The sequence below is a fragment of the Cryptomeria japonica genome, chromosome 2 (assembly GCF_030272615.1).
Source record: "Cryptomeria japonica chromosome 2, Sugi_1.0, whole genome shotgun sequence".
Classification (NCBI taxonomy): domain Eukaryota; kingdom Viridiplantae; phylum Streptophyta; class Pinopsida; order Cupressales; family Cupressaceae; genus Cryptomeria; species Cryptomeria japonica.
The window spans coordinates 165686282-165830460 of NC_081406.1; the positions used below are offsets into that span (position 1 = coordinate 165686282).

At 35.2% G+C, this 144179-nt stretch overlaps 1 protein-coding gene and 1 long non-coding RNA gene across 3 annotated transcripts; both read left to right on the forward strand.

The window, feature by feature from the left end:
* Positions 1–7648: 7648 nt before the first annotated feature.
* LOC131873608 (uncharacterized) lies at positions 7649–57810 on the forward strand. Its single transcript, XR_009371507.1, has 6 exons — positions 7649–7800; positions 11163–11237; positions 11372–11553; positions 53604–53646; positions 57226–57311; positions 57451–57810. It is a non-coding gene; the product is annotated as an uncharacterized LOC131873608 (long non-coding RNA).
* A 21135-nt stretch (positions 57811–78945) lies between these two features.
* Positions 78946–86081, forward strand: LOC131065976 (uncharacterized). 2 transcript variants are annotated; one of them, XR_009371508.1, is made up of 12 exons: positions 78946–81479; positions 81567–81632; positions 81736–81854; positions 81951–82199; positions 82296–82400; positions 82515–82574; positions 82644–83414; positions 83539–83887; positions 84013–84144; positions 84572–84661; positions 84803–85073; positions 85177–85309. XR_009371508.1 is itself a non-coding variant. In XM_059216490.1 (12 exons), the coding sequence occupies exons 1-12, from the start codon at positions 79070–79072 to the stop codon at positions 85855–85857; spliced, it is 5310 nt and encodes a 1769-aa protein (XP_059072473.1). In that variant the 5' UTR covers positions 78946–79069; the 3' UTR covers positions 85858–86081. The 2 variants fall into 2 exon arrangements, 1 of the variants encoding a protein (XP_059072473.1); XM_059216490.1 differs by having other exon boundaries at positions 84796–85073; positions 85177–86081.
* The last annotated feature ends 58098 nt before the right edge of the window (positions 86082–144179 follow it).

Consider the following 144179-nt stretch of genomic DNA (forward strand, 5'->3'; position numbering starts at 1 on the left):
CATATAGGTCTGTCCTAGGGATTGTTCCTGGTCACTTGGAAGTTTGTTTTATGGCTCAAACTCAGGAAGGTGCTTCACTTTCAAGAGCTCCTCTTTTTGATGGAACTGATTATGTGTTCTGGAAAATTAGGATGGAAACTTATCTCATTTCAGTTGATCTTAATGTGTGGAATATTGTGATCACAAAATATACAGTTCCTTCTATTATTCCTACTGATCCTGATGATAAAACTAAGTATGAGTTAAATGCCAGAGCTAAGCATGCTCTCTTATGTGGTCTCACTAAAGATGTTTTTGTTAAAGTCATGCATTGTTCTTCTGCTTATGATATTTGGAAAAAACTTGAAACCATTTATCAAGGGGATGCTAAGGTTAAGGAGTCTAAAATCCTTACACTCAAAAATCAGTTTGAATCCTTAAGAATGAAAGAAGATGAAACAGTAGCAAGTTATTTTCTTAGAGTTGATGAAATAGTTAATTCCAGAAAGGGTCTTGGTGAAGATGTTGAAGAAAAGGAGGTTGTCAATAAAGTGATTAGAACCTTGTTACCCAAGTTTGAAACTAAGGTTTCAACCTTAGAAGAAAAGAAAAGTTTTTCTACCATGACACTTGATAATCTTCAAAGCATTCTTACTGCCTATGAGATGAGGATAGGTAATAATCCTTCTTCTTCAAAAGAAACAGCTTTTAAAGTAGAAAAGAAAGAAGAACCTGATAGTGACTCTGAACTTTCAGATGCTATAGAAGCCCTTTTTGTTAGAAAACTAAAAAAGAAATATAAGGGAAAATTACCTTTTAAGTGCTTTAATTGTGGCAAAGCTGGACACTTTGCTGCTCAATGTCCTCTAAGTGATCAAAACAGTGAAGAGGAAAAACCAGAAAAATTCTACAAAAAGAAAATGTGGAATCCTAAAAGGAGATTTAATACCTTCAAGAAAAAGAAGAGTCTTTTTACTAAAGAAGACTCTGGAAATGAATCAGATGATTCACCTTGTGAAGGTGATGAAACTCTATTTATGGCAGAATTAGAAGATGTAACTAGCAAAACAGAAAATGAATTTGAAGATCTAGATCAAGGAGAAATAGATCTTGAAGGAGAATTGTTGTGTGCCTTAAAAGAAATAAAGAGGTTAAAGAAACTTGCAGCCTCACATGAAAATTCAAATCAGATTTTACAAGTTGAGTTAAATGATGCAAATTTAGTGACTTCAAACTTGAAGTCCCTTCTTGAAGAAAGAGAAAAGAAAATTGAAACATTAGAACAACAGTCCACAAAACTTCAAAAACAAATTGAACAGTATGAAAGTACAATACATCTAAATGATATCTTGAGCAAGCAAAAATTGCATAAAGATTTGGCTGGTTTAGGGTTTGATAAAGCTGAATCATCAAGACAGAACACTAAGCCTGCAACTAGAAAATCATTTCAGACTTATAACAGAACAAAACCTTTTAGGTTTGGCTTCTTTTATGGATACTGTTTCTATTGCAATAGGTTTGGTCATAAGGTTAATACTTGCAGATTTCTGCAGCAAAGATCTCCTATGGTTGGGTACAATCAAGGATATGACTTTCCAAAAACAGTAAAGTGTAATAAGTGTAACACTTTTGGGCATACTACTATACAGTGCAAAACAAAGGCAAGTCCTAATAAAATATGGAAACCTAAGTTTGTAACTGGTATTGAGCAATCAATGATAGTGCAAACTGCATTTTTCTCAAATAAGAAATCTTTATGGGTGTTGGACAGTGGCTGTTCACACCATATGACAGGAGATAGAAATAAATTTCTGCATCTTGAAGACTTTAATGGTGGCTTTGTATGCTTTGGGGATAATTCAGGAGCTTATGTTCGAGGTAAAGGTACATTATTGCTAAATGATGATACTCCTATTCATGATGTGTACTTTGTTGAAGGGTTAAAGCACAATTTATTGAGTGTCAGTCAAATTTGTGATAGTGGTTACAGTGTATCTTTTAGCTCTCAAGACTGTACTATCAAAAATAAATCTGGTAAAACTGTTGCTGCTGGTTTGAGAACAATTGGCAATGTCTATAGTCTTCTTGATTCCACTGACTATGAGAATAATGAAGGCATTTGTCTTATGGGTCAAATAGAAGAAAATTGGTTATGGCATAAACGCCTAGGACATATAAATTTTGACAATCTGGTTAGAATCAGTAAAAATCAGAATGTTAGAGGTTTGCCTATTTTGAATAAACCATTCAATTCAGTTTGTAAAGCATGTTTGAAAGGAAAGCAAACAAAAGTGTCTTTCAAACCTAAAGAACATTCTTCTACTAGACCATTACAGCTTGTTCACACAGACTTATGTGGTCCTACAAGGACACAGTCTATAAATGGTGAAAAATATTTTATGCTTTTTGTTGATGACTATACCAGAATGGTATGGGTCACTTTCCTTAAACACAAATCTGAAGCATTTGATAGGTTTAAGATTTTCAGAAAAATGGTTGAACGAGAATCTGATCTAAAGTTGAAATGCTTGAGATCAGACAAGGGTGGTGAATTCACTTCACAAGAATTCATTGATTACTGTGAAAGACATGGTATTAAGAGACAATATGCTGCTACTCGTACACCTCAACAAAATGGAGTAGTTGAGAGAAAAAATAGAACAGTCAAAGAAATGGCTCGCACAATGCTTAATGAGGCAAATCTACCAGACAGATATTGGAAAGAAGCTGTACACACAGCTGTTTACATTTTGAATCGTGTTCAAATCAGGGTAAAATCTACCTTTACTCCTTATGAACTTTGGTATGGAAAAGCTGCTTCTATCAAATATTTCAAGATTTTTGGTGCAAAATGTTATCTAAAAAGAGATGAAGAAAATCTAGGAAATTTTGAGCCTAAAACTGATGAGGGTATCTTTCTTGGATACTCTACTCATAGCAAAGCATATAGATGTTTCAATAATAGACTGAATAAAATTGTTGAAACAATAAATGTAAGGTTTGATGAACAATTTTTGTTAAGTAATGATTTGCAGGGTATTGAGGAAGAGGAAATTACTTTAACAAAGGTTGATCAAGTTCCTAAACCTGCAGAAACAGAAAAGAAAAATGATTCATCAAGTTCTGATGAAGAAAATACAGAGAATTCAAATGCAGAGACAGGTACTCTTCATTATACACCCTCAAAAATTATAACAAAGAGACATCCTCAAAGTCAAGTTATTGGCAAAATAGATGCAGGTATTTTTGACTAGGAGAAGGGCAAAAACAACTGAACAAGCTCAATTGGCTGAACATTTTTGTTTGATAACTGATTTTGAACCCAAAAATGTTTCTGATGCTTTATCTGATGAATGTTGGTTAAATGCAATGAAAGATGAAATCAGTCAAATAGAGAAAAACCAAACTTGGGAATTAGTACCTAGGCCAGATGATAAGAATGTGATAGGAGGCAAATGGATTTTTAGAAATAAGCTTGATGAATCTGGGAAGGTTGTTAGAAATAAAGCTCGTTTTGTGTGTAAAGGTTATGCTCAGCAGGAAGGAATAGATTTTGGAGAAACATTCGCACCAGTAGCTAGATTAGAATCAATCAGAATTTTTCTTGCATACTCTTGCTTTAAAAAATTTAAAGTTTATCAGATGGATGTAAAAACTGCCTTTCTGAATGGTTATCTTGATGAAGAAGTGTATATGGAACAGCCGGAAGGTTTTGAAATTGCAGGCAAATCTGATTGTGTATACAGATTAAAGAAAGCACTCTATGGCCTTAAACAGGCTCCAAGAGCTTGGTACTCTAGACTGGATAATCATCTTAAAGCAAATGGTTTCACTAGAGGTGCTGTAGATAGCAACTTATATGTTAAACTTGAAGGTAATGATGTCCTAGTAGTTGTAATATATGTAGACGATATCATTTTTGGCTGTAATAATGACTCTTTATCCAAAAAGTTCTCTAAAATCATGGAATCTGAGTTTGAAATGTCTATGTTTGGGGAACTGAGTTTCTTTCTTGGTCTTCAAGTGTTACAACTTCAGCAAGGTATCTTCTTGTCACAAACTAAATATGCCAAAGAGATGATTAGAAAATTTAATATGACAGATTGTAAACCAGTCAGCACTCCAATGGAAACAGGCTGTAAATTGATCAAATCAGATGACTCACCTGCAGTAAATCAATCTGAGTACAGGTCAATGATAGGAAGTCTATTATATTTAACTGCATCTCGACCAGATTTAATGTTTGCAGTATGTCTAGTCTCTCGCTTTCAATCTGCACCTAAACAATCTCATTTGAATGCTGTAAAACGAATCTTTAGATATGTTCAAGGCACACTAGATTATGGTCTTTGGTATCCTCGCAATAATGACTTCACTCTTGTGGGTTTCACTGATTCTGATTGGGCTGGTTGTCTCGATGATCGTAAAAGCACCAGTGGAGCTGCCTTCTTTCTTGGTGATTGTCTTGTTGCTTGGCACAGTAAAAAACAAGATTGTGTCACTCTATCCACCGCAGAGTCAGAATACATAGCAGCCACTGCTTGTTGCACACAACTGATATGGATGTCTCATCAAATTACTGATATGGGTATTTCTACTATTAAGCCCATTTCAATCTATTGTGACAATACTAGTGCAATTGATCTTTCAAAAAATCCTATTATGCACTCTCGTACTAAACATGTTGCCATTAAACTTCATTTTTTACGAGATCAGGTGTTGGCTAATGAGTTTCAATTGGTGTTTGTTCCTTCACAAGCCCAAGTTGCTGACATTTTTACAAAAGCCTTATCTAAAGAAGTTTTTGAACGATTAAGGGATAGATTGGGAGTATTTTCTCAATCTGCTCTTGTCTTCACCTAAAGAATACTTTGAGGGGGAGTGTTGCTCTGTTGCTCTCTTCTTTCCTTTTGTCCTTGTATTGAAAAAAAAGAAAAAAAGGGGGAGAATTTGGTATTTGGTTATACAGTATTTATTTGGTTATACAGTATTTCATTTTTTTTGCAACAGTGAGTAACATTGGTATACAGTGACAGATTGGTATTTGGTTATACAGTATTGGTATACAGTGACAGATTGGTATTTGGTTATACAGTATTTCATTTTTTTTGCAACAGTGAGTATACAGTGACTATACAGTGACAGATTGTACAGTTTGGTATTTGTGTTTTTTTTTGGCATGTTTGACAGTATACAGTGACAGTATTTCATGTTTGACAGTATACAGTGATAAATTTTTCATTTTTGACAGTATACAGTGATAGATTGGATATTGTGACATTGGATATTGGCATTTTACAGACTTGGCATGTTATTGGCATTTCATTGGCATTACAGTGATATTACAGTGACAATTGACTTTTCAGGCATTGGAATTTCATTACAGTGGCACAAGCATTTTGGGTATTTCAGTTCAGTATTCTTGTTTGATTCAGATTGGGAGTTCATTATTTACAGAATTGCAAGTTCAGAGAATGTTTTTTTTACGACAAAGTTCAGTGGTGATGTATATTGCATTTGTTGACAGTGGAATTTCTTGCATTGTTTTTGATCCTTTCAGATGATGGCATTTTTCGTGGCAATAATTGTTTAAGTTTTTTCTTTTTTTTGCCATCAAGGACAAAGGGGGAGTTTGTTGCTCTTTGGTACTTTTGTCCTCGATGACAAGAAAGAAAAAAGGTGATGTGTTGGCATACACGGACATACTGACTTGGCTGACGTGTTAAGTGTTTTTAAAACATGTTCTTTGGAGCCATGTTGGTGACACGATAGCTCTGACTTTGCATTTATGTTAATGACATTTTTGGTTTAAAATTGCTACGGTTTAAAGGGCATATTCCCCATGATACTTATTGTATCGAACAAGTTAATGTTTTTCTTGGAAGTTGCATTTGGCGTTTCATTTGTTTTGGTTTGGAGTCCGTCAAACCCTAACGCCGTGTGAGTCACAGTGCCGCTGGAGCTACAGAGCTCGAATCAGTTACAGAGAATGGTGCGAACAATGGTTTCATTCAAAAGATTAACGGTTGACTGGTTAGTTTATTTGTTCAGTTTGCGTTTAACAGGTATGGTTCTTGAAACACATGATTTAAGAGATTCTGTTTACCTTGGTTCGAATTTTTTAGTTATGCAAAATAAAAATAAGGAAGTGGTTGTGCTTTATTTTTGTTTTTCATGACTGGGAAATTAAAATGTCTTCCGTTTCTACTGTTTCCGTTGCACAGTTAGAATCAGTTATTTGTTTTTCAGTTTACAAATCTTGTAAGTTAACAGGTTATTTAAGATGAAAACGGGATTCTTTCTGGGTGTGCATAAAAACAGATTGACAAATCAGTCTGTGAGAAGAAAAACGGAGAAACACAGTGCCATAGTTTGAGTGTGAACAAAGTTCTAACATTAAAACAGAGAAATACAGTGCCGTGTTTTGAGTGTGAACAAAGTGGAAGCGTTAAACAGTGCCGTAGTTTAACAGAACCAGCCGAGGGTTTCTTGAGAATCAATACTCTGTTTTTGTTACAGAGTATATGAGGCTTCATTGAATTGAAACCATATTATTCAGTGTTTATTGATTTGAAATCATACAGTACAGAGTATTTGAGGTTTTATTTGATTTGAAATCGTATTGTTCAGGGTTTGTTGATTTGAAATCATACTGTTCAGAGTATATGAGATTTTATTGATTTGAAACTATATTTTCAGAGATTGGATAGTGTTGAAGAATATTATTGCAAAATTTTCATATGTACAGACTGATAAAAATATTCTCGCTCCAATCCCTGATGGTTTTGTGACTGCAAGAATAAAGTGCATGCATAAAATCACCAGTGGTTGTAGCTCGAGTTGAAATATACATTGATAAGAAGAGGGGTTGGTGCTCCTTGAGGCCTTGTGGTTTCTAAAACATGTGAACTGAGTTGGTGCTCTTTTTGAATTAACATAAGGGATCTTCCGAGTGGTTTTTCTACCCCAAGAGGGTTTTCCACTCATGCAAAATATTGTGTTATGTTGCATTGTCGTGTTTCATTCTGTTTACTAGTGTATGCTCTGATACATCATATTCTAGTCCTCTTTATCTCATACTCTGTTTAGTTGGATATATGTAATGCAATATTGAAAGTATTTTTAATGTTTCAAGTTTGTGTAATATTTTTAATACCATTTTGTTAAACAAGGTCTGAATCAGATGTTTTAGTTGGTTCAATGGTATACTTTATGCTGCATTAATGTACTCCTTCAAAGTGTTAAGTCTCAGCCATCTGTTCACACTGTGAATTAAAATTGTCAAGGTCCATAAAAGTATAACTCGTTAAAATTTTGTCACACTCTGATTCACCCCCCCCCTCTCAGAGTGTTTTCCACTTCCAACACAAGCTGCCGTATAAACTCAAAAACAATTCTTAATCTGCATTCATATATGTTTTGGGTTAATTTGAACCGTTGATTTTCGAAAACCTATGGATGGGATTAGTTGAATGGTCTTGCAACTTGTTTTATTGCTTCTCAGCCGTCGATCTGAGAAGTCCAGCAGCTCTTTCTCAGACAAAAGATGGTCGACATGGGGAAACCGATGAACAAAAGATATTTTTCGAGAGGTAAAATATTTTCTGCGCGTCATTATTGGCCTTTATGGAAAAAGCCAAACTCTGAAAAGTAAAATATAGTGAAGACAGAACAGAGTGAGTATTTCTCCAGTCGCATTGCATCGATACAGGTGTCAGTTTAGCTCTCTACCCATCTACAGGGTGCTATAAAGAAAGTTTTGTTTTCATGCTTGTGATAATAGTTATCCGCTTAAAGGGTTTCAGATGCAGCAAGCCTTAGGTAAAATGAATATTCCTTTTTCTCTATTATTTACAGTCTTATCAATTAATCCCTCTCCGCTCTGTTGTAACAGTTTATAGGGCGATCCTTTTTCTATTAAATAGTTTGTATTATAGATTTATTTTAGTCTACATATGTGCGTGGCTTCTAGATGGCAGATTTGTTTTCAAAAGTTACAGGAAATTTTAGCCGCTTGAAACATTTCCTTTTCAAAAGAATTATTGTGTGTTTATTCATTTTATTTTAACTACTTTTAGTAACTTATTTCTGTTATTACATCATTTTAAGAAAACATAATGAATGATAAATAAATAATAATAATACAGAGGGATGATTTGTGTACCGTTCATTCTGCTCATCTTACTCATCTTGCACTCTTTTTAATTTTTTAATAAATTACTTTGATTTGGAAAGGAACAAATACTCTTTTAATGCTGGGCAGCAGATTAATGTGCAGTGGGCCCACATGGGGTTGAGGTCTCACTGCTCGCTCCCTTAGTTCGGTTGCTCCCGCCAGTCTCTTTCTCTAATGTTTTCCATACCTACCTTATGTTAAAATTAGTGTGTTTGCAGCCAAAGAAGACACGAGCTCATTCAATGCCCATTTTTAAGAGTGTAAATTTCCCTTGTGAAAAACTCTGTGATAAGATTTTAAATAATCTCTTTTGGGTCAATTTCTAATAAAATTTCAACATCAAATACAATATAGATAAACAAAAGTTTTACTAGGTAATAATGAACCCCACGAACAGGTTTGTAGTTAGTGGTAGATAACAGATCCCCAAATGCTTACTGGGCTCATCTTCATTTGTTTTTCGAAAGAGTTTTCTATGTGATGAATATAAATAAGACTTGCTGGGTTAAATTCACACTCGCTAACAGGGTTATCCCTTTATTTCTCAGTAGCAATGGAAAAAATTCTTGACTAATAATGTGGGGCATGGGATTTGTATTCTCTCATGTCACACGGTCAAGGATTTTGTTTTTCCTTGTGGTAGGTTTTAGTCTACAGGCTTTAGGGCTGGGAAGTGGCTATACAGTCACATAAAAAGCAAATTATATAGAAGGAAAAAGTCACATCGTATATGGTTTATGGTTTAAAGTTGAGGGTATAGAGTTTGGTATTGGATATATAAGGTTGAAGGTTTAGCATATAAGCTTTATGGTCTAGGGTTGAAGAATAGTTTAGGATTGAGGGTTTAAGATTGAGGGATAGCGTTTAGGGTTGATGGTATAAGGCATATGATTTAGGATTGAATGTATATAGTTGAGGGTTTATCATATAGGCTTTAGAGCCTAGGCTTGATGGATGGGATTTAGGTTTGAGGGAATAAGGTATAGGGTTTAGTACTGACAGTATAGGGTTTATTGTTGATGGTTTATGGTTGATTGTATAGGGTTTATTGTTGAGGGTATATGGTTTATGCTTGATTGTATAATGTTGATGGTTTAGCATATAGGCTATATAGGCTTTAAGGCCTAGGGTTCAAGGTTTAGGGCTTATGTTTGAGGGATGGGGTTTAAGGTTGATGCTATAAGGTATAGTGTTTGAGAGTATAAAATTTAGGGTTGAGGGTTTAGCTAAAAATCAATATTTTTTTGGGATTGATTAAAATAATGCATTAAATAATAATTTCTCTAGAATATTTATTATTTTTTATACATCATCATAATAATTGTCATTAAGATAGGGAGAGGGCATTGGTGATCTGAGTTAATTTTGTTGATGATATAACAACTACACGAAACATAACATGATATGGATTATTATCTAATTATAATTAAGGATCACTCAATTCATCACATTAACATATTTAATGAGAGGTGTCTTTGAATAATTGTATAGAGATTTGCACAAGTTTTTGATTTTGATATTCTTATTAACTAAACAAAAAAAATATCATTTAAAATATTACATATATACAATCAAAATTATCTCAATACCATTTAATGATTATGAATCTTATTTTTCTTTGTTTTTATGTTCAATATAATGATCTAATAATTAAATCTTTAATGAGAGTGAAAGAGTGCAGCAATATTCAGCTCCATGTTCTTCTTGACAACTAATAAACATGCAAGATAATTATGTGATATCTCTCGGCATTATTTTATATTGTATGTATATTAAGAAACTCTATTATTATCCATATTTTTGAAACTCTTGTATACTACTAATATTCTTGCAATTGTCAGATTTCCTTCTATTATAAGATATCTCTCAGCATTTTTCAAATGATGGGTAAATGCATGAAATATGACATCTTTTGGTTTTTGTGAAGGTGTTATTTTATAATTCCAAATAAAATAGAACCCTCGCCACATGTCTCCAACTATATGGAATAGTTACATTCAAATGATAGTGGAAGAGTGCCATAATTTCCTTCTATTATAAAATATCTCTTGGCATAATTTACCTATATTTTTTAAATATAGATATATTAGTACATGTGTTAGGTGTAGAGGATTTTTTATTATTAATTATGTCATTATGTCAAGAGGCATGTACAATGACATCAAAATGATCCGTAAACAAAAATCCATTTCTAAAACAATTTGACATGTAAATGATGGATAAATGCATGAAATAAGTCATGTTTTTTGTGGAGGTGTTGTTTTATTACTTCAAATAAAATAGAACTCTTGCCACTTGTCTTCAACTACATTCACCACTTTTTGCATGTAGGAGTTTAATTAATAGATTTGTATTCTTGACGTTTAATTTTTTAGAAGAAAATTTATTTTACAATGATTCTTTTCTATTATAAGATATCTCTAAGACATCTCTCTGCATATTTTACATATATTTTTTTAATATAAATATAATAGTATAAAAATAAAAGCACTAGTAGAAAAAGCCTGTTGTATCCACTTAAAAATGGATAAAAGGTTTATTAGGGATGGAGTACTTGTTTTTAGAATTACCACGAAAATTTTAAGCCACTTTAGCCCATTGTTTTTCAAAAGAAGATTTTCCTGCGTTGTCATGTCAGTCATATTTCAATATTATTGCGCTCTAGCAATAATAAAATACAAGTCTTTTTCTCCTGGTGTTCAATTAAAGCCACCCTTATCTGCCCCAGACTATTTACTCCACTACAGGCAATTATAGTGTGCAATTCCTTTGTTGCAATACCATTCGCAGAAAATGGAATTTACAATTTTCCTGTTTTTAGATTTTATTACGAACATTCCTCATGTGGGCCCCGCCGCTCCTCCATTTAAACTTAAGAGCTGCATTAACAACTAGAGGATATGTAAATAAAACAAAGAAAGAAAATACAAGATTAATTGGACATTATACATATAAAAATGGAAAACAGCATCATTTTAAGTTTAACCAAAGCAATTTCTTGAAGCAGGGGGAGAACCGTGTGGCGTGGAAAAATGCAGATTAGATATTCGATCCGATCTCACAAAGCTCAGTGATACTCCAGGTTGAAAATCTACAAGTTAGTTAAATTATTTTGATTTTACTTCTTAAATAAGATAACATTGACAATTAGAGAGTTGATGCTTCTTTTTCTTCAGAAATCTTTAATCTCATAAATATTTTTTTTTCCAAATTTAGATTTAAGCGGGTTTGTCTCAGCAAGGGGCCATGGAAAGCTCTACGTCTGTAGAGACAGTAGATTAAGGAGCAAAATATTTTAGAGAAATGGGACAGAGTGCGTCTCCTGGATGGTTGGATAAGTGGAAATGACATAAGAGGCTGTTTGGGCTACATGCTTCTCGTTAAAATCGAATCTTCTGGTATGCTCACTTATTATGACATTAATTTTCTATTATAACATCTGTCTGCTTTGTTCAAAGTCCAACTAAATATTTACGTAATTAGTAATTTCTGAAACGTTAGATATAATTATTTGTTTAATCAAGAATGCCAATTATAAAGAATTTGCTATTTTGATATAGTTCAGCGTGTTGTAGTCCAATCACCTAAGGTAAACCACTTTCTTAGAAATTCTACTTTCTGTGTAGAAGGAAAAGGCAATTCTGAATAGCACCTTGTTATTTAAAGTCTTTGATTGCGTACACTCACTTCTATTAAAGTCCAATTTATGTGAGAAGGATTCTTTTTTCTTGTTTTACATATTGAGGCCGTCGACATGTTTAACCTAAATACATTTAACAAATTTGAAGTAGATCTAATGACAAAATACGTTAGTCACAACCAAATTGAGAATTGCTCAAAAAAGCAAGTTTAATTTCAATTACTCGAGGGGTTAATGAGAATTTTTTGTTTTATTTGTGGTATAGTTGTTTAAAACATTCAAAACAAAACTACTTTTGATTTTAGGCTCCATTGAATGCATTGACAAATATGATAGACTTAAGGAAGGAGCATGGTGATTGGTTTTAGTGTAAAGAGGGTGTGAACAAATATTGAACTATGGTAAAGGGCCTTCAAATTAGGCATTCATAATTTAGCTTTTAAATTAGGCATTCAAATTTAGTGTAATTTAGTGGTTCGTTTATCCCATCTTCCAAATGAAAATGTATATTGTAGTAATGTTAAAGTTTCAAAGAAAGATATTCTTGAGGTTCTAACCATTTGGACCATTGGTATAATCTCTACAAACATATGATTAAAAGAAGGTACTCCATTTAAAAATGTTTCCATTCACAAATTTAAGCAATTTTTATCAATGCAAATCACACATATCTTAAATAAATAGAATTAATTTACATCGAATTTTATTGACCTCTTAAGTTTAATGTCATTCTAAAATTTAGCTCAATGTTTGATAAAAATATTTATAAATTTCAATTACAAATTTCCTAACAAATTTATAGAACATTTAATATAAATTATTATTGACATTACTGTTGCACGTCCTTTTGGTTCAAGTGCTAGTGATTTAAGTCTAGAGAGGTTTCATCTATTAAATTTATGTCAAAACTCCTTGGATAAAAGACTCTTATTTTTAAATCAAACTCCTAACAAATTCTCTTCCAAACATGTCACCATGTTGATAAAAAAAAAATTCTTCACATTCCAAGAAATCAAAACCAAATGAATTCTTTTAGAAATCTCACTTCTAAGTATTTAGTCCTTATTATTAGTTTTTCAGAAACTATAAATATGGATGCATTTTTTTAGTATTATATATATTTTATTAATAATGAATAAAAGTCTATTACCAAATAAAGTCACCTTTATTTAAAATATCTAGAAAATAACATTGTTAGATAAATCTAAAATTAATGCATTGAATTCCATATTAAATATATAGGTATGTGAAAGAATAATATAGGTATGGAATTTTTATTTATTACTAATTAAAAAAATAAAAAATTTCAAAAAAAATCATGGACTTAATATTGGAGTTGATCCAATTTCAAAAAATTATAAACAATGGTAAGCTGTAAAATTTGTGCATTATGGAGTAATGCAACTTAATAAAAAAATAGAAAACAATAAAAAATGACTTCAAAACAAAATATATAAATGATAATTTTTTTTTATTCTTTTATAAATATAATTTGAATTTACATAGAAAATATCAAAACTTACTATTAATTGACACAAACAATAAATATTAAAATATTAATATTCAACATATTAGGCCAAAATATAGGACACTATTATGGGCCAATCATTAAGCTTGTTCAACATATTAGGCCAAAATATAGGACACTATTGTGGGCCAATCATTAAGCTTGTCAACACTTTTGTACCAAATGTCTTGTGGACCCGACATCATTTTGTAAAAAAAAATAAGATGACATTTTGGTCCTACAATCTTGTGTAAGTTCAATGACTTCCATATTAACTCAAATTAAAGTTTCCTTAGACAAGGAGGATAACATGACCTTTATACGATCAACTACACAAGAAAGTTGTCTTAGCATAACATGTATAATGAAGTAGATTTAAGTATAAGATGAGAATATCAAAAGAAAGTGTCTAAAGTTATAGTTGACGACATATGTACAATCATTGGCTAGTTGATATACTTTTCTCAATGTGAGATTTTTTCTAGATGCATAGAGGCACATTATAAATATAGATCATTACATGAAAAAAAATTAAGCCCACGTTACTACCAAGGGAACACCAATTTCAAGATAGGGATAAGTGGTCCTAAGAACATTCTAAGATAGACAAACACTAAATTGAGGCCAACTTTAATTTCAAAATAGTAGAATATGAAATTCAATAAATTGTTACATGAAAAAGACTTCTTTCGACTGTGTATAGAGGATTTTATTTGAGGAAAGATGATAGTTACATCAAGATAAAAAAATGGATTGATTCAACAACACTAACTTTGACTCGTTGAAGCTTAATGTGGAGTATATGCTCATATAGATCAAGATCTATAGGATAAAACATCTATGTCCCAATTATAATGCTGTTAGATGATTGGGTCATATTTGAAAAAAAAATGTGAGAAGTTCTCTCCTTACATAAAAAAACCTATACACTATGTCAAGACATAATTTTGTAAGTAAATCCCTTCTTTGATACCAATTGGTGTGATCTAGCATAGAGAGTTCAATGAAAAACATCCTAAACATGGTACAACCTAAACACTTCTAGACCAATAGATGGAAAAAAACAACAAATCCTTTTGTATATTATGTGTTTCTATTGCTACCAAGCTCTATTGCAATGTTACTTAACCTTCTTGCTTCATCTAAGCATGTTATTTCTTCAAACAAAAAAAAGGGCTAATCAAGACCAATTTTATTCTCATACTTCTTTATTTTGTATTCTAGTGAACCTATATATTCTTAGATAAGTTATTTTGATGCTAACATACTATAATTTATTTGTAAAGTACTAGAATTAAAATATTTGAATAGAGATTAAGATTTTGAATCTAGAGGAGTTCTATGTTCAATATATTCCTAAATATTAATAACCATATAATATCCATTTTAATCCTTAAATACATATGCCAAGTAGCTCCAATAAATAAAAAATGGATTACCAAGAATGTGGGTTCAAAATCATGAACAAATAATTTATCTAACTAGTCCAAATTGGAGTCATGAAGTAACTCCTAGAATATAAAGTAATTACTTGGTTAATCTTTTTAATCTCTAAGAAAAATAAAGGTCCACGTAAATACTAAATTCTTTGTGTGGTTGCTTTCATTGTTCTTATACACCTCTTATAAAGTTAGCTAAAAATAGGTTGTCAAAGTGATAGTCATAATCCATATAGTAACCCCCTACTCATTGACTTCTTATGATCATCATAACTCAAATGACATGTTAGAGAATGATATCGAAGGAATCTCAATTGATATTCTCTCCAAATAGGGAGGCATTTTCCACGTAGGTAGACTTTTTACAATTCATGAGTAATAATAATTCATCAAATTTGAGAGTTATAAGATGCACAACATGGTCCTAACATGATGACCTCACTAGGGAAAACCTTATCATGCACAAATGCCACCTCATCATTATTCATTGTCTAGAATTTAATGCATTGAATAATCAAGCCTAGAATCATTGTAAAAATACGAAATAAACTATTTCGAATATGTGACCTTGTTAGAACCTTAAAGTATACCAAAACATGAAAATTTGATACAAAGTAAATCTAGATCCAAATCAACATTAAACTAGATTTTATTTGTTTTTTTCATCCACCTCTTTACCTCTTTTAACATTAAAGACCAAAGAGATGTTGCTACCTTGTCCCATGGAACACATTGTCATATAAACCTCCCCTTTTCACAAAAATATCTTCAAAATTCAACATGTTTATAATGAAGACAAAATATTGTAGACTAAACAATATAATATGATGAATTTGAGACATTCTTTTAGATCAAACTACTCGAAAACAAGAAAATTTGGTACAACATAATTTTGGATGCAAGCTCGATATTAAATTAGATTTAATTATATTTTACATTGCCTCTTTGCTTCTTTTTACATTAAAGCCCAACCAAATGCTACCACCTCTTCTTATGGAGACTCTAAGTCAACGAAGGATTACACTTAGCAACTGTGATAATCTATTATCACATGTGTAGGCTTAGATGGAACACCACAAAAAAACTAAGTCCAAGTAATGAATACATCATAAAAAAGTAGGTTAAAATTCATTTTTACATACAGTAGAATAGCATTGCTAATACTAATTACAAAACTATGATTAATGGATACTTTTAATATAAAGTCATCTTACAAAATAAACACTCTAAATTGATGTAAACTTGGTACAAAGATGCTCATATCTAAAGGTGCATACAAATGAAATTAAAATAAATTTCAAATGAGGGGAGAAAAGAAAATTCATGGCATGATATAAAACAAATATGATCAATTATCAATTGAATAAATGAAAAATTCTAGACTAAAAAATATCCCCTTCTAAAAGAATGTTAAAGCCTTGAAAATTTTATACAAGCTTCCCAAGTGTAAAAAAATATCTATTAAGTGGTGGTGTTGTTGTGACCACCAAGGTTAAAACCTAAAACCCTTGATTGCAAGCTTGTACGTTTGTTGATCCAATGTCCTCATAGGTTTAAGCCTCGACATTGTTAAATAGGGATGAGATCCTTTGATTGTGACCTCATCGGTGCATAGCTTTGAGTCAAGTGTTTCACGTGGTATTGAAGGGTGTCTCATGCCAGTGTTATTGCTCATGTTAAAAGTTTATTTAGCATTCCAAAAAAATAAATCTATTTAATTCCATTTGAGACCTCATACTTGTGAATTAGAGGATTTATACAATTTTAACATGGGTTAAAACCATGCCAACAATGATAATGAAACATATAATTCCTTATATGAATATTTTATAATAAGGACTATAAGGGAGTAAATAATCCCTACATAAATAATGTAGGTTAAGTAAATAGTTCAAAGTTGGGGATTTTAAATAGTTAAAAGTGAATTAATTACATAAATCAATGTGAATTTTAATGTGACACTTAGCTCTAGATTCATTTTATTAAAAATATCAAAAATAATTTTCCAAGGCACTAAAAGGTTTAAGTCCCAACCATATGAGGTCTCAAAATCTAGAAATGAAATGACACAATTATGATGATAAAAACAATTCATCTTGATCTTTTTGTTTCTAAATTCCAATGAGAATTGACAATGTTTAGAAACACTTTTATAATCTATTGTATTTTAAGAGTTATATTTTAATTTAGATACTTAGTTGCATTGATTTCAAGATGATATTAAGGATAATAAGTATATAATATTTTTTTATGATGATGAAATGTTGAAGTAATTTTTTTTATCCTTTTATAGTTGAATGCAAAATGTGCTTAATAGATTCTTGTATCTTTGTCCCTTAGATTCTTCTTATATGCTTTGATTAGTTTTTATGTATGACACTCAAGTGTGCAATCTAAAATAAGCTAAAACTCTAGCGAGCTCATAATGGAGCCATGGGCCTAACTTAATAAATTCAAATTTAAATATTTTGTAGTTCAAATCTATTACCATGAAAACAAACTAGATTGATTCTATATCTCTAAATCGAAACTATAGTGATGAACAATTTAATGTGAAAATTAGAAAATAAATAATGATGAAAGACAAGCTTGAACAAATTATTTACCGATCTTTACATAAAATATACCATAGTATACTTCAATTAGGCCGAAGGCATCTCTTATCTAAGATGGACAACCTCAAATTTGCCATCCACGGTTGATGTCATTTGTTTCCCAATGCAAGACGATTGCAGTCATCGTAGGCCTCAATTATCGTCGCTCAACAAAATTATGAATTATGAAAAACAAATCAAATCAAGAATTGTCATATTTCTACTTGGTATGACAAAGAATATTGTGTTCAAAATCATTGGTTGACAATCTGGGATAAACAATGCAAGATGATTGCACTGCGTACAACCATTGGTGAATCTTTTGCGTTGATTTTTTCACTCTTTTTTGTACTGACGGACAGCTCAATTGATATATATCAAATCACATTCATTTTTCAATTGACTTCTAGCCTCCATTGGGCTCTGCTAGATGATCATCTTGCTCAATGTCCATCTCACTGTTGGATAGTGATGCAAGCGTGCAACTAGAAATGGAATTGGTAATCCCCAAGAATGCAATTGAAGTTTTTAAGTAAGGATTCTAATTCAGTTTATAGTGGTTTTGGTAAAGTTTCATAGATGGTAATTACCATGTTTTAGAAGTTTCCTTATTGGTGGTATAGTGAATTGTTGTGGTTTTAGAGACTTCAACCTCTATAAAATAGCACCTTCTTGTATTGTTTACGTAGATCAAAATGTATCCTCAATCTAGAGGCAAATCATGATGTAATATATTTTGAATGAGTAAAAAGTTTTCTGTGTGTTAAATTGAATTTATATTTTGTGTTTGATTTTAAATCTACAAAGTGGTATCAAAGCGGGTTTGGGCCTAGCTCCCTCATGGGAGGGCCCAAGATCATGAGTGTGATATTCTGATACTCTATTGGGTGTGTTAGTGAGATCAAATTGTGGATTTATCTCATTTAAAGAAGTTGTCTCTATGTTTGGATATTGAAGAAATTAAGGTTGTTGTTTGTTGCTATTTAATTGTTGCACTGAGAGGTTCATGTAGAGACCCTGTGAGAGCAGTTTAATAAATGCATTGATAGAATTATTGGAAGTAATAGGAAAGTGTGAAGAGTGTCAAGGAAAGTGATGCATTAGACATGGTTAGGAGCCATGCCACCGATTTGTGTGAGAGGTGATGAAGATGAGGTGTTCTTAGATGACCTCGCCCACATTGAAAATGTGGTTTGCATATGGTAGAAATCTACATATGAGGTAGACAGTGTTGCAAGGAATGCAACATGAGATGAGACCCTTTTGGCAAATTAATGGCAACCAACAAAGAAATGATTGTCAAGTTAAAATGAAGCCTAGTTTTGTTTAACACTGGCATAAATCCTTCGATGGTACGCAATAACAACCATCGAGAATAATTGTGCATAGATGAATTGTCATGAGTTTTCTTTTTGTTAGAGAAAGGAGGGGAAAACCTTGTGATCTCTCATAAAGAAGAGAAATTGATACTTCTATAAGAAGTGTACCTTGTCGGTCTATAAGACCTAGTATAATAGTAATGACAATTCTGTGCAGTGACTTGCAAAGATTCAATTTCTGAATCCGCTTAGCATCAAGGGGGAGTATGTTGGATGGTGATGCAAGTGTGCAACTAGAAATGGAATTGGTAATCCCCAAGAAAGCAATTGGAGTTTTTAAGTAAAGATTCTAAATCAGTTTATAGTGGTTTTGGTAAAGTTTCATAGATGGCAATTACCTTGTTTTAGAAGTTTCCTTATTGGTGATATAGTGAACTATTGTGTTTTTTGAAATTTCAACCTCTATAAAATACTGCCTTCTTGTATTGTTTATGCAGATCAAAATGTAACCTCTATTTAGAAGCAAATCATGATGTATAGGTGATATAGTGAACTATTGTGTTTTTATATAGATTTCAACCTCTATAAAACACCACATTCTTGTATTATTTATGCAGATCAAAATCTAACCTCTATTTAGAAGCAAATCATGATGTATGATATTTTGAATGAGTAAAAAGTTTTCCCTCTATTAAATTGAATTTGTATTTTGTATTTTGTGTTTGATTTTAAATCTACAATTACTGACAACATAATTGCTATGGGAGAATGGTGTTATGCTGATTTTGATGGCATGGCCGTCTCTGTTACCGTCTTTCCATCTTATTTACACTTCATCTTGATTTTTTTTTATTTGTATGGAATAAGATTAGACTGGTGTTTTTAATGAAAACCCCTCGTTGCCTTATTTGCTGAAATACCCAGCCCGTGTTCTACTCTATGTTTAGATCATTTTATGATGGAATTATGTTTCCCACTATTCTTTGGTTTTTGTGTTTATTGACGATAGATCTTAGCGCCTTTGTAGATTAAGTTTTAGCCATTTTCTTTGTTAATTGATTTGCAATAGCTGGAGAGCGGGCCACAAGAAGGCCGTTTTAATTTTTCTGTAAATAGTTTTTAATATTGTACAGTCAAAGACCAACAGAGTACAAAAATACTCTGCACAGTTAGTCAACCTCTGCTACAAAACAAATCAGAGCAGTTTACATAGAAAAAAACAAAGTTTTCTTCACTACTGCCACCCAAATGTCGCAGATGTGGTTTAATGTTTTATGTTCTTCATGGTTTCCACTTTCCAGTAATGGAGCGAGAAAGTATTCTCTTGCAGAAAAGTTAATACTGTCACCTCACCCGCTGTTGATAAAAATTAATAAGGAATTTCCAAAAGTAAGGTAAACAATGTATTGTATCTTTGAAAACTAATTAGTTGAATTTTTTTCTTTTATTTTCAAATAGAATAGTTTTATTTTTCATCGTATGGGTACCGTACGTGGGTAGGTACGCTGGTATGGCAATTTTTTTTGGGGGGGGGCTGGGTACATATGAGTACGTCCGTACAAAAAAAAAGAGTAAAAATCATAAAGATATACATATATACAATCTAATAAGTAGAAACAAAAATTAAATTTAGAATCTCATATATCATCCATATGCTAAACAAAACTTGGAACTATCATATATGATTCATATTGATATAAGTTTATAACTATAACAAAATTACAAATTTACTATAAGTCTAATCTAATATGAAATATCCATTTGTCAAACTTTGAATGTTATGATAGATATCAAATTCATTGTTCATTGGTTCAACAATAAAATAACACAACTAATAATCAGCAATAGCATCATATGGGTCACTAGGAATATCAAGATCAACATCATCATTGACATTAGATGATGTAGGTAGAGTACTGGAGCCACATGCAGCCTCACTGCCACTTGCACTAGCAGGAAATTGGCTATCAGACTCCCCAGAAAGTAAAGATTGTGTGGTAGCTGAAAAATCCAAATCAGTTTGCTTTGGATCTACATCCCAAAACTTTGTGCTCCCATCCTTGTACTCATTTTGTTTATGAGTAAGAAGGCGCAAGTTTGAATGCACATAAACGAGCTCTTCCACCATACTTGCTGCCAGTCGGTTGCGTTTCACTGAGTGGATAAAGGAGTATGTGCTCCAATTTCGCTCAGATGAAGAGGAACTAGCAACCTATTGAATAATTGACACAAAGTGAGAGGGTGACAATCATAAAATAGTAAAAAATATAAATTTAGAGAGCAATTAAAATTAAGAAACTTGCGATAAAACTTTGATTGCACAAGTTTGAAGGTTTGGTGAGGTGTGGCCATTGAGGTACCACCAAGCATGAGAATCCTTTTTATACTTGTCACAGAGAGCGGAAACACTTTGACCATTGGAGGCTACAAAATCAGCAAACTCACTTGTCATTAAATCCTCCATTTTAGAATTGGGGAAGAGTTTAGTAAGTGCTGTCCTACACCCTTCACTGATTTCTGAATCTCTATATGGTGGTACCCTTGATGGCTTAGCAAGCATTTCATCACTATAAAATTTGGGAGTCAATGCAAATGCAAGAAGATGTAGTGGGGTGGTCATTTTGTTCCACCCCTCAACACAAATTGATTGAACCTCTTTGAAGAAAGTTTCTTCGGGATCTTGCTCTTTTGCATTGATGATAGCTTTCATTTTCTCAATCATCGAGTCAATGCCATCATATACCTCTCCCAAACATGGGTGATCCATGTCAGTATAACGGATCATACTCATGATGGGCTCAGTGAAACTCAAAAGATATTCCACTCGATCCCACCAAGTGTCATCTAGGATCATGTGCTTTACATTTGTTGCCCTTTCAGTATTGGATTGCCTCCATAGGGACCAACTTTGACTAATTACCATGCTAGCAAGTGGCTGTCGCACCTTCACAAGTCGCCTCAAGACGATTGTGTTGGATGCAAATCGAGTCTCGGCAACCTATTCAAAAATTAAAAATAAAAATTAGAATACAAAGAAGACATGATAAAAAAAATAAAAATTAAGTAATCATCAAAGTGAAATGTAGATTTTAAAAATTGAAGTGTTTCAATTACCTGTAGCAACTCCAATTGTGAAAATGATCTGAAAATGGCCTGTGACATGTTATGGTTTGTGATGAACATTTGGATCTCTTCCGCCTCAACATAAATTTGTTTGATCCAATGTATTTTCTTGCCTATCTTTTGTAGCATGAGGTTGAGAGAGTAGACAACACAAGGTGTCCAAAATATGTGTTCAAACCGTGTCTCAATCAACATACTTGCAGCTCTACAATTCTTTGCATTGTCTGTTATTACTTGGACAACATTTTGAGGTCCCACATCATGAATGCATTGTGTAGTCACACAAATCTGTGTCCATTTTAATTAAATGAATATTTCGTATTTATTTGATTAAAAATCTACTAGCTATCAGTTAATTAAATTAATATTTAATTAATTCATCCCCAAACATTCTTTTATTAATTAAATAAATTATTCAATTTATTTTAATTAATTCATTAAATCCAATTCCAATCAATTAAATAAATAAAATCAATTTATTTAATTAAATCCCCCTTTTCCTGTTTTAAATAAATTAAATAAAATTTATTTAATTCATTATCCCCACCCCAATTGCATTTTCCTACAAATGCAACTTGCACACATTTATTGAAATAAATGAATTTTTATTTTAATAAAATCCTATTTTCCCTCACCCACCAAATCCACTTGCAAAAATCTAATCCCCTTCTAGATTCTTCTAACCCCTTCCTAATTAGCTTAATCCATCCCCTAATTATTGTCACATTCCTAAGCAAAATAGAGTCACTTCTCAAAGCCTAAAAGTCTTTGATAACCATTAAAGGCTTTCAACCTTCAACCACTTAATTCCTCAAAGTCTTTGATAACCATTGAAGGCTTCCAACTTTCAACCACTTAATCCCCAAAGTCTCCAAAAACCATTAATGGAGTAACATCTCCAAATAGTTAGACCACATTTTGACATGATGGATTAAAAAGAGCAAGTGTTTTACGTGTTTGGCACGCTTGTGCACAAAAGTCAGTCGAGTGGTCCTACCTCTAACACACAATATCCTCTCCCTTGGCTCTCATGGTCCTAGGTGCAAGAGAAAAGTGTTAGTAACACTCAAATTTTATCTTTTTAAGAGAGGCCTGCCAAGGGATCGATACTCTTGGGAACGACCTCGAGCGGTAAATCCTTCGAGCCGCTATAGAAATCAGGTGAGAGTGAAAGCTGTAGCCTTGGGTATAGCTGTTCCTACAGTGTAACTGGTCGAAAGGACAAATGAGCCCCACCACTAGTTACAAGGCTTTTAAGTGAGTCACTGCAGAATGAACTTATGTCCAAAAACATCGAACATGACTAAACACCTTTAAGTAGTAGCCCACCCGTTCTATTGATTGAGGATATTTGAGATATAATTTAGTGCAAGAGCATAGATGGTTTTGCTCCCAAGATACTCACCATACATATTTCCTTGAGTAGAAACATAGTTTTTTGAAAAGTCACTTGTGGCTTGATAAAAGTGGTGACTCCCCCATCATAGGGATCATCTATTTGTTATGCTCGTGCAAGATTTAGTATATCACATCCTTCCCTGCCACATCAGGATTCATAAGGTATGTAGTACCAAAGTCGAAGAAATATCAAGATGTGGGCTAAATTTATCACAACTGGCCATTTGACCTTTAGGGATAAAAAGTGTTTGAAGTGTGTTCGTTTTACAAACCTAGTGCAAATTGAGCTGACTTCAGGCTTTGGAAATACATCTTAAAATACATCTGAAAGAAGGGTCATATACAAGTCCAAGGATTGGGTTGATCTAGACCCATACTCATTTGTGCCTTTTGAGGCTACATTCTTGTGTTTGTGTGCTTGCTTTGTTTTCTTGTCAAAGAAAAGTCAGAAAATCAATCCCAAAAACAAAGTATTCATCCAACATTTCTCAAAAACAAACAAAAATACCAAAAACAAAGTGCGAACAACAAAGAGTCAAATTTTATGACCATTCTTCACATCTTGCGAAAGAAGAAGCGTCATCAGAATATCACCTTGAAAAGAAGACCATTAAGCTCAAAGGCTTTGATCAAAAAGAGGAAATTCTTCTATCTCAATAGACAAATTTTTGTCTCACATAGAGTCTTTCTACATCACATGCGTCTATACCTTCAAGGTAAAACAAACGAGTTTGATTCAGAATCATTGAATCACAGAGCTTTTATGCAATATAGAGCTTTGAGTTATCACAAAAATCAAGGAGGAAAGATTAATCCCAACTTCTTCCCAAACATCTGTATCACCTACAACACAGCTCGAGAAATACCTCCAACACCTGAAAGGGAAGAGATAGAGTTTGTCCCATTCGTAACACAAAGTTTTTATTGAAAGTTGAAAACAAAACACCCATCATCTCATTCATACATCATCATTCCATCATCAATTCATCCCAACTCTCAAAACATTAAGAGGTTCTTGTCCCAAGATCCTTTTTTAGATATTGCTTGAATCAAACACATCACATCACTTTTTAGATTGTTTCTACATCTAGGATAAGCTCATCCTAAGAGACACATCTACGCAAGGTAAAACTAGTTCATGAGTGAATCCTCTCATTACTAGGTAGTCAAAATCTGTAACACATCTCAGATTTCTCTACACCTTATCACATCAAAACTTATCAAACAAACAAGCAATTAAAAGAAGGAATTTCGGTTACATCTACCTTAAAAGTACTAGAGATCCACATACAACACAAATCACCAACCATCAATCTTTCATTTCATCGACAACTCATCATCATCTTCAATCAACTTCAACAAAAACTTGTAAGCAAAATGGCTCAAACCCGATCACGGTCAAGGCAACGAGAAATAGAAAGGGAAGAAGAAGAAGAGGAAAATCTCAATGAATTTCAAGAAGCACTTGGAGGAAATGCAGATGACGAAAACCCATGTACTCCCACTCCTGCAACAATAGAAAGGGCTCAGCATAACCCTCTCTTTAACAGATTGTTTGACGAAATACTCAGAAACAATGCGGATGCTCACTTCTTAAAACTCGCTCAAGAAGGAGCCAAACTCCCCTCTGACTTTGATCTTGCCCAATTAAGACAAGCATCAGAAAGACAAAGTTGCCATGAAGAAGAAAGAGGTAGAGATCCCATCAAATATAACATTCCTCAAGGTAACCCACCACCTCCTCCTCCAAATGAAATGGAGATGTTGCGGCAACAAGTCGAGAATCTTGCCCAACAACTTCATTGTGGTGTTAAGACCAATCAATTTTCACTTAACGACATCTATCCCTATCCATTTGATAGGAATCTTTATATGCCACCCTTTCCATGAGGATTTGAAACACCCAAATTTGAAAAATATAGAGGAAAGGGGGATCCCCGTGATCATGTCCGAGAATTTCATTCCGCTTGTCTTGAAGTGGCATATGAAGACACATATTTAATGCGCCTTTTTCCCCAAAGCTTGGGAGGAACAACCACATCATGGTTTTCCCGACTACCAGGTGGCATTAGAACATTTGAGGAACTCATCCAGAAGTTCCTATCTCATTACTTTTATAACATTGAACGCGACATCACCATGGCTGATCTATGCAACACCAAACAAAAACCAGGTGAATTATTCTCAGTATTCCTGCAATGATGGCGCCAAATGTCTAGCAGATGTTCTCTTCAGTTACCTGAATGAGAACTAGTCGAAATATTCATTTCCAACTTAAACGAAGAAATGGAATTTCACCTAGATGTCAAAGACACAGACTCTTTTAACGATATGATCACCAAGGGTTTAAAATGTGAAAGGGCACTCATCAAAATCTTTAATGAACCAAAAGATGGTTCTCGCCCGCGCTTCAATAGTGATAAACCAAACTTCTGGAACAAGAACAAGAATATTGTCAACGATGGAGTGGTGGATGCCAGGACTGTCCAAACTGCACAACCTGTGGTTTGATTTGCAGGACAAAATCCTCCACTTCAGAATAACACAAATGTTCCTCCTAATCAAGGTCACATCACATCTCATGATGAACCAAGACCTCGTCTACAAAAACAAAACTGCATATACACTCCCTTAGGGGAACCCATTGAAACAGTGTTGCGACAACTCATTTCTCAGAATTTGATCACTCCACCTAAGCTATCAAACTATGAGCCTAAGGTCAAACCGGCATGGTGGCGAGATATTGAACACTGTGAATTCCATCAAGGAAGAGGACACAAGACAAGTAATTGTCACCGATTGAAAGATCTCATTCAGGATCTTATTGATCGAGGAGAAATTGAAATTGAAGGACATGACCCAAAAACAACCAATAATGATCATCAGATGTTCAAGAATCCACTTCCATCACAAGATCAAAGGGGTCCTTCCACTTCTAGGCGAGGCACTGATACCACGGATTATACACAGGCTGCGTATAATTACACTGTAAATCATCTATATGATGCCAATGAACAAGTTGCAACTATAACCTTCAAAAATCCCAACTCAAATTGCAATGTTGTTACGCGTCGCGGCAAAGTTACCATAAAGGCAGCTCCACAAGGCACCACCTCCATCCCAAAGCAGTACAATCTTGTGGAACAATTAGACAAAACCCCTGTGCTTATATCCATTTTAGAGCTTTTGCGTCTATCGCCATCTCATAAAACTATCTTGGATCAAGCACTCCAAGAGGCGTCAGTCCCTGCAAACTTGAATACAGACCAATTTCAAGCAATGGTTGGAAGTCTAAAGTCATCACCTTGTCTCACTTTTTCCGAAAGTGACAACTCTTCCTTCCAGCAACCTCATAACGCTTCGGTACACATTGAAGGCTTTATCAATCAACATAGGATCAAGCAAGTCTTGATCGATAATGGAGCAGGCCTAAACATTTGTACACTACAGTTGGTCACAGCATTGGGATATGCAATAGAATCAGTGGATCCTCGCAAGAAGATCACCATCAAGGCCTATGATAATGCAGAGCATTCATTCAAAGGAGCTGTGGTACTACCAATCCGAGTGGGCCCTGTGGTAAAGCACATCATCTGTTAGGTTCTGGACCTTCCTCTGCCATATAATCTATTATTAGGGAGACCTTGGATACATGACATGCAAGCTGTTCCATCTACCTACCATCAATGTATCAAGTTCCCACATAACGGTACAGAGATCACAATCCTGGGCGATGCAAATCCCTTTGCATTTTGCCATAATATCAACCATCAACCAGAGATTACTGTCCCTAATAATAGAGAAGCCATTTCCTCCACATCATATGTAAGTCCTGCCTCTCTTGCCAGTTCGAACACCCCTATACCCAAGCAAGAAAAGCTTAAGATGAAAGTAGAAGAGGAAGGTCCTGGAGAATACAACTTGAGTCAGCTCTTTTGTGTGGGACAAATGCCCACTTCTCCTAGAACACATGGTAAACCACAACAGTTACTCCAACAACCACTAATCACGCCTGCATGTGCCTTGACGCCTTTTGTCCTTGGAAAGAGTCAAGAGGAAGAGACACAAGATGAGGACCTAGCGGAATGGATCTATAAAGATCCCATCACCACTGATAAACCGCAAGTTACACTTCCTACGGAACAGTATGGCAAAGGCCTCCTCATTATGCAAAGAATGGGATATGATGGTTAGAGTGCTTTGGGATACTGCAAACAAGGACGACACGAACCTCTGCTACTAGAATTAAAACCCAAAGGTAATACAGGCCTGGGCTTTGAAAAAGAAATCCTTCCTAAACTCAGATTCAAAGGAAAACCCAACAAACCATTTTTCCCACCTACTGCAAAGAGGACACCTTTCATAATCAAAGCACCATCAAGCACTATCCCCACTGCCCCATCGAGGCTCACAACTCCACCGCAACCATCACCAATGCCAAACATCCCACCAATCGAATCAGTAATCCCATCCGCGGCAGCCATCACATCAATAAAACCATTTGCAGCAACAATTGTATCCGAACCCGCAGCAACATCTATGACACCAGCCGTTCTAACAAAAGCCACTAAGTCAACACTGCCGATACTTCCAGTAACAAATCCTTTAATCCCCATCACAGTTCCTGCAGCACCAATTACTACAAAAATACATAAACCAATCACACCTGCCGTGTTTAACTCCAAAGACATCCCAGTATGGTATAGCAATCTAATGTTGGAAAGTGATTCAGAGACCGACTCACATGAGTGGGAATTTGATTCTGTACAACTTAACACTTCAGATGAGGAAGACACGTCACCACCTCCGCCACGCAAAGACATACCTGTTTACGGAGAAGCACAGATAAAGACCACTTGGGTTCCTGAGCTGGAAACATCTTCCACAGACCCTACGTCTCATCCTATGCCTGATTCTGACAAGGAGAGTACCATCAACGACCTTCACCACACTGTCTTAACCCTCACTGATACATCTAACGCACTTAACCTAATCGATGAAGTAATGGCCATTATCCACCCTGAACTCATCGAATGGAACCAATCAAATCCTCCATGTCTTGACCTCTTCCAAAACGATGAGGCTATCATTGACTTTTTGGAATTAAGGGATAATCTACCAAGTGGGGATCACAAAGCTGGATTCGCCATTGAACTTAATAGCGTAGCATACTTCGGGGCGAATGCCAAACCCTTCAGCTGCAAAAATATAACAATAAAACATGGATCTTCCAGTGAAAACCACACTGTGGCGCTGTTTGATCTGACAAAAGTAAAAAGAAAGAGCGTATCCAACGGTGAAAACCTCTCTGAGGCGCCTGAGGATGAAGGGTTTGACATTCTCCCTGCTAGTACACAACCGGAACGATCAATGATTCTTATCGAGGAAACCAATGAATACAATGTGGGGACTCCTGAAAATCCTCATATTATACATCTGGCATCTCTTCTCACTCCAGAGGAACAGCCAAAATTTATAGAGTTCTTCCAGTAGCGTCAGATCAACTTTGCATGGTCATATGCAGACATGTCTGGGCTTGATCCGGATTTAGTCATGCATCATCTCACCGTAGCAGAAGGAGCCAAACCTGTCAAGCAGAAACTTCGAAAGATGCATCCCCAAATTGCAGTGCTAGTCAAAACAGAACTCAAGAAACTCCTAGATGTTGGTTTCATTAGGCCAATTGATTATGCAGAATGGATCTCCAACATCGTGCCTGTCGGCAAACCAAAAGGGGGCATTCGTATTTGTATCGACTTCAGAGATCTGAATAAGGCATGTCCTAAGGATGACTTCCCCCTACCAAATATTGACATCATAGTGGATCTGACAGTAGGACATGCCATGCTTTCACTCATGGATGGCTTTTCAGGATACAATCAAATAAAGATCGCACCCGAAGATCAAAATAAGACAGCCTTCACATGTCCATGGGGCACATATTGCTGGAATGTAATGCCTTTCGGTCTAAAGAATGCAGGAGCGACCTATCAAAGAGCAATGACCACCATCTTCCATGACATGATGCATACCATGATGGAAGATTATGTAGATGACTTACTAGCAAAATCACTCACCAGAGAAGGGCATCTCCACATCTTAGATAAAATCTTTGATAGACTCGAACAATACCATGTTCGACTCAACCCAAAGAAATGTGTCTTTGGAGTGACCTCCGGGAAGCTTCTAGGACACATTGTCTCAAGCAAAGGCATTGAGGTCGATCCAGCAAAGGTTAAGGCAATCATGGACATGCCACCACCAAAGAATATCAGTCAACTAAGAACACTACAAGGGCGGCTTCAATCCATCCGAAGATTCATTGCACAATTGGCTGATAAGTGTCACCCATTCACACACTTGCTACACAAGAACATCCGCTTTCAGTGGGATGCCCGATGCCAACAAGCATTTCAGACGCTTAAAGACTATCTCATGAATCCACCATTGCTGATGCCACTAGATCCAAGTAGACCATTGTTACTCTATATATCAGCAACAAGTACAGCATTGGGTGTACTACTGGCACAACATAATGCAGAAGGAAAGGAGTGTGCTATTTACTACATCTCTCGAACACTGGTGGGCTATGAACTCAATTACACACCTATTGAGCGGGCTTGTCTAGCAGTAATCTTGGCAGCCACTAAATTGAGGCACTATCTGTTAACACACAAGGTGCAACTTATTGCAAAGATTGATCCACTCAAGTACTTACTCAGCAAAGCAGCATTGACAGGTCGCTTGGCCAAATGGGTGATGATTCTAAGTGAATTTGACATTGAGTATCTACACCGTAAAGCTATCAAAGGTCAGGTTATTGCAGATCAGTTGGTCGATGCACCACTCATAGGCGATCATCCCCTCATTTCCAATTTTCCAGATGAAGAGATATTCATGATCATAGAAGCACAGCCATGGAAACTATATTTTGATGGTTCATACACTAGGCACGACTCGGGGGCAGGCATTCTGTTTATCACACCTCAAGGTGACAGCATCCCGAAGTCTTACAGGCTCACATTTCCATGCACAAACAACATAGCAGAGTATGAGGCCTTGATCACAGGACTCAGGTTAGCCGTACAATGGAAATTACAAGAACTACAAGTATATGGCGATTCCCAACTAGTCATTCGACAAGCAACAGATGAATATCAGACCAAAGATGATAAACTCAAGCCATATAAGCAAATGGTGGACAATCTTAAGACATCATTTACTACTATCACTTTTGAGCAGATACCAAGAGATCAGAATCGAGCTGCTGACGCTATGGCTACCATCGCATCTCTACTAGATCTTCCACAGAATTCAACACGCTACGAGTTCTTGGTAGAACAGCTTTGGATCCTCGCTTATGATATCCCCGAATCCGAAATGATATGTCACCTTGTTGGTTTCGAATCCCCATGGTATGGTGAGTTCTACACCTATCTCCGCGATCACACCCTTCCTCCCAACCAACCAAATAACCAACGTAAAACCTTCATTCACCAAACTGCTCGATATACCATTATTGCCGAAACCCTATACCGACGTAGTCTTGATGGTACTCTCCTTAGATGTCTAGAACAAGATGAGATAACAAAGGCTTTGGAAGAGGTACATGAAGGAATTTGCGGGACTCATGCAAGCGGTCCATCACTAGCCAAAAAGATCATGCGAGCTAGATACTATTGGCCATCTATGGAAAAAGATTCCTACTACTTTGTCAGGAAGTGCAAGAAATGTCAAATTCATGGTGACCTGATATATGCACCAGCCCAGGAACTGCAACCAATCACAACACCATGGCCTTTTTGTCAATGGGGTCTTGACCTTGTGGGTAAGATTCATCCGTTTTCATCCAATGGCCATAAATTTATTATTACCACCACCGAATATTTCACAAAGTGGATCGAAGCTGTTCCACTTACCCAAGTCACCGGCAAGCAGATCGCCTCATTCATCCTCAATTACATCATCTGTCGGTATGGTGTACTCGTGTCCATCATCACAGATAACGGTCTTCCTTTCAAAAATCAGGATGTCCGTGAGCTTTGTGAGAAATTTCATATCCAACATCGCTTTTCCACTCCCTATTACCCACAAGGCAATGGTCAGGCCGAAGCATCCAATAAAAACATATTGAGGATCCTAAAGAAGACAATCAATGATGCCGGCCGTGATTGGCATGTTCAACTAAATCCAGCGCTATGGGCATATCGAATTAGCATTCGAACCCCTACAGGTGCAACTCCTTATTCATTGGTCTATGGTGCAGAAGCTATCTTGCCTATTGAGGTCGAGATACCATCATTATGAGTTTCCTGGCACAATCTCATCGATGATGAAGCCTATAGAGTATCCCGTCTTCAGGACTTAGAGTTACTTGATGAGAAACGACAAGCTGCATACAATCACCTCAAAGCCTATCAGCAGCGCATGAGCAGAAGCTACAATCACCAAGTTAGACCTCGTACATTTGAGGTAGGTGATCTTGTTCTATGAGAGAATCCTCACAACCAACCAAACAGAGAACATCAAGGCAAGTTTGAATCAAACTGGCTGGGCCCATATGTTGTCACTGCTGTGTTTGGGTCCGGGGCATATCAATTGGCTACATCAGAAGGAGAACCGCTTGCAGATCCAATCAATAGCATGCACCTAAAATGGTTTTATACCTAAGGTGTATAGAGCATCAGGCTCCCCTACATACCAGAAAATACCAAAAACATTTCAAAAAAAAAAAATGTCCTGAAGAAAATACAAAAACATTCAAAAAAGTAAAGAAAAATCATGCATCCAAACGGTGAACAACCACTCCGGTGGCACCTTGGGTAAGTACGATGGTGAAAACCTGGCAAACAGGCGCCACTCGTAAAGGCTATGGCTCCATTGTCTTTCAGACTTGTTGCGATCGCATCTACTTCATACATACATCCATCCATCCAAAACCATGGCTTGTTATTCCTCTGCAATTATGATAGTACTCCATACATCTTGCATCCCGCTTTTTCATAGTCATGTCTAAAATTGGGGGCAATGCCTTTAACCTATTGATGGAAGTGGATTCTACATTGTCTTATGATTCATTAAGTTCTTCATTCAAAGCAATCGTCAAAAATCCAAAAAACATTCAAAAAAAAATATCTCGCAAAAATCCAAAAACATTCAAAAATGTCTCAACAAAAATACCAAAAACATTCAAAACAATTCAAAATCCAAAAACATCGACAAACCATTGAAAAATCCAACAAAAACATGGCAACACATTGTACATACTCGTCCATGCAGATACCAAACAAACATGGCGACATACTTAACAAAATGACCATTTATCAATCAAACCAAACAACATCAACACTCAAAACTGTCTTCAACAAGGATGCATCCTTCCTTACAAAAACAAAGACAAGATGACATTTTCTTTGACAAGAAAATTCTGTTTACACTATCAAATACTTGGTTGATTTATGGTCTAGTAATTTATATTAGGATCTTTCAGCATTGTTTTGTATCGTTTGCGCATTACTTCCGATGAAGTTCTGGGGCATGTACTAATGGTGTCTACGTGGGAAGTTCACTAAGCTATGTGATCATAGGCAAAAATACAGTCATAGATCACTACGGCTTGCTGACTACAGCGTATACCTCGACCATATGAGCATGAACCATTACCAAGGATCCATATTCTTTATTCTTTATGTATATACTGTTTGTTTGCAGGTACAATGCTCATTCTTTGCTTCCTCTCCATCCAAATTGGATAAAGGTTTTATTTCTTAGTACGGTATGCACTTGTCTCAGGATTTGATCAGCCTAAGATCAAGGAGGACGATCCAAGTCATGCACAAAAGGAGATAATCCTTGTCTGTTCCGCAAGCAATACTCTGGTCGACTTGACCCTTATATCAAGTCGTTTGTATTAACTTGCTATATTAAAATCCATGAAAGAAATACTCAGGTCATCTTGAATCACTGTGTCAAGATGCTTGTATTCTCTTCCAACATTTTAAAGCTCAATGATGAAAATAGAGCACTATGGATCCTCATTTCGCCTCATCTGTTTATATATTGCATTCTGTTGCATATCACCCATCCATTCATTCATTCATATGTAGGATTTACATGCAAAAATGACCAATAAAGCTAGTCTTGGATACAATCACGATCAAGTACTCTGATACATTATCAATGCATCACACAAAGTCTGACAAACCTTGCATTCCTCATGATCATATCATCCTCACATTTAGTTGCATCTTGCATTAAATATTTAGGTGCATCTTGCATAAAACATTTAGTTATATCTTGCATTAAACATTCATGTCATTTTTAAACTATAGTTCATTTTCTTGACATTTAGTTTTCATTAAATATTTGCATCATTGCATTAATCATAAATAATTAGATTCATTCATAGGATCAAATTGCCTTTGATTGTTTTAAATCATTTACTAAGCATTCATATAGTGTTGATTATCCATCATCATTTCATTATCATTTATCATTTATCATTACATCACATTCATTTATAATTAAAACAGTGCATTCATTCATCCAGTTATTAAAGTATTTTATTATGCTCATTTTAGGATTCATTTCACATCGCATTCATTATCCTCTTTTTAATTGCATTAAGGTGCAGTTATTAAAAATATTAGTTATAGTATCATCACACTCTCATATTTAAGCATTTAGATTCATAAGTCCATTTGTTTACAAATCATTGGTTCATACCATTTCATATATCCATTTTTACATATGCATTCATTTAAATATTATCAAATAAACATTTGTACTTTACATTTTGTTTATCCATATTGCATTCATTTAACAAAACATCTAGATGCATATCCATACATAAACATCATTCATTCAAACCATCACATTTTACATCATCACATAAAGCATCTCATCATTATATCAAAATAGGAAACACCATAATCCTGTTCATCGATTATCATAAGTATACATCATCATCATAGCATTCCATACATAAAGCATTGCATCAAACAAATCAAAACCAATCATATATAAACCTGCATTTCATATGTCAGTATCCCACATCATAAATCATCATAAAAACATGCATAAAAGAAACATCTCATCAAAATGCATACATATACACACATCCATCTAAGCAATAAATCATCATCATGCATAAACATCCATACATAATCAAATGCATATCATCACAATATGGGATCTCCTCATATATATCATCTCATATATCAGAGTACAATGAAGTCTACAAAATCGGCTACCAAGAGCCATCCAAGATACAGTCCATGAATAAACAATGATACAATATATGTATGCAAAAATGCTCTCTCAAATGCCGCTCTGGCCCGATGCTGTCCCACCACCTCTACCTGCTCCACCACTGGTGCCTGCACCACCTGATCCATCTCTCCGTGGAGGCCTCATCGAACCCCCACTCCCTCCTGCATCCCCTGATCTCTCCTGTCGTAGAGGACCCATCACACCCCCATTGCTCTGCATCCTCTGTGATCGCTCGGATCTGGCCTGCCGCATCTGCAAATAACTGAGAGCTCGCTGGCTAACTGGTACAACCTACTCATATAAACCCCACCAGTACTCTATCTCTGCCTGCGCTCGCCGCATCTCCCTCATCACCTCCCCTGTAGGACCCTGTGCTCCTACTCCAATCCGAACCCTCTCCTGTAACTCGGCCAATCTCTCCACCGCAGTATCTCTCCCGCAGCACCACCGTCAGCTCTGACTTTCGTGCAAATAGCTGCACATCCCTAGCTGCTACCTCCTCCTCTAATCTCTTTATCCGAGTCTATAAGTAAACTATCATATGATCCCGCAGATCTCTAGTACCTCCCTCTCCCGTGTCCATCGCCACCTCACCTGCATCCCCCTCTCCAGTAGGTCCCTCCCCTGCACCACCCTCTCCAGTAATCCCCTCTCCTCTATCCATCGGGATCTCTCTCTCCATCCCCCTCCCATTCAACTGCACTCCTCCCTGCATCAAAGGTCCCTATGATATCTGCAGAGGGAGTCCACCTCTCCCTCTCCGCTGCCTCGGCATCCCCAACCCACCTCCCCCTCCCCCACCTCCTCCTCCACCACCTCCCCCACCTCCTCCTCCTCCTCCTCCTCCTCCTCCTCGACCTCCTTCTCTTCGTCCTCGTCCCCATCCCCTCTCATCCTCAAAAGCTGGGATCGGCTCTGCTGGGTCTGATATCCATCGGATCAGGTGTGCTGCTCGGTATTGTGTATACTCCGCTGTCACCCCTGCATCAATGACCCTCGGTCGTAGGTCCCATGGCCTCGCCTGCAATGTCCGAAACTCTGCCAGTGCCTGATCATACGGTAGCACTGGACCCCATGCATACCGCTCCCGAATCACCCGTGCATTCTCCCCTGATTCGCTAGGCAGTCCCTGCTGCCGTCCAAACTGCCTCATCACTCATCCAGGCACCTGTCTCTCCACATGATATGAGGTCCTCCCAATGAGGAATCGGGTCATGAACACATACGGTAGTGCCTCTGCGTCATCATCCCATGGCTCACACTCCAAGTATGGCCGCCATATCACTGCATCTAAGTCATCCAATGCCCACCACCACCACTCTAACTTCCCCAAGTGGGGCTGACTCATCATGCCACTGTACATAAACATGTATGGCTGATCCACCGCATGGAATCTAAGGCTCACAGGTTGGGTCACTGGTAGGTGCTCCCATGCCCAAACATGTAGCAGCGTCATGCCCACTGCTAGAGAACCCCTCCCTCGATACACTACCTCGTGGAGCTCCTAATACATGTGCACCTGCACGCACGGCCCCCATGCAAATCGGGTCCCCTTGGTCATCTTCATCTCTATCACCTGTCCCCATCCCACTGCCAATCCATGTGACCCCCTGTCTGGACACAGAAGTCCTCCCACAATCCTTGACAACACTGTTGGAAGGGGCTCATATAGTGCCGCTATATCCTCCCATGCGATCGAGCCATCGTCAATATATACATCATCATCAAAAATCCTCTGACATGAAAGCGTCCCCCAGGATCTGTCATATGTGACCAGCTCCTCTCGAATCGGAATCCGAAGGATGTGCCACACGTCCTCCAAGGTCACAGTCATCTCTTCTTGTGCCAAATGAAAGGTGCATGTCTCACTGTGCCACCGCTCTGCCAATGCTATAATCAAACCGTGATTCATACGAATCACAGGCATGTGCATCACCTCGTACAAACCAGTCGCAGCAATGCAGTCTATCTCAGTCTGAGTCAATCGGTCCCGCAACCCCTGTGTCGCAGGATGACGCTCGCCTAACTGCAACACGCTCAGATCCTCCTGCACATAGACATTCATCAATCACCATCAGTTGTTTTGTTTTCAAACTTTCTTAGGTTTAAACCTTGACTATCATCAGATACTTTGATCAAGTATCTTCGGGTCTCAACAGGTAAGCAATCATGGCCACCTAGACTTCAACGGGCATTTATCCTAACAAATGCCCTAAGTTTCATCAGGCTGCTATGGTTCAAAACAACTCCTACTTCACTTCGCCATCCATCAATCATTGGCATCAGGAGATTTGTTTTGTCCAACACTGGGGCATCTCTTTATCCTAAAGAAAAAGCGCTATTTTACCCACAAAAGCGCTATTTTACACAATAGCGCTACAACCCTATCCAAAGCGCTCAAAAAGCTATACAAAGGTGCTACAACTACAAATGCGCTAAATCAGTTATACAATAGCGCTCTTTAACATTAATAGCGCTCAATTCACCCCACAATAGCGCTACTTAGTTAATAGCGCTAAAACTTGCATACAGTAGCGCTAATTAAATACAAAAGCGCTCAAACAAGAGCACAATAGCGCCATTGCAGCACAATAGCGCTAGTTTATGGAGCAAAAGCGCCAAAACCAGAGTTCCAGCGCTTTTGCTCCGACTTGACTTGGACTCAGCTAAAAACCTATCAAAAATGCATGAAAATTAAGTTTTCGAATTTGCGTACCGTTGGTCCGTAGTTCTTTGGCTGCTGGAACTATCGGACTCGCTCGAATCTGTGCTCGGTGATCGGAATCGACATCGTAGCTACTCCTTGCTCCTCCAAATGTCACTATTAGCGCTCTCGTTTTCAATTGGTCGCGGTCACAAATGATCCTATTTTCACCCCTTTCACCCCATTTATACCCCTCGCCGTCACTGTAACTTCACCCCGTGAACTTCCCGAGCCCCCCATTTCTCCATGTTTCCCCCGATTTCTTCTATTTTTCACCAGTATACCTAATTTCTTCTCTTCTACCACCCTGCCAATTTTCATTCTTTTTCGAGAGATCGCTCGATTTTTCAAAAAAATTCGGCCCATCTCTCGAGGGGGCATACCACCCATTAAATTTACATTTTATGAGGCATTTCTTCACACCAATTTTTCTTTCTTTGAAACGACGCGATAAACCACACCGCCTCAAAGAGGGGCAAATGTAGTCACACAAATCTATCCATTTTAATTAAATGAATATTTCGTATTTATTTGATTAAAAATCTACTAGCCATCAGTTAATTAAATTAATATTTAATTAATTCATCCCCAAACATTCTTTTATTAATTAAATAAATTATTCAATTTATTTTAATTAATTCATTAAATCCAATTCCAATCAATTAAATAAATAAAATCAATTTATTTAATTAAATCCCCCTTTTCCTGTTTTAAATAAATTAAATAAAATTTATTTAATTCATTATCCCCACCCCACTTGCATTTTCCTACAAATGCAACTTGCACACATTTATTGAAATAAATGAATTTTTATTTTAATAAAATCCTATTTTCCCTCACCCACCAAATCCACTTGCAAAAATCTAATCCCCTTCTAGATTCTTCTAACCTCTTCCTAATTAGCTTAATCCATCCCCTAATTATTGTCACATTCCTAAGCAAAATGGAGTCACTTCTCAAAGCCTAAAAGTCTTTGATAACCATTAAAGGCTTTCAACCTTCAACCACTTAATTCTTCAAAGTCTTTGATAACCATTGAAGGCTTCCAACTTTCAACCACTTAATCCTCAAAGTCTCCAAAAACCATTAATGGTTAACCCAAACCCTCCTACATGGTTAAAACATTTGTTTTGACTCAACCTCTACCCAACCCAAAGGTCTCGTCAGGCCATTAATGCTTTGACCATGAGTATCTCTTAATCATTTGCACAAAGGTATATCCTTGGATTAACTCTTAATCCAGTGGATAATCTTAATTTAGACTTGACCCTTAGCCTTTAGATAACCATGAAGTCTTCTTAGGCCTTTAATGCCTCCAACCTCTTCTCTCAACCCAACCCTGTGTTGACACTTGTCACCATTTCATTGGTACAAATTGTGCACATGGATCCCCAACTTTCAAGCTTGACCCTTGATTAAACCTTTCAATCCTGGCCATCCATTGCTCCATTTTTCCTATAAATAGAACCCATTCCTTCATAATTCAGATCCTGAAAACTTGTATGCATTTAGGCTATAGACATTTTTAGAGAGCATTTAGCATAGCATAACTAAAATCTTGTCTTTTTGGTAAAATCAATCATTTTAGCATCACTAGCATAGTATTTGGCTTTTCATTTCATATTTGAAGCTTAATATTAAATCTCAATCCTCCATAAGCATCCATAGTGCAAAAAGCTGCTGAGAGCTACACTATTTTGGAACTTGGAGAGGAGAGGAACAAGGGAGAAGAAGCTAAGGCCATGCTAAGAGGCAGTTGGAGATGCCTCATAATCTTTGTTTTGTTTATTAGATAAATTAGCATGCTTTTTGTGTCTCTCTTGGTATGCCTTCATAGATTAGTTTTTGATTGACTAACACTAACGGTTTTCGTGTCTTTTGTGTTGTTTATCATTTGCTAACCTTGTGCCATTTAGGAGGGCATCACATTGTATAAGGATGTTAGCAATAAATTATGCATCCTTCACTTGTCCCTCACAATCCACAGCTTTTAGAAACATTGCCCCTTTAGGGCACACTGCAATTACATTAATTAATGGCCGATTTTTGGTATCCTTCCATCTATTTGAAATGATGGACACCCCTATTTGTTTCCATGAATTTCTAATGGGAGCCAATGCATTGTCTATGTTTTTTACCTCCTTTTCTAGTAAGGTGCTACCCACCTTCTCATAACCTGGCCCTATGTACCCTTGTGGAGCCTCATTTACCTTTCTCAACATATCTTGCCAATATGGTGATTGTACCACATTAAATGACAAACTGTTTGCATATAGACATCTTCCAACAGATTGATCTGCAATCTCTCTAGCATCATTCTTAAATGCTCTCTCTAATGGTCCCTTGCTTCTCTTCACAATAATAGGTTCTTCACTAATTGGGTCCAAGAATGGGTGGCTCTCTACCACGATATCAAAAAAATTGCTATAAGATGGAGAAGTAGGGGGCCTCTTTGATCTACTTCCTCTTCCTGTCAACAAAGGATGGTTTGAGGCACGACAAACTCTTGCATCTGCTTCCCCTTGCTCTCTAATATATCCTGCTATTTCTTGAGGTGATATCCCATTTCCATCCTTTCCTAGACATGGTTTGATTCTTTGTTGGGGAATGGCACAAAAATGTGCTTTGACATGACTGTAGGAGCTTGTTTTTTTCACACTACAAAAGTTGCATATCCAATTAAATATTCCACCACCTTTTACTTGGTCTATTATTTTGACATATTTCCATAAAGGTGAATTTGGGTCAGTTTTGAAAGTTCGTTGAGGAGTAGAGCTTTGAGGAGTAAAGCTAATAGTCGTTGCCATTATGATTTCTACAACAAATTAAAAAATAATTATTAATATTTAATATTAAACAATAGATTATAAATGTTAAATATATAAAATTAAATTTAATAATTTATTTAAAATGAAAGTGAAATTATTATAATTATGAAAGTAATAACAACATTTAATTATTTAAATTTTTACAAACTTCTAAATTACACAATAAGTAATTAAAATATACCTATTTAAAATAAATTAAATAATAATACTACAAATTAAAATTAAATATCATTTTGATTTGTATTTACTATTATTTAATTATTATTATTTTAAATATGAATAGTTTTTAAAAAATTATTATAGTTTGTTTAATAGTTTGTTAAATGAAAACAAACAAACTAATAAAAATATAATTTTTCATTTTTAAATAATAAAACTATTTTCAATTTTGCTAGTTAATAATAATTATTATTATAAATATGAATATTTTTTTTTGCTAGTTAATAATAATTATTATTATAAATATGAATATTTTTAGTTTTATTATTTAAAAATGAAAAATTATATTTTTATTAGTTTGTTTGTTTTCACTTAGCAAACAATTTAACAAACTATTAAACAAACTATAATAAATTTTTTTAAAAACTATAATAAAATTTAACAAACTATGATACATTTTTTAACAAACTATAATAAATTTTTTAATACAAAATATGTTTTTGTACCTGCAGTGGAAGCCGAAAAGAATGGGGGTTGGTCGTCGGCTGTCGCCCTCCTATCGTGGCACCTCCTGTCTTGCCTCCTCTGTGCCGTCACGCCTCCCGTCACCTCCTTTGTGTCGTTGCGCCTCCTCTCACCTCTGTGTCGTCGCAGCGGAAAGAATGGTTCTATTTTTCAATTTTCCTTAGTATTTTTCATTGTGTGTGGCGTGGAAGGAATGGTTTCGCGTTTTTAACTTTTGGCTTTGCTTTAGAAACGTTAAACAACATGATTTGACCCATGAAAAAAACCCTCAAAATTTGTGATTGATGCGGATTCGTCAAAAAAACCCTATGGAATCGCCACGTCTACACCAGATGCGTCGGGATTTGTGACTCAAAAAGCGGATACGTTTTAGGAGGAAAAAATCAGTAGCCTGTCCAAATCCACAAGGATTCCAGGGCGAATCCGAATCCGATATGTATCCGGATTTGGGGGAAAAATGTGAAGTACCGGTAACTTAGTTTTTCATTGATGGTGGAGTTTCCAACCTACTTAATTTTCAAAACTTAGATCAAAACGTTAGTCTATATCATTATAGTGTCCTGATTTTTGGAATAGCCTATAACTGCCACCCATATTAACTTATTTGAAGTACACACATAATTCATTAGTTTGTCCTCCACTCATCATCAGTAGTATTGACGAATAGTTTAATATACCAATGAGAAAAATAGAGGAGAAAATAGGTTTGAAGCTTTACGGGTTAAAGATAATTTAAAAGATGGAAAATAAAAAAATGATTTTTTTAGATTAAAGGCAACATAAATTATTATTATTATTAATTTAAATTTTGGAATAGTTTATAAACATATAAACAAAAGCTACATTCGAGATTAAATTTAAAAGGAATAAGAGAAAATGAAGTTTCTTGAAAAATTATTAGATTTATATTGTTATATCTTTTTAGAAATTATAATATATAATTAGTTTATGCGTATTTTGTTTATATTAAAAGGATTTTTATTTAATAATAAATATTTAAGCAATTTATATTACACACAAGTTAATAAAAGAAAAAGAATATTTACTGAAGGTTTTCTTACTAGTTCTTTCCTTTCAGTGCTCTTTGAACCAGACACATGTAAAAAAAAAATTAAAAAAATTTATTAATATATTTCAGTGGTTTCATCCACTTTTATCAAAAAAAAAGAAAACAGGAAAAAAATATTTCTTGATATTTATATTTATTAATTTTTTATTTTCTTTTTTAAAATTTGACTTGTTCTTCATTACTCTCTCTCTCTTGTCATTGTCATCTTCTTTCACTCTCACTCTTGTCCCCTCTAGCTCTATCTCTATCACCAAATATCTCCTTCCCCCTCTCTAGTTATATCTCATTCTCTCTTAGCTCTTTGTTCTCTCTCTCTCTCTCTCTCTCTCTCTCTCTCTCTCTCTCTCTCTCTCTCTTGTTATTATCTTCAAGGATTTCACTCACTCTTGTCCCCTTTATCTCTATGATCTCTATCCTCAAATATCTCCCTCCCCCTCTCTAGTTATATCTCATTATCTCTAACTCTGTTTTATTCAATCCATCTCTCTCTCTCTCTCTCTCTAGAACCTATCACTCTATCTCTCTCCCTATCTCTATTTCTTTCCCCATCCCTCTATGGGTAAGTGCTAGTTCTATAGCAATTGTTTTTAGATACATGGTTCATCAATATCTGAACTCTCCTATAACAATTCTGGGGTGTCCGGTACAAAAATGACTCACACTCAAACATTTTAAAAAATTGCCCAAAATACTGATGCCCATTTACATTAGCACACTTCTTGACTTCACCTGCAACATTAGTAATCTTCATAATTTTCAACACGTGATTTTGGATTGGCCTCTTTTCAACAGCCATTCAAATATTATCAACAATTTGACAAGATTAAAATCTATGATCTTCTTCATGATCATATCTCACAGACAAAATTAGACAAAATTAGACAGACAAATTTTCTCACCTTCAAACAAAAAGCACTTAGTAATCTGTGATCTTCCTTATGGACCAGCGACCTTTCTTATTGCAATCTCCTTTCTTTCTTGACAATGACCATCAACTTCTTTCGATGGTGGAAACGTTTTCTCTTTCTTTTAGATAACACATTCTTCGACAATTGGCTTTCACTTTGCGCACAACTTTCACCAATGGTTGCAACAATATGGTTTTTGTTTCTTTGGTAGTGATGATTTTTCTTTAAATTATTGGCTATTGTACTATGTCCAGTAGCACAACTTCCAAAGCAATTAACACAAAATGACTAACCACAAGATCCTTTTGCCATTTTCCAAGAATAATAATTTTATCAACAAACAAATATCACCTTTCGTTGGACGAATATCTGAAACAACTCCATCTTCTCTTATATCACTTGCAATCACATGACACTAGCAAACATGATCAACTTTACACAACATTCTGGATCAACACTTCAGCAATCTGTCCTCCATATAGTGAATTTACCTAGCAATCTCTCCTCTAGTAGATTTACCTTCCATAGATATGCAGTCCAATGATTTTTTCTAGTGGTGTCTCCTCTCTTCTTTAACACCCAACAAAATTTTCTAACCACGAATTGGCTTCATTAAACAAGAACAATCTGCCTTCAAGAAACACAAACACATAGCACAAAACATGTGCTACTTAAAAAAAAATGATCTCCACATTAAAGTCTTCTCAAATTGAGAGCATCTATCTTATTTAATCCAACACTTATCTCAAATCACCAGAATTTCAGCCAAAATACTACACCAAGTTCACAATCTTTCCACTTTCCACATCAAAACAGAGTAATCAATAAGAACCCCATAACAGAGTCCACACCAAAAATTACAATAAAGAACTAAATTTCTCACAAGAAACACGTTAAAAAGCTTCACTTATCTCCACACTTGGGCAGCGGTGAGACTTACAACGATCTATTTCTTTTATCTCTTCACAGTTATGACCTTTCTTCTTTCCTTCAGCATCTCCTTTCAGTCTGAAAGGATTTTTTAAACACGGTTTTCAATCTCCTTGAGCAGATTGCACTCTTGCCTTTTCTATTGGCAGGGATCATTTCCTTCAAGATCTCGCTTTTATGAAACACGTGGATGATCTTGCAAACTGCAACAAATCATTTTTGTTAATCTTCTAGCTGGTGGATTTACATCAGCAGGAGAATCTCCAATGAACAGAAATTTCTTTTGGCCAGCTATTTCTACAAACTTTGACTGGTAACTAGTTTTCCTCAAGTGTTGAACACTCCTCACACTCCCTCAAGCCCTTCTAGCTTACACTTCACCACATTCGTCTAGCTCTCCAGGTAGGATCATCTACCCTCTGATACCATGATAAAACATGGATCGGAGGAGAAGCTCAAATATCAACTCTGAGTTTATCTTCTCATTGATACAATATATAGAACAATACCTAATGGATCTTTTGATCACTTCAGGATAAGGTTGGACAGATCGAGAAAAGTTGCCCAGATCAAGAAGATAAGATAAGGCCCAAGTTAATGCATCATTACTAGATGCTCTGCAGAAGACAGTGTGGGGTCATCAGTCAAAACATAATTAATTTACATATTCTAACATCAACTAGATACTGCAAGGCAACGCAATGTGGAGGTGCAACAACCAGATCGGAAATTATGATCTTCTAAATAAGCTTCTAATCGTTGTAGCCGGTGGCCATGCTTCTACTCGGTTGGAAACCAAGGCAGAAACTGTTATGTTGTTGGGAAAGAGTTTATTAGATTGCGGAGCTCAGCTTCGATAAGTCTATTTAATATAACGGTCACTACAACCCTAGAACATGCTGTAAGGTGTATTGAAGGTGATGATATGTCCACGTTTTTTTGAAGAATGGCCTGTAATGAATTCCTACAAAGATTGAACTGCAACAAAATTAGTTATTATTCAAATGCTTGCTTTGAGGTTGAAACAAAAAATTATAAATGCTTTTGACTTACCCACCAAAGGGTATTTAGTGTGAGGAACTGTTCATTATCATTTTCATAAATCAAATTAATAATTTCTTGGCTCAACCCTTTATGACAAAAACATCTTGTAATTTTGGTATTGCTACTTCTTCCATATATATCAACAAAGATTTTTTAGGTTTTGAAAAATATTTGATGACACAAAAATCTCCTAACTCTACCTCGTAATGATGAACAAAACTTTTCCAACATTGTCGAAATACTCATCTCTTATTTTCAACAGAATGAGACATTCCACTCCTGCCCACATGGGCCTTGCAAAACCACTTGTTCAGTTTTGCAGGGACTTCCTCCTCCTTCAAAGTTATGCTGGGTGATTTTGAAGTATAATTGGTAAACTCTCAAAATGAACAAGTCGTTTTGCAAGGCTTATGTGGGCAGAGTGGAATGTTGACTCTTTGTGAAAATAACAGATAGGTATTTCGAAGAGTTGGAAAAGTTGTATCTGTCATTATGGGGTAGAGTTAGGAGATTTTTGTGTCATCAAACATTTTTCAAAATCTAAAAATTTCTTTGTTGAAATATATGGAAAAAATGACACTATCAAAATTACAAAATGTTTTTGTCATAAAGGGTGTAGTTCAACCCAGAAAATTATTGACTTGAGGTAAAGATCTTGTAGATCACAATGAAGAAGGTCCGAAGTTTAATAGAGAGAACTATAGGATATGGAGTGACAAAATGAAAATTTATATCAAGAGTCTTGGAAATTAATATCGATGAGACATTGCTGGGTCTCATCGATACCTTTTGAATTCGGATCGATGAGACATTGCTGGGTCTCATCGATATAAAAGAGCCATCGAAGGAAGGAAATGCCGATGAATTCCAGAAAGGACTCACTGAAGATAATAACTTCATCGACAAAAGATATCGAAGAAAGTAGAGAGGGTCTTCATCGACGAGAAAAGTTCTTGAGGAAATAATACTATTGATGCAACATAAAAAGGACCCACCGAAAGGAGCATTTTCATTGAAAGAATAATATTGATCAGACAAAAGGAAGCTACATCGATAAAAGATATCGATGAGGATATAGGTTTCAAGGAGGTTAAAAGGCATGTTCTCGATATGCGTGGTTTTGCCGATGTAACTTTATTGATGAAGAACGATAAGGGAAAATAAAGAAAAACTTCGGTGAGATAATAGACTTATTCATTGACGGGGCATAGTGATCGATGAAAGAAGTATTTCGATGGAAAAATCAAGGAGGACACCGAAGCCCAAGGTTTCTTTGACATAAGACCCCATGGATATCAGATATGTTTCGATGAGGAGACAACCATACTGATCGAATACAGTATTTCGATGAAGGGAAAAAATACTTGATCGAAGTAATATTCGAAACAAAAGTATTGTCGATAGAAATAAAGAGATCGATGGACTAAAGAAACAAATGATCGAAAGACATATCCTCATCGAAATGATTATTGATTGCCACGCGGAAAATCGGAAACAAATCCAAGGGAAGGTCACATCGCCATTAAATTCAAATGTGTGCCCGAGTGACCATTGTCCAAACCGCCATTACTGACTGATTAAATACACCATAAGTAGTGGATCAACATCAAAAAACACAGCATTAAGGAATTCACAGGTGATGAACTGAAAGCAGGAATTGGGCGAATTCACAGATAAAGCTTAGTAATTCCAAGTAAGTTGTTTGCACACAAACCTCTTTTTTAAAATTCAATTCGAATCATCATCTAAAACTAATAAGACCAGAAAGAGAAAAGAACCTATCGTCGCAGAAGAAAAACCTAAAAGACAGAAAAGGGAAGGGCGTTCTTTGGCCTAGGACCTGATTGACCAGTGCCCATCATCCAGTTTGAGGTCCAAGAAGATTAGAGCTGATGAGGAAGGCCTGAAGGTCCAAGAAGATTGCCAAGAGCTTCAACCTACAAGAAGATGATCCCCGAGCCAAAGAATCCCTCAAAATGCCTTCAAATGAGAGAGATATAGGCTCTAGAAGGAAAGCCGATGTTAGTGGGCGCATGTAGAGGTGTTACAACTCCTTCTAAGCACAGGTGTAACACTCAAACAACCACCTACATACAATTAGATTCGTGGGTTGCTAGCACACCACACAAACATCTTTGCATCGCGCTAGTATCTCGAGGATGAGAATTCAATAAAGTTGGTAAGATTATAGTCTGGAGCTGACAAAGTGATTAGGTGGACAAAGAGATAAAAGTGATAGAACACAACCTTTGATGATGTGGAGGAAGGTGCCATTTGTTTGTGCTAAATTGTACGAGGTGCGATTTTTGCTATTACAAGGGTTTAGCATATAGGCTTTAAGGCATATGATTGAGGGTTCAAGCTTTAGCATATAAGTTTCAAGGCCTAGGGTTGAGGTATGAGGTTTAACGTTGGGGCTATAGGGTATAGTGTATATGCTTGAGGGTATAGAGTTTAGGGTTGAGTGTATAGGTTTGAGGTTTAGCATATAGGCTTTTTACGATTAATAATTATTTTAGATTAATTACAATAATAAAGTAAGTAATAATTTCTTGAAATATTTGTACATCATAAGAATAATTGTTAGTAGGATAGGGAGAGGGCAACAATGGGCTAAGTTAATTTTGTGGTTATATAATTAATAAATGGAAAAAAAATACGATATGGACTATTATCTAATTGTAATCAAGAGTTGGAGTTGCAATTCCATCACTCAACTCATCACATTAATGTATTTAATGAGAGGTGTCCTTAAAAAAATTGTTTAGAGATTTGAACGAGATTTCATGCTTGAGATTCTTACTAAGTAATAAAAAATATCATTTACTATTAGAACGTCATATATTATTATTTAAAATATTACTTATATACAACTAAAATGATTTCAATATCATTTAGTGATTATAAATCTTATTTTATCTTTGTTGAATAACTTAATAATAAAACATTATACATCTTTGTGATCAATATTATACAAATACATCAATACTTCTAAATATAATATATATCTAACTCCATTTTTATAAACATAATATTATAAGGGAAGCATACCAATAGCCATTATTGCTAACTTTGTGCCCACAAATTCTAAACGGTACATCAGATTTTGATGATTTATTTGGGTTGTCTCTGCATGCGACTGAACAACCTATAGCTATTGTTTTGGCTTCTAGGTAGTAATGATGCATGTTGTGGGATTCATTATGTGCATAGGGGTCAAAAAATACAATTTTCAAAGTGACACCCAATAACTGTGCACTTGAAATCGCCAATACTCATGCACAAATGCCCCAGTAGTCGTGTGCTACGGGTACCAATAAAAGTACACAAATAGACCAATTATGATCTATAAAAGCTAAAAAATGATCAACTATTGATATATTTGTAATTTATTAACAAAATTTAATTTATTTATTTTTAATTTCTTTTAAATTTGTAATTGAAAAATTGAATAAAAGAGTGAAAGGTTATTGGAAGATGAAGGGGTGCTCTTCCCCTATTATAGGTTAGCATAAACCTTTTGTTGCTTTATGCTTTCTAGATGAGCGGTCAGAATTGGTTCGATGGTCTTGCAACTGTTGTGGACACCATTTCAACCTTTGATCAATTAATCATTTTGATTATTAATCTTTAGATCTTTGAGATGAGCTCCTCTGTCTTTGTCTCTCACTATGTCAATCTATTTATCTCTCCTTCTTTGTATCCCTATCTCTTCATCTATCCTTATCACCCTCTCTTTTTATGCCTTTGTATTTCCCTCCCTCCCTTTCTCTCCCACTCTATCCATTTATATCTATTTATACATGATTTAAATTATAATATAATAATATATTAATATTATAATTATGTTCACCATCTATATATTAGGATTATATAACGTAATTATTAGTATATACAAATTAAAAATGTATATTATTAATAATATAATATAAGAGGTGTGGATACTATAGTTACATTTGTATTTAGTACAATCTATCTATAATTAAGAATAAATATATCAATGTTAGTATTCTTATATCCTTATAATAATAATAATATACTACAATTACATTAATAATAAACATAATGATGATATATAATAATTAATTCACTATATTTCTTCCTCGCTATATTAAAGATAATAATAACAATTATAGCATACCTATGTATATATCTGCACATATGAATCACCTCTTTATATATTAGTTCCTATATCTTTATCTTTTATCTTTTCATACTTTTTTTGTCATTTTTTAAAATTGCATATAGAAAAGCGTTCATAGGAATCACATTGGACAACTCCACATTAGTAAAACATATCATTTTCGATAATGGGACTGTCCACATATGGCAATATGTGTATGGGAACCATGATAATAATTTGGAGCATGTCCTATGTGAATAAATAAACAAGGATATATATTTTTTTATTAATGAATTTATAAGCATTTTAAAAAAAATTAAATAATAATATAGATCATGTTTTATGATTTGTCATTTGATGAGTTCATACATACTGAGTAGAAATAGTTTATTAGTTTGTTAAAATTATGACCATTGATCCAAAGATTTATCAAAGGTATACCCACCATACTAGGTGTGAACCTATGTCAACATCTTTGTTGATGTGTTAGTTATAAATTGGTTCATGCATCTTGACATGTATATTCTCATATACTTACAAGATTTAAATATCATGTCCCTAGCTATCTCATATCTATCTCTCTTTCTCTATGTCTAATTCTTTATCACTCATATCTTAATCTCTCTCTATCTATATCTCCTCATATCCTACTATATCTATCTATCACTCTAGTTTTATATCTCCATTTCTTTCTTACATCTCTCCTTCTATCTCTATCTCATTATCTTTCCATCTCTCTCTCTACACCTATATCTCTCCCTTTCTCTATATATCACTTCCTACATCTATCTTTATCTTTCTATCTCTCCCTCTCTCATTCTCTCATTCTCTCCCTCTCTCCCTCTATATATTTATATCCTTCATCTATATCTACCCCTCTCCTCTCTCTCTTCCTCTCTCCATCTCTATGTTCCTCTCTATCTCTATCTTGGTACTCCTCTATATCTCCCTCTCTCCTTATTGCAAACATAACATGAGCGTATTGGTAATGGATCTTGATTACGTTCTTGATTCAATTATTTTTTTTCAATCATGGTAGGATCCATGTAAGTGGATGTATAATTGATTTGAAGCTATTACTTATCTATTGAGACTTTTGTTAAATGGCCTACCATGAGACTTTTGTTAAATTGCCTACCAATTGTTCTCATGCATTGCATAAATGTATGCAAAAAATAGAACCACTTTTTTTTGAATTGACCTCCCACACCATTTCGGCGTACCATGAGATCGCATCTCTTTGCGACATTTCTTTGAAAATCCTTATTGCCTCTCTAAATTTACCATTTTGTGCATAACCCATAATCATTGCAGTCCATAAGACTACATTCTTTTGGGGAATTTTGTCAAATAGTTCATGTGCTTCACATATTCTTCCACATTTTGCATACATATCAACCAAGGCATTTGTAACTACATCTGATAAAATCCCCCTTTCATCATGTTTGGTGGATGTCCGTGCCCTATCCAAAGCTGACCTTAATTTGGCATAGGATGGAAAAGGTAAAATGATCAGGTTGGACACCCATTCGTTGCATTTGATGAAACCATATCAATGCCTCCTGCAATTTATGGTATTCTATAAAATGGCATCTCGTTTAGTGATGTCACCAAACACTCTACGAGCACCCACCTAGCTACCACACTTGACATACATGTTGATAAGCTTGTTTTGGAAAACTATAGCTATAGCAAAACCAAATTGCATATGGTAATTTAGGAGTGGATTTCCTTACCCTCTGAAAGGGATTTCTTGGAAACGCAAGCCTCCAATAGTTGAAGATATGCATATCAAGTAGATATATATACAAAACAAATTGAAGGAAAATAGGTAAAATTTACTAAATAAAGTGTGGCGGCTTGTGTACCTTCAATTTCAGCATTTAATCAGCGACTAAATTATAGTGTTTACTTCTAAAAAACTACATTGAAATAATTTTTAAAATTTTTGTTAAAATTATAAACACTATAATTTGATAAAAGAATATAAATTTTATTAGTTTACATCATTTCAAAATTCAAAATACATATTTCACTTTCTATTAATTTAATTTAAAAAGTTGAATCAACATCGGCCCTTTCCTTTATAAAAGTGTGACATAGCTTTGTACTTTTACCTTGGGAGGAACAAAGGGTGTCGACATAGGCTGTGAAATAAGAGCAAGCGGTGAATAACATAAGAGGATCACTTCCCTTTTGCATATTGAGAGGGCCAAGGGATATCAGCAGCCACAACGAAGAATTGTCACATCACGCAAATAGCAGCGAGGACAAAAACAAAAACAAACGGTGAGAGTTATAAATTTAAACATAAGGACAATATTAAAATCTAATTTTCGTACATGATGGTAATCTAATTTTCCGCGACGACTAAATCAACTAAAAAAATGAATAAACTAGGGGAAAGGACCCAGTAGTTGTGCACCCTAACTTCGTGCTTCTCAAAATCTTACGTGGAAATTTCAAATCTCTGATTTTTTTACAGCAACTTACTTGGCAAGTCCCCTGCCTATAACAAAGGTCTCAGGGCCACATCATCAAATATGATGCCAAATCAGCATGCTTTTTGTCAAGGTGTCCAAAAAGCCCCCCCAAAAAGTGAGACCAATAGGTGTGCAAAAGGGCTCCAATACTTGTGCAGCTAATGTGGCATGACATGATTGGTTATTTTTCACAACAAATGGTATATTTCATTCAATTAATGGTACTTATCATACAACTATTGGTGCAATGTTATACAAAGGTTGGACATTAAATCAGCAAGTATGGGGTATTAAATCAACAACTTCTCTCACAAGAATTGGAACACGCTCAACTACTGAGTCCTTTCCCTTATTATACATATTATTATTTTTTATGATAGAAAAAAGCAAACAAACTTAATTTAAATAGAAAAAACTTTATTTGTAAATAAACATCTAATTTAAAAAATTATTCTTAATTAATCTCCCCTTATTTTTTTTCTTCAAATAAATAAATAAATATTAAAGTAAGTGAATCTTTAACTTTCTTAATAAATTAAAACATAAAAATAATAATATAAGTGTAAAGGAATTAAATTTCTTAATAATTAAGAATACTAATAAAAGTGTAAAGGTATTTTTTTGTAATGGAAAGTAGAGAAGTCCCTTTTGCATTCCTTTAAAAACTAATCTCTGCAGGAAATAATTTGGTTGTCTTATAATTTTATTGCCACCGTAAAACAAAGCACGAGAACCCTAAAATAGTCTTCCTTTATCGACCCTAATTCGTGCATCATATTTCTTTTAAATGTTTATGAAATTGACAATTGCAAGAAGCTGCTTCGGTGTTCTCTTTTTGCCGGGCACAATCAAATTGATTAAATTTCACTGCTGGAATGTCCAGACTTTTTGCCGGATACGGTGGATGAGAAATTCCAACCATGTACGCATGAGATATGAGAAAACAGCGAACGGAACCCCATTCACCTTCCTTGATATGCGCGCATTTTGTAATGCATCGAGACAAGTAAAAGTTACCGTGCAAGATTGGCGGAAAAGTATTTCAAACAAAATAAAAAAAAAATGAAAATCGATCGATGAACCTAGACACCTCAATCGACACCTCAATCGTCTTGCACGCCTTTAGATAAATATAAATCATTGATTTTATTTTTTTAGATCGTCCATTTCATAGAAAGAGATGCCTTTGCGTAATAAAAGGAATGCAGCGACCTTTCACAAGAAAATAAATCTTTCGTATGAAATTTTCTTTTCGTTTCGTTTTTCAGATTTAAATTTTAAACATTACTGTGTTTGGCAGGTAGTGTAAAATTAAAGGTAGTATAAGAAAAAGCTTATCGTTTCGATTTAAAAATTGGAAAAAGAAATGTTTATTCCAGATGGAGAACTTGCTTTTAGAATTGTCAGCAAAGTTGAGTCAGCCACTATAGCCCATTCTTTATCAAAAGGAATATTCCATGTGTTGTCCTGTCAGTCATATTTCAATAATTTAATTCCTTACAACACGGAAATACAGTCAATATACGAAGTCCTATATCTTGTCTGTCATGTCATATTTCAATAATTTACAACACGGAAATACAGTCAATATATTAAGTCTTATATATTGTCTGCTTTTTCTCTTGGTGTTCAATTGATTTCACATTGACTAACATGTTGCTCGTTGTACACTATCGATTTTGCAATTAACAGCTGCGATTGACTAATCTGTCTCTTACGAAAAATCTGTTTTAAAACCAGAATAACCGCAGCCTTAATTAGAACCAGAATAGCCCCAGCCTCAATTAAAGCCATCCACAGTCATTTTTTGTTTTAGTCCTCCTCATTTATGAGATATGCGTTTAACATTTCGTTTGGTAACAGATCCCCAAATTCTTACGGGATTTATATCATAATTTGTTTCCTTCCGAGTTTCGTATGTGTTGAATAGAAATTGACTTGCTGGGTAAAATTCAAGCTTGCTAACGGGGTTGTCCCTTTCTTTCTGAGAAGCAATGGAAACAATTCTTATTCTTGAGAAAAAGATGGAAGAGGTTTTGGGAGTCGGTATAATTGTCACAAGGTCTGTTCTGAACGGAAGGGTATTCAGAACAGATTTTTGCAAGTACGTGATTTTGGCATTGCCACTAAGACTGTTTACTCCACTACAGGCTTGAAGATTGTATGAATCTTTACTCTTTTCTGTAGAACGTTAACATGATTTATCTTACATACGCTGTGAAATTTAGCGCTTTTGAGTTATTTAGAAGGGAGTTGGAGGAATATCAGATCGATATCTTCCCACTCGGAGGCTGTTGAAATGATTCTTATGTATTTGATTATCTTACTTGTACAAGTGAAAATTATAACTTTTTATATTAACAAACTTCATTTGTCTTGATTAGTTGGACTGATCAGGTTCAAAGCGGTATCATTTGAGAAGAAAAGGTACGCAAAATGTGTTCTCTTTGTATCTTCTTTTCTGCAGTTCTCCTGTTATTCTTTCATGTGTTACAGTTTTGATCAATTAAAAAAATGTGTTTCTACATCATTTCCATCTTTATTTTTTAACTATCTACTACGAAATTTCGCTTTCTAGCATGATTTAAGTATACTTTGTAGGCTTTCCTTGGGATTTTCCCGTTGGAAAAATCCACAAGTTTTTCTTTGCGATTTTCCAGCGTGCAAAATTCATTGAGAGGAGCCTTCCTACAATTATAATTGTCTTTTAAGACAAATGTGCCGCCAGTATTCCTTGTTAATTTTAATCTGTAAATTTTAGGGCATACTAACAACGTTCTTCAATATTCTAAGCAAATGTTTTGTAGCCTAACTGCTCATAATGAAGTAAGCTTTATGAAAACCCCACCTGCTCTAACGAAATTCAAGATTGCTCTTTCTGATCTCAAGGATAACTAAGATTACTCAATCATCACATCGGTAAAAGCCTATTAAACAGATCTCTAAAATGGTTAGAGAAAATTATGTAACCTAAGATCCTTCTAACAATGCTATCCTGCTTCGTGAATGATTTTGACAATTAGCCAACTTTTACATTGTGTTTGATAAAGTAGAAATAGAAATCAAATAATATATTGCAATTTTTTTTTTATGGTAATTGGTTTTGAATTTTTTATTAATATTTATGATTTTAAACCTGACTTGAATTAGTTGGGGCTACAATAGAAAGCCACCTCTTAAAAGCACATATATTTATATATTGAGACTCATTAAGAGGTCTTGTCATTACATCTTCATTTTTTATTTTTTATATTACTTTAGTATGCAATTGGAGGAGCATTTTGCAATGCTCTTCTTTCTGTAATATTTTATCCCTCCTCCCCTTCACAACAGTCCATCACTTCTCCTGATCCTCTTCATCCATCACCTCTTGTGAATTAGTGTGCTGATTCATCTTAGTGGAGGCTTTTTTTTCCTTTCTCTCCATGCACTTAGGTTTTAGGTTTATCCAGTTTCTCCATCTCCATTTCAGCAATACCTCTTTCCACCAAGATGCCTATTTGTCAGATTTCTGCTAGGTATAAACAACAACAACAACATGCTTTGTTTGAAAGCATCTTCAACATCGAAATGAGATCCCTTTGTAATTCAAAGGTTGAATCCAACAATCTTTAGCCAATTTCAATGATACCATCTTTGGGAGTGCTTTTGTTGAATCGATTTCCACCAAAATGTGGGCATACAAAGTGTGTAAGAGATTTGAAGAGTATTCATTGATTGTCAAGAATCTACCCAAAGAACTACCTACTACAACAAAAAAAGAATTGAACCAATATTGCCAAGAAAGGTTTGGGAGCCTTATTCAGATTGGAATCTTATCAAAAAATTCAATTGCAAGTTTGAAAGTCAGATACCAGGATTTAAGCATCAATTAATACTTGTCCTCTGAGATCCACTTATAGTCACATAAAATCATATTTCCTACAAAAAAAAACATTGTGCACCATAATAGACTTGTATATCTCTATTCAATAAAGGGCCCTTGATTTTTGAAATGCATTTATATAAATCATTGAGGCTTAGCCAAAATCTTCTAAATATCCCTATCAAGCCCATTTTTGCATAATGCCTCTCATTTTCTATCATTTCGTTCTTTTTTTTTTAATCTAAAATTATCACTATAGAACTAGCATTCTAGTTTGGTCCAATTCCTCTCATTTTCTACCATTTCATTCTCCATTTTTTTTAATCTAAAATTATCACTATAGAACTGACATTCTAGTTTGCTCTTTCTAAGCCACCAACCTTGGGTTTATAGTCTTTAATGCATCCTTGTAAAATCATTGTCTATTCACACCTGCCACTTTCTTATTTTCCTCTCCCCATATGCCAGTCTAACCTTGCTTTCAGATGTCCCTCAACATATATTCCATGTTGGCATTAAACCTTCCCCTTTGCACGCCCTTTTTTATGGCTGCATACATTAAAATTGTTTGTGTGATTTCCCTCCAGAGGGATTCACCCTAATCCCCTTTTCCAGCTGTAAAATTTTAACTAAAACCACAAAAGATAGTATGATCTAGTTGAAAAAATAATAAAAATAAATCTTGTAGATTAACATAAGGAAAATTGAGGGCAAGAAGAATGAAAACCGTTTCTATTAACTTACAAAGAAGAAAATTACAAAACATAAAAAATCTATGAAAACTTTTATCTTCTGTAAAATAATTACAATCTCTAAAGGAGAAGAAGCTCTCCATACATTCTCCATCTGAAACTTTTCTTCGAGGATGCTTTCCAAGAGCACAATCTACACAAACTCCATTAGAAAATCTACAAGGGGCAAGTCTTTTACCATCCCATATTTGTTAAATTGTTGCATGTATCTAAGCATTAAATGATCATATCTTTCATGCCAAATTCTACTTTCATCATTTGCATGTGTTAGTGAAAAAGTGAGATCTAATTTAGCAACAAAAAAGTGAGATCTAATTTAGCAACAAGTTAGAATCTTTCATGTCAAATTCTACTTTCATCATTTGCATGTGTTAGTAAATTGTGTTAGTGAAAAAGTGAGATCTGATTTAGCAAAAGTTAGAACGTTCTCTGTAAAATAAAAGAACAAAATAAATATTGAAAACCAAATACAAAGGTCCCTTAAATATGGTGTTTTGAATTTAACTAAAATATTAAAAAAAAAAAATCTATGTACAACTGTACATAGAATTTGCTTATCTTGTCTATTAATCTTCACATGAAAATCTGTCTATCTTAGGTGTTCCCGTCCTTTGGAAATTTTTAAGAGTAGCTACAAGGCAAGATTTTTCAATACCAATAGTTGCAACCAAATCATTATGTGCCTAGTTGACATATGTAAGATAAATGTTGACATGTGTTCATTTGTGTCCATGTAATGAAATGGACATTTTTCATAAACTATTTATTTATTTTAATGATTAAAGATAAATTTTCATTAATTAAATTAAAATAATTATTTATAATTTTTTAAAAATTATCGTATAAATTTACTATTGATTATTTAAGTGGTTATCAATATTATAAAAGTCAATTGTGAAGACAAATGTAAAATAATTACTTACAATTTACTTTAAAATTTAAATATAAATTTATTATTGACAGTTTGATTAAAAAGTGTAAAATTTAAATAAAATGGTTATAATATTATAAAAGTAAATTGAATTTTTCTTCACAACAAAAAGACAAAAGGATGAACAAGTATACTATTTGAATGTTATTGGATATAATTACCAAGGAAAACTCTGTCAATGAGTGCAAGTTTGGATGCATTTAGAAAGGGTGATAGGTTGATGAAGAGGACATTCAAAATTATTGTCCTTTACTCAAGTAAAAAGTAGTTGCAATCATAGAGTGCAATTCCTTTGTTAGACAATGTACCATTCGTAGCAAATGGAATTTACAATTTTCCTGTTTTTATTTTTTATCATCAACATTCTTCATGTGGGCTGCGCCGCTCCTCCATTTTAAACTTAATCTCTGCATTAACAGCATCATTTTAAGTTTAACCAAAGCAATTTCTTGATGCAGTGAGAGAACCGTGTGGCGTGGAAAAATACAGATGAGATATTAGCAGATCCCATCTCACAAAGCTAACTACTGCAGTCATACTCCAGGTAGTAAATCTAAACGTTAGTTAAATTATTTTTAATTTTACTTCTTAAATATAATAACATTGAAAATTAGGCAGTTGGTGATTCTTTTTCTTTAGTCATCTTTTATCTCATACATGATTTGTTTTTTATCCAAATTTAGATTTAAGCGGGATTGTCTCAGCAAGGCGCCATGGAAAGCTGCTGTACGTCTGTAGAGATAGTAGATATGACTTTCAAAAAAGTTAAAAGAAGTTATTACAGTACTCCAAAGAGATGGCGTCTGGCTACTTTTGTAGAAGCCAGAGATGGGCTGGAGAGGATTAAGGAGCAAAATATTTTAAAGCAATGGGACAGAGTGCGTCTCCTGGACGGTTGGATACCTGGTCCGGGGTATAATTTTGAAATGGGAAATGACTTTTCAGGCTGTCTGGGCACTTAGCTTACCATCGTTATAGAAAATATTTCAAATTTATTTCCTTCTCATTGTATACAACAAATAGATTTGATTTTTGATTGGTGATATGTTTTTATTGTTACAATTAGGATGATAGATAGGATATTCTTAATTACATTCTAACTCCAATAAAACACACATTAACTTTAATCTTAATACATCCTAATTCTAATATAACACAGATTAAACTTTAATCATAATACTATTCCTAAGAATATCTCTAACCTTAATTTAAATCATAAGAACATAAATTCCAATCCTAATGAAACCTTAATGTTAACACTAACCCCAACAATAACTTAAGTTTTATCTACATCTTGTAATCAAATAATTTTATAAATTTTCAAATCAATTTTTATCTACATATTGATAATTTAAATATAATATTATTTTATTATATAATTATTTTTTTTGTTGGATAATAATAATATTTTATTGATAATTTTATTATATAATTCTTATGATATTACTATATATTAATTTATATTACATTATGATTATATCATCTTATATTATTAATATTCAAAATTTTTAAATATATGAAATTTTCATCAATTATTTTCCAAAATGCATATTTTTGAGTAAATATAATCCTTTAAGAATTTGCCCTGTACAAAAGCTATAATTCAGAAATTTTTGATTACGTTTTGGGGTAAAAATTTATACTAACATCTTTGAGCAAACAAATTTAGCTCTGATTTGATCCATCCTTATAAAGGCAATAAAATAAGAAGGTTTAACACGAAGCTTTTATGATTGAAGGATCTTTACGATTTAACAATCAAAATTAATAATAAAATTGATTCTTTAGTTGATTGGATTCTAAGATATTAAAAATCTTTTTATTTTTATTTTTAAGTTGATAGTTATTTATATCATAAAATATTGAATATAATATTTTCAAAATAAATAGTATACAAAATTTATAGAAATAATTAATAAAACAATTTTGAAATAAATAAAATAGTTCTAAATTGATATTTTTGAGAAATTTTAAAAAATATTTAAGATTTTTAACTACTTTTAATCAGCTTTAAAAATAATATTCATTCTATAATAAACAACTTAAAAAATTATAAATGAAGAATACTGATATTTTATGAAATTCAAACCATTTAAGGAGCTACGGAGTGTTAAAAGTGGGAAAACGAACGAATTTTGAAAAATTGGCCATATATCTATTTTCATATGATGCGACAATTAAAGAAACCTCACCATACGTCGAGAGACACTGATAAAAAATGGAAACGGTTTTAGTCCGTTTGAACGGGAAACACTGTGCTCCCATTGCGTATCTGTCAACAGGCCTACAGAGGGAGTATGTTTGATGGAAGGCTGAAAAATATTTCAATTCCTCCAACCCTTCGATGAAATGGTATAGTGGACGAAGATAGAGAAGATTTTTGTTCCAGTTATGAAAAGTATAGAGCTACCCAGGTGATTAACGTTATATGTGAGGAATTTCTTGAGGTACAATTCATATGGATTCGAACTTAGAATCTTTCATTTGTTGGTATGAAAGGTATGGAGATGATCTTAGTATGTCCAGGAACTCGGAAGTTCAGGTGATGGTGATTAAGATTATACCTGAGGAATTGATATACCTCATGGGCTTCTATCTATTGAGGTGCGGTTCATATGGATTTGCTGGGGTTCAAATTTAAAACTTTTTATTTGATGTTGAAATGTTTTTTTCACTGAATTATTGGCTTCTCTTCGATCAGGCTATTTGTTGATTTCTAACACCTTTATTAAACCACGCTATATATGAAGGAAGATAATTCACAGATACAGCAAAGAAACAGAGAAAAAACACACACAAGATTGTTTTATACACAAACAAATAGAATATCTTTATTCAACTCAAATACAGAGGTCTTTTTCTGTTGAATACAACTCAAAAACATGGAATCTCTATATAATATACGACCCTAAAAGAAAAGATTAAAGCTCCACTTATACTCCACTTATACTCCACTTATTGTTTCATGCATTATTCACCAAGCTTAAAGAGAATAAATTGATTGTCTGTGCATGACTGGCAGAAATAATGCTAAACGGTGGAACTGAAGTTAGGCGGTGGCAGACGAAGCTATGCCGTGGCTGACTAGACTGTAAATGGTGGAAACTATAAGTTTATATGGTGGAAGCCAAACCGGTGGTAACTGATGGCATACTGGAAGTTTAAGCAGCAGTGGTAGACTGAAGTTTGATAGTGATGGTAATGGGAACACTCCTAAACGGTTGAACTGAAGTTAGGCGGTGGCAGACGAAGCTCTGCCGTGGCTGACTAGACTGTAAATGGTGGAAACTATAAGCAGTGGTAAGCAGTGGTAGACTGAAGTTTGATAGTGATGGTAGTGGTAGACTGAATTTTTCAAACCTTCTCTTCTTTGAGAGAGTCAAACCAACTCTAAATCTGCTGATCTTTTCTCAATCACAATACCTATGTATTGTCTTTGTCCAACTGCTGCGACAGTTCTTCAAACCTTTAAAAGTTCAATTTGAATCTTCTTGCAAACTCACTATTTGTAGACGTCTTGCTAGACAATATTTTCCTTTCACATGAGCATTCAACCTTTTGATATTTTCTCTCATTCACATATGAACATTTATACCCAAACAAATTTTTGATCATATCTGTAACTGTTTGCCAACTTGATCCATGATTCCATCCACAATCTATTTTCATGTAAATTCTTTATTCCAACATGTCTTTTTAGAATGATTCTTCAGTCCGCATAGGGCACAAGGACGTAGATCAAAACAATTCATTGTTTTATGTCCTTCTCTATGACAATACGAACACTGAATTCTTTCAACTGATTCAATTGATTTTCTTGAACTTGAAATACTAGCAACTTCAAATCTATCTTTATTACAATATCCCAAACTTTCATACTTGGGTCTCATAACTAGGTTAATGGCCTCTTGAATTCCTTGCCCTTGTTTTCTTAATCCTCTCCCTTTATATCCCATTCCTGCATCATCTTTCAACCAACATTATTTTCAAAACAATGTTTGTCATTAATATCACAAATCACACTTGGAGATTTACACATATCCTTACCTTTAACTTGACCATCTTCACCTGAACAAACTTTAGGTACACCATCCATATTCAACTAAAGGACACAAATCAGTTGTATCACATGTGGCATCATGTACAAGAGGCTTTAGCCTTAGACTATAATTTACTTTTGCCGACAACTTGAAAAGTTCTTCTAGATCTTCATTCTTCTTTTAGACTTCATCAAACAAATTTATTTTTTCCTTCAATTCTCTATTTTCTTGTACAAGAATATCATTTTCACATAATTGCTCATAAATAAATATCTTTTCTCAACTACTTTATATTTTCTATCAATTCTGAAGTACACTTTTTAACTTTCAACAATTCTTCTTTCAATAGATCCTTCTCACACATTACACTTACATATTCTCTTTTCATCTTTTTACGTAATTTTCCCATCTAGATAAATAATTTCTTCACACAAATAAATTACCTAATATTAGTGTTTTGCTTCCTTTGAATTTGTTAACACTTATCGTCTTATTTCTCTTCTACAAGCTTGTTTCTTTGGCTTCATAAATATCTCCAAATAATTATTCTTTGTAACGCATATTCACTTTTTCTTGGTTATTTTTACATCAAATAAAGAACTGTGATTCCTTTAAATCCTTCCTTATCTTTGATAGGGGTGGCTTAACTGTTGGATTTCTTCTTACCGTACAAATAAACAAACAAAACACAATGACGCTTGTTGGCTTAGGTGATTTTCTTTGTTGCTAAATACATCTTTGTTGAAAGGTTTTCTTTATCTACACTCCCCTATTTCTCAAATCATAGCCATGTCCACACTTATACTTTGATCCCTTTCTTAACAAAAACTTTTCTTTCTACAACTTCACAACTCGTCCCTGATCTTGTTTAATTCATCTTGCTATAACAATTTTGAATTAGATTGAGATTTCGTTTAAACAATTATCTCAAACATGAAACTCCCAGGAATCTGCTCTACTTTGATACCAATATGAAGGAAGAGAAATCACAGATACATAAAAGAAACAGAGAAAAAACACATACAAGATTGTTTTACACACAAACAAATAGAATATCTTTATTCAACTCAAAAAAAGATGGATTACATGCTGCCTTGATACAAAGTTCTTTTTTTGTTGAATACAACTAAAAAACATGGTATCTCTATATAGAAAATATGACCATAAAAGAAAAGATTAAAGATGGACTTATAGTGCACTTATTGTTTCATGCATTATTCACCAAGCTTGATTAAGAGAATAAATTGATTGTCTGCATGACTGGTAGAAATAATGCTAAATGGTGGAACTAAAGTTAGGCGGTGGCTAATTGAGTTTAATGGTGGTAGATGAAGCTATGCATTGGCTGACTAGACTATAAGTGGTGGAAGCCAGACCGGTGGTAACTGATTGCATACTAGAAGTTAAGAAATGGTAGATTGAAGTTTGACGGTGATTGTAATGTGAGAAATTACGTTCCAACAATTTCTAGAAAGTCGAGAGATATTACCATCGGGAGTGTAGCATCATAAATTGTACACCCTTGCTAGGGTGGTACAATTCCATGCTTGGTTTAGCACTTGCTTTAGTGTGTTTTGCATCCTACATGTCTAATCTACTTTAATCATTTAATTAATTAATTTAATCCAATCTAAATTCATATTTCATCACTTCACACATTATAAAGTTGGGCCCTTTGCCCTAAGTGTGCCCCTTTTCATTTTATCCCTTCAATAAATCATTAAATCATAAACCCTAATTATGTCTTATTTCAACCTTTAAGGTCTGATTTCACATTTCAAAACATCTCAAAATCAACTATAACTTTGGGATTCACTCTAATATCATCATATCTAATGACCCTAAAAATTTGGTGAAAAGTTGGTCAGACCCTGTGCAAGTTGCACACGGTCTCTGACATTTTTCCCAAAATTTTGGGAGCATAAATCTATGATATTATAATGCTTAACCCCAAAATATTGGTAGGAAATTCAAATCCTAGGTCGGCCTAAAGATGAAATTAAGATCTAGGGTTTCATGCATAAGAGCTCTCTTTCTTCATTTGAAGGCCTAAGGAATGGAATCTAGGAAAAAAGCCTTTGGAGCAAACAAAAAGAGCCTTTTATGTAGAGAAAGAATAGATCTTTTGAAGTCTTCAATAAAATTCAACAACACCTATCAAGCATTCATCAAACATTCTTTCATCATTTGGGGGCTTTTGAAGATGTAGGAAAACAATAGATCACTGACTGAAGATTGACTTGTACCTCTCCCTTGGGGTTGGGTATGGTTTCATGTTGTTTCCATGTCTTTATATGAGCTTCATTACATTAATTTTGTTTACATTCATTCTTTAGATCACTTTTTATCATTGATTTAGAGCATTTATTTTATCAATTAGAATCAATTAGGGTTGCTCTAGATTGTTTACTTTCATCTTAGGATCTTGCACACACACAAGGTTATTGCACACACTATTTTACTATACAAATCGACTATTTGTTGAGGTGGAAATCACTGAAATAGGGGTTTGACTAAGGCAAAACCCTATATAGGCACCCAAAACCCTATTTTCAACTATAGGTGCAAATTCGAGATTTGAGCATCACTGCAATTTTTAGGACTGACAGAGTGCACATGGACTGTTTTGAGGGACAAAAATCAGCAAAAACCCCTAGGACAGGGCCGTGGTGCCCAAGTCCTACCCAGGATAGGGGCATGGTGCCCCGGTCTTCCCTATTTTTAGTAGAATTTGGCAGATCAACGGGTCTTAGTCTTCAAATCTTAGTTTGACAGGTACAACTTCAAGTCTACGGAAATGGGACATGGGCATAGCACTCTGGTCCTAGACATTTTGGCTCAGATCTCTGACATAGGTGCAACTCTGAATTTGCCTCTTAACCTGTATTTTTTAGCAGCATATCAGTTATTCTCAGTTCTGCATTTCTAGATTAGGTTTACTAGTGTATACTTGCATCATTCCTATCTCTCATTTGTAGTAAGGGAATAGAAACCCTAAGAGGTAATCCTCAACTCTCTTTTCATCACAAGAAGTAGCCAAAGTGTGTTACCTCCCTAGGCTCTTTCGTATTCCGCGAGTGTGTATGCGAGAGTGGGATTAGGGTTTGTTCACTTAGTCTCACTTTCCCCCCTACACATCTTTGGTGAACCCGACGTGAATCCAATTTTATTTTCATTGTATTGCATTGTTAGATCGAGATTTAGTATCTTTCATTTGCTTCATAAACATAAAATTCTAAAAAAGAGTGAAAAATTTAAGAAAAGAAAAAAAAACTTTCCTTTTATTTACTTGCATTGTGTGTTTAAATTTCATTCAATTTCCATTTCAAAATGTCAGATTTTTATTTGCAAGATGTTCATGATTTTGATGATGTATGCAATTATGTTTATTATTAGTTTAATAAGGATGAATTAGATGAATCTCTACATGAGTTTTTGAACCTTAGGCCTTCTAAACCCTCATTTTACCAAAAACTAATCAACCTTGTTACTATGTCATTTCTTGGTGATGAGAAAGATAAGTTGATTGGTTCCTCTCATGGGTACATTCCTATCAACTCCTCCACTACATCTAGCCACTTGGTTTCTTACAACAATTCCCATTATGAGGATATGTCTCCTTTTGAATCAAAGGATAAACCTTTCAACAGATATGACCATGCTTTGTTGGATGATGCCCTTGATGACTTTATCTCTTTGCCTAAATCCTCAAACAAAAACAATACATCTAAAAGTTTAATCAACATGATAAATGTGAATGAACATAGTAAGCCTCTTTTTTTAGTCCAATGAGCTTACCCTTCCTCAACTTCACCTCTTCCTAATTAACGTCTCTTCACGGTTCAAGGTGGATATGGTCATGAATCCTTTAGTACTCCTAACAAACCTATCATTACTGTGCAAGGAAGAAATCCCACTAAGATTCCTTATAGTTATGCTAAACAACTAACTAAGGAGAGTTATCATGCAGTTTCCCACACTTATAATACAAGAAATAATAGGCAACCTAATCCTCCTCTGGTTATCCCAAATTCTCTTCTTTATCCTCAACCTATTCTCCTCAAGCACCTCGCATCTCACAAACTCTTGGCAAGGAATATGATCTCATTGAACAACTTAAATCTACTCCTGCCAAGATATCCCTTTAGGATTTGATTCAAACTTCTTCAACCCATCATGGAATGTTACAAGATTCCTTAAAGAATTTGAATGTCCCACCTGCAGTGGCATCCAATAACATGGCTTCCTTAATTGGTTCTATCACAGATCTCCCAAAGTTGAAATTGTGTTACACAAGATGAGTTACCCACTAGTGAAATCCAACATCAATATGATCCTTTAATGATTGTGATTATCATAAACGATAGTGCAATAAGACAAACACTAGTGGCTAATGGTTCTGGGCTTAATGTTTATAGCATTAACTTGTTGCATAAGATCAATGCTGATACATCTCTTATTAAGACCGATTCTATTACTATCCAGGGCTTTGATAATGTTGCTAAATCTTCATTAAGGGTAAGTGCACAAAGTTGTGGTACCAAAAAGGTGCCACTTTTTACCTTTTCATAAAAACGCATCATTTGCATGAAAAGGTCGTCCAAACCTTCGAGTTGGATGCCCAAGGAAAAACCAACCCAAATGGTTGATGTTTTCCCATACAAAACATTTGGTGAGTGCCAAATTCAAATTTTTGAATTTTTACATTTGGCGCTCACTAGATGTGAAAAGTCATTTTTTCATTTGGCAAGTGCCAAATTTGGCACGCGCCAAATGCGCAAAGTCATTTTTTAAACTTGAAGGTTTTGTGAGTGTGGAGATTTCCCATTTTGGGCATAAGTTATACCCATCCCGGAAGGAGAATAATACATGAAATATAACATTTAAGCATAAGAAAGAAGATTCTTATAATTTAAGTTATATTTCATGTATATATTGGTAGGAGGTTTGAGAGTGGTTTCAACACTATAGAAGTTATAATGTAGATTCTAGTTTTTAGAGGATCATATAAAATTTCAGACTTAGCCAAATTTTAGTAATCAACATGCTCCCATTAGCATTCTTTAGCTATGTAGATCTGATTCTCTTTATCTTCCCCAAACTCTAGACCTATCTCTATCCCTCTCTATCTCTCTCACTTCCCTCTCCACTCTTTAGGTATATCCCACCCTCTCTATCTTTTCTTCCTTCCTTAACTCCATATCTATCCTTGACTCCCTCCCTCTCTCTTCTTCTTTCTCATTCTCTTATTATTTCTCTCCCCTCCCTCTCCATTCTCTTGGTCACTACCTATCCCTTCTATCCTCTCTCTCCCCATATCTAGGGCTTTCCCTCCCTTCCTATTCACCTCATTACCTCTCCCTCCCTATATTATTATCCATCTCTCACCCTCTCTCTAGGTTTCTCACATATCTAATTGTCCACCCTCTAGTTCTCTTCCTCCATCTCCATCTTTATCTCCCTCTCCCTTACCCCTATCCATTTATGAACTCTCTCCCTCTATTCTCTCTCTCTAAACCTACCTACTTTATCATTCCTTAGGTATTTGAATTCCTCCATGTCTACCTCTCCATCTATCCCCTCTTACTCATCTCTTTACTCTTCTATCTATTCCCTCTCTCCATTGTCTAGGTCCTCACCTCTCCCTCCTATCATCTCTCCCTCTCAAATTTATAGGTTTCTCCCTCATTCCCTCTCCACATATATACCTATCCATCAATATCTCATAAGGAACCCATCTCTATGACCCCCCCTCTCTCTCATCTAGGTATTTAACTTCTCTCTCACACTCTACATATCTCATCTCTCTATTTATCCACTCTCTAGTTCTTTCCCTTCCTCTCCATCTATCACCCCTTGCCCATCTCCCTTTATAAAATTTCTCCTTTGTTTATCTCTCCTATTACCTCTTTATCTTCCATAAACTCTAGACCTATTAGTCTCCGTTTCTCTCTATTTCTTCTCTCTCCCCCCTCTCTAGGTCTCTCTTATACTCTCTCCCTCTCCCTCTCTCTCACCTTCCCTCCTTATCTCCATATCTATCCTTCCCTCCATCCATCTCTTCTCCTCCTATTGTTTCTCTCCACTCTCTCTTTGTTCTCTTGATCACTACCTATCCCTCCCAACCTCTATCTCCATACCTATTTTTCTCTCTTATTTTCTTCTCTCTCTCTCACCTATCTACCCCATCCCTCTTTAGGTGTCTCAGTCACCCCCTACCTAACTTTCCCTCTCTTTTTATCTCTCTCTTTCTCTTTAGTATTCCCACTCTCCTCTTCTCTCTCCCTCCCCTCTCCAGGTCATCACCTCTTCCTCCCTGATATAGTATTTAGATAATGGGTTATGGATATAAGATTTACAGTATAAGATACAAGATTGATGGTACATAGTTTAGGGAACATAGGGTTGAGGGTAGTAATCATAATTATTCATCCCTCTATCTCTCCATCTTCCTCTCTCTCTCTCTTCTCTCTCACCTCTCTCTCCTCTCCCTAAGTCTCTCCCTCCCTCTCTGTCTCCCCCTCCTTAACCTCATATATATCTTCCCCCCCAACTCTATCATATATCTTCCTTACTCTCTTATTCTCTCTCCATTCTCAAGGTCACCATCTCTCTCTATTCTTAAGGGGTCATATGGTGTCCTATGACCCCTTAGGACACCATATGGTGTCATTATGGGTCGCATGGTGTCCTAAACGATCATTAGGTGTCTTATGACCCCTTACGATACCATATGACCCCTTAGGTATCGTTTGGGGTTATATTATGTGTTAAGGGGTTATATGGTGTCCTATGAACCCTTAGGACACCATATGATCCCTTAGGTGTTGTTAGGGGTCATATTGTGTCCTAAGGGGTCATAGGATGTCCTATTGATGGGATGGTGTTTGGGATAGACTAGCCTAGCCTATGCTCTTGGATCCTTCCCTTGGATCACCTGGTGTTCTCTTCACAACCTAGGGTCTCTAGGAATTCCTTTGCTTGAGGAATCCCCTGACCTTGCCCAATCTAACCACCAATGAGTTGCAATGCTGCTCCTGAGGTCTCACCTACTCATGAGACTCAAATCCCTTACTATGGCTAATAAGGGCTTGGCTTGTCCTATTGCTTCCTAGGTCCTAGCAAGGTTAGGATAGGTCTTAAACAATGTTTCACATCCATCCATGTGCCCCCAAGAAGTTTTAACCTTCTTCCCTCTTACCGATTCCACCATTTTGCTCATTTCCTATAAAATAGGGCTACAAGGAAGAGCCCTTATTAGGCCTCCAATCCGGACTTTTAGGGCTCTCTCTTGCAACCGTTGTGCAAACAACCCAAACTCCCAAAATGGACTACCATTCATTTGGCAAGGGCTCAAGGATTTCTCTAGTTTTGGGCCTCCAAGTGACTGTACACTGCCTTGGGCGGTTTTTAAGGGTTTTGTGAGGGTTTTTATGGTCTGCCTAGGTCACAGTGTATGTTTTGTGTTTGAGCCACCTTGTCTAGATTGGTGGAGGCTCACCCTTCACACCAATGGTGCTTCACTCACTCCTCTACACCTCCTCCAAAGGGTGCACTCTCCTCTGACCAACCTTGCTCTCCAAGACCTCTGCACCAACAACCATTCCTAACTGGGCATTGTCCAGTCTCGCCTAGGAATGGGTCTTCAAATGGTTTCCTTGCATTTCCAAGGGCCTTGCTTGCATTGAACTATGGTACAAGGCCTGCACTCTCATTCCCCATGGTTTCATGGTGGTTCCACAATGGGGAATGGAGTTATGCATCCATTTACACAAACCAATCCAAAACTAGACAGTGAGAAGCAAGTTTACAAACTATTTACAAAACAATGAAAGTAAATACACCCAACCTGCAAAACAAAACCTAATATAAATGCTAAAAATGAAATTAAATACACCATACAAGACACTCCACATAGTTTTGCATGCAAATCAATCCATTAATGATCTTTCTTTACTCCATTTGTGCCGACTGGCAACAAAATTGCAGTCATAGTCAGGTCACTTTGCTTGGGCCGTACAATTTCTGACCTCTAACCCATTAACTTAGGGTTTGCAACTACTTATACCACCTTTGCCTTAGTCTGTGTGCCCATATTAGGGTTGTCCACGCTATATTAAATATTTTGCCCTCATGGTGGAAAAGTTGCTTGACAACTTTTAAAAGTTGTCATGCAACTTTTGCAACTTTTGAGCAACTTTCCCAATGTTGCTTTTCTTGACTCCTAGACCCACATTGGGCCAGCCTAAGGACACCACCATGCTATGAAGGACCCCTAAACAACTCAAATGCACACATACCCTCTATTTCCAAGAAATCCTCAAATTTGACTCGTGACCCTAAGACCTCCACTAGGACCCTAACTAGGACCAATGAGCACATGGCTCTTATTTTATATACAATGACTTCTTAAAGAAGCATGAACACAATCAAAAGAAAATAGTGGGAGCCCTTTGAAGGGTGCTCCTGCACCACCTATGACCCCTTAGGAAACCATATGATCCCGTAGGACACCATATGGTGTCGTTATGAGTCATATGGTGTCCCAAGGAGTCATATGGTGTCAGATGAAGGATGCCATATGGTGTTGTTATGGGTCGTATGGTGTGCTAAGGGGTCATATGGTGTTGTATGATCCCTTAGGACACCATATGGTGTTGTTATGTGCTATATGGTGTTTTAAGGGGTCGTATGGTGTCCTATGACCACCTAAGGGGTCGTTAGACGTCATATTGTGTCCTATGACCCCTTAGGATACAATATGGTGTTGTTATGGGTTGTATGGTGTCCTAAGGGGTCATATAATGTCCGATGGCCCCTTAGGGCACCATATGACCCTTTAGGATACAATATGGTGTTGTTATGGGTCGTATGGTATCCTAAGGGATCATATAGTGTCCTATGACCCATTAGGACACCATATAACCCCTTACGTGTCGTTAGGGTTCATATTATGTCCTAAGGGGTCATATGGTATCCTATGACCCCTTAGGACACTATATGACCCCTTAGATGTTGTTAGGGGTCATATTGTGTTCTAAAGGGTCATATGGTATTCTATGACCCCTTAGGACACCATCTAACCCCTTAGCAAACTATATGGTGTCAATATGGGTCATATGGTGTCCTCAAGGGTCATGTGGTGTCCTATGACCCCTTAGGACACCATATGGTGGTGTTATGGGTTGTATGGTGTCCTAAGGGGTCATGTGGTGTCCTATGACACCTTAGGATACCATATGGTATCGTTATGGGTTGTATGGTGTCCTAAGAGGTCATATGGTGTCCTATGACCCCTTAGGACACTATATGACCCCTCAGATGTCGTTAAGAGTTATATTGTGTCCTAAGGGGTCATATGTTGTCATATGATCCCTTACGTGTCATTAGGGGTCATATTATGTCCTAAGGGGTCATATGGTGTCCTATGACCATTTAGGACACCATATGACCCCTGAGGACATAATATGGTGTCATTATGGGTTGTATTGTGTCCTAAGGGGTCATATGGTGTGCCCTTAGGGCTCCATATGACTCCTTAGGTGTCGTCAACGGTCATATTATGTCGTAAGGGCTCATATGGTGTCTTATGATCTCTTAGGATACCACTTGGTGTCATTATAGGTCGTATGGTATCCTAACAGGTTATATAGTGTCCTATGAACCCTTAGGACACCATATGACCACTTAGGACATATAACTAAAAAGTAAAAGAAAATGTAATGCAAATTAGAATAACATTATAATTTTCATGACTTCAAGATTGCTCCACATGATGTGAGTAGATATTATAGTGGTGAGTTAGGTTACTTTAGATGAATCCTCAATAAGATAACTATCAGAATCAATGAACACTGAGAGGGGGAGGGGGGTGAATCAGTGTTATGCAATTTTAAACATTCATTATCTGATTCTTAACGCACCTAAAGAAACAAAATGAAAGATAGATGCAAAACATAAAGCAAATAATCACCAACACAATCACACCAGGATTTTTATGTGGAAACCTGGTTAAGGGAAAAATCATGATGGGATTCAAACTCACAATATTAATATACTGTGCTAAAAGTATATAAATATTACAAGAGGGGAATGCACATGCATTCAGGCACACTGTGTAGAGCACACTGCTCAATTACAAATAATGGCTTTAGCTTGGAAGGCTCACTACCTTAAAAAATATTTGTAAGCTAGATTACAATGAAGTTTTAACTATGAGTTAGCATCAACAAATTCTTGGATATAGTTCTGGTTAAGCACAAAACACATATTCACACACTGCTCTGCAACTTAGCTTTGTTCTGATATACCACTTCCATCCAGAGCATAATTTTAACAACTGTGCATGTGAAACTATGCACAATTACGCATACATACTTCCCACACAACCACCAATATCAAAAATATCCATTACAATTGATCTTATATATCTGCAACACAAGTTAAGAACCATTACATGTCAGCTTCAAGAACACACCACAAAAGGTGAAACATGTAATTAAGTCAGCTCAAATCTATCTTTGATGCATATGCGGACCAAAAAAAAATCCACACGCATCCCACAAGACATCTCATCATCCTCGAACACATAATCAATCACCAAAATCACTCCACAAAATCCACAAGCTGAATTTGCACATGTTACCATTGATATGCACTGTCCTTATTAATAACCGATTTACCAGATCTTCCAACTTACATCAAAATCAACATAGGAGGCCACAAAATAGAAATAAGATATATTACATATCTACAAGTCTTCTTCAAAATCCACAAAGAAAAGTACTTCGCCAAAATAATCCGCCAACCAAAACATTGAACACTCTGGCGGACACACATTTTCTTATCAAACCTCACTGGACTCAATCAATCTTCCAGAATGATCACATTAGAAACTGTGGATACCAAATTTGATATGAGTTGCCATCAATGACAATATCTGATCATACCTACAATATCTCTTGTGAACAATCTCCCCCTTTGGCATTGATGGCAACACTCGTGAAAAATGACTAAGTGTCAGAGAAAAACCAAAATGTATACACTGCAACCAAAACTCTAACTACCAGACTCCAAAAATCAATAACTCCCCCTAAGATCAACGTTTTTCACTTATCTACTCTCCCCCTTTGACATCAATGACAAATGTAGAGTTCTGAAAACCAAAAATGCTATGTACACATAGTCCATTTATACTCACAAAATTTTTAAGATGTCAGCATAATAATTCTTCATAGAATTTAGATGACTACCCCAACTCTTCTTGAGACTCTCCATCATAGTTATGAGCCCTCTACGTAAGTATGCGAATGCCTCTACTGACTAGAGATCGGATGGGTCTGACGATTTCATGGAGCTTGAGCATCTTCCAAACCACTAAGCATAATATCTATTTTAGGAGCAATAAGGCTTCTAAGTTCATAGACTCAACCAATTATTTTTTCTTTTTCTTAATTCAAACTCCTAATTTTCTCAAGCAAAGATACTATTTGTTTTTTAGTACTACTCAGGGAGACTGATAATGGATCAAATGATTGAGATAATTTGATAAGTTGATCCTCATGCTCTTTAAACTTCTCCTTGATATTTTGAGTGAACTTGGATAGCTTCAAACATGACTTATAGATGTTTCCTTGCTCAAATAGTGCATCCTGAACACCTTTTATGTTAGCATCCAAAGTGATTCTATCATCTGCAACCATACACTTTAGTGTCTGAAACCTTCTTGCATAAAATTCATTGTGGAATTTCTCTTTAGTAGAATTCTCAAATTATTGAAAGTAATTGTCAATAAAATTGATTAGGCTTTTCAGATTACTGGATGGGGTGTATGATGGGTCCTTCTGAAATGAGGGCATGAGTTTTTCTAAGACATCGGATGCCAAAGTGACTAGCTCATTGTATTCTGTGTATGATTTCATCAAGTCCTCACTAGATTTGGCTTGAGAAAATGCAACTAATTTAAGCACCTAGACAGGGGATAAAGAAGCTAGGTGAATAGGACCTTGAGTGAATTTAGAATCCTCTTCATAGATTTGCTTCCCCTTTACTGATTTCTGAGTTTCTTGACTCAACTTCAAACTTTACTTTAGGATTCTCGTGATTAGTGTCCTCAACAAATCCAACTATGTCAGAAACCAATTTTGCTGATTATCCTTTCAGAATAGAAGGTTCATCAGTTTTAGGCATACCTAGGCTTTCCAGAATAGTCTTCTAAACATATTCCTGTGATTTCTTCAGAATCACCTCATACTGATTTTTCAATAAGACTGCTCTTAGAATCTATTCGGTTTCCTTTCTAACATCATCACTCTTACCAACCATTATTTTGTTTACTCTTTTCTTCCTTTTGAAATTCTCCTTTTTTTCCTCAAGAATTCGATCAAATTCTATCTTAGCTATCACCAGACTGATTTGAACCAACACACATTCTAGTTGATTCTTTCCTCATGTTTAAAATATCATACAAACTCCGAGGAATTTTTGACATTATTTCAATAAGGGGTCTATTGTATTTATTTAGATATTGAATAGTTTCCTCTTATATGGTTCTCTTGCCATCATAATCCAATAACTCATAATATTTATAAATATGTTTGAGGTTACCTTCCTTAATTATGGTTTCCTTAACCTTCCTTATGGTCACCACAGAGTCATCTGAACGGCTCTTCATGCTAGCTCGCTTCTCACCGGATGATTTGCCTTTGATAGGTTAAGCAGATTTAACAATCTTCTTTATTTCCTTGACTGCATCATTTGATTCAGTTTCTTCATCATTAGGCATGATTACTCTTGCTTGTCCTCACTTCCTTTTACCTTCACCAATTGGTTTAGCTTGGGGCTTGGGTGACCTGATAGGTTTCTAACCACTAGATGAGGGTATATATCACTTTGGCTGCTTAGGATTGGGAATAGGAGCTTTTGGTTTAGCCTTCTTTGGTTTAACCATATCTTCTTCCTTCAAAATGTTATTTTCTCTGGCACTCCTAACTACTTCCTTGGAGATTCCCATGCCCTCTGCTAGCTTCTCAACCTCCTTCTTGACTTTTCTCTACATCTTAGGCTTCTTGAACTTAGTGTGTAGGTCCAAGCTCTTCTCTTTGTAGGTTCCAAATATTTCCTCTGATGTATCCACTAGTTTTCTTAACAAATGTTGGGAATATGCATCAAGAATATGTCCTATCTCATATCCCCTAGGTAAGATCCATGAGGTTCTAGGTTCTATTGCTTCCATAAGACACTGATATATATCAACCATAAGGCATATTATGTCTTCATATTTTTCACTATTTCCTTAGGGATTCGTTCTCTACTCTGCATCATGCTTTGGAATATTTTGAAGTTTCCCCATAGAATGCCATTTTGGGCTGTAGCATCTCCAAGACCATAGAGTGCTTCCATTATTTGCACTACTACTGGCCTGTCATAAGCCCACTGCACCTTCCCAACACCCAGAATCTCATTCATAAAGTATAAGTATAGGCATATGATCAAGGTTCTATATTTGAATACATGCTTCTTATCTTGTTTGATCTTCTTCAAATTGCTCAACAACTCTCTTTGGAGCACTTCACACAAATCATACTTTTTATCTTCTTTCAATATCCGATAAGCCGCCTAGATAGCTATTCCAGATACTGCATTATCTCGGTTGGATTGACATAATTTGTAACCCATCACCATTGATGCGAATTTGATATCATATTCAACAATATCATTAATTGTCATCGACCTATTGTCAAATTGGGAATTGGTTGCCTCTATTACCGTGTGGTTCTTGACATGTCACAAAGCAGGCACCTCATCGACTGAGCTTAAACAGGTTACCGCCTTGATTGCACATAGGGTTATCTTGTAAGGTTTATAATGAATTCATCATGTATCCTATTCAGAATGTACCAAACCCACTCCAGCTCATCGAACACCAGAAAATTAATGAACTGTGTGAAACCCTTCTCCTCAATCGACTTAAATTTAGGTTTCAAGTTACCCATTTCGTCAAGCATGTGTTTTGTATATAGTTTCATCATTTGTGCACTTCCGAGCTCTCCAATATTACAATGGATGTAAATATTAGAACTAGTGATCTAGTTTCAAGAAATTATAAAATATTATGTGGTGAAACTTATACATTATGAAATATGCAAGTTATAAAAATATAACAAACAAAAAATAACTAGAAATAAAAGACAAATGATAGAATTTCTTAAAAAATATATATTATATATAACTAAAATCCACATATAAAATATCAAAACTTATTAGTTTACATCATCCTTATTTTAATTAACAATGATAAAAATAAAAAATATTAAAATTATTGATTTTAAACATCTTAGTTAGGCCCAAAATATGGAAAACACCATTGTGACCTGACCAATCATTTAGTTTGTTAACACTTTCATGTTGAATGTCGTGAGGACCCAAAATCATTTTGTAAATAAAATTTTAAAAAAATTGGTCAATGATCTTGTGAAGTTTAATGGGCACCATATCAATTCAAAAGAAAAGTTTTCTTAGCCAAGGAGAATGATATGGCTTCTACATGACCAACTACACAAGATAGTTGGCTTACCATAACATGTATCCAATGAAGTAGATAAAGTATGACATCATTATTTATGTTCACATTGTATGGGACATGGGCTAAATGAAGTGTAGAAGCAATGCATAGGTAGTATATAAAAGAACATAATAACATAATCTTTATTGATTCAATCGTATTCAACAAGATGATCTTACATTGCTTCATAGTAGGTTTTTATTCTGGTACAAAAATTTCAAAATTTATCTACGAAGATAACTCCCAACAACTACCTATCAAATTATTAATATTATTTTAATTATTAAAGAGAACTAATTATATAAATTAAAGTGATTTTTAATGTAGCACTTAGCTCTAGATTTATTTTATTATAAATGTTAAAATTTTTATTTTCAATGTACTAAAAGGTTTAAATTTCATTCATATGAAGTCTCCCAATCAATAAATTAATTGTGTTTCATTATAAGAATAGAATATGTTTTTAAGATGACGTAATGTTGAAGTGATATTTTTATCTTTTTTGTAGTTGAATTCAAAATTTGCTTCAACAAATGCTTGTGTCTTTGTCCCCTAGATTATTCTTAGATGTTGAATAAATTTTTAACCCTAATAGTGATATAAACCATAAACTTAATCCTAACCCTAACCCTAACCCTAACCCTATGATATAAACCCTAAATCCTAAGCATAACCATTATCTTAACCCTAACCCTAGCCTTAACCCTAACCATGATGTAAATGCAAACCCTAACCATTAACCTAACCCTAAAAGTGATGCAAACCACAACTATAACCGTAACCCTACACATAATCCTAAGCATTACCATAAATCATAAGCCTAAACATAATCTTGACCTCGACCCTAGCCCTAACCACTAACGTAAACCTAAGAATGATGTAATATCTATCTATAATCCTAACCCTAACCCTTAACCCTATGATATAAACCCTAACCATAGACATAACCCTTACCATAATTCTAAATATTAATCCTTTGAACCACAATCATAAAATTAACCATAACCCTAACCCTGAGGCTAATCCTTACCCTAACATTGTGATATAAACCCTAACCCTAAATGTAAAACTAACCGTAATCATAAATCCTAATCCTAACCCTAATCCTAATCCCATGATATAAACCCTAAACCTAGAAATAATCATAACAATAATACTACATCCTAAGCCTAACCATTAACTTAACTCTAACAATGATATAAACCCTTACTACAACCATAACCCTAACCATTAACCTAACCCTAAAAGTGATACAAACCATAACTATAACCCTAACCCTAACCCTAACCCTTAACCTTGAGTATAACCCTATGATATACATCCTAACCCTACACACAATCCTAACCATAACCATAAATCCTAAGCCTAAACACAATCTTAACCCTAATCCTAACCCTTACTCTAACCATTAACCTAACCCTAACAATGATGTAAAATCTATCTATAATCCTAACCCTAACCCTAATCCTATGATATAAATCCTAACCCTAGACATAACCCTAACCATAATTATAAATGTTAAGTCTAACCATAATCTTAAACTTAACCATAACCCTAACCACTATGCTCACCCTCACCCTAACACGGTAATGTATAAACAACAACCCTAAACATAAAAACTAACCATAAATGTAAATCCTAATCCTAACCACAATCTTAACCCTAACCCTAATCATGATGTAAATCCAAACCCTAACCATTAAAATCACCCTAACAATTATGTAAACCCTACCTATAGTCCTAACCCTAATCCATAACCATAACCACCCTAGCCCTATGATATAAAGGTCCTAACCCTATGTATAATCTTAACCATAACCCTAAATCCTAAGCCTAACCACAATTTTAACATTAATTGTAACACTAAACATGATGTAAATACAAACCCTAACCATTAACCTAACCATAAAAATGATGTAAACCCTAACTATAATCCTAAACCTAATCCTTAACCCTAACCCTAACCACAATTATAACCCTAACCTTATGATATAAACTCTAATCATACAGATAATCCTAACCATATACATAAAAATTAAGCCTAACTAGAACCTTAACCCTTACAATGATGTAAATCTAAACCCTAACCATTAACCTAACCCTAACAATGATGTAAACCCTAACTATAATCCTAACTCTAACCTTAACCCTAGACATAATCCTCACCATAATGATAAATCGAAAGCCTAACCACGATCTTAACCCTATCCCTAATCTTAATCATGAAGTAAATCCAAACCCTAATCATTAACCTAATGCTAACAATGATGTAAACCCTAACTATAATCCTAACCCTAATCATAGCCCTATGATATAAACCATAACCTTACACATAATCTAGCCATAACCCTAAATCCTAGCCTAATCACAATCTTAACGCTAACCGTAACACTAAACATGATGTAAATCCAAACCCTGACCATTAACCTAACCTAAACAATGATGTAAACCCTAACTACAACCATAATCCTATCCCTAATAGCAAGACAAAATGAACCCTATTCCTTATTGAATTAGGCCTACTATTTTAAACCAAATCAAATCCTAACCCTAATAGTAAACCATAATGAACCCTAATCCTTATTGAATTAGGCCTACTATTTTGATTCCAATCCTAACTATAATTATAAATCTAGAATTGAACCAAATAGAATCCTAAACTATACAACAATACATATATTGAAATTAATTTATGTCATGTCTTTCAATTCATGTTGCAACTGCTACTAGCTTATATATATTTAATAATATATATAGAATAAGCCGAGAGGTATCCTTCTCGAGGCGCCTATTGCACTTTAATGTTGATAAATCAATAAAAAAAATAGGCGCCTCGAGAAGGATACCTCTCGGCTTATTCTATATATATTATTAAATATATATAAGCTAGTTTATTATATATGACACTCTAATGTGCAATTTGAAATAAGTTAAATTCTAATTAGCTCTTAACAACTAGAAAGAGAGGGAAACATGAGCCTAATTTAATAAAATTCAATTTTAAATATTTTGAATTCAAAACTATAATCATAAAAACAAACCAAACTGATTTTATATTTTAGTCTAAACTAAAATTAAAAATAATAATAATAAAGACAAATCTTAACAAAATTATTTATGAACTTCTACATAAAATACACCTTATTATATATTAATCGAAACATTTTAAATTTTTTATCTTGCAATAGAAATTTAAAGAGCACCCACTAAAACTATAAAATGTGTTACTAGATTGCAGTAAATCACGATTGGAAATCCTAATCATCCCGTAGCACTTAATATTTTCCACCAGAATGCCTTAAAATCCGTGCCAAACATTTCGAAAACAATTAGGATGTGTTGACTATTCTGGCCATTGAAAATTTTATCTGAAAATTTTAGTAACGATTTCGATGCCAGAACAGATTTGATCTTTCTCTATACTGCCACGTTTTTTGACCGGGTTTTGGACCCCCATGTCGTCAAAGAATTAGAATCGTATACTTTTCTTTTAAAAAGGTGCAATTGTTTATCCATCATTGAGCAGCTAGATATGCTAAAATAAAATTGAACTAATACTGAAAAGTTCTTTCAGGTCATGCATACGCCAATGTTCAAATCAGCGACTCACAAAAAGAAGTAGCATTGTTGCTGTCCGTGGATGATTGGAATTATGAGGTTGTTTACTGGTTGTTTAACTCCTGGAGAAAAAACGATAGTATGGCCCTGCCAGATGTGATGGATGGCAGAATTCCATTCAGTTATCCCACCAAATTCAAAGAGATGAACACCAAGGTTTGCTCTCTGGCCAGGAAGCTCGGAGATAAGGGACCTGTGAATGAAAAAGCGGGTAAAAGGAAACTTTTGGGCAAAGACTCAGTCAGAGACGTGCTATCTGACATGATCAAAATTGTGGAGGAGGAGAACCTACCGCAATACTTTTTGGAATTTGGTATAGATGACGATGTAAATATTATTTATCATTTACTTCCAGGGTCGCTGAAGCCTGAGTGGCTTCATGATCTTGCTCAGGATGGAGGTGCGGACTGGGATGACATTGCAGATGCGATCTGGAACTTTTTGTCTCAAAGTTTTGCAGAGTCGATGGTAAGGCTTTTTTCAACTAGCATTCTTGCACATATATGTAAGCGAAATGATGAATATGTTCTGGAAACAATGACCTCAAGAGGAGAGAGTTTCATGTTTGCCTCTTCCGTTCTCTTCAATCTCTCTTTGTTTCGAGAACACATAATCCACACACCCCTCGCACACGGTTGCGAAGACACGTGTGCTGATAAGATGATAGAGCACGTAGCATCGATCTGCAGGAGAGATGATCTTGCACGTTTCAAGCAGACATTGCAAAGCAACGCAATGTGGAGGTGCAACAACCAGATCGGAAATTATGATCTTCTAAACAAGCTTCTAATCACTGTAGCCGGTGGCCATCCTCATAGTCTGTTGGAAAAGAGGGCAGAAAATGTTATATTGCTGGTAAAGAGTTTGTTAGACTGCGGAGCTCAGCTTGGATCGATGTATTTAATAGACCGGTCATTGACAGTCCTTGAACATGCTGTAAATTGTGTTGAAGATGACGACACTACAAAAAGGGTTGTAGAATTTTTGCTCAAGGAATGCAACGCAGGACAACAATTGATAAATACTCCAAACAAATATGATTCTGAACGGACTCCTCTTCATGTTGCTTCTCAGCGGGGTTACGCTAATACGTGTCATTTGCTTCTTGAGCACGGAGCTAATGCAGATGTTCAAGATAAGCAGAACCGGACTGCTTTGTACATTGCTTCTGAGAATGGGCATACTGACACGTGTCGTTTCCTTCTTGAGCACGGAGCTAATGCAGATGTTCAAGATGACCGAAAACGGACACCTCTGCACATTGCTGTTAGGCGTGGGAATGATGCACTTGTAAATGTATTAATGAAACAAGAGAAAATTGGTGATGTACTTGAATTAAAAGACGATTTGGGAAAAAGCCCTTTAGATATGGCGGTTGAGGAGGACGACGATATAAAATTAATAGCAAAGTTGATATCAAAGTTCAGATCCCCTGAAGATTATTTTGATATAGTGGATCTGCAACAGCTTCTACGTTACTCTTTTCTGGAAGGGTCTGACCGTATTGTTGACATTTTGTTAGAGAAGGGAACAAAACTGCCAGCTGGTGAATGTGATGATGAAGGAAAATCAGTTTTGCATTTGGCTGCTATGTGTGAAGATGTCGACAAAGCAATTACAATGTTCAACATTGCATTTGAACATATTGGTAAAAACGAAAGCTTGGTGCTCAAGTGCGACAAAAGAGGGAGGACTGCTCTCCACGAGGCCGCTTTGAATGGAAATGAACAGCTCTGCCGTCGTTTGATGTCCATAAATCCAAAAGTAGCATATTTGAAAGACAGGGATGGCCGGAACCCTCTATACGACGCAGCTAGCGCAAAACATGATGAGAGATATATTATACAGATGTTACTTAATGTATATTCCGTCAAAGATATTTTTCTAAATGATTTCACAGATCGGAACGGCTTGACACCATTGCACATTGCTGCTTCACAAGGGAAAGGCAGCCTGGTCAGATTCCTCCTTTATCTTGCACAACGAGGCGTGGAATATTTGAAGCTAAGTGATTTCCTTGGTCAAACAGCTCTTCATAAGGCTGCAAATTGTGGAGACTACGATACACTAGAAACTCTGTTGAATGAAGGTGCCCATCCATTGGAAGAACGGGATTGTGATGGTCGGATTGCACTTCATTATGCTGTGAAAGCCAAAACTGAAGGAGACAAAAGTAAATTGATTGACTTGTTATTACAGAAATGCAAAACTGATGAAGAGAAATGGCTCTTCTTGTGGGCTTCTGCAGCAGGCATAGGTACCGCTGACGAGAGTCTCAGCAATGATGATCCACTTCACCAATTCCTCGTAAATAAAAGGAATGAAATTAAAGGGAATTTGAAGACTAAGAATTTGTTGAAAACAGCTATTTCTGCCGGAGATATAGAAATGACTAAAGAATTGATTGCTAGAGGTTATCCAATTGCAGATATTTCGGATCCAGAATGGAGGGGAAAATTAACAGAAGAAAAAGAAAAGAATGTAAAGAAAGGTACCTTTTAAGTCCTTCCTGGACAACATTAGTCAATATTTACATGATATCTGCCTTTAGATTTATGGATGCTTGTTCTGTTTGCAGTTTTAAGGCAACTTGAAAGGATTGCTGAACAAGCGAATGACCAACCAACAGTGTTAGACAATCTCGGTAAACAAAAATTAGCACTTCTTTAATTCAGGAGTTATCGACTTTATCATTTCAACCTATTATTTTTTTCAATTTTTAATCTTAAGTTTTACGAATTGATCAGGGAGAATTGACTATGCACAAGGTCTTGCTGCATTACTTTTGAATCCTTACATAAAACCTCCCATTGTTGTTGGAATTACTGGAACCTGGGGAATGGGAAAGTCGAGTTTAATGGTTCAGGTATCATATAATTGGCTTTTAGGCTTATTGGAAAGAACTTGTTTCATTGTAAATCACTTCATCTAACGTTATTTCGGGATTTTTTAAATGATTCAGACAGAAAGTATTATGCTTAAAACAGCAGCTCAAATGGCATTGTTGCCATATGCAAAATTATCAGGTTTAGCTTCAGAATTACCCGAGATCACAACCTTTGAATTATCCAAAAAAGGGAAAAAGAAATATGAAGAAATAAAGAGATATGTGGACTTTGAACAAAACAGCAATGCAGTTTTATTTTGTACCATCATGGATAAAATTTTGAGGTGGTTAAAGAAAAGCACAAAAACGAAGTCCGAAGCAGAGGTAAAATTTTCAACACCAAGATAAATTTCGCTGCTCCTTCATTGTAAAAATTAATATACTCTGAACCTTATATTGAGTAACAAGTTTGTTTTCCAGAACGGACATATTAAGCAAGACTCTCTTGTGGAATTCCTAAATAGTTACAAAGTTAAATATCGTAAAATGTTCAAATCACTTGCTGCAATGGATAACACAGGCATGGTAAGAATGCTAGTTTACCATAAAGGTGCTTTAGTTTTAAGCAATTTAATAATTGACACTAGTGAACTCTTTGAAACTTGATTTTTAAGTGTAAATATTTATTCTTGTTTTCAGTTCACAACAAGAATCAGAGAAGATCAAGAACAACAAAAATCAAAATCAATGTGGAAAATGGTGAGGACCTAAGCCTAATTAAGAAGCATTTTAATATGTTTTTATCTTAAAGACTCACTTTTGTTGCAGTTTACAACTAATTATCAACAATCAAAACCAAGTCTCCAAAAATCAAAAACAGATTTCCTAGTACAGGAAAGCATCCCATCTGTTTTGACTGTTCAGTATAATGCATGGAAATATAAAAACGAAACAGAAGCATTGGCAGGAATGGCAGTTGAGATCACCAAAGAGTTGGAGGGTACTATGACTCAGGCTCAGTGGCTCTCCACTTGTTGGAGAAATACTTGGGACAAGAAAAAATACAATATATGGGTTGAAATTATTTACCCATGCCTTCTTGTAGTGGTTTTGGCATGCACTATTACTTGGATTTTATGGGTTATTTTGGACAAGTCAAACAAGCTTAAGGATTGGGACATACCGAAATATGCATGTTTACCAGTAGGTATAATCATTATTGGATGGAAGGTCACAAAGTCAGTACTAGCAATTTTAAAACCAGTGAGTACTCAGTTAATGAGCTACATATCATTCCCAGATCACACAGATAAATTGGGTTATCAGGAAAGGGTGATATCAGATATCACTTTTTTGAAAGATGAAATCGGCAAAAGGCCATATATTGTTTTCAAGGCGTATTCCTGTGTATTAACTATGATTTCTACACTGTGGCTCCTATTTTTTGAGTGGTGGGTTGCACTCTTGCCTTTCCATTGTAGAATCTTTGGGGAGAAGACCATGATGATTCCAAAAATAGCCCCTGCATTTGGCACTAACCTGCGAATAATTGTTTTTATTGAAGACCTTGATCGGTGTCAAGAATCTGTGATTTTGGAGGTATCTATTAATTAATTTATTTGTATTTCTGTCTAACAGTAATCTTTAGTGCAATCTATACACTAGTTGAAACAACGTTTGTGTCCCATTCCAGAATTTTAATACAATTATACAATTGGCACAGGTTTTATCAGCCATCAATCTTGTTTTGGCAGTGTGTGAAATAAGCGTGGTGCTAGGAATTGACAAAGGACACATAGAAAGAGCAGTAGTTGGTAAACATGGAGATATGGAAACTAATAGGTCAAATATGGATAATCAGGAAATAGCAGAAAAGTATCTACAAAAAATAATACAACTTCCACTCAACCTCCCTGACCCTAGCGAAGAGCAGTCCAGAAAGTTTTTGGAAGGACAACTGGGTGTTTTCAAAGAACAAAATGAAGATGCTGATTCAGAATTAAGACAAGGCACAAGCATGGCCAAACCATCAAGACAAAAAACATTTTCAAGACAGAAAACATTTTTATCAGGTACGAATAAAGTATTAATGCAAGAATTTAGAAGACGAGGAAGAATTGTCATATTTTGATTTAAATGTTTTAACTGTAAATATGTTACTAAATAGTATTTAATGTCAAACATTTGTTGATTACAGATGCTAAGAAGTCAAAATCATCTTTATGGGATGATTCAGAAAGATCAGAACCAGAACCTACAACCACGGCTGCCAGATGTAGCAATACAAGGTTTCAACTTTTAAAAGGGAAGATTACAAAAATATTTTGTGGTGGGTGTTTGAATAAATTTAGGAAGCATTATTTGATTTAATATTTTTGTTTCATAAGATTGATGTATCACGAAGAAGAATAAATATTTAATTAGAATATAATGAATAAGTAAAATAATTGTGATATTATTTTATTTTTTATAATTCGTATAATTTATTAAATAATTTAAAATTTTATTTATTAAGATAAATTTTTCGCTATCAGCTATATAATATGGAGTACGAAATTTGTAAGCACAAAAGATATTTGCTTTGTTTTGATTAATCAGTGCAGGTGAATTCTAATCTAGTGCGTTTAATCCATGTAAAGTTTACATCTATCCTAAACACTATTTTAAATGCATGGGAGTAAAAAACCAGAAGAAAAATTAGAGTTGACTTTTTATTTCCAAGTAGCTTTATATTTACTTCTTGTTCATTCAAATAGGGAGGACAGATAAAACAGAAGCAACGAGTGATGCAGCGCCAAATCAATCTAGTCAAACAAGAAGAGGTGGTCAACAAGAAGTATCCATTGGTAAGCACGTTGTAAATACAATAAGTAATTAACAAATCCTTAACTTTGGTTTTAAGTTCTACATTCTTTATAAAATTTATTTCTAGAGTTAAATGCTATAATATATTTTTGATAGTTTACAAATGTTTATGTAGGTAACAGAAATCATTGGTCCGGGATTCCTATTACAGAGATGCTATTCGTCAAGTATAGTAAAGGCGAACAAGATGCATTTTGTTACTTTCAGAATCTGGCAACTGATAGTAGAAAACTTCCTCGAGAGTGGAAGCGGCATCTCAATTATCATAGACTAGTGTGGTACATAATTTATCTAACAGGAGAATACAAGGACCTAGCAGGCTGGCAGGTACAATTGATTACATGGATATTTATTTGTTGGGAATGGCGAGAAAACATGGACTTTATCATTCAGGTATACAAAGCTTCAATTATTTAATTTCTTGTGTCCCAGTTTAAACTAATATATAGAGAAGATTTGACTATCAAAATATTGAAATATGTTTTTTTTTCTACAGAACTGGAACCACATTAGGACTTTGAAAAGTTTTTCGTCCAATGGACCTTCATTGCAAATGATTATAGAGCATTTTATGGAACTTGATAATGATGAGCAGATCTTGAAGATGACAGGGACTGGCCATAAAAAAGAAGAAACAGAAAAGACCGATGTTTCTACAGAAAAAAAAAATCAGATAGAAAACAATATTGATGATCAGGAAAGAAGCAAAAGGGATGGTCCAGAAAAGTTAGACACTGTTGTGAAAGAACAACTTAGTACATTAGAGATAACATCAAACACTGAGCTGAAGAATGAAATTCAAGATCTAAAAAAAGAAATTCAAGATCTAAAAGATGGGGTCATGAAACAACAAAGTACATTAGAGATAACCCTAAAAGCTGAATTAGATAAGCTGAAGAACGAAATTCAAGAGCTAAAAGATGGGGTCATAAAAACTGAATTAGATAAGCTGAAGAAAGAAATTATTCAAGAGCTAAAAGATGGGATCATGAAACAACAAAGTTTGAAGAATGAAAAGAGGGAGGAGGAAAAGAGGACGAGGCTAAAACGTTGGGGGTCAATGAGGTCAGCATTGGACAAATATGACGTTTCCATGGAAGGCATCCAGGTTTTTCAAAGGTTTAGATTTTACTGCATAGCTGGGCATCTCTCATGGCCTTTGCTTGAACAAGTTTAGAGATAAAAGAACATTGATAATTATGAGGATTGGTAGTTCTCATGTTGCAATATGTATATGAAATATTTGTTTGTTAATTTTTTCGTTTTGTCATGTAGACTATGTTTTTAGGAAGTCTGTCTTTTGTTGTAGTAAAGACTTCTATGTATTCAGGCAATTAATGTTCTTTATCATTATATGATCAAGTGATCAAATAATATACAATTTGTTGAGAGCTGGAACAATCTGAAATAGCATTCTAAATTACTAATTTTGTGTGTTGTAAGTTTGTATGTGTATTTTACAAGCAGATCATGGAAGATAATTGAATGATTTGATAATTATAAAACTATCATAAAAAGAACTATTTCACCATTATTCTTTTATTCGATTTGTAAAAATGAATAGCATGAGTATGCCTCAAATAGGGGTCTTTAATTATAGGAAGAGAAAAATTTGAAATCTTCTCCTAATTTTGTGGAACAACCAATGCTTACAAATTGAAAATAGGATGTGGAAAAAAGGAGGGGCTGGAAATAAAGTTGTTGTTAGAGAGGTGCCGACTCATTTTTGACACCTTATGCTACCTTTGTGGTAGGCAACTCGCCACCGCTCATTGAGTGTTGGGTTCAACTTTTGATTCGACCCAATCCCTCTTTCTAAATGTACTCTTCATTTGATCTTATTTACTTGGTCGACTTTGCTCATATTTGTTCAATCTTGTGCTTGATTTATCTTCATTGGATCTTGGTTGAGTTTTCAAAAAAAATGGCACATGTTTGCATAATTTTTTTCCCTCTTTTTTCACATTTTACTCCAATATTTCCTTCCAAGATTTAGGGCTACAACCTCCACCAATTGTTCCTTAAAATATTGAGAAATGGCTACTAGCCACAATAATCTAAGTAGATGCATGGGGACCTACCTTTAAAATATCATAAGTGGACAAACCTTGCTAAAATTTTTCCTTGCTTTCTTAGAGATGTCAAAATTCAAAATCATGCATTTGTAAAAGTAGAAACTAAAACCATGCCTATGGTTACACTTGAAATAATCCTTGGTGAGAAGCCTTTACATAATCTTAGTTGTATTAGGTTATATCCTTATTCACCTAGTCCAATATTTGATGATGATTGCATGTGTCTTGTTTCCTAGTAAGAGCTAAATCATAGAGAAATGTATCAAAAAGGTGAAATAAAACAATGTGTCAAAACAATAAAATAAAAGAATGTAAGTCGAAGTGATAAAATACAAAGCTATATTAAAATGAGTTGAAATACCTATCAAATCTGAAAGAAGAAACTTTCTTTTGTCAAGCTTGATGTCTCCAAGTTATTCCCTTCCATTATCTACTCCTAATCCCTATTACTATGTCCACTATGAGTCATTCTATGTTTATTCCTGTGATAGGACACCATTTTCCCCATTGTATTATTTTCCTTGACTTGATAAGAAAACCAAATATATTATCATTTTTCACTTCAACAATTAATTCCCTAATTCTCACATGAATGACTTCCTCCTATAATACCTCAAAATATAAATAAAACTATGCTTTCACCATAATTGTATTATCCTTGGGGAAAATTTAATGTTACATCCTTGAATGACCCATTTGGGGCAATGAGTAGATACCTCCCTTTGATCTTCATCATCACTTATCTACTAAATCTAGTGGTTTCTCAACATCCATATGTTATCTTCAACCTTGATGTTACTTTATCTTACAATCCATCATCTAACAAACTGAAGCCTTTAGTCTCATTATAAAATCAACTCAATTTTTCTCACTAGTTTATCACTAGTTTCCTCATGATTCGTCACCATTAATTTACATTATCTTTTCAACTGCTCTTGGGGGAAAGTCCTATGATATCCTCCTACTCACTTTTTTATCATGGAATAACTTAAAAGGGAATAACATTTAGCTTCCCTTGTGATCTTATTTTGTATTTGTCCCATCTTATATTTTATTTTTTGTTGCTATTTGAGCTTCCCACTTGATTATGTTCCTTAATTATCTATTATCAAACTTCCATTAGTATATTTTTTATTAAGATAAACGGGTTTTACATGGACCCGAAACCAAAAGTTTAACAGCAGTCGGCCATCAACCAAACAGACATGAAACAACATCAAAACAGGGGAGCAACCCCGAGTAGACACTAAAGAAAAGGAAACGAATACAAATAAGACAAAACAAATATCTCTTAGTTAAGAAGAGGACCAGATCCTTGTTCTTTTGGATGGAAATCTTCTTGATTTCCTCCAGCTCCTCCATAATGAATCTGGAGGTACCCTTGTTGCTGCTTCTGCTCCTGGTTCTGGAACTAGGTCCAGTGGTTTTGCTGCCTCCAACAACCATATCATCTCCTCCAAGATCTTTCATCGGTTCACTGTTGTAGGATCTATAATCAGCAACCATGGAATTAATCTTTTCGAGAGCTCCTCAATACTATTGTTCATGGTTTCTTTGCTTAGGTCGACCAGGTTTTTGAGATTTTTCTTAATCTCTACCATGGATTGCTCCACCTTATCAATCCTTTGTTTGTGATTGCATTTCATCACCTCAACATCTTGGGAGAGTTTTTGTGTCATAATCATGAGTTTCTTCGGTTTGTTGGGGCCAAGGAAAGTAGTGAAGATATCAATTATCTCTTTAACCCCCATTTTGAGGGTATCAATTTCATGCTCAACCCACTTCCGGCAGCTTTCCTAGCTTCTAGTAGCTTCCATTAGTATGTTAACCATAGTTGAACCATATATATTTTAGGGAGTGAATCCCCATCGTTTCTTTCTATAAAAAATAGTCGGTTACAAGTTTCAAACAATATATGTTATATATCAAAAGTCATGCATTTACATACTTAAAAACATATATATGTAAGCATATATGTCTGTGCATGTGTACACAACAAACATAGAATGTGTGCACATGTGTGTGTGTGTGTGTGTGTGTGTGTGTGTGTGTATACACACATATATATAGACACACAATGTGTGTGTGTGTGTGCACGCACACATGTGTTATTAGGGTTTCAAAATTGTTGTTTAGGGTTTTAGTTTAATAGGCATTGCATCTATACATGTATATATATGTACACACACACATTTTAACATTAAAAATGGTTGTTTAGGGTTTCAAAATAGTTATTTAGGGAATTTCAATTCGACATTTGAGGATAAAAATAAATGGTTATACTTATTTTTATGGACAAGTTTATGTGTATATATATTTGAAGCTTAGAATGTCAAATTTAAGTCACATAAACAAATATAAATTGACATGTACATACTTATATGTATGTATATATGCGCATGTGTGTGTGTGTATGTGTTGATTTTATTTGGTAGATTGAATCAAATAATCATGTTTTACCCTAGGGGAGTATAATGTACATTTCACAAGTACTTTAAGTAAGCTTGGTGATAATATAAAGGTTTTATACAATTAAAAATTAAAATTATGTTTCTTTGTTTGTCAAAAAATCTTCAAAGTCCTAAGCACTTAATACAAAAGCCTTTATTATCTCAAAAGATTAGGTTATTCTTAGGTAAGAAACTTTCTTTGAAGGAGTCACAACCTCAAAGAATTTGAGGGTTTTTTGTTGTTATTGACCAAGTCTATTTTCATAGAAGACATAGAGGCTACTTTTTTGCCCACTTGTAGGGAATGTTGTAGAACGAATAAAGAGGTATGGCATGTTGCATATAGGTGGATATAAGTTACAAATACTCTTGCATGTCTTACCCATGTATTTGAAGGTGTCAAAGGTGCAAGTTCTATGTGGTTGAATTCCATATTTTTTCATTACATTACGTATTACAAGTGTTGGAATCAATGAACACTAAGAGGGGGGGTGAATCAATGTTCTGCAATTTATAACTTTCTTGATCTGATTCTTAAACCACCTGATGCAAATGAATAAAAGTAAAGTGCAAAAAGATCAATTCAAACAACCACAAAACCATAACACCAAATTTTTTACGTGGAAACCCAGAAGGGGAAAAACCATGGTGGAATTAAGACCCACAATATTAAAATACTATGATCAAGAGTATAATAATATTACAAGGGGAATGGACATGCATTCGGGCACACTGCCTAGAGCTCACTGCTCAGATACAAAAGAGGGCTACAACCCCCGGAGGACTCACTGTCCTACAAATATTTACAAATAACAACTTGAATGTCTGAATTGATGAATAACATCTAAAAATGCCAAAGTACAATTCCAATTAAGCACAAAGTATCTTTCTTCCCTTGTTTTGGCACATTGCTATGTTCTTCTCTACTCTATCATACACTGGAGCATAAATCCAAAGATAGTGCACATGAAAATATTCACAGACACTCATACAATCTTTTCACACGATCACCAAAATGATCAAACAAATCTGTCTTATATATCTACATCACTTGATCTAGGTCACCAACACGTCGACTCCAAAAATATTTTCAAAACATGAAATGTGTAACAAGAAGTTGGATCAATCCGATTACAAATGCACATGCAGACCAAAACAAATTGATTATATTCTTCACATATTTCATCTCGACAACCACGAACTCATACTTAATCAACAAAATCATTCCAAAGATTCTGCATAACATGCTAAACCATTAATCATCTAAATAACCCTGTTCTTCCTAAAATGCTAGATACCGGATCATGAATCTTGCATGAGAATCAATAACAAAGGCTAAGATTGAGAACTAAGTTATTCCAATCATTGAATCAACTATCTCTTCCAGCACAAGGAAAAATGTGCACCCAAAATTGAGTTCTACTCAATGTACTCGAACACTGTGTTTCACCTTCCAGACTTACGCAAAGCTATCGGTAGGATGATTATGCATAATCTGGATGAAGCTTCTAATCTGAGTTGTCATCAATTACAACCTCTAAACAATCCTAAAGTACTAATCTCCTCCATTGTAATGTCTCTTTCCAAAAATATCCCCCTTTGGCATTGATGGCAAGACTTGGTGAAAAATGAAGTGATAAGCCAAAAATGTCATATACTGCAAAATTTAAAAAATGCAAGATTTTGGATTCCAATAGGCCCCCCTTGAGAGTATGCAACATTTTTCACTTCTCTCTTCCCCCCTTTGACATTAATGGAAAAGGTAGGTATTTGCTCGAAATTCTACATACTAGGGTATACACAACTTACAAAGATTTAAAGATGTCTGCAAAAATAGTCTTCAAGGACTGTAAATGATCATCCCAACCTTTCTTCAGGATCTCAAAAATGTTGATGAGAGAACTAAAAAAATGTGCATGCATTTTTTCTCCACTGAGGTCTAAAGGAACACTCTTATTCAGTGCATTCATGACATCCTGTTGACTGCTAAGTAAGGTATCCAGTTGGGGAGTGATTAGGTTCCTCAGCGCTCCCACTCTACCAACTATTTTATCTTTCTCTTGATTCAAGCTCTTTATTTTAGCTAGTAGAGACATTACCTGAGCTTCATAATGACTAGCAAAAATATCGTGGGGGCATAGGATTGAGATATACTAGCTAGTTGTCCTTCACATTCCTTGATCTTCTTATCAAGCTCTATAGTGAACTTCGATAATAGAAGACATGACTTGAAGATTTTTCCTCCTTCATTCAATTCCTCCTAAATTCCCTTCACATCAGTAATCAAATTGATCCTATCACCTTCAACCATCCTCAAAACTCTCCTTAACTTCATGGCATTGAAATGGTTCAGTACTTTTACATCAATAACTTTCTCTAGGGATTTAAAATGGGAGTCCACAAACTTAAGCATATTTCTCAACTTGTTGGGGGGTGAGTCAAGTGTGTCTTGCTTGAAGGATGGGAAAATTTTCTCAAGAGCACTTGTAGCTAAGGATATAAGCTCTTTGTCCTAAGTGTGGGACTTCAATAAGTCTTCACTACCTTTAGCTTTAGCAATTACCACAAATTTGAGTGCTTGCACAAAAGATAAGAAATTAAGATTGATAGGCCCTTGGATGAGATTTGTGTTGCTTATTATTTTCTTGCCCTTTTTAGATTCCAGTGTCTCTTGCCACCGGAACCTGTCCATCCTTTCCTTCATCCTTCTCCTTCTCTCCCTTCTCTGTATCATCTCCCTTTTGATTATTAACCTCCTCAGCTTCTTTTTTTGATTCAACTATCATCATTGAAGGATTCTAAGCTTCTTCACCAAAGTCTGGAATCTTCTGATTGTCATCAATATCATCTGTAGTAGTAACTTTTTCATTTGTCTATTCATCGATTTTTGCAATTTTCGGCTCATCTCCTATGGGTGGCATCCCAAGGACTTCTGGAACAGACTTTTGAACACCGTCCTAAGATTTCTCTAGAACTACATCATACTCATACTTTTTAAGTATTTCCCTTAAAATTTGTCGTGCCTCCTTGTGTACGTCCTCATTCTTGCCAGCCATTATTTTGTCTACTCTGGTTTTGCTTCTAAATCTTTCTTTATTTTCTGTAAGAATTCTATCAACATCTATCTTGACAATTACCAGACAGAGTTGCACTAGCTCATATTCCCTTATTATCTCCTCTTCTATCCTAGCAGTTTCTTTTCTCAAATCCAAAATATCATACAAACTTTTTGGAACTTCATATGCAATTTCTATAAGCACCCTGTTATACTTATTCAAATATACGATTATAACCTCTTCTAATGATCTATTTCCTTTGTCATCCAATCGATCATAAAATTGAGATTTCAAGCAATTTGAGATTACCTTATTCTATTATTTCTTCCTTCAATTTCTTAAGAGTTATGCCGGATTGTTAAACTTCAACTCTGGGCTTCTTGCTAGGCTAACCTTCACCGAAAGGTTGCATCTTGACAACCTTGGCATCAGTAGCACTCTTCTTGAATTCTCTCAATGTTTCATCTGATTTAGTCTCATCTTTCACAGTGGCTGCCACATAAACTCTTCTTGGTTTTAATTCCTTCCTTTTCCTTGCTCCATGAGATGGTTTGGATTGAGGCTTTGGTGGAGAGACAAGCTTTTGAACACTAGATGAAGGTGTTGATTTCCTTGTTTGCCTTGGCTTGGGTGAATGAGTTTTCAGTTTAGTCTTCTTTGGTTTGACCATATCTTCCTCTTTCAAGATGTTCCTCTTATTGGCTCTTCACACCACCTCCTTTGTAACTCCCCTATTCTTTGCTATCTGCTCCACTTCCTTCCTTATTCTTCTCTGCATCCCAGGTTTGGTGAATTGGGAGTGTAGGCTTAAGCGTTTCTCCTTATATGTCTCGAATCTTTCCCCTGATTTGTCTACTGGTTTTCTCAAAAGGTGTTGAGCATACGCATTAAGAGTATCACCATTAACTTCATACCCCATGCACATGATGCATGTTGTCTTGGGTTCAACAACCTCTATTAAGCATCGAGGTCCACTATGAAGCATATGGTGTCTTCATACTTTTCAACAATTTCTTTAGGGACCCTTTCCCTACTTTTCATCATGCTTTGGAAGGTTTTGAATTATCCCCATAGAATATCTTTCTAGGTTTGTGCATCTCCTAAACCTTCTAGAGTTTCTTTTATTTGCACCACCACCAACCTGTCATAGGTCCATTGAACTTTGTCTACACTAGGGACCTCATTCATGAAATAGAAGTATAAGTAGATAATCAGGGTACCAAATTTGAATGCATGCTTCTTGTTTTCCTTTATCTTCTTCAGATTGTTAAAGAGCTCACTTTGGAGCACCCCACACAGATCATACAACTTGTCTTCTTTAACAATTTGATAGGCAACATAAATGGTCGTACTAGATACTGAGTTGTCTCTGCTGGATTGATAGACCTTTTAGACCGTCACCATGGATGCAAACCTGACATCATATTCAACAATATCGTTCATTATCATCGATCTCCCATTATGTTTGGAAATGGTTGCCTTTGTCATGGTCTGGTTCTTTACATTCCTTAGGCCAGGAACTTCACCAGTTGGATTGAAGCATGTTATGGCTTTGATTTCTTGCTTTGTGATCTTGTATGACTTGTTAAGCCATATGAATTCATCATGAACTCTGCTCAGAATGTACCTAGCCCATTCGAGTTTGTAAAAAAATGAAAAGTTTACGAATTGAATGAAACCCTTGTCCTGGAGAGATTTGAATTAGGGTTTAGGTTTCCCATTCTATCTATCATGTGCTCTGTGTAAAGTTTCATCATTTCAACGTTCCCATGCTCTGTGTAAAGTTTCATCTTCAATGTTGCACTGGATATAAGCCCTAATATATTAAACATGCAAAACACCATACATAATGGATGAAAATGATCCTTTTGGATCATCTTCCATCGATTTATATGGGTGTTTCTTAAACTTCGGCCTTGCCCTATCAGTTATGTCAACAACCAATGGAGTTGCCACACCAGATGATGCCATTGTCAAAATCTAGGTTATAAACATTGAAAATTGTCGAACTCTAAAAATATCTTTTAGTCTCCAACCGGATGCAAGAAATCTTTGTCGAATCTCTTCAAAGCTCAGGGTTCACTGCACAGTCTTCTTCACCAAACTCTCCTGCTCTTTTTCTTTGAATGCAATGTGAGAAATGAGAGTTAAATCACCCTTTTATCCACCACATACCTAAATTTTAGGTATAATAAATTCTCAACCATAACTCTTCTGGATTCTCTATATCTCATGAATATTATTATGGAGTCTTAATTATCATAGTATTCTAGAGATCCTTTAGGATCGACTATATAATCATTCACAAACATCTGCAATCTACCCCAGCCAGTTACAGATCTCAGAAAGGGGTTTTTTAGAATCTGCATGAAAAGCTTCTTATTTACCAGATGAGGTTCCAGCACTCGAATCAAGTGCGGACTCATTCACTACATCTGAATCACCCTTTTTTGATCCATTTCTTCTTGTACTACTCTCTGATCTCTTCAACGTTCGCTTTCCCCTTATCATATGACTTGTTCTTGTCTATTGGACCATTCTTATTCATATTCTTGCTTCTGTAGAATTTTGCAATTTGATTGGATTTGTTGCAAGAATAGCACGGTGGGTGCCAAAATATCGTGTCTGTGAAGTGTGATATCTACAGCTGCAACACAAACACTCAATAGATCATTACAAGCATGGTTAGCAAATTTAAAGCAAAGAAAGATAAAACCATGGCAAAGTGATCTATCGCCTCCTAAGAGATGCGAGTGTGGATATGCTCTTAGATCTGGATAAGAAAATTCTAGTGACTTGACTACACCTAGATGGAGGATTTGAAATGATAATGATGCATTTAAGCTAGAAAAGAGAATGATTAAGCTACATGATTCAACGATTATGCTAGAAAATGATCAAATTAAGCTAGATCTAAGATGCAATTGCCTATAATAACAATGCTCAAATGATATGCTAAAATATATGCCTATAGTAACAATGCCTAAAATGCAAATGAGATGGATGAATTGTGCTCCAACATGGGGGATATTTATAGGATTTCCAAGTTCAGGGGTGAGGTGGCAAGAATCAACGGTCAAGATTGTGTCTGAAGATATCAATGGTGAAATTGGTGGTTGGAAAAGAGGTTGGAGGAAAGGGGACATTTGTGATCTCTGTGGTGACAAGTGTCAAGGAGCTTCCAAGAGAGGGGACATGTGGCCCAAGAATTCCATGTGTCTCAAGGGGAGAGTATCCACACCATAGGAGGTTAGAATGTGCAAGCTAAGATAGGGCTAATTAAACCCAGGGTTAGCTGGAATGGGTTAGGTTTAGGAGTGGTTAGAAGTTAGGAGGCATGTGGGGAATTCGAATTTAAAAATTCAAATAATAAGAAAAGGCTAATTAACTTTCAACAACCCATAAATTGATTTGTTTTAATGAATTAGGAGATTTAGAAGAAATGAATTTGATGCAGGGAGAATTAATTAATTTGAATTAATTAATCAAAGGGGACTATTGAAATGAACCTATTAAATAAATCCTTAGATTTATTAATAAGTAGATGAGTGGGATAATTTAATCAAATTGTTAATGAATTCAATTAAATTGGGAAGGAGGATTAATTAAATAATTGCTTATTAAATTAATTATCTTCAGACCATTTTTAGGTGTATATATTTTGCCCCTCTTTGAAGCGAGGTGTGATGATGCGTTGATTCAAAGAATAATTTCATTTTGATATTGATTTGATAGGATGCCCCAAACATTGATTGATAAACTGCGGTATGATTATGCCCCCTTAGGAGATCAATTGAGATAATTGACTTGTTGGAATGTTTTGGATGATTGCAAAATTGATGTCCCGATTAGAAAAGATTTGATTCTACAATATTGATTGATGAAATTGTGAGTTCTTTGATCACGATGGTGTGGTTGTTGATGTGATGATTGATAAGATAAGATTGATTAGATTGATAAGATCTAGATTTAGTCTGGTTTCAGGAATGACACCTCCTATATAGTACAAAGATGATAAAAAAGTGTCTGGTTTTAGGAACGATATATCCTATATAAGACTTGATCAGAATGTCAGGTTCCAAGAAAGATACATCCTATATAAGACATGATAGAAGAGATTAGATGCGATCGATTGATAGAATGGATAAAGAACTGAGAGTTTGTTGATATCAAGTTGCAAGACAATGTAGATATGCTGATGTTGGTGCGAGATAGATTTAGCCTTGGATAAGATGAACTTGTGGGATCCCATGCAGGAATGAAATGCAAGCTAAATGCTAATGCGAATGCTAATGAAATGCAAAGCTACGATCAGACCAGTCACTGGATTGTTGCATTTTTGTCATCATTGATATTTGGAAATGTGGGAAGTGAGTGCAAACATCGATGGTATAATTAAACTATGATGACCTGAGCACTTCTTTCTTGGATTTTGATATTGCAAGTTAGCACAAGCATCAAGGTATAATTAAACCAAGATGACCTGAGTGTTGCTTGCGTAAAATAGGCAGTATTAACCATTGGTATATGCAAATCGGAAATGTCTTTGATGATACTCCGATGATCATGTCCTGAGACAAATTTGCACCTACTAATGATTAATTTACAAACATCAGACAAGAAAAATATCATGTTTCGTCCTTGTTCCTCTAGTCAAAGACATCTTGGAGTCACTCAGAAATCATAATAGAGAAAAATCAAGGTAGTAAAGTTGAACAAAAGTGCTAAAAGCAGTATCCAAAATATATCATTCATTGAAAAATGTGCGATGTGCTTACACTGACGTGTGATAGTTTGATGGTTAACAATGTGATCTCATGTTCAATGTTTGATGTGTCTCAGTGTTTTCACTTGAAAAGTGTTGTCTAACTATTGTTTTACCTGTTTGATTAAGCTCAAAATGATCATAATTTTTTTCCCCCATCTAGGTGTAGGATTTTGCCCCAAGCCTAGAAACCAAGTCATGATGATATACCCAATGATCCAAACCATGGCGAGAGATTAGCTGCGATGCCTATGTTTGTAAAAAGGCTTATTATGGATATGAACAACATTGATGGAAAATGAATGCAAGCAAAAAGATGCAAGAACTAATAGATTGAAGAGCTAGCTGACAGATAGTGCATGTTTGCCAGGTTTTCACCATCTATTTTTATTGCACTTTTTCTCATATTTTATTTTTATTTTTATTATTTAGTTTTTATTTTTATTTTTAAATTTTTGTGATTTTTCAGACATAAAACTTCTTCAGATGCATGCTATTGATGGGTTCCTCGAGCTGATCCCATCTTGTATTGATAGCTGATATGCTCCTGACCCAAATACTGTTGTGATCATGAATGGTCCTAACCAGTTTGGTTAAAACTTCCCTTTCTTTTCTCAATCTACATGGTTGCATGGATTTTCTTTGAGAACTAGTTCTCCGACTTGAAATGCTCTCAGTTTGACCCTGTGATTGTAACTGCTGCACATTCTTTGCTGATATACCTTTAAATAATCAAAGGCATTTTGTCTTTGTCCATGAATCAATTCTAACTCTTGCAATCTAGATACTCGTTGTTCTTCATCTGGGATAAGGCCTTTCAATGATACTCAGAGAGAAGGTATCTCTACTTCGATTGGCAGTATTGGTTCTGATCTGTAAATAAGAGAGAAAGGTGTGGCACCTATTGGTGTGCGGATACTAGTACGATAGGCCCATAGAGAAGAGTTCAATTGAATATTCTAATCTTTGCCAGCATCATTCACTATCTTTTTGAGGATTTTAAGAATAGTTTTGTTTGATTCTTTTGCTTGTCCATTTCCTTGTGGATAGTAGGGTGTGGAGAATCTGTGTTGGACCTTGAATTTTTCACATAGCTCTTGTACATCCCGATTCTTGAATGGTCGCCCATTATCAGTGATAATGGTCATGGCTATTCCATAGCGACATATAATGTAATCCAAAATAAACGAAGCAATTTTTTTTCTTATGATATTGATGAGAGGCATTGCCTCAATCCATTTTGTGAAATATTTTGTAGCTACAATGATGAATTTGTGACCATTGGATGAAGAAGGATTTATCTTTCCTACTAAATCAAGACCCCATTGGCAGAAAGGCCAAGATGTTGCTAAACAATGAAGTTCTTGTGGTGGTGCATGAATCAAATTTCCATGGATCTGACATTGTTTGCATGTTCTAGCTATTTGAAAAGAATCTCATTTCATAGTTGACCAATAATAACCCAAGCGTATGAGTTTTTTTGAAAGGGTAAGACCACTTGAATGAGTGCCACAAATGCCATTATGGACTTCATGTAAGTCCTTCTCAGATTCTTCTTGCTCGAGACATCTTAAAAGAGTACCGTCAAGACCTTGTTTAAATAGGGTATCTATGATGAGAGTATAATGGGAGGATTGGCGAATAAAGTTTCTCTTTTGATTTTTGGATAAATCAGGAGGTAGGGTGTTATCTTGTAGGTAGGTGTAAGTTTGGCCATAGTGGGAGGAATCATGTCCAACAAGGTGACAAATAGTTTAGGAATCAAGATAATTATGTGCAGGGTAAAACAACTCTTCTACCAGGAATTCATAATGCTCTTGATTTTCCTATGTCTGAAGGAGAGAATCAAGTGTTTCCATGACATCTGCTGCTTTGTTGTCATTCCTTGAAATTTACTGAAAAAGTTGTTTCTATAAAATATTTCTTGAAATCATCAACCATCTTCTTATAAGGCATTTTAACTTTTCATCCTTTATTCGGTAATCGTCATTAATTTGATTGATGATGAGCTGAGAGTCTCCAAAGACTTGAAGTTGTGTAATATTCCATTCTATAGCTTTTGATACTTGTAACCAAAGCTTCATATTCTGTTGTATTTTTGGTCCATGGAAAACTTAATTTGTATGGTTTCAAAATTGTATGACCTAGCGGTGTGATGAACAGAATGCCTTCTCCTAGACTGTATTCCAGTGATGTATTATAAGATATGGATCTACCCTTGGAATGTTTGAATATGACCAGGTAAAATTGATTTGCCATCACTTGAAGGGTTCTAATTATTTATGTGCTTCATGTTTTCATAGTGAGATTGCTGGATGTAGATCAATTGTGCCCATCGTAAATACGCTTGTCGGTTCTATTAGGATAGATGAGCTCTCTTGATAAAATTCAGGTAAGGTGTCAAATCTCCCATCTTCTGGCACCTCAAGGAGGTTTTCACTATTAGATGCGTCCTTTCTTTTTACCTTTTCTCAGTCTAATGTTGTTAATAAATGATTTTCAACATTGGACCTGATATTGTTTTCTTTATTTTCACTTTTGCAAGTAGGAGATTTGGCACCCACTTGAATCGAAGACACGATAGCAAAATCTCTGGTGAAAGTTGTTGTGGGTTTTATTTTATTAAGATATAAGGATATGGCAAGGTCATTAGGGAAGGTATTAATGGTGGCATGTCCTTCATTTTCCTAGTCCATAGGTTCAGGATGGATTAGAGGTAAAGGATCTTTAGGTTGAATTATTTCAAAGATATTAGGGGTCATGATAGAGATACTAGAGCTTTTAGTATGTATTTCCATGTCTAGAACGATACTCTCCTCAGAATGAATTCTTGCAAGTAGCTCCTGATCATCCTCAATTATGTCCAAGTCAGCCAAATGTGATTGTGATTCAAGTGGGCTAGTTCCTAAAGTTTGTCCTACATACGTGTGAACTCCATCGATATCTACATTTGCTTCTTCCCTTTCAATTTCAAGTTTCTCTTGTTTGTTTTTCCATGATGGAAAATATTCTCCGTTCCCTCGATCTCTTAGATGCATTTATTTTTCCATGCTTGAAAAAAATGATGTAAATGATTGTTCCTCGGATTGTGTTCTTGAAGATGCTTCCTCTCTGTTGTGTGGAACAATGAAATCTTGAGCTAGTTTTAGATTATTACAACACTACAATGGATTTGAGTTTCCTAAGATCGTGATTTCCTACCCATTGTATGGAAATTTCAGGCATTGATGACATGTTGATAGAATAGCCTGCATGTCATGTATCCATGGTCTTCCCAAGAGTATGTTGTATGGTAATTCCAAGTCTAGAACTTGGCATGCTGTGTCTTTCTGCAAAGGTCCCACTCTGATATGTAATATCACCACTCCTTTAGAGGAATACTCTTCTTTATCATATGCTTTGAATGTGATCTTTTTCCGGGGATCAACGGCATATTCTGAATAACCTAAAGCATGAACAAGAGTAAGTGAGAAAATATTTAAGCCAACTTCTCCAACTATTAGGACATGTTTAATGAGCGTTCTATGAATGAGGACTTCAATTTGCAATAAAGAATTTGGGGATGTTGTAAGGAGTCAATGCTTAGATATGTAGGAGATGAGCTTTGAATAGGATCGTCTGAAATAGGTTTAATGGCCATTATGGATATCGCTTGGGGAACATCATTTTTGGGTGTATTGTTTGATAATTAGGCTATGGAAGGTGTTTGCAAGTTTTTAAGAGGTATAGGAATAGATGCCTTTGGCGAGTCAATTTTATAATGGGGGATAAGCCATTGCTAGACATAGGTGTGCAATTTTAATCTTTCTTAGCAAAATCCTTTAGGGATCTCTTTAAGAGTTGCATAAAAGAGCCACCTTTCTTTGAATATGTATTTGAATCCTTGTGAGGTTTTGACATAGTTGGATTTTGATTTTGGAGTTATTTGATTTCTTTGATATGTTGGTTTGTTATGTCTTCTTGTTGTAGTTTGCTTTGGTATGTCATTTTTTTATGATTTTCAATTATTTCAAATGTTTCTATTTTTGTTTCTATGATCTTCCGTCTTTGTGCTCTAGTTAAAACGGGCATACATGTGTGTTGGATATTGTGCTAGGATTTGATTGTCTAAATGTTGTTTCAATAAATGATCAACTGTCAAGGTAGATATGATAGAGTGATATGAGACGAAAAGAGGATTCAAGTGTTTAAAAGTTTGCACTTTTTTCAATTTTTGGTTTTGGAGTGCAATGATGATTTTGGTAAAAAACCAAGTCCAATAGGAAAGATATATCCTACGATGTGATACAAGGTTATACTGACCAAACATTGTAGTTTAGTGATAGAGGATGATAGATCCTGATGAGAAACTATGTTTGAGTGATTAGTTTACCAAAGAGGGTGATGATGAAATTTGAGATGTTTAAATCTTGAACTTGTTGAGGGTAAATACTTGAAAATCTTGAGGTGTTTATTTCTAGAATCCAATTTTGGCAGATGATAACTTGACCAAGCGAACCAAGAAGATAATCTAAGCACAAAGCGACAGATATCAAGTGTTTATGCTCACTATAAATTGACCAAGTAAATATGATAGATCTGAAAAAGACATGCAAAAAGACAATTCAGGACCAATAGAGACATAAATTCGTATGACAGTTTAACCAGCTTCATACAACAATACATATAGGCCCATACAAAAAATCAGGAATCTCATATGACAAAGCATAGGCTCGTATGACTATTCCCCCTAAGCAAAATGATAAACCGCAGGCCTCGTACAAAAATACTTATCGAGCCATACAACAAAAGATAACATAAAATTTTCTACTAAACAGGCTCGTACGACGATGCTCACCGGACCATATGACAAACTAGATGCCTCGTACCACAAAGAACAAAACAGATAAAAAAAAGTTTGTTTGGCCGAATTTTAATCAATGAAGTCTGATGTTTTGCTTTTGTTTTCTAGTTTTAGATGTCTGATTTTCCGATTTAGGGATGAATGCATAGAAAACACGTGATATGCTAAATGACCTCAAGCACAATATGCTCCCTAAGGAAGTCAGCTAAGAGAGAAAACCTTTGCTTGCAAACTTAGGTACACACCCAATAGCTAATCAGAATATAGCCGCTGAGTCTCAGGCAATGGATTCTCAACGCCATATTATCCGACTCCAAATGCTAATGGGGGCATGATATGGCAAGTGTTTTGGGAGAGTTATATTTCTCTTGCATAAAGATTATCCCCCTTTGAGAGGTGAATCGAGTAGCTTCTAATTTTAATTGGAACTAGTAAGGGATCCGTTCAGCGCGTTGAGGTATAAACTCAATTAAGAGGTCTCCTAGCCTTGAAAACCAAGTTTTGATATACCCAAAGGTACGAAGGAGAGCTATTCTTGAGAACTGCAAATGACTTGAGTTTCATCAAATCATGTTTATTTTATAGTGGGTTGGAGTACTTGGAGTTAGTCGTTCCCACTTGGGTCATTCCCCTCTCACCAGCCTTAATAGCTAAGAGTTATTAGCTCCTCGGGAGGGCAGGCCTGCTAAAGATATGGACTAATGAAATCAAAGGATGAGTCTGGCTTTCTGATCACCTAAGAAAGGTGAGAGCATACTCGTCTATCACCAAAATACATAATACATGATTGTTCATTTCCATTAGCAAAAAAAAGTGTGCCTAGAAAAATTTAAAGAAGACATAGAGTTTGGTTGAGTCCTCCTTGGCAACCTTCAAAATAGATACATTAGTAGTCATGATGTGATTTGGTGAAATGAATCTTTGACAATCGTAATCTTTGACAATCATCCTGCAAAAACCAGTTAGGTTGCCAAAAAACTCACAAACAGACCAGGGTTAGCATTAGTAATAATCGAATTAAAGAATGAAACCCTAAAATGCAATCTATTTTGAAAACACAGAAGCAAAATGTCGTATGACACAATTTACCTGTTCGTACGAGTAGCCTTTCGAGATCGTACAAGTGCAAAAACAAGCTCATATGACAATTCAGAAGCTCATACGAGTAAGAAAGAATTATTGTCCAAGTTCACAAAGGAGCTCGTACGAGCCAGAAAAGGAACTCATACGAGATTCTGATTCAGACCTGACCAAAAATGAAGATTGGATGATGCTTGAGAGGCCAAAAATGAGATTTCTAGCCTCACGATGGGTGCCAAAATGTCATGCCTGTGAAGTGTGATACCTGCAGCTGCAACATGAACACTCAATATATCATTACAAGAATGGTTAGCAAATTTAAATTAAAGAAAGATAAAACCATGGCAAAGTGATCTATCGCCTCCTAAGAGATGTGACTGTGGATATGCTCTAAGATCTCGATAAGAAAATTCTAGTGACTTGACTACACCTAGATGGAGGATTTGAAATGATAATGATGCATTTAAGTTAGAAAAGAGAATGATTAAGCTACATGATTCAACGATTATGCTAGAAAATGATCAAATTAAGCTAAATCTAAGATGCAATTGCCTATAATAACAATGCTCAAATGATATGCTAAAATATATGCCTATAGTAACAATGCCTAAAATGCAAATGAGATGGATGATTTGTGCTCCAACATGAGGAATATTTATAGGATTTCCAAGGCTAGGGATGAGGTGGCAAGAATCAATGGTCAAGATTGAGTCTGAAGATATCAATGGTGAAATTGGAGGTGGTTGGAAAAGAGGTTGGGGGAAAGGGGACATTTGTCATCTTTGTGCTGAGAAGTGTCAAGGAGCTTCCAAGAGAGGGGACATGTGGCCTAAGAATGCCATGTGTCTCAAGGGGAGAGTATCCACACCATAGGAGGTTAGGATGTGCAAGCTAAGATAGGGTTAATTAAACCTAGGGTTAGATGGAATGGGTTAGGTTTAGGAGTGGTTAGAAGTTAGGAGGCATGTGGGGAATTCAAACTTAAAAATTCAAATAATAAGAAAAGGCTAATTAACTTTCAACAACTCATAAATTGATTTGTTTTAATTAATTAGGAGATTTAGAAGAAATGAATTTGATGGGGGAAGAATTAATTAATTTGAATTAATTAATCAAAGGGGACTATTGAAATGAACCTATTAAATAAATCCTTAGATTTATTAATAAGTAGATGAGTGGGAGAATTTAATCAAATTGTTAATGAAGTCAATTAAATTCGGAAGGAGGATTAATTAAATAATCGCTTATTCAATTAATCATCTTTAGACCATTTTTAGTTATATACATTTTGCCCCTCTTCTAAGTGAGGTGTGATGACGCATTGATTCAAAGAATAATTTCATTTTGATATTGATTGGATAGGATGCCCCAGACATTGATTGATAAATTGTGGTACGATTATGCCCCCTCGGGAGATCAATTGAGATAATTGACTTGGTGGAATGTTTTGTATGATTACAAAATTGATGTTGAGATTAGAAAAGATTTGATTCTGCAACATTGATTGATGAAATTGCGAGTTCTTTGATCATGATGGTGTGGTTCTTGATGTGATGATTGATAAATCTTGATTGACAAGATAAGATTGATGAGATTGATAAGATCTAGATTTAGTCTAGTTTAAGGAATGACACCTCCTGTATAAGACAAAGATAATAAAAAAATGTCTGGTTTCAGGAATGATATATTGTATATAAGACCTGATCAGAACATTTTTTTCAAGGAAAGATACATCTTGTATAAGACATGATAGAATAGATTAGATGCAATCGATTGATAGAATGGATAAAGAGCTGACAGTTTGTTCATATCAAGTTGCAGGACAATGTAGATATATTGATGTTGGTGCAAGATAGATTTAGCCTTGGATAAGATGACCTTGTGGGATCCCATGCAAGAATGAAATGCAAAGCTACAATCGGACCAATCACTAGATTATTGCATTTTTGTCATCATTGAGCTTTGGGAATGTGGGAAGTGAGTGCAAACATCAGTGGCATAATTAAACAATGATGACCTGAGCACTTCTTTCCTAAATTTTGATATTGCAAGTTAGCACAAGCATAGAGGTATAATTAAACCAAGATAACCTGAGTGTTGCTTGTGTTAAACAAGCAGTATTAACCATTGGTATATGGAAATCAGAAATGTCTTCGATGATACTCCGATGATCATGTCCTGAGACAAATTTGCACCTACTAATGATTAATTTATAGACAATAGACAAGAAAAATATCATGTTCCATCCTTGTTCCTCTAGTCAAAGATATCATGGAGTCACTCAAAAATCATGATAGAGAAAAATCAAGATAGTAAAGTTGAACCAAAGTGCTAAAAGAAGTATCCAAAAGATATCATTTATTAAAAAATTTGCGATGTTCTTAGAATGACGTGTGATAGCTTGATGGTTAACAATGTGATCTCATGTTCAACGTTGGATGTGTCTCAGTGTTTTCGCTTGACAAGTGTTGTCTAACTATTGTTTTACCTATTTGATTAAGCTCAAAATGATCATAATATTTTTCCCCCCATCTAGTTGTAGGATTTTGCCCGAAGCCTAGAAACCAAGTCATGATGATATACCAAATGATCCAAACCATGGCGAGAGATTAGCTGTGATGCCTGCATTTGTATAAAGGCTTATTATGGATATGAACAATGCTAATGGAAAATGAATACCAGTAGAAAGATGTAGGAACTAATAGATGGAAGAGCTAGCTGAGAGTTAGTGCATGTTTGCCAGGTTTTCACCATCTGTTTTTATTGCACTTTTTCTCATATTTGATTTTTTTCTTATTTTATTTATTTTTTCTTTATTTTTATTTTTTTGATTTTCACTGTTTTCTTATTTTCCAGACATAAAACTTCTTTAGATGCATGCTATTGATGGGTTCCTCGAGCTGATCCCCATCCTGTTTTGATAGTTGATACACTCCTGACCCAAATACTGCTGTGACCATGAATGGTCCTAACCAGTTTGGTTCAAACTTCCCTTTCTTTTCTGATCTGCATGGTTGCGTGGATGTTCTTTGAGAACTAGTTCTCCAACTTGAAATGCTCTCGGTTTGACCTTGTGATTGTAACTGCAACACATTATTTGCTGATATACCTTTAAATGGTCAAAGGCATTTTGTCTTCATCCATGAATCAATTCTAACTCTTCTAATATAGATACTCATTGTTCTTCATCTAGGGTAAGGCCTTTCAATGATACTCATAAATAAGGTATCTCTTATTTGATTGGCAGTATTGCTTCTGATCCGTAAACAAGAGAGAAAGGTGTGGCACCTGTTGGTGTGCGGATACTGGTACGATAGGCCCATAGAGCAGGGTTCAACTAAATATGCAAATCTTTGCCAACATCATTCACTATCTTTTTGAGGATTTTAAGAATAGTTTTGTTTGATGCTTCGGCTTGTACATTTCCTTGTGGATAGTAGGGTGTGGAAAATCTGTGTTGGACCTTGAATTTTTCACATAGCTCTTGTACATCCTAATTTTTGAATGGTCATCCATTATCAGTGATAATGGTCATGGGTATTCCATAGCGACATATGATGTAGTTCAAAATAAATACAGTAATTTGTTTTGTTGTGATATTGATGAGAGGTACTGCCTCAATCCATTTTGTGAAATATTTTGTAGCTACAAGGATGAATTTGTGACCATTGAATGAAGAAGGATTTATGTTTCCTACTAAATCAAGACCCCATTGGCAGAAAGGCCAAGCTGTTGCTAAAGCATAAAGTTCTTGTGTTGGTGCATGAATCAAATTTCCATGGATCTGACATTGTTTGCATGTTCTAGTTATTTGAAAAGAATCCCATTCCATAGTTGGTCAATAATAGCCCAAGCATATGAGTTTTTTTCGAAAGGGTAAGACCACTTGAATAAGTGCCACAAATGTCGTTATGGACTTCATGTAAGGCCTTCTCAGATTCTTCTTGCTCGAGACATCTTAAAAGAGTATCGTCCATACCTCATTTAAATAGGGTATTTGTGACGAAAGTATAATGGGAGGATTGGCGAATAAAGTTTCTCTTTTGATTTTTCGATAAACCAGGGTAGGGTGTTATCTTTTAGATAGGTGTAAGTCTAGCCATAGCGAGAGGAATCATGTCCAACAAGGTGACAAATAGTTTGGGAATCGGGACAATTATGTGTAGGGTAAAATAACTCTTCCACTAGGAATTCATAACGCTCTTGATTTTCCTCTGTCTAAAGGAGAGAAGCAAGTGTTGCCATGGCATCTACTGCTTTGTTGTCATTCGTTGGAATTTGCAGAAGAGTTATTTCTACAAAATATTTCTTGAAATCATCAACCATCTTCTTATAAGGCACTAAGTTTTCATCCTTTGTTTGGTAATCGTCATTAATTTGATTGATGACGAGCTGAGACTCTCCAAAGACTTGAAGTTGTGTAATGTTCCATTCTATAGCTATTTTGATACCTGTAACCAGAGATTCATATTCTATTGTATTGTTGGTGCATGGAAAACTTAATTTGTATGCTTTCAGAATTGTATGACCTTGTGGTGTGATGAATAGAATTCCTGCTCCTGGACAGATATTCGGGTGATGTATTATAAGATATGGATCTACCCATGAATGTCTGCATATGACCAGGTAAAATTGATTTTCCATCATTTGAAGGGTTCTATGTATTTAAGTGCTTCATGTTTTGGTAGATAGATCGTTGGATGTAGATTAATTGTGCCCATGGTAACTACGTTTGTCGGTTCTATTAGGATAGATGAGTTCTCTTGATAAATTTCAGGTAAGGTGTCAAATCTCCCATCTTCCAACGCCTCGAGGAGATTTTCACCCTTAGATGCGTCCTTTATTTTTACTTTTTCTCAATCTAATGTTGCCAATAAATGGTTTTCAACATTAGACTTGATATTGGTTTCTTTATTTTCACTTTTGTGAATAGGATATTTGGTACCCACCTGACTCGAAGATACATTAGCAAAATCCCTGGTGAAAGTTGTTGTGGGTTTGATTTCATTAAGATATAAGGATATGGCATGGTCATTAGGGAAGGTATTAATGGTGGCACATCCTTCATTTTCTCAGTCCATAGGTTCAGGATGGATTAGAGGTGAAGGATCTTCAAGTTGAATTGTTTCAAAGATATTAGGGGTCGTGATAGAGATGCCAAAGCTTTCAGTATGTATTTCCATGTCTAGAACGATACTCTCCTTAGAATGACCTCTTGCAAGTAGCTCCTGATCATCCTCAATTAAGTCCAAGTCAGCCGAATGTGATTGTGATTCAAGTGGGCTAGTTCCTAACATTTGTCCTGCATACGTTTGAACTACATTGACATCTACATCTACTTCTTCCCTTTCAATTTCAAGTTGCTCTTGTTTGTTTTTCCATGATAGAAAATATTCTCCATTCCCTCGATCTCTTAGATGCATTCATTTTTTCAGGCTTGAAAAAATTGATGCAAATGATTGTTCCTTGGATTGTGTGCCTGAAAATACTTCATGTCTATTATGTGGAATAATGACCTCTTGAGCTAGTTTTAGATTATTACAACATTGCAGTGGATTTGAGTTTGCTAAGATCATGATTTCCTATCCATTGTATGGAAATTTCAAGCACTCTTGACATGTTGATAGAATAGCCTACATGACATGTATCCATGGTCTTCCCAAGAGTATGTTGTATGGTAGTTTCAAGTCTAGAAATTGGCATGATGTGTCTTTTTACAAAGGTCCCACTCTGATGGGTAATATCACCACTCCTTTAGAGGAACACTCTTCTTGATCATATGCTTTGAATGTGATCTTTTTCCAGGGATCAACTGCATATTCTGTATAACCTAGAGCATGGACAAGACTCAATGAGAAAATGTTTAAGCCAACTCCTCCATCTATTAGGACACGTTTAACATGCGTTCTATGAATGAGGAGTTCAATTTGCAAGGAAGCATTTGAGGATGTTGCAAGGAATCAATGATTAGATATGAAGGAGATGAGCTTTGAATAGGATCCTCTAAAATAGGGTTAATGGCCATTATGGATTACCCTTGGGGAACATTATCTTTGGGTGTATTGTTTGATAATGATGCTATGGAAGGTGTTTGCAAGTTTTTAAGAGGTGTAGGAATAGACGCCTTTGGAGAGTCAATTTTATTATGGGGGGATAAGCCATTGCTAGACATAGATGTGCAATTTTGATCTTCCTTAGCAAAATCCTTTAGGGATCTCTTTAAGAGTTGCATAAAAGAGCCACCTTTCTTTGAATATGTATTTGAATCCTTGTGAGGTTTTGACATAGTTGGATTTTGATTTTGGACTTATTTGATTTCTCTGATATGTTGGCTTGTTATGTCTTCTTGTTGTAGTTTGGTTTGGTATGTCATGTTTCTATGATTTTTTGTTATTTCAAATGTTTCTATTTTTATTTCTATGATCTTCTGTCTTTGTGCTCTAGTTAAAATGGGCATACACGTGTGTTGGATATTGTGCTAGGATTCGATTGTCTAAAAGTTTTTTCGATAAGTGATCAACTGTCAAGGTAGATATGATAGAGTTATATGACATGAAAAGAGGATTCAAGTGTTTAAAAGTTTGCAAGTTTTTCAATTTTCAGTTTTGGAGTGCAATGATGATTTTGGTAAAAATCCAAGTCCAATAGGAACAATATATCCTATGACGTGGGACAAGGTTATCTTGACCAAATGTTGTAGTTTAGTGATAGAGGATGATAGATCCTAATGAGAAATTATGTTTGAGTGATCAGTTTACCAAAGAGGGTGATGATGCACTTTGAGAGGTTTAAATCTTGAACTTGTTGAGGGTAAATACTTGAAAATATTGAGGTATCTATTTCTAGAATCCAATTTTGACAGATGATAACTTGACCAAGTGAACCAAGAAGACAATCTAAGCACAAAGCGATAGATATCAGGTGTTTATGCTCACTATAAATTGACCAAGCAAATATGACAGATCTGAAAAAGACATGCAAAAAGATAGTTCTGGATCAATAGAGACATAAATTCGTACGACAGTTTAAGCAGCTTCAGATGACTATACATACATGCCCATACGACAAATTAGGAATCTCATATGACAAAGCATAGGCTCGTACGGCAATTCCCCCTAAGCAAAACGATAAACCATAGGCCTCATATGACAAAACTTATTGAGCTACACGACAAAAGATAACATAAAATTTTCTACTAAACAGGCTCGTACGATGATGCTCACCGGACCATACGACAAACTAGATGCCTCGTACAACAGAGAACAAAATAGAGAAAAATATGTTTGTTTGGCCAAATTTTGATCAGCGAAGTCTAATTTTTTGCTTCTGTTTTCCAATTTTAGATGTCTCATTTTCCGATTTAGGGACAAATACATAGCAAACACGCGATATGTTAAGTGACCTCAAGTACAATACGCTACCTAAGGAAGTCGGCTAAGAGAGAAAACCTTTGCTTGCAAACTTAGGTACACACCCAATAGCTAATCAGAATACAACTGTAGAGTCTCACGCAATGGATTATCAATGCCGTATTATCCGACTCCAAATGCTAATGGGGGCACGATATGGCAAGTGTCTTGGGAGAGTTACTATTTCTCTTGCACAAAGATTATCCCCCTTTCGCAGGTGAATTGGGTAGCTTCTAATTTTAATTGGAACTAGTCAGGGATTCGTTCGGCTCGTCGAGGTATAAACTCAATTAAGAGGTCTCCCAGCCTTGAAAACCAAGTTTTGATATACCTGAAGGTGCAGAGGAGAGCTATTCCCAAGCACTATCGTTGACTTGATTTTCATCAAATCATGTTTATTTTATAGTGGGTTGGAGTACTTGGCATTAGCCGTTCCCACTTGGGTCGTTCCCCTCTCATCAACCTTAATGGCTAAGAGTTATTAGCTCCTCGAGAGGGTAGGCCTGCTAAAGATATGCACTAATGAAATCAAAGGATGAGTCTGGCTTTTTGATCACCTAAAAAAGCCTATCACCAAAACATATAATACATGATTGTTCATTTCCATTAGCAAAAACAAGTGTGCCTAGAAAAATTTAAAGAAGACATAAATTTTGGTTGAGTCCTCCTAGGCAACCTGCAAAATAGATACATTAGTAGTCATGATGTGTTTTGGTGAAATGAATCTTTGACAAGCATAATCTTTGACAATCATCCTTCAAAAACCAGTTAGGCTGTCGAAAAACTCACAAACAGACCAAGGTTAGCATTAGTAATAATCGAATTAAAGCATGAAATCCTAAAATGCAATCTATTTTGAAAACACAGAAGTAGAATGTCGTACGACAATATTTACCTATTCCTAAGAGTGCAAAAATAGGCTCATACGACAATTCAGAAGCTCATACGAGTAAGAAAGAATTATCGTCCAAGTTCATAAAGGAGCTCGTATGAGCTAGAAAAGGAACTCGTACGAGATTATGATTCAGACCCGGCTAGAAATGAAGATTTGATGATGCTTGAAGGGCCAAAAATGAGATTTCCAGCCCCATGGTGGCACCAAAATTTCGTGCCTATGAAGTGTGATACCTGCAGCTGCAACACAAACATTCAATAGATCATTACAAGCATGGTTAGCAAATTTAAAGAAAAAAAAGATAAAACCATGCCAAAGCGATCTATCGCCTCCTAAGAGATGCAAGTGTGGATATGCTCTAAGATCTGGATAAGCAAATTCCAGTGACTTGACTACACCTAGATGGAGGATTTGAAATGATAATGATTCATTTAAGCTAGAAAAGAGAATGATTAAGCTACATGATTTAATGATTATGCTAGAAAATGATCAAATTAAGGTAGATCTAAGATGCAATTGCGTATAATAACAATGCTCAAATGATATGCTAAAATATATGCCTATAGTAACAATGCCTAAACTACAAATGAGATGGATGAATTGTGCTTCAACATGGGGGATATTTATAGGATTTCCAAGGCCAGGGGTGAGGTGGCAAGAATCAACGGTCAAGATTGAGTATGAAGATATCAATGGTGAAATTGGAGGTGGTCGGAAAAGAGGTTGGAGGAAAGGGGACATTTGTCATCTTTGTGGTGACAAGTGTCAAGGAGCTTCCAAGAGAGGGGACATGTGGCCAAAGAATTCCATGTGTCTCAAGGGGAGAGTATCCACAACATAAGAGGTTAGGACGTGCAAGCTAAGATAGGGTTAATTAAACCCAGGGTTAGATGGAATGGGTTAGGTTTAGGAGTGGTTAGAAGTTAGGAGGCATGTGGGGAATTCAAATTTAAAAATTTAAATAATAAGAAAATCATAATTAATTTTCAACAACTCATAAATTGATTTGTTTTAATTAATTAGGAGATTTAGAAGAAATGAATTTGATGGGGGAAGAATTAATTAATTTGAATTAATTAATCAATGGGGACTATTGAAATGAACCTATTAAATAAATCCTTAGATTTATTAATAAGTAGATGAGTGGGAGAATTTAATCATATTGTTAATGAATTCAATTAAATTGGGAAGGAGGATTAATTAAATAATTACTTGTTCATCAATTATCTTTAGACCATTTTTAGGTGTATACATTTTGCCCCTCTTTGAAGCGAGGTGTGATGACACGTTGATTCAAAGAATAATTTCATTTTGATATTGATTTGATAGGATGCCATAGACATTGATTGATAAACTGTGTTACAATTATGTCCCCTCGGGAGATCAATTGAGATATATGAATTGGTGGAATGTTTTGGATGATTGTGAAATTGATGTCCCAATTATAAAAGCTCTGATTTTGCAAATTTGATTGATGAAATTGTGAGTTCTTTGATCATGATACTGTAGTTCTTGATGTGATGATTGATAAATCTTGATTGATAAGATAAGATTTATTAGATTGATAAGATCTAGATTTAGTTTGGTTTAAGGAATGACACCTCCTATATAAGACAAAGATGATCAAATAGTGTCTGGTTTCAGGAATGATATATCTTTTATAAGACTTGATCAGAATGTCTGGTTCCAGGAAAGACACATCCTGTATAAGACATGATAGAATAGATCAGATGCAATCGATTGATAGAATGGATAAAGAATTGACAATTTGTTCATATCAGGTTGTAGGACAATGTAGATATGCTGATGTTGGTGTGAGATAGATTTAGCCTTGGATAAGATGAAGTTGTGGGATCCCATGCAGGAATGAAATGCAAGCTAAATGCTAATGTGAATGCTAATGAAATACAAAGCTACGATCGGACCAATCACTGGATTATTTCATTTTTGTCATCATTGAGCTTTGGAAATGTGGGAAGTGAGTGCAAACATCGATGGTATAATTAACCATGATGACATGAGCACTTCTTTCCTATATTTTGATATTGCAAGTTAGCACAAGCATCGAGGTATAATTAAACCAAGATGACCTGAGTGTTGCTTGCAAAAAATACGCAGTATTAACCATTGGTATATGGAAATCAAAAATGTCTTCTATGATACTCCGATGATCACGTCCTAAGACAAATTTGTACCTACTAATGATTAATTTAGAGACAATTGACAAGAAAAATATCATGTTCCATCCTTGTTCCTCTAGTCAAAGACATCTTGGAGTCACTCAAAAATCAGGATAGAGAAAAATCAAGATAGTAAAGTTGAACCAAAGTGCTAAAAGCAGTATCCTAAAGATATCATTCATTGAAAAATGTGCGATGTGCTTAGAATGACATGTGATAGCTTGATGGTTAACAATGTGATCTTATGTTCAACGTTGGATGTGTCTCAGTGTTTTCGCTTGACAAATGTTGTCTATCTATTGTTTTTTCTGTTTGATTAAGTTCAAAATGATAGTAATTTTTTTCCCCTAGCTGGGTGTAGGATTTTGCCCGAAGCCTAGAAACCAAGTCATGATGATATACCCAATGATCCAAACCATGGTGAGAGATTAGATGCGATGCCTACGTTTGTACAAAGGCATATTATGGATATGAACAATGCTGATGGAAAATGAATGCAAGTGGAAAGATGCAAGAACTAATAGATGGAAGAACTAGCTGACAGATAGTGCATGTTTTCCAGGTTTTCACCATCTGTTTTTATTGCACTTTTTCTCATATTTGATTTTTATTTATATTTTTTTAAGTTTTTATTTATTTATTTATTTATTTTTTATTTTTTTGATTTTTCACTATTTTCTGATTTTTTAGACATAAAACTTCTTCAGATGCATGCTATTGATGGTTTCCTTGAGCTGATCCTCGTCTTGTGTTGATAGCTGATATTCTCCTGACCCAAATACTATTGTGACCATGAATGATCCTAACCAATTTGGTTCAAACTTCCCTTTCTTTTCTCGATCTGCATGGTTGCACGGATTTTCTTTGAGAACTAGTTCTCCAACTTGAAATGCTCTCAGTTTGACCTTGTGATTGTAACTGCAACACATTATTTGCTGATATACCTTTAAATGATCAAAGGCCTTTTGTCTTCGTCCATGAATCAATTCTAACTCTTGCAATCTAGATACTCATTGTTCTTCATCTAGGATTAGGCCTTTCAATGATACTCAGAAAGAAGGCATCTCCACTTTGAATGGCAGTATTGATTTTGATCCGTAAACAAGAGAGAAAGGTGTGGCACCTGTTGGTGTATGGATGCTAGTACGATAGGCCCATAGAGAAGGGTTCAACTGAATATTGCAATCTTTGCCAACGTCATTCACTATCTTTTTAAGGATTTTAAGAATAGTTTTGTTTGATGCTTCTTCTTGTCCATTTCCTTGTGGATAGTAGGGTGTGGAGAATCTGTGTTGGACCTTGAATTTTTCACATAGCTCTTGTACATCCTAATTCTTGAACGGTCGCCCATTATAAGTGATAATGATCATGGGTATTCCATAGCGACATATGATGTAGTTCAAAATAAATGCAGCAATTTGTTTTCCTGTGATATTGATGAGAGGTACTGCCTCAATCCATTTTGTGAAATATTTTGTAGATACAAGAATGAATTTGTGACCATTGAATGAAGAAGGATTTATCTTTCCTACTAAATCAAGACCCCATTGGCAGAAAGGCCAGGATGTTGCTAAAGCATGAAGTTCTTGTGCTAGTGCATGAAACAAATTTCCATGGATCTGACATTGTTTGCATGTTCTAGCTATTTGGAAACAATGTCGTTCCATACTTGGCCAATAATAGCCCAAGAGTATGAGTTTTTTCAAAAGGGTAAGACCACTTGAATGAGCACCACAAATGTCCTAATGGACTTCATGTAAGGCCTTCTTAGATTCTTCTTGCTCGAGATATCTTAAAAGAGTACCGTCCAGACCTTGTTTAAACAGGGTATCTGTGACAAGAGTATAATGGGAGGATTGGCGAATAAAGTTTCTCATTTGATTTTTTGATAAATCGGGAGGTAGGGTGTTACCTTTTAGGTAGGTGTAAGTTTGGCCATAGCGGGAGGAATCATTTCCAACAAGGTGACAAATAGTTTGAGAATCAGGACAATCATATGCAGGGTAAAACAACTCTTCCACGAAGAATTCATAATGCTCTTGATTTTCCCGTGTCTGAAGGAGAGAAGCAAGTGTTGCCATGGCATCTTCTTCTTTGTTGTCATTCCTTGGAATTTGTTGAAAAGTTATTTCTACAAAATATTTCTTGAAATCATCAACCATCTTCTTATAAGGCATTAACTTTTCATCCTTTGTTTGGTAATCGTCATTAATTTGATTGATGATGAGCTGAGAGTCACCAAAGACTTGAAGTTGTGTAATGTTCCATTCTATAGCTATTTTGATACCTGTAACTAAAGCTTCATATTCTTCTGTATTGTTGGTGCATGGAATACTTAATTTGTATGCTTTCGGAATTTTATGACCTTGCGGTGTGATGAATAGAATGCCTTCTCCTGGACTAATATTCGGGTGATGTATTATAAGATATGGATCTACCCCTGGAATGTTTACATATGACCAGGTAAAATTTATTTGCCACCATTTGAAGGGTTCTATGTATTTTTGTGCTTCATGTTTTGATAGAGAGATTGCTGTATGTAGATCAATTATGCCCATGATAACTGCATTTGTCAATTCTATTATGATAGATGAGCTCTCTTGATAAAATTTAGGTAAGGTGTCAAGTCTCCCATGTTCTGGCACCTCGAGGAGATTTTCACCATTAGATGCATCCTTTCTTTTTACTTTTTCTCGGTCTAATGTTGCCAATAAATGGTTTTCAGCATTAGACTTGATATTGTTTTCTTTATTTTCACTTTTGCGACTAGGAGATTTGGCACCCACTTGACTTGAAGATACATTAGCAGAATCCCTTGTGAAAGTTGTTGTGTGTTTGATTTCATTAAGATGTAAGGATATGGCATGGTCATTAGGGAAGGCATTAATGGTGGCACGTCCTTCATTTTCCTAGTCCATAGGTTCAGAATGGATTAGAGGTAAAGGATCTTTAGGTTGAATTGTTTCAAAGATATTAGGGGTCATGATAGAGATGCTAGAGATTTGAGTATGTATTTCCATGTCTAGAATGATACTCTCCTCAGAATGACCTCTTACAAGTAGCTCCTGATCGTCCTCAATTAAGTCTAAGTCAGTCGAATGTGATTCTGATTCAAGTGGGCTAGTTTTTAACGTTTGTCCTTTATACGTGTGAACTACATCGACATCTACATATGCTTCTTCCCTTTCGATTTGAAGTTCATCTTGCTTGTTTTTCCATGATAGCAAATATTCTCTGTTCCCTCGATCTCTTAGATGCATTTGTTTTTCCATGCTTGAAAAAATTGATGCAAATGATTGTTCCTTGGATTGTGTGCTTGAAGATGCTTCGTCTCTATTATGTGGAACAATGACCTCTTGAGTTGGTTTTAGATTATTACAACACTGCAATGGATTTGAGTTTGTTGAGATCGTGATTTACTGCCCATTGTATGGAAATTGCAGGCACTGATGACATGTTGATAGAATAGCCTACATGTCATGTATTCATGGTCTTTCCAAGAGTATGTTGTATGGTAATTCCAAATCTAGAACTTGGCATGTTGTGTCTTTCTGTAAAGGTCCCACTCTGATGGGTAATATCACCACTCCTTTAGAGGAACACTCTTCTTCATCATATGCTTTGAATGTGATCTTTTTCCAGGGATCAACTGCATCTTCTAAATAACCTAGAGCACGGACAAGACTCAATGAGAAAATGTTTAAGCCAACTCCTCCATCTATTAGGATACGTTTAATGAGTCTTCTATGAATGAGGACTTCAAGTTTCAAGGAAGCATTTGGGGATGTTGCAAGAAATCAATGCTTAGATATGAAGGAGATGAGCTTTGAATAGAATCCTCTGAAATAGGTTTAATGGGCATTATGGATATCCCTTGGGGAACAACATCTTTGGGTGTATTGTTTAATTGTGATGCTATGGAAGGTGTTTGCAAGTTTTTAAGAGGTGTAGGAATAGACGCCTTTGGAGATTCAATTTTATTATGGGGGGATAAGCCATTGCTAGACATAGGTGTTCAATTTTGATCTTCCTCGGCAAAATCCTTTAGGGATCTCTTTAAGAGTTGCATTAAAGATCCACCTTTCTTTGAATATGTATTTGAATCCTTGTGAGGTTTTGACATAGTTGGATTTTGATTTTGGACTTGTTTGATTTCTCTGATATGTTGGCTTGTTATGTCTTCTTCTTGTAGTTTTCTTTGGTATGTCATGTTTCTATGATTTTTAGTTTTTTCAAATGTTTCTATTTATGTTTCTCTGATCTTGTGTCTCTGTGCTCTAGTTAAAATGAGCATACATGTTTGTTGGATATTGTGCTAGAATTAGATTGTCTAAATGTTGTTTCGATAAGTGATCAACTGTCAAGGTAGATATGATAGAGTGATATGACACGAAAAGAGGATTCAAGTGTTTAAAAGTGATAAGTGATGCATTTAAGCTAGAAAAGAGAATGATTAAGATACATGATTCAACGGTTATGGTAGAAAATGATCAAATTAAGATAGATCTAAGATGCAATTGCTTATAATAACAATGCTCAAATGATATGCTAAAATATATGCCTATAGTAACAATGCCTAAAATGTAAATGAGAGGGGTGATTTGTGCTCCAATATGGGGGATATTTATAGCATTTCCAAGGCCAGGGGTGAGGTAGTAGGAATCAATGGTCAAGATTGAGTCTGAAGATATCAATGGTGAAATTGGAGGTTGTTGGAAAAGAGGTTGGAGGAAAGGGGACATTTGTCATTTTTGTGGTGACAAGTGTCAAGGAGCTTCCAAGAGAGGGGACATGTGGCCCAAGAATGCCATGTGTCTCAAGGAGAGAGTATCCACACCATAGGAGGTTAGGATGTGCAAGCTAAGATAGGGTTAATTAAACCCAGGGTTAGATAGAATAGGTTAGGTTTAGGAGTGGTTAGGTTAGGTGGTTAGAAGTTAAAATGCATGTGGGGAATTCGAACTTAAAAATTCAAATAATAAGAAGGCTAATTAACTTTCAACAACTCATAAATTGATTTGTTTTAATTAATTAGTTGATTTAGAAGAAATGAATTTGATGGGGGAGAATTAATTAATTTGAATTAATTAATCAAAGGGGACTATTGAAATGAACTTATTAAATAAATCCTTAGATTTATTAATAAGTAGATGAGTGGGAGAATTTAATCAAATTGTTAATGAATTCAATTAAATTGGGAAGGAGGATTAATTAAATAATTTCTTTTTCAATTAATTATCTTTAGACCATTTTTAGGTGTATACAACCATACTTCTACATTTATTTGACTTATGACCATATTTATTGCAATTGAAACATTGTCTAGAGAATGATGAACTATTTTGATTTTCCCTATTTCTACATTAACTTGCCATATGACCAAATTTATTGCAAACAAAGCATTTACCATTGAATTTATAAGCATTAGGTTATCTTACCAAAGATCTCTTATTCTTTTGATGATGAGGTTTAGCATTTCTTTGACCAGATCCAGAGCTTTCTCCTTTCTAATATCCAAGTCCTCCCATATCACCTTTACTCTTCTGACTTTGTAGCATTTCATTTGGTTAGCTGAGATAGAATTGAATTTTTATTTGTAGTCATTAGTAATGGTAAGTTCATCTCTTAGAATTATGATTTGCCTTTCAAGCTCTTGCTCATTATTTTTGGAGTGTATCAATTGAAGCTTTAGCTGGTCATTTTCACAATTTATTCTACAACATTCATCGGATCTATTCTTTAATCACCAAGTCAAAGTTTCATCATTCTTCTTCCTATCTTCAATCTCCTTTGCAGTTTCATCACAATGGATTGCATTTCATTCTTCAATACAATATTATCCCGAGTAAGTTTTACACATTCATCTGTCTTGTCTTTTAAGACTTGGTTATCAATGCTTTGGTCTTCTTTCTCCTTGTGTTTATCCATAAACCCCTTTCTCTTTTCTTTGGATGTGTTCACTTTTTCCTTCAATGACTCAATGAAGTCTTTAGCATTGCTCAGATTTATTCTTAAGTTATTTTCTTCTTTTCTCACTATATCTATATCTTCAAGTTCCACAGTGAGTTCTTTCTATAAACAAAAGTCCATTGATTCAATATCCCAAATCTTCCTCAAGCTATTAGGCTTCCTCCGAGGAAGTAGGATATGATACCAATTGTTAGAATCAATTAACATTGAGAGGGGGGTTGAATAATTGTTCTACAATTTATAACTTTCTTGATCTAATTCTTAAACCACTTGATGCAAATGAATAAAAGTAAAGTGCAAAAACTCAATACAAACAAGCATAAAACCATAACACCAAAATTTTTATGTGGAAACCCAAAAGGGGAAAAAGCATGGTGGGATTGAGACCCACAATATTAAAATATTGTGATTAGGAGTATAATACTATTACAAGCAGAATGTGCATGCATTCAGGAACACTGCCTAGAGCTCACTACTTAGATATGAAAGAGGGCTACAACACCCAGAGGAGTCATTGTCCTACAAATGTTTACAAATAATAACTTGAATGTCTGAATTGATGAATAGCATCTACAAATGCCAAAGTGTAGTTACGATTAAGAACAAAGTATCTTTCTTCCACTGTACTAGCACATTGCTTTGTTATGCTCTTCTTTGTCATACACCGAAGAATAAATCCAAAGATTATGCATGTGAAACTGGACATAGATTCTCATACAATCTTCGCATACCAACATCGATCACCAAAATGATCAAACAAATCAATCTTATATATTTGCATCACTTGGTTTAGGTCACCAACATGTCGGCTCTAAAAACATTTACAAAACATGAAATATATAACAAGAATTCAGCTCAATCTGATTACAAATGCACATGCGGACCAAAAAAATTGATTATATGCTTCACATATGTCGGTTTGACAACCTCGAATTTGGAACCAATCAACCAAATCATTCCAAAGATTGCACATAACACGCTACACCACTAATCATCCAAATAAACCTGTTCTTCCTAAAATGTCAGATACCAGATCATCAATCTTGCATGAGAATCAATATTGAAGGCTAAGATTGTGGACTAAGCTATTCTAGTCATCGAATCGACTACTCTTCCACCGCAAGGAAAAATATGCACCCAAAATTGAGTTTTACTCAATGTACTCGATTACTGTGTTCCACCTTCAAGACTTAAGAAAAGCTTCTAGTAGGATGATTATACATAATCTGGATGAAGCTTCTGATTTAATTTACCATCAATTACATCCCCTAAACAATCCTCGAGCACTAATCTCTTCTGGTACAATGTCTCTTGCCAACAAAAAGAGCCTTAAATATGTGTCGTAGTGTCGTAAAATTGCGACCCTTGCAATTTTGAAAGAATTTTAGGTCCTCACTTATGTGTCTGCATCTCCTTACTCAATTGAGGCCTCTCTCTGCACCTTCATCTGAGTCTCCTCCTATTTTAGTCCTTGTACTACCTTAAGACTCTATCAGGCCCCAAAATAGGGTAGGATAGGGGTGTGGTGCCCTTGTCCCCCTAGGATAGGGGTGTGACATCCCTATCCCCCCTCTTAGAGTGGTCCTAAGATGGGTCTTTTCGGTTCCTTAAGCACAATTTGTTCTTCAAGATTTGTACTCCTCTTTGTCGGCCTTTGGCAAATGAAAATTAATCCTCTAGGCATGTATAAAAGGATATTCAATTCCCTCATTTGGCATAGTAATAACAATAAGGATAATATAGAAAACTTCAAGTGAAAGGCCCTCATTATCATCATCAAGCATTTGAGTCTTCAAGCATCTACCTAGTTCTCTTCTTCATTCATCCATTGGAGCAACATTACAACATTCATTTGCAAGCATGTGTGTGTGTTAGGGTTTTGTCATGTTACATGTCATTTCATACAATATTTGTGACTACATTCAAGAAGCAAAGCAATCATCATCAACAAATTGTAGATCTACAAAGTATACATTTCCATCATTTACATTTAAGCATTTGCAATTACTTTCTTTCTATGTGTAGGTTGTAGGTGCACAACTGTAGTTGCAAGTTTGGACTTCATTTGCAGAGACGAAAAAACCCTTTTCGACGCGCGAATTTTTCGGAGGACCGTGTGCACCTTCAACATGGTCGCGATGACTTTTCTCCAAATTTACAAGGAAGATCCATATCAATCTAAATATCTCAGATCCAAAGTTACAACACAATCCCAAACCGGTAGCTCCTCATTTCATCCATTTTATCTCCCTTTTTTGCATAGTCAACAAATCAACTCTCCTATTTACAAAAGAGGGCAAATTACATTCTAACTCTTTCAATCCACTTGGAATTCATATCCTTGTTCCCTTGGGATTTGGATCTAGTGGATTCAAGCCCCTCTTTTGAATGTAAAGTATCTCCCAAGTGAAAATCATCCTAGCGGTTTCCTTTCTCTCTCCTAAGTGGGGAACCGCTAGGGTTCAATTTTCCACTTTACATTTTGGTGAACATGACATCTTACACTTTAATTTTGATTTATTATTGTTAGATCTGAGTTATTGCAATTTGAATCTCAAAATTTCTTTTTCATGTTTGATCTTTTTGCAAATTTTAGAGGTTAATTGCATAAAAACCCTAATTTTTTTATTTTGAGGAAATTAATCTTGTGAAGTGTAAAATTTTAATTGCTTGCTTCAGATCTGATTTCTTTTTCAAAATTGCAATTTAAAGCTTCATTCTCAAAATTTAGTGATTAAAAAGAAAAACCCTAATTTTTAAGAATCTCCTATTTCGACCTTTGACTGCTAATTTGACCGATCTAGACATCTACAAATCAGTTATTTTTTTGGATTTTGCGATTAAATCATAATTTCTATAATCCTTGAAAATTTTGAAAAAAGTTGGTTGGACCAAGTGCACTTTTCACATGATCTGTAGCTTTTTTCTGAAATTTCGGGAATCGGAATTGACTGTATGTTTCTACTTAAATCGATAAAATTGGCGTACTTTATCAATTTTTACACCTCCTAAGGTCAAAAACAAATTCAAATTTCAACTCTCTCAATTTTTAAATTAATTTTTATAAAAGGGTCCGAATTTTTAGATCTTCTTTTCAAGTAAATTATGATCTTAATTAAGAGACTTTCAATGGCAATTAATGGCTTAGATTTATTTTCTATTTCATATATGATTACATTGTTTTTAATATACATTTATTACAATGTGTTTGATAATGGCCTCCTTCATTTCATGTTCCTTCTTTTCATTCATAACACTTGGTCATATTATGTTGCTAGGATTTCAAACTCATTTCCTTTTCAATTTGATCTCAAAGCTTGCATGTACCATTTCTGTTGCATAGTGGTGGTGTTATTAACTAAATGCATTTCATATGTTAATCACCTTAAGGCTTTTGTAGATCCCAAACCTAGAGACTCTAATCCTTGTACTTCTCCTAGGGTATCTTATGTGAATGAGATGAGAGCTAATATTCCAACCAATGATCTCTTTAAAAAAGAGAAAGCATTGGAAATTAATATGGACCCATCTTCTTCTCATACACATACCCATGACAAAGAGGGGCAACATCAAACTATTAATATTCTTACCTCTTTAGACCCTCCTCATTCTCTTGGGGCCTATCTCCAACATCAAAGGATATGTAGGGAGAATGATTTCATGCATTTTATTGATGATCTTTCCCCTCGCATACAAATAAGTAAAGACAAACCTTTAGATAATGAAGATGTTCATCCCAAATCTCCCAAAAAGGATAAGCATGACAAATGAAAGGAGATTATCCTTTCACATGACATTCCTTGTTTATCTACAAATCCTTTTATTCCCCCTTACACATCAGATTTCAAATAAATTCATGATCCTATTCCCCCAACTTCCCATTTGCAACATTCTTATGGTCATGGCTTTAATATAATAACAAAATAAGGTTTTAGAGGACAAGGACTTGGGAAATTTGAACAAGGAATTCGTGTCCCTATAAATCCTCCTACACAAGATACTACAGAAGGCCTAGGAAATGATATTCCTCTCTCTATGGATGAACTCCGTAGGCTTAAAAATTTTAAGAACTATCTTCAAAGGAAACAAATAAAAAAAGCCTAGCTGCAAGAATCTACTGGAGATTTAAATATGATAAAAACATTTCCTTTCCTCCTAAAAACCAAAACAAGAATCTTAAGAAAATGAAAGGGGGGGACTATTGCATTTTTCATGATTCATATTGACATTCACTTGGAAAGTGTCATGCATTTAAGAAATTTGTTCAAAAGAAATATGATCTTGCACAAATTTGTCTTACAATAGATCTAGCTGCCTTTCTTGGCAAAAACATAGTGCCTTAGCACTTCTTTTCTCTTCATGTTACTCTTCACCCTATGACATAACTAGCCAACTTAACTGGGGGCTCTTTATCATGTGGTGGTATTGTTTCAATTCTAAATACTTTGGGGCAGCAACATGAACTTCTCTTTCTTTCTTCTTTCCATGGATTTATCTCTATCTTTATGTATTATTCATTATTAGATCTCCTTTCTTGCATAGAGTTATTCTTATGTGATCATATAAGTGTTCTTTGGTTTTCATCTTTGTTTGGAGGAGAGCATCTTTAATGAATATTCCACTTCCTCTCCTTCATTCTTTTGGAAAACTTGATCTCTTATATGGTTTTAGTTATTCATGAGTATATGCCCCTAGCATGGAATGGTCTCTTGTGAAGTACATGTCCCTTTCTTGAGAAGATTTGTTCCATTAGAAAGGAATATCACTTGAAAATAATCACCATTTGAAGATGTGTAATGTTTCTCCTTGTCCCTCTCACTTGGGGGGCAAGGATTTCTCTCCTTTCTCTTTCTATCTCATTTATTACTATTTCCTATAGAGGCTACATTTTTCATGTGTGATTATCATTTCTTACAATGATATGTTCTTATGACTAGTCCCTCTTGGGGAATATGTGATGCTCTTCTCTCTTTTCTTAGAAGATTGCCACTTCTTGAGACGTGTATTTTACATCTACTAATGTCTTTTCTTACATGTGTTCATGTGAGTTCATTGTGCATTTGCTCATATTTAATCTTGCTCTAGAAGATTGCGTAAGCTCTTCTCATTATCCCTACACTTGGGGGGAAATGATTTCTCTCTCTTTCTCTAAGGATACACTCTTTCTTATGTTGTGGATGGTGTGAGTTTCATTACTTGATGACATTCTTTGTGTGAAATCATTGTTGTTTTGTCAAAGGGTTCTCTCTTATACAAGAGGTTTAAGTTGTTGGCATTGCATGAAGATTGCATTAATGAAGTATAGTGTTGTCATTGATGTCAATAGTTACTGGTAATGGATTTGTATTGCAACCGGTAGTGATGCAGTAATGCAACTGGTAGTAGAACAGTGAAGGAAATCAGTATTACTATTGAAGCAAAGAGATCAACTGGCAACCCTAACTAGTTGATATGTCGAACCCTAACCAATGGAGCTTAGTGAATTGATTGTGTTGATCTATGATCAATTGGTTATTGGAGATGGAGATGCCACGTATGCATGATGCATGTGATGAGTTTCAAAGTGGTTTTGGTGTGTGAAGATAATTGTTTATCTTGGGAATAAGAAAATACATAGAATGAAGTAATAACCGCGTGATGAGTTATAAGATTTGATGTTCAGTCATCCGAGAGCGGTTCAGGTTGTCTAGAATAATGTGTAGTTGATTGATATGTAATCCAACGGTCATGTTTGAACCGATATGTTTGTAATCTCTGTGAGATATTAGGTTTTGTGATGTGTTAGCAGCCTATTGTATTTTCTTATAAGGTTGATGAGTTGTTTATAATTGTGTTGGCAATTTGGTTAAGTGTGGTTATGTGATTGATTGTCGAATCAGAAGGAGTGTCTGTAGAATGTTTTGAAGGCAAATAGGAGCATAAAAGGATCCGACTAAGAAAGACAGTGCTATTACCATATCAGCAAAGAGCCTGTTGTTCTCTAACCATTACAATAGTTAAATCCCTTAATTGGGTAAGATTTAACAGGCTTGGTGTTGTCTAAACCCTCTAGCCAGGTGATCCATTAGCTTGGATTTGAAATCCTCTATAGAGGTTACTCTTAACAGGGTATTATAGTCAATCCCTTAACCGGGTGGTCCTTAACCAGATCTGTTCCTAACATGACATTTTTGTAAAGCTTCTAACAAGGCTTGGCTCCTAATAGGGTGAATTTCAAAAGAGTTCGGAATACTTGTGGGCATTCATCCCCACCGTAGTTTTTCCCATTTGGGTTTCCACGTGAAAAATTATTGTGTCAAGTGGTGAATGATTTTGTGGATATGTTTTGATATGGTTAACATGTTTAACTGGTAAAGCCACTTAGATATGTTTAGATGATCGGAAGTGATCTAAAATGAGATATTACTAATGTTAATAAAGTGGTTTAATGTTTTGATGAGTTTCAGATCTGTTACACTGTATCATTGATGTTTTGGTCAACTGGTAAAGTTTGACAGTGCAGTTACAGTTTTAGGTGCAACATCTAAACCAGTTAGTTTTCCAAGTTTTTTATGAGTTGGGACTAAGTTTGGTGAAAGTTTAGTTTGTTTTCTATCTATTGATTCATCCCCCCTCTTAGTAGTTGATCTGATCCTTATTGATTCATTATATTATCAATTGGTATAAGAGAAGTCCAAGTCCTCTTGTGCTTAAGCCTTTGAGGAAAAGATATATGAGAACATGATGAAGAAATATGGTTTGAAGTTTAATAGGGAAAACTACAGAATCTGGAGTGATAGGATGAAGATCTATATCAAGAGCTTAGGAAGTCAATATTGGGAACATGTCATTACTAAATATAACTTGCCTAGTGGGATTTTGTCAGATGATCAAAAGAAGGAGCAACAAGAGAACAATCAAGAATTGGATGTCATTATTAGTTCCTTGTCCGATTTAGAGTATGTTGATATCCATGGATTGGAGAATATTTATGAAGTATGGAAGAAACTTAAAGATATTTATAGCGGTGATGAGCATGTGAAGATTGCCAAAGAAGAAAGAGTCTGAGAGGTAAATTTGATGATATGTGAATGGCTGAAGGAGAAAATATTCAACAGTATGGTTAGAGGATCAAGGAGATAGTCAAAGAGATCAAAAGTGATGGTGGTACAATGGAGGATACAACAATGGTTAGAAAGGTATTGAGAACCCTTCTACCAGTCTACACTATCTGAGTTGGAGCCATTCAGGAACTCAAGTCTAATGATAAATAAAAGGTAACTCTTGACTCCATCATTGGTAAATTAACTGCATTTGAATTAAATGGTTTTGATGGAAGTGTTCAGAGATCAGAATCTACATTTAGAGCTTTATTTTCAAACCCGTCGATAAGGAAAAGCAGAGAAGTGAGCCACAATCATGAGTCTAGATCCAGCAGAGAAGTTGATGACGAAGACAGTCTGATTGAGCTTGAAACATTGTTGGCCAAGAGGTTACCTAGAGGTACTGGTAAGTATAGAGGTAAATTACCTTCGAATTGTTTTGCATGTAACCAGATTGGACATATTACTACTAACTGTTCAAAAGGAGACAATGAGAAAAAAATGTGAGAAGTATAAGAAGTATAAAGGCAAAGGTAAAAGAGATTGTCTCATTGCAGTGGATGGAGGAATTACAGATGAGGAATCTGAGGAAGATGAAAATGAGGACATTATCTTTGTTGCCATTAAAGAAGAGACATCAGATCAGAAGGCATTAGTCTCTCGCATGGATAGTTCTGATGACTGGATTATAGATAGTGGTTGTTCACACCACATGACCAATGACCAGAGTAAGTTTCTTACCTTGAGAGAATTTTATGGAGGTATTGTAAGATTTGGGAATGACTCACCCTAAATAGTAAAAGGAAAGGGAACCATCTCTTTGAATGGAAAAAGCAGTGCAGATGATATCTACTGGGTTGAAGGATTGAAACACAATCTTTTGAGTGTTGTTCAACTCAATGATAAAGGTTATCCACTGGAATTCAAGAATGGGATGTGCAAAATCTATGGAATAAAAGGTGAACTGATTGCAACCAATAATAAGACAAGAGGTAACTTGTTTCATTTAAGTTCTAAAGTCAACAATTGTTTAATTGTGAAATTAGAATTTAGTTGGCTTTGGCATCAAAGATTCTGTCATGTAAATTTTGATAACATTGTAATATTTAGTAAGTCCAAATCAATAAGAGGTTTGCCACAGTTGGATAAACCAGTGAATGTTCTGTGTAAGGAATGTCACTTAGGGAAGATGACATCCTCAACTTTCAAAGGAAAATCTTTCTCAGTCGAACATTTGCTAGATTTGGTTCATACCAACCTTTGTGGGCCAATAAGGACTAGGAGTATTCAAGGTGATCGGTTTTTTATGATCTTTACTGATTATTGCTCAAGAATGATGTGGGTCACATTCTTGAAGGACAAAACATGAGCCTTTAGCAAGTGGAAGAAAGTGGAAGAAATCTTAAGTGCTTAAGAACTGATCAAGGTGGTGAATTTACTTCAGAGGAATTCACTAGATATTGTGAAGACAGTGGAATTAAGAGGAAACTTTCTGCACCTAGGATACCACAACAGAATGGTATTATAGAAAGGAACAACCAGTCAGTTGTTGAAGCTGATAGGACTATCCTAATACAAGGAGGTGTAGATAAGATATTCTGGAGATAAGTTGTCAGCACAGTTGTCTACACAATGAACCGGATACTGGTTAAAAGAGGTAAGGATAAAACTCCTTATGAATACTGGTATGGTAGATCACCTAATGTCGGTTACTTTAAGATTTTTGGTAGCAGATATTTTATCAAGAGAGGTGACTATGTTGGCAAGTTTGATGCTAAGAGTGATGAAGGCATATTTCTTGGTTACTCTACCAAGAGAAAAGCCTACAAATGTTACAACAATCGGCCAAAGAAGATCATTGAAGTGCTAATGTTCTAGTGGATGAGTTTCCTAAAGATTCAGGAGAAGTCAATAAGGAGAAGGAGGAAGATGAACCTTACATTTTGGTTTTGGAACCAGAACTGGTGAGGCCAAAAGTGGTGAAATGAATACTGCAACACTAGTTCAAGCTTAACAGGTAGATTTTACACAAGATGAAGAAAGTGAAGAAGAAGAAGAACCTGAAGACCATGATCATGTTATTCCAAGGTATGTTAGATTCAATCATAATCCTGATCAGATTATTGGAGATAAAGATGCTGGTGTGTTAACCAGAAGAAGAAAAAGAGAGAATTCTTGTTTGATCTCCACTATTGAGCCTAGAATAGAAAAGCAAGCTTTTGGAGATGATCACTGGATCAAGGCTATGCAAGAAGAACTTGACCAGATTGAGAAGAACAATATATAGACACTAGTACCTAGACCAGAGAATAAGAATGTAATAGGTACTAAATGGGTATTAAAAAATAAACTGAATGAAGATGAAGTAGTGGCCAGAAATAAAGCCAGATTAGTATGCAAAGGTTATGCACAAGAAGAAGGTGAAGACTATGGTGAGACATTTGTACCAGTTGCAAGATTGGAAGGTGTTAGGACTCTACTTGCATTTTTTCACATATAGAGGATTCATGGTCTATCATATGGATGTGAAGTCAACATTTCTAAATGGAATATTGAAAGAGGAAGTCTATATTGAACAACCAGACAATTATGCTTTGACTGAAGCAAGGGACATGGTGTGCAAATTACATAAGGTATTATATGGACTAAAGAAAGAACCTAGAGTATGGTATGAAAGATTGCACTCTCACTTGGTGAAGATAGGTTTTCAGAGAACCAGTGAAGACAGTATCATATATCTCAAGTAAAAAGGAGACAAGATACTGGTAAGTGAGGTATTTGTGGATGATATCATTTTTGGAGGAAATGATGATATGTGCCTGGACTTTGCCATTGAAATGAAGAATAAGTTTGAGATGTCACTGGTAGGTGAAATAAAATTCTTCAAAGGTCTATAAATCCAATAGATGAAGGAAGGTATTTTCATCGCATAGTCCAAATATTTGAAAGAAGTATTGAAATTTTTTGGAATGGGAGACTATAAACCAGTTGGGACACCAATGGTCACACACTATAAATTGTCTAAGGAAGAGGATTTTGCATCAGTTGATGAAAAGGAGTACAGGTCTATGATAGGGAAACTACATTATGTTGTCCATAGAAGACCGAATATTTCTCATGTAGTTGGATTAGTTGCCAGATTTCAGAAAAGTCATAAGGAGACACACATGGTAGCAACTAAAAGAATATTTAGATATTTGAAAGGCATAATTGATTATGAATTATGATATCCATATGATGGAGACTTTGATTTAAAAGTCTATATAGATGCAGACTCAACAGGCATTGTTGATGACATGAAGAGTACAACCAGATGAGCATTCTTTCTTGGAGGAGGGCTTGTGTCTTGGAGCAGCAAGAAACAAAGTTGTATATCACAATCAACTGTAGAAGTTGAATATGTTGCAACTTATATGAATTGTACCCAAGCAATCTGGATGAAGCACATTCTAGAAGGTTTCAAGTTGAAGGTTTCAGAACTGGTAAGGATTTTCTGTGATAACACCAATTCAATAAACATTTCTAAGAACCCAATGTTGCATGCTAGGATATATTGAGTTGAAGTATCATTTATTGGGAGAGAAAGTGAAAAGAAAAGATGTGTCACTGGAGCATGTATCTACTAAGGAACATCTAGTGGATATCTTTACTAAACCTTTACCTAAGGCTACTTTTGAGTATTTTAGAGGTAAGTTAGGGGTTGCACCCCTACATGAGGTCAATTAAGAAGATGTGGAAGACATCAGTCCTAGAGCTTATTAAAAATATTGAAGCAAGATTGGTGTAGAGTGGATCTATTCCACAGGGGGAGCAACAAGCTGCAGATTGATTGTTCCAGATCGGTGAAGCATGGAATGGTTAACCAGCTATTATTGGTATTCACTTTGGCATTGTTGTCAAAGGGGGAGAAGAACTGTATGATTGATGGGGAGAAGAAGTGTATATGATTGATAGCTAGTTTGCAGCTGAAGACATGGAGATATAGTTAAGGAGAATACATGGAAAAATGTAAACCAGGATTCCTATACCTGTGTATGTGCATTACTCTCAATCATCACAATCAAAGGGTATTGATATTTGTATTTCCATCAATACCAAAGGGGGAGATTGTTGGCATTGCATGAAGATTGCATTAATGAAGTATAGTGTTATCATTGATGTCAATAGTAACCAGTAATGTAGTTGTATTGCAACTAGTAGTGATGCAGTAATGCAACCAGTAGTAGACCAGTGAAGGAAATCGGTATTACTATTAAAGCAAAGAGATCAACTAGTAACCCTAACCGATGGAGCTTGATGAATCGGTTGTGTTCTTCTATGATCAAATGTTGATCGAAGATGGAGATGCCACGTATGCATGATGCATGTGATGAGTTTCAAAGTGGTTTTGGCCCGTGAAGATGACTGTTTATCTTAGGAATGAGAAAATGCATAGCATGAAGTAATAACTGTGTGATGAGTTACAGGATTTGATGTGCGGTGATCCAGGAGCAGTTTAGGTTGTCTAGAACAATATGTAGTTGATTGATATGTAATCCAACAGTCATGTTTCAACTGATAAATTTGTAATCTCTATGAGATATTAGGTTTTGTGATATGTTACCGACCTATTGTATTTTCTTATGAGGTCGATGAGTTGTTTGTAATTGTGTTAGCAATTTGGTTAAGTGTGCTAGTGTGATTGATTGATGAACCAGAAGGAGTGTCTGCAGAATGTTTTAAAGGCAGATAGGAGCATAAGAGGATCTGACGTAGCAAGATAGTGCTATTACTAGATCAGTAAAGGCCATGTTGTTCTCTAACCATTACAACAGTTAACTCCCTTAACCAGGTAAGATTTAACAGGCTTGGTGTTATCTAAATCCTCTAACTAGGTGATCCATTATCTTGGATTTGAAATCCTCTATCAAGGTTACTCTTAACAGGGTATTGCCTTTAACAGGTTATTGTAGTCAATCCCTTAACCGGGTGGTCCTTAACTGATCTGTTCCTAACATGACATTTTTGTAAAGCTACTAACAAGGCTTGGCTCCTAACAGGGAAAACTTCATTTAAACTGTTCAGAATACTTGTGGGTATTCATCCCCACCGTGGATTTTCCCATTTGGGTTTCCACATGAAAAATCATTGTGTCAAGTGGTGGATGATTTTGTGGATATGTTTTGATATGGTTAATATGTTTAACTGGTAAAGCCACTTAGATATGTTTAGATGACTGGAAGTGATCTAGAATAACATATTCTAATGTTAGTAAAGTGGTTTAATTTTTTGATTAAATGGTATGTGAGTTTTAGATCTTTTACATTGTATCATTGATGTTTTGGTCAACCGGTAAAGTTTGACAGTGCAGTTGTAGTTTTTGATACAATATCTAAATCAGTTAGTTTTGCAAGTCTATTTATGAGTTGGAATTAAGTTTGGTGAAAGTTTAGTTTGTTTTCTATGTATTGATTCACCCCCCCTCTCAGTAGTTGATCGGATCCTTATTGATTCATCGTATTATCATAAGTCCTTGAATACAACCTCTTTTACACTTAGTAATGTACATCTATAATAAATTCACCCATCCACATTGGGATGAAAGTGAGTCATCCTTCATCAAGAATCCCTGTCACCTAGTAATAGGAAGAAGGATTGAATTCTTGTTTTCTTTTGTGCTTCATTTTAGAAGATGTTATATTTGTCTAAGATAACTCCTCTTAGAGGTAGATTTGTTTTGAACAAAGATATCTTCTCCTCCAAGGATCTCCTTTACACTTACAACAAGATATCTCTACTCAACTATCTTACCCTTTCTTGAAGAGTATTCCCTCTCTTGATTAGATTTATGACATTGTTGCATGATGGATATCTTCTTGGTGTTGATAGAAGGTATCCTTGTTCTATATCCCATAAGATATCTATATTGAACAATGTTGACATCTTAAGGGTAGGGGGGGGAACCACTCCTTTTGTACTATATTTCTCTTGTGCATTATTTCCCTTATACAGTGGGTCATTCTTGGAACCAGAGCACAACCTCTTATAGTGAGATGTCACCACTTTTCTCTTGTACAGTGGGTCATTCTCAGAACCAAAGCATAACCTCTTAGAGTGAGATGTGGTCGCTTTTCTCTTGTATAGTCTGTCATTCTCAGATTCAAAGCACAACCTCTTAGAGAGAGATGTAGTCTCTTTTTCCCTTATATAGTGGGTCATTCTTGGAACCAGAGGGAAGCCTTTTAGAGTGAGATGTCGTTGATTTTTACCTTATATAGTGGGATATTCTTGGAGCTAGAGCACAACCTCTTAGAGTGAGATGTCGCCACTTTTTCTCTTATACAGGGTGATTATTCTCAAAACCAGAGCACGGTCTCTTAGAGCAAGATGTCATGCCTTTCTTGACATTTTTACTATACGTCTTATATAGGTTGTATCATACTCAGGCATAGACTCCCACGAGGTGCTTTGAACCTCACTTGCACACATGTGCATGAGGTTGAGTGGAACTAACGGTGTTCTCACCCTCCTCCCTTACATGGATCACCTAGACAAACTCTAGGGGGCAGTTTTCCATGTCCTTTTCTCAATGGATCACCTAATTCTAGGGGCGAGATGTCCATGGTTTCCTCTTCATCACCATTCTTCTCATGGAACACCAAAGTGTGTATTCATGTCATCTCTCTCCTTCCTCTCATGAACCCATAGTTTTGCTATTGATGGTTTATGGATGATGTCAACTTTTCTCTTTTATGTGATTACTGGTCTTTATGTGATGGCATTGATCTTTGTGTTTTAATTAGTTGTTGGGATATTGGAGTATCAATGTCTCTTCAGCTAGTTGATTTGTGGTCTTGTGTTTTTTTTCTTTGTTGCATGTCTTTTGTGCTTTGTCTTGTTTCGTTTGTCATATTATTTTTGTTTTAACTTTTGTATTCTCTTGCATATGTTTGAGTGATTTAAGACCCTCATATTGGGGGCTTTTGTTCCTCAAGATTAGTGATGTCTTATACTCCTTGTGGTATTTCTCTGCATCTCCCCTTCATCCCTCTCTTTCTTCTACTTTACAGGCAGTATTTGCGTAAGCCATACTCCCGCTAAAGTGGGGGCTAAATGTAGCATCGTAAAATTTGCAACCCCTGCAATTTTGACCATAGTTTAAGGTCCTCACCTATGTGTCTACCTATCCTTTCTCTATTGATACCTCTCTCTACACCTTCATCTAAGTTTTCTCTAGATTCAACCCTTGTACGACTTTGTCTAGGCCCCAAAATAGGGTAGGATAGGGGCATGGCACCCCTGTACCCCTAGGACAGGGGCATGGTGCCCCTATCCCCCCCTCTTAGGGTGGCCCTAAGATGGGTTTGTCTTGTCCTGTAAGCACAATTTGTTCTTCAGGGTTTGTACTCCTCTTTGTCAGCCTTCAATGAATGTTTTATGGATGAAAAATAATCCTCTAGGCATGTATTAAAGGAGATTCAATTCCCTCATTTGTCATAATAATAATAAGGATAATATACCAAACTTCAAGTGAAAGGCCCTTATTATCATCATCAAGCATTCAAGTCTTCAAGCATCTACTTAGTTCTCTTCTTCATTCATCTATTGGAGAAATATTACAGTATTCATTTGCAAGCATGTGTGTGTGTTAGGTTTTTGTCATGTTACATGCCATTTCATACAACATTTGTGACTACATTCAAGAAGAAAAGCAATCATCATCAACAAATTGCAAATATACAAGGTATATATGTTCACCATTTACATTTAAGCATTTGCAATTACTTTCTTTCAAGGTTGAATCCTCAACTGGGGTTTGATTGAGGTAAACCCCTATCCATAACCCTTTTTCCCATCTTTTATGTGCGTAGGTTGCAAGTGCACAACTATAATTGCAGGTTTGGGCTTCATTTGCAGAGACAAAAAAACCATTTTCGGTGCATGGATTTTTCGAAGGACCTTGTCCAATTTCAACACGGTCCTGATGACTTTTCTCCAAATTTGCATGGCAGATCCTTATCAGTCTAAATATCTCTGATCTGAAGTTACATCGCGATCCTGAACCGTTAGCTCCCCATTTTATCTCTCTTTTCTGCATAGTCAACAAATCAACTCTCCTATTTGCAAAAGAGGGAAAATTACATTATAACCCTTGCAATCGACTTGGAATTCATATCCTTGTTCCCTTTGGATTTAGATCTAGTGGATTCAAGCCCCTCTTTTGAATGTAAAGTATCTCCCAAGTGAAAATCATCCTAGTGGTTTCCTTTCTCTCTCCTAGGTGGGGAACCACTAGGGTTCAATTTTCCACTTTACATGTGCAAAGACATTCAAGGAGCTTCCATGTAACCTTTAAGTTGTCAGGATTTGTTTAAATATATTACTTTATAGGGATCCTTGAATAGAATAGGAGAATTTTATTGAAGGACAATCTATGTCAAACAAAGATAGAATGCATGTAAGTAAGTTTTTAATAGGTCTCTCTCAAACCCTAGGAAGTTCACATGGAGTTATAGCCATCTCTTAGAGTGTCTTTGAGAGGTTTTTAGTTGAATTTTAATGGAATTGATGAAATGACTATCAAAATAGTGTATTTAGGTTTTTAAAGTATAATGACTTTGTTATGATGTGTGTGGGAAGTGCTCAATTTCCCTATTTAGTCTTATGAACATATCAAGGATATATGTATATATAAAGATAGTTTATAGATGATAGTGAATAGTGATTCACAAATGATAGTATGCAATAGGTTTCAAATGATAGTGAGGTATTTAGTTTAGTTAGAAATTATGTTGCTCACCTTGTGGAAGAAAATAACATAGAAGTCATGAAGGATAAATTAGGAAATCTTGATATTATAAGAATTCTCTTTTTGAGATGACTTCTATGCACATTAATGAATCTCTTAACACAAAAAGGGATAAAAAACCTATCTTGATGAGTAATATGAATAAAATGGGAAACGGGGCCATTGTTTGCTTACGTATGTGTGTTATACTTATATTTTTCTTACCTTCCAAACAAAATAATTACCCAATTGGAGCTTTCGAAAGAGGAGAGATAAATGATAATAGAGGCATGTTAAATAATCCAATGGGTCTATATACTAAACTAACGATGAACATTGATGAGTCCCAAAATTTCCCTAACCTAGTATCAATGGTTGTTGAACACTATTGTCAAAAGGTTCACCATGTGTTCTCAACTCATGTCAAAAACCCATGAAGCCTTAAATAATAACCTTCCATTTAAAAGTGTAAAAAATTATCAAGATCACTCTCACACGTACTAAATACCTATGGAGAGTTTAATTTTCATAAGATATAGATGTCAGATAGACCAGTAGATGAATTGTTCATGTCATAAGGGTTATAATGTTGGTCTGGATTTTTTCCATCTTGATGCTTTTTGGAAGCCAAACTACCTTGAAATTATACATAAGAAGTCAAATGAACTTGCCTATCAAATATTTTCAATACCTCTGATCTCCTTCACATTGGTAATTTTTAAAAAATAGTTCTATTTGATCTGCAAAAGTTTTACATTAGTCAAATCTTTGTGGACTTTGATATGAAGGCAGACCCATGCTTAACCATACCCATCAACATTGGTAAATCATTTTTTTGTGTTTTTTGTCTTTTTAAATGGTGTTAAACATGCTATAGCGTAGTCAATAATTATGAGTATTGTTAAATTTGGAGGTCATGAAGTCATAAAATATACTTTTAAACAAGAACAATATGTTGAATGATCATGAATAATCCTATTAGATGTCTAAACATCCTAACAACCCAAGAATACATAAAGATTATAATTCAAATGTTAGAAAATTTTAATGGGATTCAAAATGAGTCATAAATACAAAGAAAAATGATGAAAAGGGTGATAAAATATGTGACTATCTTTAAAGAATGAGAAGAGGTTAAACACATGTTAAAGCATATGGTTTCCAAAACCCTATATTGGCCTTGCATGAATGCATATGAATAAAATATAGTGGAGGAGGAGGTCTCTAAACATTATAATGGTTTTTTTAGTAAGAAATGATGTGACTCTTGCCTCTACAATAAATCTATCTCCATGGGTTAGTATGTATGCCACTATATTTGTTGATGAAAGCTTCATTTTTATAATCATATTAAGCACACATTAATGATAGACCTCCTAATCTAACACTCTAATATGAAAGGTCTAATATGCTTGTTGATGTATGAAAAGAAAACTCTATAGGTCTCAAGTTATCAGCAGACATAACTAAGCATATAGTGGTATATTGTCTTTGTTGAAATCTTGGGTCTTGTGCAAAGATGTCACCACATTTTAAAGGCTTCTCCAATGACAAAGGAATCCATCTAGAGTTATCACTGTGGAAAAAATTACTGGGTCCATCGATAAAATATTAGTGAGTAGTAAGAAAATAGTATTATGAAATGATACATACCTAAGAGACCCTAAAAAAATAAAGCATTAGCAGTAATGTATCATGATAGAAAATATGTTCAATAGTTCACATCTTAAGACATTATTTGATTTTTTTAAAACCATTAATTCCTACAAGATAAAATAGAACAATGATAATGTAAAAGACTTTTTGAAGATACAAAAAGGACGACTCTCAAATATTGATTGCATGTTTAACATCCTTGTAAGTATGTTGTCATCTTTGTCAAAGAAGTGTATAACAATTCTTTCAAATCATGTAAGGTGTTCACACTCCAAGAATGTATGTTCTCATGGAGACACACTTCTAAGATACAAATTGTTAAAAGACAATTAACAATGATAAGATCAACATTGTTAACTATGGTTACTAGGGCTATCAACAATGAATAAATTATGTTTTGTATCAAAGACAAGAGTGGATAAGATAATAACATAATGTAGGAGACCTTATATAGGTTTCAGACAAGGAACTTCCTAGGAGGTAATATGCATATCAAGACTCATAAAGATGACAAGATTTCTCATACTTTAATAATCTCTACTTATATAGTTTTAGATACTAGGAATGGGTGAGAATCGAGAAAGCACCAATTATAGATACATGACAATCATGATAGGGTTTGATAAATATACCAAGAAAATGAAAATTAAAGGGATTGTTGAAAAGGATACAAACCTATGAGGACACATGAAGGACCATATAGATAGTGGTTCTCAAGTATAGGACAACGTGGAACATCACATCAAGTTAAGACATAGTGTGATAAATTTGTCAATATAGCATATGAAGGTATTGTTGAGTAAGATTGGGTATGAGGTGATTGCCATCACTTAACGGACGTAATATAAATAATAGAACGAATAGAATACAATCATGATGTAATTCCTTTGTTGTTATCTTCAAGGAAGAAGATGATAAATGGACTATCAAACTATATCCAAGAATTTAAAACAGAAGTGTTGAAATCTACGTGTGAAAAGGAGGCCTAGCTAGGAGTATTGAGGTATATAAAATTTATCCATCAAGTATATCATGAATGATGCAATATGGGAGCACATGATAGAAGGAGATATGGTGGTTTTTAGTTCATAAGGAGACTTTAAACGTTTGGTATTTACACTTCATAATATTTTTTTCTCAAGCCTAGCCAAGACAAATACAATAAATTTAAAACATGCAAAGATTAGTTTGTGAGAATTTATGACATCTAGAGCACTTGTCACAATATTTAACCATCATGAACTTATTCATAGGAGTGAAGATATTTGTTATACCTTGTTCAAGAGGAAATGTTTTAAAAATTGAGGGATGCCTTTTCAAATTCTTTTGTTAAGAAAGCCACTGGACATATCACCTTGCATGCCTATCCAAAGAGTTTTATGAGATTTTCAAGGAGTTGGGTCAAGATGTATGTTTCTATACAACTTTAGCAAGTTGTTACCACTTATTTTTCAAACTTAATGTGTCATGTATTCTCATCATATTTGTATTCTCCAAGATATGTAGTGAAAAAGATAAGTAATATAATTTCAAGAGAACGATATCTGTAACATACTTCATATTAGTTGTATAACAACCATCATTGATTTTTTATCATAATCATTTGTTATGTTGTGTATTGTTGAATGGAATAGGAAATTGTCATGTGAAACTTTGTTTTCCTTGTAATTTATGTTCATTTTAAAACCTATACAAGAGATTAAGATGTTGTACATGAAACTTGTCAACAATTTTAAAAATCATTTTGTTCATGTAAATTGACATTTTTTATTTTTTATTATATTTGGTGAATCATTACACATATTTTAGTTTTGGTTAAAACTATTACTTTGATGCAAACAAAATAACATAGAATCAGTTTCAATCATAGGAAAGGTCAGTAGAAAGGGAACCAAACCTTCATCTGGAAGTTGATATGAGGTTTCAAGTCCATCAACTTGAGAGATCATCCAATATGTTATTGAATAATTGAGCTGATTGTTCAATAAGAGTGCTCATTCATATGGATAATAGTATGTATGTGCATGTAAATATGTACATATGCGTACATGTATATATATTCTTTTAAGGTTTCACAATATCTATTTAAAATTATACTTTCATATTTTATGTTTTAAAAATGGGCATTACATATATGTATATATGTATAAATACATACATATGTATGCATGTCCAGATATTGATGTTTATGTTTATCGACATGTATATGTATATTTATATAATATGTATGTATGCATGTGCATATGTATGTATACACATACATACTGTAGCGTCGTAAAATTGCGACACTTGTAATTTTGACTTCATTTGGGTCTTCACGATGGCGGTGCAACGTTGAACCTGAATGGAGACCCCAAAACCTGTTTACAACATCAAAAACTGCATCTTTTTGCACCTTGGCCTGATCCTCCTTGCACCCTCCTGTCTTGGGAGGTGGGACCATGGCGCCCAGTGCCTTGGTCCTTTAGGACCATGGCGCCCAGCGCCTTGGTCCCTGGCCCTATTTTGGGCCCGGTCTCTTGTTGGGCATCAGGTCTTCAAGTTTGCAATTTGGAAAATAATGCTCCTAGGTCGGCTGAAGGTCAGAAAAAACAGTCTCCTAACCCTAATTGACAAGTATATAAACTACATTTCCCCTCCCAGAAAAGGAGGAGGAAAAACATATGTGTGCAAGAGGCGGAAGCGATAGGCAAACATTCAAACATTCAAATGTTCAAGCATTCCTTCAAGCAATTGAGCATTCTAGGTCTCCATTCAAGGATAGGTGTTGCATTCAAGACAAGGATGCAAACATTGAAGAGGAGATCACCTACAACACACAACATACAACATACAACATCATTACACCTTCGCATGTAAGAATACAAACATTCTTACAACAAGGTATCAGTCTTGATTACATTACAAACATTTACATTTACAACATTCTCATTTCTTGGTTAATTCCAAGACCGGGGTTTGACCTGAAGGCAAACCCCTAATCCCTAACCCCCCAATCATCCTCTCTTTTTTGTGTGTAGGTTGTAGGTATGCGGCTGTAATTGAAGATCTGGAATCCTTGTGCAGAGACAAACAGATCCCCCTTCGTTTCGCGGATTTTTCGGAGGACCGTGTGCACTCCGGGCGCCATCGTCCTGTCAACTTTCGTTTAAACTTGCAGGACAGCATCGTCTCGACATTTTACTACTAATTTCAGGTCCATAGCTTCATCCCATGTCTCTATCTCCGTCTACAAGTGAATCTTTCCTACTTTTACATACACTCCTAGTTCAATCCTTCTATCTACATTCTTTACAAAAGAGGGTATCCTTGCTGTCTCAACCCTTGAAACTCATTTAGATTTCAATCTTGCATTGTGTGGGATTGGATCTTGTGAGTTTTAACCCCTCTTTTGAATGTAAAGTCTCTCCTAAGTGAAAACCGTCAATCCTAGTGACCTCCTTTCTCTCTCCTTGGAGTGGGGGAACACCTAGGGTTCAATTTTCTACTTTACATTTTGGTGAACCCGACGTGAACATCCTAATTCTGATTATTCATGGTTAGATCTGAAAAATTTTGCTTCCTTAATTACATTTCCATGTTTGATCTTTTGCAAAGTTTAGAGGTTAATTGCATAAAAACCCTAAATTTTTCTTTTTAGTAATTGAGCTTGTGAAATGTCTAATTGTTAATGCTTGTTTTAGATCTACCCTTCTATTGCAAATTATCAATTCATATTTGTGCCTTAATTCTGAAAATTAAGTGGTTAAGTGTCAAAACCCTAATTTTTTAAAAACCCTCTTGATTCAACCTTTGATCGATGATTTCATTGATCAAAACACCTCCAAATCGGCTGTAACTTTGGATTCCGCAACAAAATCATAATATCTCTCATCCCTGAAAATTTTGAAAAAAGTTGCGAGGACCGTGTGCACCCCGAGCGCCATTGTCACTGACATTTTTTTCGAAATTTTGGGAGCTAGATCTTACTGTATTTTTCTGCTAGAATCTAGAATCTTGGCTGATTTCATCAATTCTAACACTTTCAAAATTAAAGTCAAAGTTGGTCTAGTGATTGCTTGGATTAAGGCTTCTAATCATTCAAAAATTGTTGAAATTGAAATTTTGTGTCAAAATTGTGTTTCTTACTATCCTAAATCTAAAAAGTGTGTTGGCATTCATTCAAAGTTTCAGTGCTTTATTCAAATTTTTGCAATTTGTGAATTTTGAAATTAAGTGTTTGATTGCAACAACTTTGAGTTCCGCTTTCAAAATTGAATTTTGCATGAAATTGAGTCAACTTTTAAATTTCAAAGCTTGCATTGCTTTTAGTATTCCCTCTAAAATCATAAAATTCAAAATTTCAGTTTCCCTCTCTTTTTCAAAATTCAAATTTTGCATTTTTCAACAATCTTGGTAAGATTCAATTTTGAGATTGCAACTTTAATTTGTCCTATCTACAGATCGTAAAATCACTCAATTTTTTTAGATTAGCTTTAAAATCATCATAACCTTCATCCCTGAAAATTTCGAAAAAAGTTGCGAGGACCGTGTGCACTCCGTTTGCCACGGTCCCCGACATTTTTTTTGAAATTTCGGGAGATTGTCATGATTGCATTTAACAGCTTAAATCTAGGAGATTGGCTGATTTTATTGAAATTTGCTACCTCTAAATTCGAAAATAAATTCAAAATTCAAGATTTCAATTTTCAAGATAACAATTAAAATTAAGAGCTACCCCCCTTGGCCCTAATTTTTCAATTTTGCCTACCTTTCTTGGAAGTTGTGTTTCCCTCTTCTTTCACAAAGTTAAAATTGGATAATCATTATCACATTGTTCAATTTTGCCTACTTTATTTTCAAAATTCAAAATCTTCTCTCTCTCTCTAGTGCATGAGTTTTACAACAATAAGCCCTACTTACACTATTCCCGTTAGACGAAGCCTTAGAATTAAGTCTTTCCAAGGTTTAATTACTGAGGATATGGAACCTAATTTGAATGGCCCTTTTAACGAGGACATAGGTAATTCCTCTAATCCTCTTAATGATGAAGAAGCTCTCCATGAGGTTTCTGTAGAACAACTTTTGAAATTGGATAACCAATTTGATGATTTTCAGCAATGGATGTCTCAAGAATACCCCGATAGACAAGCTCTTTCATTAATTGAGGGTCTAAAACGTATGGTTCAAAGTGATAAGAATGGAATTGATATTTTGCGTAGTATTGCACACATCGTGGATTCGAATGTGATGCCTATGAAGAGTTGTGCCGAAACTTTAGGTTATACACAACCTCCTACTCAAGTCAATCATTCTATTCCTTTGACCACTTCTATTGCTAGTATACCTACTTTTACATCAAACATAATGACTACTCCAATACAAAACATTCCACCTATGATCACCAGTCATGGGGGCAATCCTTCTTCTTCAATCAACCCTCTTCCTTCATTCAATCCGACCTCTTCATTCATTCCTTCAATGAGTGTCCCTATTACATCTCCACAAATGAACATGACACAAGGGGGCAATTCATTCAACCATTCCATTCCTCCTTGTAGTGTTCCTTCTTTCCAATCATCTCCTATGACTAACTATCATAGTGTCCCACCACCTTACTCTCAATCAATACCTTCTTTCAATAACATAATACCTCCATCACAATCTAACATGTCTAATATGAACTCTTCGACTGAAGCAACCATTAACAATCTTGCACAAACTGTCTCTTCGTTACAGCAACAAATTGCCTTTATGAATCAGTCTAAGTTTAGTGTGCCCACATTTGATGTTGCGAGCCCACTTTCTCTTGACATTGTTCGAGCTATCCCCCCTAAGCATGTTGAAATCCCACAATTGGAGCTTTATAATGGTAAAGGTGATCCTCTAACACATATTAAGACCTTTCAAACAATATGTACTAATTTTGCTCATGACCAAAGGTTGCTTGCAAAACTGTTTACTAGAACATTAAGAGATAAGGCTCTACAATGGTATTGCTCGTTGCCTTCCTATTCTATTACTTCTTTCCAACAACTTGCAAATGCTTTTATTCAACAATTTCAAAACAATATAAGTCCTAAAGTTACTTTGATTGATTTAATGCATTGTAAGCAAGGTGTTAAAGGAAAAGTGACTGATTTCATTGGTAGATATAAGCATTTCTGTGCTCAAATTTCTTTTCCAGTACCTGATAATGATATTCAAAGAATCTTTATTTCTAATTTACAAAAAGATATTAGAGAAAAACTTCTGTTTTCTGAGTTTACTTCTTTCCAACAGTTGTGTGCAACTCTTCACAATTATCAACTGACTGTGAGTCAAATGGAACAAGCAAATCCTATGGCTCTGAGTGATAAGGGTGATAGTAGTCAACAACCATTTGGGAAGTTTAAATCGAACAGAGGGTTCATTAAGTTCAATGAAAACATCACCGACAACAATGTGAATGCAGCATCAGGTGTGCCTCCTATTTCTAAGTTTTTCAAGAAAGAAAGAGAGTTTACTCCTTTGAATGAATCATTGCATAGTGTTATGAATAAGTTATTGGAACAAAATGTGCTTACTCTCCCTCCTATAAAGCAAATAGATCCTGCAAATATTAATTCACCCTATTTTGATAACAAATATTTTTGTCAATTTCATCGTCAACCTGGGCATGATACTAAAAAATGTTTTTCTTTAAAGGGTAAAATTCAAGATTTGATTGATAATAATACTATCTCTGTTTCAGGTGTGAATGATAAAGGCAACACATCTGTAGCTCTTCCTAACCAAAATCTTAAGATTTTTACTGATCCATTACCTTCTCATACCTCTAATGTGATTGAGACTAATGGTTCCTCTTTCTCACCTGATGGTCTTCTGTCTATGACTCCGAATGTGACTAACTTTGTAGAGCAACAGAAAATCCCTAAAGAACCTTCCATCACATTTGATTCCAGTGAAACTATCAGGGCACCTGATGGTCCTTTATATATAGTTGCAAAAGTCAAGAATACACCTTGCCGTGGAGTGCTTATTGATCCTTCTTGCATGGTTAATGTTATTACTGAAGAATTTCTTTTTACTTTGCAATTGAATCAAGTGATCTATGACAAAACAAATGTGGTTGTGAAATTATTTGATGCATTTTCTTCTCCTGTAATTGGTTCTATTACATTACCTATTGAGGTCCATAACAAATCCCTTGATGTGAGGTTTGCTATTATTCCATCATCCGAACAATTTCGTGTGAAGCTAGGCTATCCTTGGCTATCTTCCATGAAAGCTATTGCTTCTCCTATTCACAA

Bases quoted from the DNA above. Each gene is read 5' to 3' on its own strand.
- LOC131065976 (XM_059216490.1), top strand. From the start codon at position 79,070: ATGGCCCTGCCAGATGTGATGGATGGCAGAATTCCATTCAGTTATCCC. The intron at 81,855-81,950 runs GTATCATATAAT...TAAATGATTCAG, and splicing joins AGTCGAGTTTAATGGTTCAG to ACAGAAAGTATTATGCTTAA. The intron at 82,200-82,295 runs GTAAAATTTTCA...TTTGTTTTCCAG, and splicing joins AAACGAAGTCCGAAGCAGAG to AACGGACATATTAAGCAAGA.